The following is a 144,179-nucleotide window of genomic DNA, read 5'->3' as shown; positions in this document are numbered from 1 at the left end:
CTGCAGGCATTGCTAATTTAATGCAGGGTGGGGCACCCGGCCTCCTGCAGCCCTGGGGACAGCCACGTCCCCAGGGCTTTACAGAAATATTATGCGGGGGCTGTGCAGCCACACCCCAACCCCAGGGAACACCACCTCCCTGGGACATTAAAGAAATAGGGTGTGGGAGGGGGCCTCGTGACCTCCCCCCACAGCCCCGGGGAGACCATCTCCCTGGGGCTTAACACAACTATAATGCAGGGAGGCTGTGCGGCCACCCTGTGGCACTGGGGACCACCATCTCCCGGGGCACTAATTATAAACAGTGCGGGTTGCGCAGGCCCCCCACAGCCCCGGGGACTGTCACCTCCCCGGGGCAGTGATTATAAACAGTGCAGGCTGGGCCGTCTGCCCCCCTCCACAGTCCAGGGAACCACCACTACCCAGGGCACCAAAGACAAACAATGCCTGGGGAGGGGTGTGTCCCATCCCCTGCAGACCTGAAGACCATCATCTCCCCAGGGCTAAAAAAAAAAAAAAAGGGAAGGGGTCCATTTCCTCAGGGCTATACTTGCTGAAGGGGGGCCGTTTGGCCCTCCTCAAGGAACCACTGATGCCCGCCATCCCCCCAGAACATAGCTTTTGCTCCTGCGGTCAGAAAGTGGAGTTTTCATCTGTCTTCCCTGGATGCAAATATGCGTGCAGGGAAGATAGATAAAAAATTGCTCCCATAAGCAGGGAGTTGCTACTTAAAGTAGGCCTGGGTGAGTTCATGGAGTTCGACTCCACTGAATTCCGCTCAGTTGATTAAAAACTCAGTAGAATTCCAGAGGCAAAGTTCCATGACCCACAGTGTCCTGAATGTCAAAATGCATCGGGCCTACACACAGGACAGGCCGTTGCAAAAGAGGCCTGAAATGGCAGCTTTCACTGCCTCCAGCCCTGGTCTGAATTCAGGCCAGGGCCGTAGGCAATGAAAGCTGCTGTATCACTCCTTGTTTGTGTACCAATGTGCACAAACAACGGGAAAATAAAATAGGAGACAAGGACTTACCTGGGACCTCGTCATCCTTCCCCCAGTGGCCTGACTCTCCCTCTGCCTCCCTCTGCCCCCTGGGGGCAAAGGGAGGCCTTACCCTCCCTGGATCCATTGCAGGTGCGCACTGCATCCCAGTTATGGGTTATACAGTGGAAGTGCAGACTGTATGAGCTTGAGCTGTGTAGCCCATAACCGGGCTGCAATGCGCACTGAGTGAGCTCTGCTCCCCTGGTGGGGCTAGCGGAGTCTTTGGCAAACTTTGCACGAGTGCCAAAAACTCCATTAGCTCCACCAGTGAAGTAGAGCTGCCCACCCACCCCTAATTTAATGCAGCTCCCTGCTTCTAGGAGCAATGCAGGCTCCTGCAGGACGCAGGGAGCCAGCTAGGACTGTGGAGGCCTTCAGGTTCCCCTTGCGGTCCTGTCAAACTCTCTCTCGCTCTTTTCCTTCCCATAATTGGATGGAAGAGCGAGAGAGAAAGAGAGATTGTCATTGCAATGGTCTCTCCATACAATGACTTCAAATAATAAGACTAGCAAAATGTTTGGTACAAATGTTATAGATACATTTGAATGCAAAGCGGAACAGAGTCACTGCTGGCCTAATGGTCAAGTTCTTGTACTGTCACTCAGTAGGCTGAAAGTTCAAATCCGAAGGCAGTGTTTGGATTAATGTATAGTAATGAAAATTACTATATGTTAAAAAAACTAGATTTTTTTTTTTAAACCGAAGGTTACAGGGACGTTAAAGCTAGGAAATAGAATGAAAAAAAAAAAGAAGAAGTTTACTGGGACGGTATAGTTATGCTCACATTTTAAATGTACAAAACCATAGAAACTCACCTGTTATAGTTATCTTGAGTAACTATAACTCGTGCCCTAAGGTAACTATAACTTGCACCTTCGCCATGTACTGCTAATTACCCCGCAAATTACAGCACTCATGACATCTTTGATAACATCACTGATATTATCAATGTAATAGTTGCAGTAAAATGTGTGACAAAGTAAAAAAAAAACTGTGCATGGCGGATTACGGTGAAACATTTTCAGCATGACTGAGCTGCTGTATCACTATCTGATTTCTTTTAAGAACAAGCTACACTAAGAGCCTCTCTAAATTGTAATCTCAAGAATCATTTTTTTGTCCTATTGGCACAACAAGATGTTAACTACAAGATGAGCAAAGTGGGGCTGCACCTGTCAATGGTGAATCCCAGTTTGAAAGAACTGGTCAGGTAAGTTACAAGACCAATTGCACTAGAACAGTTTGAGCCTAAAAGCCAGAAGGTAGCTATTATCTGATTTTTGAAAACTTAGACCCCAGGAGAAGCCGGAGGTGCTGGGGTCCCAGAAAGCCCTACACCTAGTAGGAGCACTGAATTATGACATGGTTAAGAGTCAGCTCAAAATTCCTGTAATAACTACCTTACTTGTAACTGTCCGTTTTGCCAGGGCTTAATCTTGACAGGTATTTCAAATATCATTATTCCCTAAGAAGAGGTGAATTTAATGGTGGACATTTTTCCAGTCCTGTTTATCCATAACAGACCTGATTCAGGTGGAAGACGCCCGATTTTGTAAGTTGAATATGGCATTAATGTAGATTTTCCTAGTAGTTTATGACGGAAAGTCTTAATTTTATTAAAGACATGGAGGCAAGTATTATGCTTCTCTTACTTGCTTTAATTTTAACAGCAGCAGTCAAGAAAACTACAACTCCCAAAAGGCTTACAACACGGAAGCCAATGGGAGAGAAACAACGTAATAACAGATCCACCAATCAGGAACCATGGATGGTATGTGTAAACCAAGCTTGACTGCGACCAGCCCTCTTTCTTGATGCGAGAAGGCTAGGAGTTACGAGAAAACAGTGGAAAAATAGCAAAGATTATAGCAATTGCTAAAGTCAGAGAACAAAAGTCTTGAATCAAAGCTAGACAAAACTGTAGCGAAGCCGGTGTCCTGTATGGAGAAGAGAAAGAGCTTCGGAAGGGGTCCGACTGACCAGCTGAAATGTTGTTGTTTGTCAAAATCATCTTCTGATCATGTAGAAGGTTGAGCTGGAGTGGAGGTAACTGCAAGGGAGGGAACAAACAAGATAAATCAGAAATATCTTCTTGTTGCGGAGGGATAACACTCGCCTCCGTGTCTTTAATAAAATTAAGACTTTCCGTCATAAACTACTAGGAAAATCTACATTTTATGTCAAGAACGGAGGCTCCTATTATGCTATTTTAAAGCATATTAATCACCACTGATGTAGCCGTATGAACTGGTTTACAATAGAATGTCCTAAACACATTATCATTGGACCAATCAGCAGATCTCAGAATGTCCTCTAACCTGGATCCAACCCAGAAGGCTTTGGAGGCCATAGCACCTCTAACCGAGTGAGCTCCAAAAGAGGAGGTATCAATACCCGCAAGGGACATCACCCATCGAACCCATCTGGCCAGAGTTGCTGCAGATACGGGATTGTGAGGTTTTTGGAAGGAAATTAATAGTTGGGAAACTGAGGACTTTCTGAGATCAGCTGTACGTTCTTCGTAACATTTGAGACATTGTCCGACACAGAGCTTAGGTTGATGTGGAAAATATGGATAAAAAACTGTACGTAAGTTAGTTTTTGTACATTTGTTAATCGAAAATAGGACCCCTGTGGGAGCGAACTGTCGGGAAGTAACATCAAGTGCTCGAACATCAGACAGTCGCTTAATAGAAACTAAACAAAGTAACATAGTGAGTTTTGCTGAAAGCATTTTCAAAGACAAGTCAGCATTGTCCTGCCAAGACAAAAACAAATTCAGGACTAAATTAACATCCCATAACTTTGAATATTTAGGTAAAGGGGGAATTGAAAATTTTACTCCTTTCAACAGCCGACAAAGAAGAGGGTGTTCACCAATCGGTTTCCCGTTGACATGGGCGTGATGCATGGAAATAGCCGATCTATATAAATTAATTGTTCTGTAAGACTTACCTGCGCTAGCTTGCGCCGCAAGAAAGTTGATTATATAATTTAAATCTGCTGAAAAGGGATTGAGGTCCCTTCCCATACACCAGCTAGCCCAAAGAGACCAGGCGGAAGAATATGCTTTCCTAGTGCCGGGGGCCCAGGCCTTATCAATGAAGTCGGAAGCCTCTTCCGAAATTGGGATGGTAGATGAGGCATTCCTGATACCTTCCATGCTGAAAGGGTGAGTGTCTTGTTGAGTACTAACGGATGGGGATTCCCAAAGGGATCTAGCAAAAGGAAAGGAAAAGAGGGAAGAAGGAAGGGGAAATCGATTGCCAGTTCCAGAAGAGGGGGGAACCAAATCTGGGACTGCCAAAAGGGAACCACTAGGACCAGAGTCGCTTCCTGACGCCTGACTTGGGCCAGCACTCTGGTGATCATAAGAAAAGGAGGAAAAGCATAGTTGGTTGATTGGGACCAGTCCTGAAGGAATGCATCGGAGTCCAGAGCTGAAGGATCTGGACGCCAGCTGAAAAAGAGAGGAAGTTGTGCGTTGAGGCGGGAGGCGAAGAGATCTATACTGAAGGGGCCCCACTTGTGTAGGATAGATTGAAACGCTGTACGGTGAAGTTTCCAATCGCTGAAGTCCCTGAGGAAGCGAGAATGCCAGTCTGCTGTCTGATTGAGGGAACCGGGGAGATATTCTGCTGTGAGTGATATTTCGTTGTTTAAACAATATTCCCACAGACTTTTTGCCAGGTCTGCTAACGGCTTTGATCTGGTCCCTCCTAGATGATTTATGTATCGGACAGCCGAAACATTGTCCATACGGAGGAGGATGGTACACTGAACTCTGCCTTTTGCTAGACTCCTTATTGCAAAGGAGCCTGCAAGCATCTCTAAATAGTTGATGTGCAATCTGGACTCCCTTAACGACCATGTACCGCCAGTCGAGATTGGTCCACAGCGGGCACCCCAGCCCGTCAGGCTTGCATCGGACTCGAATACAAGATCTGGGGCTGACGGAAAGATAGTTCTGCCATTCCAGGCCTCTAAATGGTCTATCCACCATTGGAGTTCTAGACGGGATTCTTGATCTAGAAAGACCATATCTGAATATGCTAAACCCTTTCTGAGGTGACGGATTTTTAATCTTTGAAGAGCCCGATAATGTAAAGGGCCGGGAAATATGGCTTGAATTGAAGAGGACAAGAGACCTACAATCCTGGCTAGTGATCTGAGAGAGATCTGAGTTTTCCGAAGCGTTCTCCGAATCTCCGATTTGATGGAGTTCACTTTTTGAAGTGGAAGGTGAAGGGTGGAGGAAGAAGAATCTATTTCGAACCCCAGGAACTGAATTCTTTGAGAGGGAACCATACTTGTTTTCTCTTCGTTGACTTGAAACCCTAATTGGGAGAGAAGAGAACAAGTCAATTTTAGATGGGAAAGAAGAATCTCGCGATTCTGATGTAAAATAAGGATATCGTCGAGATAAATCAGTAACCTGATGCCCAACGACCTGAGGTGCGTTGTTATTGGTTTCATTAGTTTTGTGAAGCACCAAGGTGCTGACGAAAGACCGAACGGGAGGGAAGAAAACTGGTATGTTCGACCGAGCCACTGAAATTGTAGGTACTTGCGATGATCCCTGTGAATGGGAACTGAAAGGTACGCATCCTGTAGATCCAGTCTTACCATGAAGTCTAATGGGAGGAGAATATCCCGTAAATGGAGGATTGTTTCCATTTTGAAATGTCGATAGACGACAAACTGGTTGAAATACTTTAAGTTTATGACTGGTCTGAACTTTTTGTTTTTCTTCTGCACCAGGAATAATGAACTGAGGAAACCTGCGGGATCTGGGGAAGAGAGTTGAATGGCGTTTTTGGAAAGGAGGGACTTTACCTCTTCTGAAATAAGAAGAGACAATTCCGTCGAGAAAACTGGAGGAGGGGGGAAAATGGACTTGAAGAGGCTGAGAATAAAACTCTATTTGGTATCCCTGAATCGTGTTCAGAACCCATGGATAGTTGGTTAAAGAGTGCCATTTTTGACTGAAAATTTTTAGTCTGCCCCCTATTGGAGGAGGGCCAGAGGTAAGGCTTACCTTGGGTCTTGTTGGATCTGAATCCGCGTTGTCCACGGCCTCTGTATCCTCTGCCTCTTTGAGGGTAGAACTGGGGTTTGTAGGATTGATATCCATAGTTGGAATATGAGAATGAGGAGCCTCTGAATCCTTGTGGATGGGTAAAGCGGCCGGTATAGCGACTCCTGCCTGTACCGGCCCTGCCAAAAACCCGTTGATTAAACACTTTTTTGATGTTTTGCTGGGCCTTGTCAATAGAGGAAAAAGTTGCGACAAACTTTCCCAAGTCCTTGATAAACGAGTCACCAAAGAGACAACCATCAGCTTTCAAACCCGGGTCCCTGGATGCTAGATTAGATAATTTAGGATCTAATTTGAGCAACAATCCCTTCCTTCTCTCGTGGGTAATGGCAGCATTAGTGTTGCCCAATAAACAGAATGCTCTCTGAGTCCATAGAGAGAGTTCTAAAGGATCGATATCCACATTGTCTGATTTGGCCGATTCTGCCAGATCCAAAATGCGAGCCAAGGGACCCACCAGATCAAGGAGCTTATCCTGGCAGTTGGACCAGGCCTTATCAACCCCTTTCCGGGGGTCCTTGCCAAATTTCGAAAAGAAAGTCAAGAGTGATTCATCGATTACTGGGGTGGTAGTGATGTTTGAAGAAAGAGAGGGTCTGGGACATTCAGACTTTAACTTAGCTCTCGTTTGCTTGTCCAGGGGAAGCCTCAACCTGGAAGCTATATATTTTCCCACATGGCTCGCAGGTGACCACTCAGGAGAGTTAGGGTGGTGGAGATAAGATGGGTCGAACATGGGATTTCCCTCTGAATCTAAAATGATTTTTGCGGAAAAGGGATTAGGTTTTTCTAATTTAGGCTTTTTCGGGGAAGGGACCTGTGAGAGCGAGCCCCATACCTCAGAATCATCGTCATCATCATCAATGTCACCGACATCATCATCGGTATCCGAAATATGAGTGATTGTAATTTGTTTAGGCGCTGCAACAGCATTTTTTACTTTGGATTTACGTTTTCCAGTAACGTTATTAGCATTCCCTTCCTGAGTAGGAGGCCTGGGAGGCATATCATCCTCAGTCAAGGGTGAAGAAGCTTCACCAGTCAAAGCGCCATCTTGCAATATCAAATCCTTATTTTTTCTCTTTCTGCTATCCCCCGCAGAATGGGCCAAAAAGGATTAAAAAAACATAATTTGTACTGAATTTTCAATGTTCTTAGACATTTTGCTCATAGTGGCTGACATAGCCTTAGATATAGCCTCATTAATGAAGGCCCCAAATTCATTATTACTGGTTGACCCAGAAAAGGAATCTTGTCCTTCCATGATAGGGAAATAGGCAAAAAAGGAAAACCAAAACCTGACTAGAAGGGGTTAAAAGGTATGCAGAGGTTTGGAGGAGGGAATAAACACGCCCAGGGAGGTGTGTCCCAGCAAACTACCGCTAGGGAGGGGAAACCGGAAACTCTACACCTCGTAATGCGAGGTCCAGGAAAGAATAACACTCAGCAGGCACACCGCGAAGAAGAGGAACAGCCGTTCGGGAGGTAAGCGCCGAGCTCAGTGAAAGAAGAAACATTCAACGGACGCGTCTACAAAAGAGCGCATCCGGTAGAACGTTCGAAATAAGCTGCCTCATACGCGTGCGAGCGCGTTAAACGAAAACCGGGTCCCGAGACCCGAGCAGAACAGCGCGCTGCAAATAATAGTGCCAAACCTAACGCTAGACTGAAACACAATTACAAAATGAAAATGTTATAAAACAAATAAGACGAAAACAGGCACGGTAAATATGAATATAAATAAGCTAATAAAGAACGTGACTTATCTTGACTGCGAGCAGCAAGAAAGAGGACTGGTCGCAGTCAAGCTTGGTTTACACATACCATCCATGGTTCCTGATTGGTGGATCTGTTATTACGTTGTTTCTCTCCCATTGGCTTCCGTGTTGTAAGCCTTTTGGGAGTTGTAGTTTTCTTGACTGCTGCTGTTAAAATTAAAGCACGTAAGAGAAGCATAATAGGAGCCTCCGTTCTTGACATAAAATTCAGCTGTCTCCCATCTGAAATTGTTCCCACTTCAATAAAAATCACTCTCAATCTGATTTCCAAATGTTAGCATGTCTGTTTATCATAATTATAAAATCAGGACTACAAGCCCCAGAATGCTAAACATAAAAAACTGGACTATATAAGTTATTACACCCATACCTGGGGAAAAACAAAAAATCAGAGTACGGTATATAGTGCAGGGGAACTACAAGTTTGGAGAATGAGCCATCCAGCGATTTTTGTCAGCCCTAATATATACTCCAAACTTTAAATGACCCTGGCATTCTGTATATTTTTCTACTTCCACCACCAGAGTTATCACGTTTATCAGAAATTGTGTGTTCTCATTATTTCTCCACTTATGAAGAGCTCTCAAGCTTCCCTCTTTCACGAGTGAGAAGTCCAACCTGTCCAGGTTTTCGTCTTTGCATTCTGGGAAATATTTATCCCATTATAAATTAGTACAATAAGTCACAGAATGTAAACAAAACCCTGGAATGGCTGAGTCACTCACTCATGGACCTGGGAAACGTGAGAGCTCTGCTCATCATGAAACGCAAGCTCCTTTGTAAAGCACACCATTATGCCTCAAGTCCCTACAGAAAAATGAACATAAGCATAAGTACAATTAAATAACCCTCATAGAAGAGAAGAGTTCCGGGTTTTCAATAATATGCCTTGCTAGTAGAAGATGAGGAGTGTTAAAAAAAACTGAAAACACATAAACGTATTTGTAAAAGACTAGCGTTTCCCGTGCGGTTAGTGGTTAAAGTGACTGCGTCGATTAGACAGTCTTGAGCTCGCGCTGCTGCCATTCCTCCTCACCAGAACTCCGCGCCTCTGACGCCATAGGATCTGCTCGCGCTAGGAGATGAAAGACGCCGGGGCACGTTTCCAGCGTACACAAAAAGAGTAGCCCGGGAAGAACCGAATTACTTTCGGCTGCGGTTATCTCATATCTGAGCTCGAAAAATCACCTACACTCTGCCCTCGCAAAATGAACTTCTCGGCATTCAGCACAGCTGAGGTCATGCCAGGAGTGCAGCAGAACCCCTTTGTCAGGCTGCAGCTACCATACCTGCCTGGAGGGGAAGAGCTCGTGTTCAGCTGGTTGCCTTTGATGTGGAGCAGCTGATCGCAGATATGATTACAGGCCTTGCTTTTCGTCTACCTTTGATCTGCCTGCCTGATTGTTTTTTTGCAGGATTGGGTTGTTTTTGTTGAGGCTTGCGCGTGTTGATTATTGTCCTTATGTTTTGCGTCTCCTAAAGGATCTAGAACTGCAAAACAACACTCCCCGTTGTATGATTGGTGACATAGTTTTAATATTCCAGGGATTTCAAGGTGTCGTGTGTTAGGTGTATGAGGTGCATTGACCTTTCGTTAGGGTGGCCAGGATTTTAAAGCCAAAAACCGGGACATTTCACAACAGAAGAATTATAATTTCCCGAAATCTGCCGGGACAGTTGGTGAAAGACTGGGGACCGTTCTGGCAAATCCTGGACGCCTCGCCACTCTACTTTTCGTTGCTTTGTTTTTTTTTTTTTTTTTTTTTTTTTTTTTTTTTACTGTTGACCATGCAGGGCCAGAGGTAAGAGTTTGCAAAGTAAAAACATATATTTTAAACTACTTTTGTGTAATACACATACTACTGACTCAGGTGAACCTTAAACCTTTCTACCAATATTGCATACATAGTATATAAGTACAAGATGAACACTGGAATTTCCTATATAATATTAGTTTTAGTAAACAGGTAGCATAACAGTTTGTGTCAGAGCAGTACCAAAAGAGCAGTTTTAGGGTGGCAAATGACCGTTTGAATTATGCGATATCTGCATGATTATGGGTTTTCCATACTTGCTACATGAGCCATCACCTGTTGCATAATTTGCCGATTTTACCAAAAAGGTTTGATTCTAGCTAGAGATGAACAAAAAGTAATCTTAAAAAGCTACCACTAGCATTGCTACGTGGTGGCTGAACTTTTGCGAAAGTTAACTGGTCACTTTTCTGTCTCTGATTGCTGTATTTAGATATCAAACTTAAACTATTGAGGCAAAAGACTTGCCCAGACAGGGTCTGTATGTAAAAAAGATAAAATAGTGGAGTGATAGGGTTACAAAATATGCTAAATTACGTCACATAAGTTGCATTTTCTTGCCATCTAATTTAAATAACCTTGCTGCATATCCTTGCCCTCCCTGGTGCATAATTTCAGTGGCACTGACTATAGCACAAGTGAATCATCTGAAATGATCCAGAACTATAACACCCGGAATGCATTATGTTGTTAAACTAAACCCTAGGAAGGGAGGGTTGTGCCTTGGTGATATTGTCATGTACTATGTCATGGTAAATGTATACAAGAAGTAATACAGATTTCAGAGGTGCAGTTGAGAAAAATTAAGACTGAGTCAGTCGAAGAGAGCAGAAGAATAGATAGCGACCGCTAGTAAACAAAGAATATAGGGAAGTGTTATAGCAAAATATTCATCTGAGGGATATGGGAAGGGGTTCCTAAGTGGGCAAGACGTGCAAGCCAGTCACACCAATCACTGATGAGCTGCTCACGCCTGAGAACTGATCATTTCAGGTGCTGTAGACACACGCTCTGTCCTCCTTCCCACTTGTGTTTGACACCTTCAGGAAGTCTTCGCTTTTCAGTCCTTTCATGCACCTTGAAAGGAGGACGCACCCCCTTCCTCCATCACCCCCTCTTGGGCTCGTCATGCTTATTTTGCTGAAAGTGGCATCCCAAATCTAAAAGAGGATGGTGCTAAGGGCTCAAATTCAAGACCTGGATTCATTGCCAGATGTCAAATAGGACATCGAAGCAGCACTTCTTATTGCAAGAACTATATTTTTATGTAAAATATATAATTTATTTTAGGCCAAACTGTTGCATAGTTCAACACGTGGTCTGGAAACTGGCACATTTTGTGCTACATAAATTAACATGAGGGGGTGCTGTGGCCAAGTCGGACGGTCTTATTGGGCAGTCTGGCAATGCCTGAAGGGCTGGTCTGACAGGTCAGAGTGTGGGCTGTTTGAATGGCTGTTTGTGGCCCTGTCTAATGGTCTTGTGTGTCAGTTTTACTGTTGATTTTGCTGCTATTACCACAAGCATTGCCTACAGAAAGCAAATGCAGTCTTCGATATCTTGTAAAACACATATTCAGCTTGTCTTAACGAGTTCAAAACTGTCTTCATTTTTGATTTTCTAGCAAGCTGTTATTTCATGCCCATATTCACCATTACAAGCCTCCGTAGGCAGGAGAGCATACCATGCACTACGTCAGTTAGAGTTTACTACATGCTCTGATTACTGTGCAGTGCAAGTCGCCATATCTTTTTACTCAATGTTATTTTACCACTTCTCAAGTGGCAGATGTAGTACGATGATAACATCTCCACAAATATCTCTCGACAACTGACAGTATTGAATATATTTTTACATTAGTGTATTAATAAATTCTGACTTGTTCATTGTAGCTTACAATTATTCTGCTGCTTTGATGTTTCTGAAGTTAGTCTTCTCTTTCGGGATTTCAAACTCAATTTTCTGTAATAGCCACGGCCCAGCACATTCATAAAGTACTAACTGTGGCAAGCAACATATGTGTTTGATTTGTCTTTCGGCTTGTGAAATACTTTTGTTTGTATGTTTATTTTTTTTACATTTTTGCTTGGTATTTGCACAGTTTGTTGACATGGTATTGTTTTTGAGATATGTGAGATCTGACCCAGTAATTGATTAAAGAAAAATGAAAGGCATTGTGCTTTTTTTCTATTTCATCTGTTTCAGTAACAATACCATCTTTTTTTAAATAGTGCCTAACACAACATTTTGTTATCTTGAAGAGCTATGCATAACAAGTGTTATTATTACCCACTTCAACGTTACTCCATTTAGTGACCTCCAAACAATGAAAGGCTGAGCTGGTCATGCCTGGGGTAGAAATAGTGAACAACATTTCACAACGGATGTCTTACTTACTTGCTTACTGCACATTATGCCCGCTGGCATATAGGGCACCAAAGAAGGACTTCCACTTCAGTTTGTCTTGAGAAAGTTCCTGTATGGTGCCCCAGCTGTGGTTCAGGATGTTAATTTCGGTTTCCACAATTTGCATACAGGTAATCTTTGGCCTGCCTCTCTTTCTTTTGCCTTCTGGGGTGCAGTGAAGAGCTGTTCTTGTGATGGAGTCTTGTTTTCTTCTGATGGTGTGGTCTGTCCATCTCCATCTTCCTCTAATAATGATGGTGTCACAGCATGTGTCAGCAGTGATCAGTTAACTTGTTGAGCATTGTTTACGGATCTTATTGAGAATAGCTATGATGTAGGCCTCTTTCACTTAACTCATGTCCAGTTTCGATATATATTTCGCCTCAACTGCTTAAAACCTTATTAAATGAAGTACTACCTGCAAACAATAGTACATTATATGATAATTGGGGCTAGCATCCAGCACTGTTATTTATGCAAAAAGATATAAGGCTGAAGCAACAAAGTTAGCACTATCAGTCCTATTGCTTTTGGAATGTTGTCATAGGGAAAAGGCACACAGGACTTTATACAAATATGCAATAAATAAATAAATAAATATCCATATAACTAGAAGAACCTCCAGTGTCTGAGAACAGATATAATTGAAAACAGATGCATGTTGTCCATAGACATAGATAAGTAGCACATGTGCGATCACAGAATCGTTTTCACCTAACAGCTGTCAGGACAAGTGCAGATTTCTCTAGCAGTTGCGCTTTGAAACTGTCCAACTTTTTGAGTGACGTGTACAGATAATCACATCCTGCTCCAGCTCATCTTAAACTACCGCACTAGACACGCCAAGTATGTTCGTCCTATGATCCTGGATAATCCAAATCATTTCCCAACTGTCTTTCTCTAGAGTCTTCCCCATTGAAACTCACTGGCCCATTTGTCAGTTGTTGCTGGTGCGTGTTCTGTAGGGGGTTCCCTTTGTTTTTCGCTGCAATCAACATTATGTTCACTTGAGTGCACTGCTCGAATTCTCAGTGAGGTAATCGTTCTACATTACCTCAACCACGAACAATTAGTACCCTGTTTAGCAAGCTGTAATTGTTTTGTAAAACAATCACAGCGTATCTTAATGTTTTTCTCCTCACAGGTTTTTTATATTGAAGCAGATTTTTTGTTTTTCAAGTCAGGTAACTATCAGGACATTGTCAGTATTCAGACAGAGTAACATGTAAACCGTGACACTTCTTGTATGGCCATTCGTTTAATAAACTCCTTATAGACACACTCTGCTGTGTGTTATGGGTTCCATTAAATGGTTTATCAAAGCCCACAGGATGGGAGATAGTTAATGGTGTATGCCAAGAAGCCCAAATAAGGCTCCTTAGGTTTGACATATTGTTTGCCGGGCAGACGACATATACTTTTTACCTCCAGCCTGGCAGGGGAGTTTCAGAGTGCTCCCCAGTGCTGGAACTGGAAATACTTCACTCTGGGGTTCAAGGTGGGCAACAAAAGGAGGGTGGATTCACTAGGGGCGGAGTCATTAAAGGCCGCCTGACAGTCAACCTATACAGTTCTATTAAAAAAAAAAAAAAAGCTGTCACAAAGAAATTGGCACCAAGGAGAAATGTGATAGTAAATATGATGTGGTTTGATTGGTTGCAAAGTCTTTATTTTAAAATATATTATGGAGTTAAAGCACTTGCGTGCAGACATCAGGGGATAATAATAATGGTAGGCTAACTTTGGTGGTTAGAGCACTTGTGGAGAGATCTGTGCGTTTTTTGTCACAGTTTTGACTCATAAAGTAGCATGGAGGATTAATGTGTCTGCTGAACAGCAAGTTGTGCAACATGCGCATGAAAGATTATGTTATGTAGCTAGGTAAGTGGGTCACTACCTTTGACACGGATGTCCTTTTATTATTTTCAGTTCATAAATTGCAGTCCTTCCATAATAGCACAGCGACCTATGATCTGGCATCCAGGACCTGCATGCAAACTGCAAGACATGGGCTAAAAAACCTTATTGAGTTTTCTCAATCTGTATTATAAACCTGTTAAAAATGGTTCTTTGGATAGTAGTAATAGACAAAATCAAGTAATAATGGGCAACATCAAGCACTGACTTATGACTTTGTGGGTATCCCAGCTATACAATCTTAGTATAAAATCAGTAAAGGCATTTCTGACTCTTACAAATTGAAACCATTTTTGTCTTGTGTAACATCCTGTACATTGATTTACACTACACAGTTGTGTGATTTATTGTGAATGTATAATGTGGACACGTGATATAAGGTGCCATGACACCCTACAGTAGGATGAATAATGCTACCAAAGTATTAATTAAGAAAAAATAGCAAGTGCTATTCAGATTGTTATTCATATAAATGCTCATATATACTGATACTTCTGACATTATTACAGTGTATGCATATCTCTTATATTTAGGGGTTGGACAAAGTCAGAACTCTGCCTTCAAATCTCTTAAGTACTTGTGAAGTGATACAAACTGTGTGCCTTTGTTTCCCCATCGCAGTGGCATGTACATGTTAGTCTGAAGATAGCTCCCAGCCAAAATACTGCTCCAACAAAAGGAGCGCTGATGGCCCTTTAAATTGCCCTTTTTTGGGCCAAAGCTGGAAGAGAAAATAACCTCCTTCTCTCACAGCCTGCACTTTGCTGCTCAGAGCAGACAACATGCAGACGCTGCTGAATTGTCTGCCAGTGTTGGCAATTTACACCGGGACCAATTCAGCATATTTCACTGGGGTCAGAGGGATCCCCAATCTGGCTGAATAATAGCAATGGGTTCCGGCTGGTTCCATCATCATTCCAGCACTGTTGCTCCCACAAACACTGGTGGCTCACTTTAGGTGAAAAGGAAAATGTGAGGCGTCTTGCAATTTTTTTGATTAAAAAATACAAATGGCCTTGACGCACGGGGATGTTTAGGTAGGGCATCATAGCTGCTTCTACTTTTGCCTGCCTTACATGACGAACTGAAGGAGAACAAAAATGTAGAAAGAATTAGTCTCAATTTGAGATCAAATCCTGTGAATTGCAATTTTTGGACCCCGAATCATGTGAAAGTCCATCATGAATATCCGAATTCCAGCCTTGTCTATGATTTTCAGGCACTTGTCTTGGTGTAGTACCAATTTTCTTATACACAGCTGGTGCCTTGACCATATTACCATCACCAACTGAATGTTATAGAGCCAGCTATTCTGGACATCAGTGCCAATCACAAATGGTGCTATTCCTTGCAAACAGTATTCCATTATTTCAAAGGTTCCCTGGCTTGTTCATATAGGCCAAAGTTTCTGATAAATCTCATTGAAGTGATTAGTACCTTGTCACTCCATATCTGTTGAATACTGTCCATTTATTGGATTGTAACATCCTGCCATTATACTTTATATTCAGCTACACTATTGAGAGCCAAACATTCAGATTTTAGGTGGTCAAATTGATATCAATTCTTCTAGCCAATGTCCTCACTATCCATCTAATACTATACAAATTCCTATGTAAATTTTTTGCACATGGAGACATGATTTGCTTGTGTTCCTTTTTCATTTCTAAACACCAGGGGCAGATTTACTATTTTTTTCATGAAATGCAGGACAGCAAGCAGAGTTGCTGCACTGTGTTTCATGAAAGGGACACAGCAGCAATGTGCCATATCAACAAAGATCTCCTAGGACTGGCACACTGTGTGCTGCTTAGAGTCAACGCAGGTACTCCCACATTCGCAAGTCTTTGTAAATCTGTGAATGCACCAAAATCCAAGGGTGAATGCATGCGAATGCCCATGCTCCACCCATAGAACGCCTTCCCAGTGCAAGCTATGTCTAAAGCACGCAAAGCCACGCAAAGTGGCTTTGCATGGCTTAGTAAATAAAAATGATTTTGTATCAAGACTGCACCACAAAAGTAATGCAACCCTGATGCAAAATCTTAGTAAATCTGTCTCACTCAGTTACTTCTTTCGGTGAATGGGACACCTTGTTTGTTTGTGCCTGCCCCTTGCCGCCTACAATGTCCAGCAGCATCTGGGGCAGCCTGCCTACTCCCACCATTACGCCTGGAGGCACAGGAGTTGAAAAGGCCACTGCAGTGTGGGCTTCTTGTCTGTTTGTGCCTGCCCCTTGCCGCCTACAATGTCCAGCAGCATCTGGGGCAGCCTGCCCACTCCCCCACCACGCCTGGAGGCACGCGGGTTGAAAAGACCACTGTGGTCACCGTGGCGTGGGATGCACCCAGACACGTCCCCGGGTGAAGACTGAGGCAAGAGCGGGCCTGTCTACGCTCATCCGCAGCCGGGCGAGGCCTTCTTTAACTTTTGGCACCATCATGGCTATTTGGTCCTACTGTTAATTGGAGGAAAACCCCTTCTGGATTTGTTATGGGCAAATGCAAGGCAGGTGTGGCCCCTGTCAGGCCAACAGTAACCTTGTTCTCAAGTACCTCCATTGATAATATGTTGGAGCAGGCCATCGGAATCATTTCAAAGAAGATTACTTTAACTGAGCCGAGATTGTCCTTGGATTGTTGCCCTAATAGGGAGCTCCCCCTGGGGAGTATAACATCTAAAGGCGCCTCAGCAAGTCCATATATATTAGATTCCCCTGCTCGGTCACTGCCCCCAGCAGCTGTTCGGGTTTCGGTTGATGACAACATGGATAATTTCAATAAACTCTAGCGAAAGACCTTCTGAACATGAACCAGTAGTGAAAAGGAACAAACCCATAATAAGGATGCTGGTGGGGGGTACCAATGGTCACTGTGCAAAGAGCCAGGTATGATAAAGCTCCTGGTGTCTCAAAAAATGTAGTGATCAATCGATACAAACAGAAACTGTAGATCTTTTGGGCTCAAACATTTTTGCTCCTGACCTCAACCACCTGTGTGGGAAACTAGGTGACATATCAGAACAGACATTATCCCCAATCAAAGAACAATTGAAGCATTTTGAAAGCACAATGAGAGATATGTTAATTAAGATGATTAGTCTAGAGACTTCTGTGAGTGCGCCCCCGGTACTAAACAATTTAGTTACTAGCAGTTGGGCGAACCCTCCAGCATGACTATTCACAATGGAATCTTCTGAAAAAACAGAGGGCGTCTTAAAAAACGTCCAGAGTCTTTCTTCATTGCCCAAAGTCAGTTAGGAGCTAGACCTTCACAGCAAGGATTGTGTGGCCACGCTACCTATAGGTGGAGCAGGGGCACGTACCCCTGAGCTAACAACTACTAGCCCATGCAAAGATCAACTGGATATACCTCCCGCTTCATACCCATATGTTCTAGTGTTGGCTGGGGTTCCCCCTCTTAAAGACTCCCAACCTAAATCATGGCTAAACTTATGAAACAAGTGTATTGAGTGGCTCAGCAAATATAATTCAATGTGGGAAGGACAAATGAGATCATAATGGTGCGTAGAGTAGGGTGGGTGGGTCGTTCCAAAAAAATGCACTGATAGGGACAGTGGTATTGTATACTTTTAAAGGGCTTCCTGCGTGAAAACTTCATTAAACTCACAACACGCGTGGGGTGCCAAAGAAACTAAGATTAGTGCTCGTCCCCTAAGCTCCTTTTATAAGCCCAATTTGCTGACCGATTCTAGAAGCCAAAATTTTATCATGGCCGCCCCCCCCCCTTCAGTTTGTGTCTCATAATAGGTTCTCTGCCTTGAGTATTCCTAATGACCTGGATTGACTGGTGCCTAGTGCTGCTGGAAATTTGGCAGTCACAACTAATTCTGTTATTTGTCTGCCAACCTGACTCCCTCTCAATTACTTGGAATCTCTTGGCCCAAAATGACCCCATATGGAGGATATTGAGTTGCAATGTGTTCGGCCTTTTTTCTAAAATTTCCGTACCAGAGTGAGTCACTTTCATAAAACAATATGATATTCTGTTGCTCCAGTATACCAGGGCCATGCAAGATTTGTTTCTTGATGGGTTCTATTTTTATTCCATCCCTGCCACCCCCTCTCGATTTGGGGGAGCTTCCAGTGGACTAGGAATCTGGGTGAACACCTCTGCAAGGGATCATACTAGAGCCATTGAAGCCAATAGTGAGAATTTCCAAGTGATAAGATACAAGAGGGGTGTTACCACGTATTTAATCAATTTTTATAATAATGATTTTAGCAATGTACTGAATACCACATTTCCAAACCTATTTGAGTTTATTGCCCATTTACAAAGCAAAGTTGGTATTGAAGGGAATCTGGCAGGCTATTGCCTAGCTGGGGATTTTAATGCAAAGCTCCCCCTCAATTATAAGTTTGTGACAAGAAGCAGATACTAGGGGGCTGGAATTGCAGGGCTATCGAGCTGCCCATGACCTTAACGATGTTATGAATGCTGCCTTGTGCTATGGAATTATGCTACCAACCTTTAGGGGTCGTGGAGGCCCTTCCATTATAGATAATTTTTTACATCACCAAACCTAGAAGACTTACTGTCTCATGGGAGGGTAGTTCCTTCTAATTTTGGAGACCATAATCTGATAGAGGCAGCCTTTGTATTGTCATCCAGGCCCAAATTCAGAGTGGAATGTAGCAACAGAAGTATCCGGCTGTCCACCGATGGCCTGCGGTGAGCCTGGAAAATGGTGGGACTGGATCAACTATTCCAGGATATAATAGTGGAAAACTACTGCCTGATAAAGGCTTACCTCTCTAAGAGCAATATTCATTGCAGGGTAGTAAGGGCCTTTTCCAAGTTGTGTGAGAACATCAATGCAAAGCTATTGCATCCTCTTTGCATGACTATAACTATACATGGGTGGTTCAACCACAAATGCACGACTGCAAACCACTTGTTACGCAGGGCACTGACAGCCAAACATAGAGACCCTGATGAAGGAGCCCACTACAGCAAGGCTTACAAGCAATCAATCAAGAGAAAGAAGGAAGAGTAGTGATCCAGCCCTAATGGGACTCCCGGGCCCTAGCAGTAGTTAAAAAGAGTAGCAAGCTGTTCTGGGAGAGAGTGAGAGTTTTGAAGTGCCTGACTCAAGTGACACCTCCAATCAGCTCCAATGTCTCCAGTGAGGTTTGGGAGACTCATTTGTCCAAAACTTATACTGAACCACAAGCTGCTGGTGATTTTGTCCTAAGACCAAGCTAAAAGGGCTTTGTGGTATCACTGGGTGAGCCCAGAGTGTCAGTGGCAAACCCCCAGGTCTGGATGGCGTCCCTATAGACTTGATAAAGTGTACCCCTGAGTTCTGGGCCCCATTACTGGTGAATGTCTTCAACAGCCTAGTTCACAGTTTGCTCCTGAGTTTATTGACTATTTCCATCATTGTCCCCATTTTTTAAAAGGGCGTTCAATCACAGCTGAGCTGCTACAGGCCTATTTCCCTAATCTACACAATAATTAGGATCTTGACAGAGTCTTGTTTAATAGGATAAGTGACTGGGCAGAGGAGAAATTCATCCTCCACCCCTGCCAGAATGGTTTTAGGAGCCATGTGGGGACCATAGAGCAGTGTCTAAACCTGACTTTGGTAACTAGGAAATACACCATTGCTAAACAATCACCCCTGCACTTAGCTTTTATGGATTTGACGTCAGATTTTTACCGTCAGATTTTTAAATGGTCAAAGCTGTGGTTAAGTCTTCTTGCATACGGGATGGACGACACCTTGGTGTACTTCCTAGCCAATATGCATACGGATACAAAGGCCAGGGTCAGATTAAATGCAAATGGTAAAGTTTCAAAAGACATAGGCCCTCATTATAACATTGGCGGTAAAAACTGCCTACAGCCGCTGTGACGTGCGCCAACATACCGCCATGGCGGCTATCATCCGTCTACCATATTATGAGCACTGTCTGACTTCCGCCACAATAAGGGCGGAAATCCAGCACTGTTCATGCTGGCGGATGGTGGTAAGCTGACACTGCTACCACCTGCACTGCCACGCCAGTAGAACACTGCCAGCTGTATTTTGACCAGAAATATGGCCTGGCGGAGTTCTGCTGGAGGGGCGCTGCTGGTGGTAGCTGCGCCCATTCCCATTCCCTGCCGGATGACCTCCTCGTTAAGGTAAGTCAGGCATCCGAAGGGGAGGGGCTGGGAGGGTGGGGGTTGTTGTATGTGTGTGTCTGAGTGTGTGAGTGCGTGTGTGAATGCTTCTGTGTGTGTTGTGTTGTTTGCGTGGTTGTATGCATGTATGTGAATGCGTGTATGAATGGTGAAGTGAGTGCGTGTCTGCATGTCAGTGAGAATGTGTGTGAGTATGTCTGGACGTATGAGTGTATGCCAGTGTGTCTATGAATGCGTGTATGCCAGTGATAGTGAATGGGTGTATGCGTGGTGCATGTGGGTGTCTGTGTGCATGTATGGGGGTGGGGAGGGTGTGCTTGTGAATCAGAGAGGTTTGGGGGTGTATTTGTGAAACAAAGGGGGTGGGGGTTTGTGTTTGGATCGGGTGGAGGGTGTGTATGTTTGGATCGGGGGCGGGTGGGAGGTGTAGTTGAATGTCAGGGGGCAGGGGGTTAGTGTGCGTATTGAGGGGGTGAGTTTGGATGGAGGAGGGGTGGGGAAGCCACCTACAGGTGATAGGAAACCATGGCTATGGGGAACTATGCCAGCCGCCAGGCTGGGATTGACATCTACCATGGCGGTATGTGTGGAGAGCCAACCCAACCCTCCATTCTCATAGCGTGGCAGTATGTACTGCCAGACTGTTGGAGGAATTGCCGCCACATTACCACTCACTGTCGAGGTGATAATGACCCCCATAGTGGTTTTCTGTGGCATAAGGCAAGGCTGTGTTTTAGCTACACTTCTATTTATTTTATATATTAATATTCTGCACTCTTTTTTTAAACTCTAACCACCGATGTCTCAAGCATTAACGCTCTCTGCTTCCCTCACTTCTATATGCAGATGACATCATCTTAATGGCATGAACCCCAAGAGCACGGTGCCTTTTAATTTTTGGCTTTGTAAAATTTATGGATGGACTAGACCTACAAACAAATTTTAACAAATCTTATGTCGTGGCTTGCAGTCCAAAGAAATACCATCTTTCCTCAGTTACTGCAGGCAATAGCAGTTTGCAATGCACCAATACTTTCCCTAACTTAGGAGTAACTTTTTCTGACACTGGCTCCTGGGCATCACAGATCACCTGTGGTAGGGCACAATTAATGAAATCAATTAGTATTATGTTAAGTCTACCTCAGCCAAGGGGTGGAAGGGCACTCTTTCCACTACTAGAAATGTACAAATCGCATTACACACCTGCAGCAACCCAAGGAGCAGGGGTGTGGAGCCTTCAGAAATGTGATGCAATCAAGACAGAAGAGAACAGGTTCTGTAGGGGGGTTTTGGCCGTCCATATTTCTTCTCGCCATCTGATTTGCCATAGGGAACTGGGCATGCCGCATATTGTAGATTACATTAGAAGTCGCCCACCATTGCTAGGGATCGCTGTATGGAAAAACAAGGGGAAAGTCTCTCACAACTAATTTTTAGGGAATGCCTCAGTTATGAAAAAGGTAAAGAGATCAGTTGGTTAGCTAGAATAAAGTCAAGCCTGAGCACGGTCGGTCTTTCACATGTCTTTTCAAATCCTGAGGGCAATAATAATGTTAATAAAAAACAGCTGCGGTTGGCCCTACTTGATTTGGCGGAGTGTAAAAGATTGGCCCCTGGAAGGATGAAGCCCAGTGTGGCAGCTTATTTGGACATTGCAAACCCCACCCAGTCTGTGGGGTACCTGAGTAAGTCCATGGGCCGATGCCAGCGGAGTCTGTTATTTCGATTTAGGGCCGGTAAGGTAAGACACTGTTATGTTGTCCATGGAGTTATAACGCTGGCTTTGATTCTTGACCCTGCCCTCGCGATGGGAGGTCTGGCCAAACAACATTGCACTTTATATTTTTTTGCAAGTTTAATCCTATATTTACCAGACTCTATTTGATCCCCTTTGTAAAGAGATGAGAAATCACAAACTATAGGGTCCCATTTTATCCGGCTCAATGGCGATGATGTAATTGCTCATGTTGGGGCATTTTTATATGCAGCTGTGTGTGCGTGTCGTACAATGGTTATGGATTAACTGAAGGAGTTTTACTTCCTTTAACATTTAGCCAAATGCTTGGACTGGCCTGACATTTTCAGATATGTTGTCACTTATTGTTTTTAACTTTTTCACTCAACGTTTTCATGTTAACTATGTGCATGTTTGTTCTTTTATGGATACGTTTGGTATTCGAATAGTTACAAAAAGAAAATATTTTGTATCGAAACTGCACCACGAAAGTGATGCAACCCAACTCAAAATCTTAGCAAATATGCCCCCCTCAGTGATTTCTTTCTCTGAACTGCATATTAATTAATAGCTAAGATCAGCCATCCAGGGCAGAGAAACAAAAACAGGTCTTTTTGCCCAGTCCTGTACCCTTAACAAGCAGCAGTTAAAAGTTTTCTGGAATGTTGTTTTGTTTGATGATGTCAGCTGGAGTTTTGAGATTTGCCCCCTTCAGCCTACTGCAATATAAAAACGTGGTGGTATTTTTGCAAACATGTGAACCCAAATCCTTCCTTAGTTGTAGGAATGTTTTTTGCAGTGACATTTTCGCCTTGTTACCTTTAACCTAAGCAAATGTCAAAAAAAAATCTAGTACTTTATACATAGAAGGTGGAAAGGTAATAAATAAATTACTCAAAATACATAAAGAATCCATGAAGTTCTGACATATGAATTGTATGTATTATCTTCCTTAATCTTTTGTTCATCTTTTTCTAAGCTTTTGAAATCTCTCTCTCTTTGTTTGACTCGTGGATGTAAATTTAGCTCACTTATAATTGTTATTCTACTAAAGCACATGGAAGGCAGGCAAATGAAGACATTTCTATTTCCTTCTAAATCAGATTTATATGAGGAAGGATGAACTAGTAGCTCTAATCACTGCATGTAGTTCTGCTACTTCTAGACAGCTGAAAATACCAGTTCTTCTCTTTGTTAGCCCAATTAATGTAAAATTTAAATTCTAAATATAATATGAATATGGGCAATGAATTTTTAAAACTTTAGGTAGGAATAGCACCAAGAAGGACAAAATGCCAGGGGTAGACAATGGTCGTGGTAGAGTGGGACGTAGGTGCAATTTGACTCTGACTACGATGGAGCACCTGGGCAAATACACCATCCAGATTTGTACTGGTCAAAAGTGTTGCCTTCTGAATTTAGTCCTTTATGTCCCAATCCACCACAGGAGTACACGTCTAAACCCATCAGGACCTCAGGCAAGACATTTAGGAACTAAGAGGGTCCCAGGCAGAGGCCAATCAGAGGGGTCCAGTACAGGTGCCAATGGTCAGCTTGGCAGTTGCAGAAAAGGCCCTTTCTAGCTTGTTGTGTCCCTCAAGCTTTAACAGGTGGTCTATCTTAGACCTTTGAAGTCTACTTCTTTGTCCTGGGTGTAAGAGGGAGCATGTCCTGTCTTTAAGGGCTTTTTTCAGGTCACCATCAGCATGTTCAGTCCTCTTCCATTCTTCCTCAGATCCAGAAGTGTTCTGAAGAAGGTACCTGACATGAGCTAATAGATGGGAATGAGTCCTGGGCATATCTGTACTAAAGGGGTAAAGGTTCCCAGGGACAAACCTACCCACTTTGGGCATTTTCAAGATGGCAGAAGTCTTTGGCCACACTAAACGTAGGCTCTCAGTGCTGGGCTCTGTGTGGAGAGTGTGCTATGGTAATCCATGTTCTTTAAAATCTAATACTAAAGTCCATTTTGAGGCAGTTACTGTCCCCTCCAATAAACTCAGAGAGAGATGTCTGGTAGAAAAAAGGCAAGGCTTTCCAGCAACCAGACAGTGGATACACAAGAAATGTTTTGGTGTGCTAATTCCCTTCCTTTCAAGTGTGCCTCCAGTGTTGTATGTGAAAATCCACAAACAAAAGTCTGCTGGGGCAAAGCAGGACCGTCAGCTAACAGACAGTGGATAATAAAGATTTGTCTTGGCATGCAGTTTCCCCTCCTTTCAAGTGTGACCCCCAGTCTTATGTGTAAACCCAGCAGACCAGTCAAGCAGGATTTGGCATTCAAGCACAATTTTACAATTTTATATCAAAAAGGATGCACATAGCCCTATCCCACATATTAAATCAGGTTCAAGGAAGTTCTGTACGCCCATTTACATCAGACTTGTGTGTGCTCCTGGAGAAACTTTTTCACAACTATTTAAATGCTAGTTATTGACTGGCAGATGTGGGTGAGCAAATGCAAATTTAGATTTCTGGAACTTGGCAGACCCGGTGACGTCATCAGATTGCCAAAGGGTAACATTGGGAATTAGAGTCCCAGCAGTTTTGACTTGGTGCCACCCCTGAGAAAGAGGTTTGGCGCACCTGCACATACAACCATGGCTTAAAACAAACTGACACCCTGCCAAATTAAGCTCAACAAATACGTCAAGCCACTGCCACCAAATGCAGACAATTCACCTATGAAGACGGCAGCTCAGAGCTCGGAGGTTGACAACGGGGTCCTCTTCCTCACCATCCAGAAATGGAGATCGGCTCTGAAGTCTAAAATAGGGGAGGTCGGTATGGGCTTCCTGCTCCTACTGCAGGACCTCCGAAAAACCACGGGCCATGTGGCAAAAGCTGAGGAACGCATTTTGGCACTGGAAGACACAGTGACGATGCTGCAGAAAACTACAAGTGCCAAGTTCTGAGACAGTGGCGCGAGTATCTGAAGGCTGCTCATGATGGAACAATCTCAGGTTCGCAGTGTTCCTCGGGGGAATGGAGAGTGACAACCCAGAGACATTTCTTGAGAAGTGGTTCAGTAGTTTCTTATCGGAGGATCAGATCCCTCCCTTCTTCATTATAGAACAAACACACTGAGAGCTTGCCAGACAGCCTCCCCTGTGTGCTCCTCCACAGGCAGTTATCACACAATTTCTCAATTACCGGGACAGGGAATAAATACTCTGTGTGGCTAAAATCAAAGGCGGAACCTTTTATTAGTTATTGAAAATCCTCATAATTTCGTATTACACCAGAACAATCCAGGTGGAATGAAAGTCCTTAGATCAAGTAAAACAGAAACTATATGCCATAGACCTAAAATACATGTTCCTCTTCCTGGACTAATTAAAGATTCTATTCCAGAGGCAAACAATATTCTTCTATCACTCAGTCAGAGCGTGCAAAAGGTTGTAAGAGCACTCCATGGGCAAGGGCAGGTGTGGCACACATTCATATGGGAATGGCCCCTCTGGGAGAGATCCAGAACAGCGTTTACCAGACACAATTCCCTGCACATACTGGAGGCCGATAGGTTCATACCAGAGAGGATGTTCCCGGATGTGGTCCCATGCTGCAGTAGATGAATCTCACCTGGCATCCGATCGGGGCACAAATGATTGATCTTTAGGCCTGCCCCTACACCTACTAGCTCTGATCTAAGGAGTGTCTGTTAATGTTTAAAAGGTGGCAGATGCTTCCATGGGGTAAGGGTAGGAAGGGTTGATAGAGTGGCCCAGGGGTTTTATTTCAGGTTTCATGTTCAGTTCAAATATATGTTTTATTTATTTAAATGCAAGGCAATCACAATTCTCCTTCCATAACTTACTCAATAATCACACCACCTTGATGGGCACACAGCTCAAGATACTAACATGGAACATAAATGGTTTACTCAATAGAATCAAGAGAGTTGCAGTCCTCTGATACATCAAGCCATAGGCCACAGCAGTTTTCCTCCTGCAAGAGGCCCACTTAAAGGGCTCCAACTGCCACATACTCACCCATCATGGTTACACTAGGGTACCCCACACAGAGTACGCAAGAGGAGTCATGATCTTGCTGTTGGAAACTGGCACCCTGCTGCATTACCTCCCACATTTTTTGCCTGGTTTCTGGATGCAACTTGGACTGAAGTGTACTGGGATCCTGCTAAACAGGTCAAGTGTTCCTTCTCTAAAATTACAAAGGTATTGATACAATTGGCAACGCATTTAGCTGCCACTAGAAGTCCCTAGTAAATGGTACTTAGGTACCCAGGGCATGGGGTACTAAGGGTAGGCCCCTGAGTACAGCAACACAGATTGTGCAACCCTCATGGGCCATGTATTCTGATTACCCAGCACTGCCATTGCAGGCTGAGTGTCCTGGTGCAATCCTAAAATGCAGGCACAACATGGTCCACAACCTGTGTGCCCTGCCCACCACACATTACATGGAATAGAGATAATTCGCCCCTCTGGCAGGCCTTCCAACCCTAAGGCAGGGTGCACTATACTGTATGTATGGGCATAGATGCATGAGCAATATGCCCCTACTGTGTCCTGGCAAACCTGGGACATAGGAAGTGAACAGACCAGACATTTAAAATGCATGTGCTGGACACTGGTCAGTACGGGTTTCACAGCTACATGGTGGCTTCTCTGAACCCTGAGTATCAAACAATTCAAAATGATAAATCCATTCTGGTACCAGTACTGGATTTATTGCAAAATGTACCCAGGGGCCACTTTAGAGGTGACCCCTGCAAAGCTAACTAACACTGGCATGGTTGCTGGCCAGTCACAACCAGCCTGCCACCACCAGACAAAATTCTGGAACCCTGGGATGACAGCTGCTGCTCTGTGGGTCCCAGAACAAAGCCCTTCCTGGGTGGAGGTGTCACACCTCCCTCCTCAGGAGTGTGCACTGCCCTGCTAGTGAGCTTCAAAGGACTTACTGCTTTTGAAACTCGACCCTCAGGCCTGTGGAGGGGAGACCATGGATGGTGGGATCTGTCAACCATACTGTTGCAAACCCAACCAGGCACACTTACATTTGGGGGCAACTTCAATGCCATTAGGGACAGATCCAAACACACTACCTCAACAGCCCACTCAACCCATACACTTGCTTTCAGTAAGTGGGTGCACTCTTTGGGCATAATAGATGTTTGGCACAAGTGGCACAGCATACACTCGAGACTCACACACTGCTCAGCTTCTCACAAAAACTACTCCAGTGTGGACTACTTCTTTGAACTGACTGATTCACAATCATTAGTACAGAACATTCACCTCCTCCTAAGGGGATCATCAGATTGTGCTCGGTGAAGTTACTCCTGGAAATGATGTCCCACAGAGTGGGAGGTGTCCGGAAATGTAATGCTTGGTGGCTCAGGGATGACAGATTAGTAGATCTCCTCACCATCCTCAAAAACGGCAACTCTGTGCTCTTTGTACTGGCCGGTCTCCCTCTTAAATACGGAAACAAAACCTTTGGCCAAAATGATTGGTAGTCAAGGACCAAAATGGCTTTATGCCCAGTAAGAGCACCCGACACTGCCTAGGCAAGCTTCAAATGGCTCTATCCCACCTGGAGATGTAACAAGACCCAACAACTCTGTTATTCGTTGATTTCAAAAAAGCATTCAATACATTACATTGGCCCTCCTTATCCAAGATACTCACACGAATTAATTTTGGCCTTAAATTTCTCACATTGGTCAGGTCTCTTTATGACTCTCCAGGTGTGAGAATCTGTGTTAATGGGACACTCTCCTCACAATTTCCCATCCAAAGAGTTATGGAGCACGGCTGCCCCTTGTTGCCCCCACTACTTGCTCTTCTCATCGAGCCTCTTGCCTGCTGGATTAGAGAGAATACCCAGGTCCAAGGCTTCACCTGGCTCAAGAACCACAAGGACAGGATTGCCTTTTATGGGAATGATCTGTTCCTCTATATGCAATCCCCCCAGATGACATTGCTGGGCCTTATCTGCATGTTAAACATTTATGGAGATGCATTTGGGCTCTGGGTTAATTGGCAAAAACACAATACATTCACCTAACAGGTGCACCCTTTACTCCTCCCGCGACACTACCTGACTCTAGACCGCAGATTACATCCAGTCCATTTAGTACCTTGGAATACATATTACCCATGATCTGCAAATGGTGTGCGATCTCAAAATTACCCCAAATGTGTCACGTACCCGATTGAACTTCGAGTCCTCCTTCTGAATCTCCCAGGCCAGCTAGCCCTCTATAACATGCTAGTTATTCCCAGATTTCTATACATCCTACGAGATTAACCATTCAGGCTTACACCTTCTTCCCTGATATCCAGACCATATCAGCCAGGTTTTACTGGGCGGCCAAACCACCTAGAGTCTCCTATGCCAAAAGTACTGCACCGCAATCCAAAGAGGACCTGGGTGCCCCTGACCTCTGTCTCTGCTGTTGGGCACCTCACTTCATTCCTATCAAATACTGGCTGTTTGGAGATTGTCAGGACTCCTGCTGATGCCTCTAACTCAAGGTACTAGAACAGTGGGACACACACACTCTCTTCTATGGGTGCTGCCCACCTGTCATCCTGCCTCGGATTTCCAAACTCCCCTTCCTGTCCTGTGCTGACTTGCAGCACTTACCCATATTAAAGAAACCAACAGGTCAGACCACCCCCTGTGGGAGGGAAGGTGGCTGAACCAGGTGGCTCAGCTGGAGGATTTTAGAGGCAGGGACCGAATAGCGATTTCAACGCTGGGGGGATTATGGGACAAGGACCACATTGTCTCCTTTGACCACCTTAAAGCTGAGTATAACTTGCACAACTCACAATTCTTTACATATCTTCAAGTTCGCCATGCCGTACAATCATATCAGGGAATACTCATGGAGGTCTCCGAGTGTTGCACCCTGGAAATAAAACTTACCATGTGCCCACTCCGAAGCCAAGGGATCTCCCAACTGTAGTAATCCCTCTTACTTAATGCCTCAGACCTCTTGATCAAACTTAGAGCTGACTAGTCTGCAGATTTAGGGGCACCAGAAGACGTTGACTGGTGAGAGGCCAGGATGGCCGGACGTATTTTGGCTATCCCTTCCAACTTGCGCAAGATACAATTTATTTTACTTCCACTGAATATATTACAGCCCAGGTAGGTTATGGAGGATGGGGCATTTGAGATGGACATGCTGTATAGGATGCGGCGATCCCGATGGGTCATTCAACCACTTAATCTAGATCTGTCCCTTCATTAAATCCTATAGGTCCACTATCCACACTCAGATTGAACAAGTGCTAAATTTCACAACTGTGCTGTCTCCTAAAGTGGCCCTCCTCAGGTTAATGGACAGCTGGGCTGATAATAGACATCACAGGACATTTGGCGGCCTGGGATACATCATAGCGAAACAGGATATAGCCCAACAGTGGAGGTCCGTGATCCTACACCTTGACTACCTGGCAAAGGAGTATGAATTTCTGTTGAAGGGTCCTCCACCCCACACCTTGTCCACCTGGCAAAGGCATATGAATTTCTGTTGCAAAGCTGAAAAATAAATATATAAATGGAGAGGCTATGCCAAAAACACTTGAAAATCTGGGGCACTTAGGCCTTACTCTCTTTGTAAACCATGCTTGTGTAAGATACCTTTTATGATTAAACTATACTGTTTTATACAGGACTCAGTTAGGGCTAACTGTGTGGAGACATCTCTTCAGAGGCTATTAGCGAGTGTGTGTTTGCAACCTTCCATTGTTATTGCAGACCCTATTTGCAGTTCGGTAAGGGTTTCCCAAGTCGCAAATAGGGCCTTGGTACACCCTAAAATGGTTTTTAGCCATTTGCAACTGCTAAAAACCTTTACACATGTGGCCCCAAGTGACAGCTTCCTCAAAAGTGTCTAGCTGTCTGGGATGCTATATGCCTCATGTGACATAAACTTCTTAGTGGTTCTGAAGTGTTTTTGGCCTGGTTTCTGGATGACTAGGACTCTGCCTCACTGACCACCTCTGGATGTTGCGTCCCTTCTTTCTTGTCCTCGTCTCTTGATTTGGGATGTGATGCTTTGTCTTTGACAAATGCAATTTCTGGCCCTCCTGACGGTTTCTTTTAAGGAGTGATTTATTTAGAAGTTTGCGTTGCATTATTGATGACAGCCAACCTTCAATCAACCGCTGTCGAATGGCATCATCACTATGAATGTACTGAATGCACAGTGCGCTGAGAGGATTGCTGGTGTTGAAACAAAAACCCCCAGTGATTCACCCACCTTCTGAAGGGCAGAGTTAAAAAGCGGTGGTCTTGGTCTACATTCTTTTTTGGGGTAAATTGGGCACTCCTGTTAGTAGATAACATTCTGATTAGGCCATTATGTCCCGCTAAATAATCCAGGAGGTGCAGCTCACGCTTGTGTCTCAGCTCACCTGCTGCATTGAGAGCCACTCGGAGACTGCAGTTACTTCATCCACCTTGGTCCCAAACCAGCATATTGGCTTTCCTGACTGGTGGTGGCACTTTAAGGTACGGAGTCCTTAGACACTTGGATGTTTGTTTGACAGTTATTTGCTAATTTGTCTTTCTGTACTTGCTATTTATACCGGTTTCTTTAAGCTTAATATCTCACACAGTGTTGCCTTATGGGCTGCAATGACAGGCACCGCCTTCAGTCTGCTCAGTGGTACTGAAATCCACAGCTGATTTGGCCCTACTGGTATTCAAACTCCTCACCAGTGAGCCTTTAGCTTTCATTGCGAGTCTACTTGGATTTGTACAGTTGGAATCTTTCTCCAGTGACTCTTTCTTTTCAAGGACTAAGACTGCTCGCTATCTTGCTGTCATTTTGTACCCTAGTATTTAATCCTCTATTTCCTTTGAGGCAGTGCCATTCGGTTAAGTGTCTTTGTAAATTCAGTAAAGTCTATTTATGTGGTTGCTGTAGCTTTCTTCGTCACTGTTCATTATTCTACACATAAAATACTTTGTTTTATAGCTTTGTCTATCTTAGAAGTTGTTCACTTTAGTGCACATTAATTGGTTAACAGTTTCCCACGAAAGTTTTATGTTTAACTTTGTTACGCTTTGTTACAATTCTACTAGCTTGTGCTTAGTGACTGCCGTGTATGATTTGTGAGGCTCTGCTGCCTTTGTTTTATTGTTTACATCTTCAGTCAAGTATTTGAATTGGCACTTGTGCCTTTTTTTGAATGACTACATAATATACTTATTCGGAGAGAGCGTTCATGCACACCACAGGACTCCAAGTGTGTACTTAAGAAGTGGCCTCCTTCCGCTTAGGCCATGTGGGAAATTAGGGTACAGGGTGGGGGAGGGCCGTACTCAAGCAGCAACCACAATCCTTTTCAGGGTGAGGCACAAGCAAACCCCAAATTAACCTGTGCTCAACCCTCTGGTATCTTGGCACAGAGCAGTCAGACTTACATGAGAGGCAATGTGGAAACCAGGTGTCTGCAACCAGTGGATCGCAAGCTACCAGTAACTCCCAGGCCCTTTCAGAGTAGCTCACAGCCTGGAGTTCATTTTTAAATAAATACAGAGTCACATTTTTCCTCTGAAAGTTAAGAGAAGGATGTGATTATTTTTCATTATCATCATCAGGCTGCAGATAGGAGGGCCTGATGAGGAGCAGTGCTGGAGTCAGATTTAGGACCCAGGGCACAGAGGTGAAGCAATGAGGTATTTAAATCTTAACTAAAATTCCTTGTCAACTCATTATGGGAGCATGATAACAAAATGATGTTTATCAATACTTTTAAATCACAGAAAATTTAAATGAAACATAACCTTAATGATTAAGCTAACTTTTCATTTTAATGTTCTCAATTTATTTTCATAGCCGTGCATTTACAAACAGCAGGCATCTTGCTCCCAATATAACTCTGTGCCATATTTATAACTGAAAAATACACTCATTTTTTAAATGGGAGAAATTTTAAGTGCAGATAAATGTTTCTCATTAGGACAATTTTTGCACTTTAAATTTCTCTCATTCAAAATAATGGTTGTATGTCTGTGTTATACATGTAACTGTGCCTCAAAGGTATGTCCTGTGCCACAAGTACATATGACACAGGCTCTGTTACCCCTAGACATATAGCCCATTTATATGAACACATGTTCATACATTCTCAAAAAACATGCTCTCACTGACACACACACACACACAGGGCAGCCCTGTCATAATACCCCTATTCAAAGTATTTTATTCAAACCATAATATCTGGCTTTATGGACATTAGGCTTTAAGTCAAGGAAGCTGGGCATGGGGGTGTCTGGTAATAATGTGCAAGTTGTTTATCCTTCAGTAGCTCACAATGATATTCACTAATCAGAAGTAGTTCTTGCTATGGAAAAGGTTGGAGACCCCGGAGTAAAGTATTTATTCGGCACTTCGAACAGTAATAAAGTGAAAACATAACACAAGGTAAACCCAACACCAATTTATAAAAGGAGAGTACATTTTAATAAATACAAGAAGACTAAAATGTCAAAAATCTAATCGGTAGAACCGGAGATATGCAGGCTTAAAGATGTTAGTAAATAAAGCGATAAAATGTACAAAGCTCCAACTGTGGACACCTTATTGTGCTGGACCAAGAAAAAGCCACAAGTTCAGGTCAGGCACATAGGAGCACAGACCAGCTAAAGAACCCAGTTAGGCCCGCTGAACAAGAGATCCTTAAGTCCTGGTTGTGGAGTGTTGAGCAGTCCCACACCGAGGATGGTTTGTTCTGCAGGACTGCTGAGCTGTGGTGCAAGGTCCTGCATCATCGTCAAGGATCCTGTTGATAAGGACTTCAATGCAAAGTCTGGCTTTGAGGATGCGTCGTACAGTTGAGGTGATGCATGGGTTCTGAGGAGCTGTGAGCCTCAGATGAAAGAAACTTAATCTCTATTGAGGCTGTTGTCGATGAGAGATTTGCAATGCGAGGGCCTGCGCTGGGAAAGGTGGTGGTTCTGATGCAGGCTTCAAGGTCTATGTGGAGTATTTGTGTCGGGAGAACTTTCACAGCAGGGGTGATGTGTTGGTTCTGCTCTGAGTTCAAACGCATAGCAGAGGAGATGCGTCAGTTCTGCTGGATCCTCAGATGGGCTGACAGAGCACCCTCAGGCTCACTTACAAACGTCAAGGACTAGGGTGGCACCACTTGGCAGTGTAGGACTCACAGATGGCAGAGTCCAAGTGCTGGGCTGTTCATGGTTGTTGGAGCCTTCTGTCCTGAGTCTCTAGTCAGGAGACCAGCCAACTAGCCCTTGGAGTCATTCTGGGGCCCTCGGTTCAACTGATACAGGTACCGTCCTTCTCACCCAGGCAAGAGAGCAGAAGGCAGCAGGTCAGCACAGCAGGGCAGCAGTCCTTCAGAGCAGCACTTAAGAAGAGTGGCAGTCCTTTCAGCAGCACAGCAGTCCTTCTTTTCAACAGAGTATCCACAGGTCCAGAAGTGTACTGAATAGATGGAAAGATGGTGTCTGGGCTCCAATGTTTATAGCTGGGACTTCCTTTGAAGTGGATGAAGCTTCTAGAGGTTTCCCTTTGAAGTCCATAGGCATCCTGCCTTCCATGTCCTTGCTCCAGGCTAACTACAGAGGATATGCAGCCCTTTGTGTGGAGGCAGGACACAGCCTATTCAAGTGCAAGTAGGGCTGTGCCCAGCTCCCCCCTCCCATCTGGCCAGTGATGGCCTTCCAGGCACACCTAAGCTCTTTATTTTGTGTTGCTGTCTAGGAGGAATACACAACGTGCAGCTGTCAGCTACACCCAGTCATGTGACCCAGAGATAGGCTACAGGCACTAAATAAATAAGGCAGGAACATGCCAACTTTCTAAAAGTGACAGTTTCAAGATTGTGATTTAAAATCTGACTTCACCATAAAAGAGGATTTTTCATTACAGTTCCAAAGACACCAAAAATGTACTGGTTACCTGTCCTAAAAACAGTATAAGAAACATATAAGGAGCAGGATAGGGATAGCCTGTCCCATCAGGCCTGGTGAGGGGGGCGGGTCCCAGAGAGACAACACTAGAGCCAAAAATATATGTTTTTGGCAGTATCAAAGATCCCCGGAAAGTCCACTAAAAAACATACCTTTTCAAATATATACCACCCTGGATTGGCCAGGGCTCAGTTGGTTGGTTTAACTAGTTCTTTTTTTGGGAAGGAGGCATGAAGCCTCCCTCCCCAAGTCTTAAGAAGGCCCCAGCGATCCCACCCCTGGGACGAGTATCTTTAATTATGGGGAGAGGGTGTGTTGCCCCTCTCCCCGAGCATTTAGGGGGCTTTGGGGACCCCATCCCATTTTGTTATCCTGATGGTGCCCCAAGAGGGGCCGGGGCATAAGTTATAGTTACTTGAGATAACTGTAACTGGTGACTTTCAATGTTTTTTTTTTTTTTTTTTTAAGCAAAATAAGATGTTAATACAATTCCTATATATATATTACCTAATTGCGGTTGAGAAAGGACCTCGTTTCAATAGAAAAGGCATTTTTTGTTTTGCTTATAACTTTGGCGCCATTTGATGAACGTTCACAAAATGTTCCAAACAAATACAACGCTCACTTTAGCTGCTGTATGGAAAGTTTTGGGTTGATCTGTCAAGCATGGCCTTGGGGAATGTCCAGGATGAGTCTGGCTGCTGCATTCTGGATTCTTTGTAGTCTTGATTGCAGTTTCTTGGTGATGCCGGCATAGATTGTGTTGCCGTAGTCCAGTTTGCTAGTGATGAGTGCGTGGGTGACTATCTTTCTCGTGTTGGAGGGAATCCACTTGAAAACCTTCCACAGGAGTCAGAGGGTGTGGAAGCATGACGGAGAGACGGCATTGACTTGGGGGGTCATGGATAGAGAGGAGTCCAGGATGATGCCCAAGTTGCGTGCATGGTCCATAGGGTTGGGGGAGTTTCTCCACCACAACTCCGGGGACAGCCACCCCCCAGGGCTGACATAAAATTATATGTGGAGGGGGGGGCCTGCAGCCCTGAGGACTGCCACCTCCCCGGGGCTGAATTTAAATAGGATAGGGGATCTGTTGCAGACCCCCCTGCCACGGGGGCCCCCACCTCTCTGGGCCTAATTGTAATGTTGGATCAGTGCAGCCCCCTTTGTGGCCCTAGGAACAGCCACCCCCCAGGGCCAGCTCCTGCTATGTCCCACCAAGTCAGAGCAAACATTCCAGTTCCAGCTGTACCTTGCTGGTAGCGGAGGTTTCCTCTGTATCCCTGCCTGCAGGCATGCAGGTAGGGAAACAGAGGAAAATATTGCTCTCACTGACAGGGAGCTGCTTCTTTAGCATCTCCCTGTCTGTGACAGCAATGCCGGATCCCACAGGAGGCGGGGAACTGGCTGGGACCACAGGAGCCTTCAGGCTTCCCCCCACGATCCCCAACCATTTAGACTGGGTGCCCTGGCTGGGCCCTGGGATCCCAGGGGGCGAGAGGGACTCCAGAGAATGAGATCGGCCTGGGGAGTAGGGAGGTGAGGCCCCACGGTCCCCTGCCCACCCAAAATAAAATATTTAGGCCCGAGCCCTGGAGGATTGGGCCCCCGGGCCGAGATCGGCTCAGGGAAGGGGACCACAGAGCCCACTTTTCAAAAGAAAAATCAATATATTAATGCCAGACTCTGGGGATGGGTTGCCCGGAGCCAAATTCACCAACGGGAGGGGTGCCACTTGGCCTCCATCCCCCACCAAAACATTTTGGAAGGCTGGACTCTTGAAGATGGGGCCTCTGGGGCCAAGATGGACTCAGGAAGAGGGGGCCACGCGGACCCCTTTCCCAAATGAAATAAATATATTAATGCCAGGCCCCAGGGAATGGGGTCCTTGGGGCTGAAATCAGCTGGGGGAGGATGGCCACGCAGACCTGTAGCCAGCTCTCTCTGCTTATGGCCAAAGGCCAAGCACAATTTTGGGGTTGGGTGGTTAGGGAGATTGGCCACAGCGACTAGCCATGGCAGCAGTTGGATTGACGCATAGTAATGAAAATTACTTTGTGTTAAAAAAAACATGGAAATTCACTGAAAAAACAAAGGTTACAGGGACATTATAGTTAGGAAATAGAATTTAAAAAACAAAGAAATTCACTTAAAAGACAAAAGGTTACAGGGACATTATAGTTAAGCTTATATTTAAACATACAAAACCATAGAGATTCACCTGCTATAGTTAGTTATCTTAAGTAACTACCACTCATGTCCTAAGGTAACTATAACTCGTGCTCTCGCCATGCACTGCTAGTTACCCCACAAATTATGGCACTCATGACATCTTTGATAACATAATTGATAATATCAATGTAATATTTGCAACTAACGTTTTGACAAAAAAACTGTGCATGGCGGGGCGTGATTTATAGTTACCTTAGGGCACGAGTTATAGTTACTTGAGATAACAATAACAGGTGAATTTAGAAATTCACCAGTTATAGCTGGAGTTATCTTAAGTAACTATAATTCGTGCCCTAAAAAATATTAAAGCTCATCGCGTCTCGTTCTCCTCAGAGGAGCTACAGCCAGCCTCACTGCAGAAACCTCCCTCAGTGCGCCCCCCCATTCCTTCAGCAATCGCGGCTGGGTCACTTCATCGCTGTTACTCGCAAACCTCCCTCAGTGCGGCCCCACTCTCAGTCTATGGCTGCTGGAGATGTCTTGTTCTCCTTGGAGGAGGTACAGCCAACCAGAGAAGACAGGGGAGGGGCACTGATCATTTGAAGCGGTTCAACTTTGGTTTCATCTCCATGAACAGTCACCAAGGAAACACCCTGGATGACCCTGTTACCTTGTGCAGCAGGTGCAGTGGCACAGGGGCCAAAAGCTCCAGGAAACCCATTGAACATTGCTTATAGCTATATGTTGCTATTAATCAAGCAGTCACAAGCGCAGTTACCTTAAAATGTTCTTCAGAACAAGATTTAGGAACTATTAAAATACGTACACACCAAAGTAGTTTCAGCAATGATGCCAAAAAGAGTGTAGGATTTTATGGCAAGACCGAAGGCTAACATTATTTGCCACCCCTCACAGCAGCAAAAAAGAAGTAATGGATTTTCTGCCGTCAGGCAGAATCTGATTCAGCTAATGGTTCTGATACAGTGCTGCAGAATGCTATAAGTCACTCAACCTGGCAAGAACAATCAAAAGTCCCTCATGAGAAAAAACTACAGCATGTACATTTATTTAGTGACATTTCATCACCAACAACACAACAACACCTGCAGTGCTTGTTTGTGCCATATTTGAGGATGAAGATGATTGGTATGTACATAGCCCTGAAAATACTTAATCAGTGATTACACCCACGCTACAACATCTGAGCAATAAAAGCATTGAGATAATGATAGAGAACTGAGTTACAAAGACCACATAGTCAGTCCTATTATACTATTACAAAGAAATCAAGCAAAGAGCAGACGATGTTGTGAGTTTTAATCACTTCTCTAGCCGAGTGAATTATTAGGGATTTAAAGAAAGTCACACTCATCTACTTTTGTAAAGCTTATGAAGCTGGAGGGGTGTAAAACAGAATATTAATCCACGAAAGATTGACTTTAAATATTTCACACAAATCCAGAAAGAAAAATATAAAGGTTTTATTGAATGCCATGGGGCTTGTCAAAAGCTTAAGATAGGAACAGCATCTTGAATTTATGCAGATTTTCGGGCAAATGCCAGCTAGCCTTATATTCACAATCAGCAGCTACAAAGGGGCAGAACGTAAATCAGGAATTTCTAATATTAGCCATGATGAGAATGCAGATGAATCGGAAAATGTAAAGGTATCCTAGAGAGAAGAACACATATTAACTTCCGAGGAACAAACCAGAAGACTATATGAGACACCAAGCAAACACCTATCTACCAATACATATGGCAGATGCCAACATAGTATTTTGCTAGGGTTTTAACATTCATTGAATGATAGTTATTAATAAGAATAACATTCCTAGCTATGCTTGAGGCAACATAAATATGTATATTTTGTATTTTAAGATGACTTCATTAGTAAAACGCTTTTGTCTTATACTCACCATCGGCACTGACTTAAGGTAAGACTTTTGAATGTTCTTTTGATCTGCACACATACATGTATTTATTTTTCTTGATAAACATTTACATTTTGAGCAATTGGTTATTCATTTATTGACAATTTGTCCATATATACGTTAGAAAATTGAGTACCTTTACATAAGTTACATTATTCAGTTATATTATATACGTCTTGCAATCACAACATAATAAGTGTATTATGGGTATAATTTACAATGAAAATAAAGGCGTTCTGTTCATACACTCACCAAGAAGGCACATATTACCACATACACCAGCTTCCAACTGACAGGCACCCACTGATGAATGAATGAACCCGATGATTTCTAAAGCGCACGGCTACTCCAAAGAGTGTCCCGGTGCTACATACGTTAAGGCATGCTCACAACCCAAGCTACAGGCTAGGGGGGAAAGATGAGGTTTAAGCCCTTTTCTAAATAGCAATTCTTGTGAAATGCTACAAAAGATGGCTGAAGCTGATTCCAAGCTTTACTGGCAAGTACCGAAAAGGACCGCCTGCCGGCCCCAGCCAGGCGGAGCCTCGGTACCTCTAAAAGCTGCGCTGCAACTGAACGGAGATTTCCAGAAGTTACAATGTACCATCCTGGAGATTAAGTACATAGGACTGCGGTCATGGGAGGCTCAATGAATAAAAGTCAGCACCTTTAACAGCATTATTTTCTTAACCTCTTAGCTGATGGGCCTTTTCCCCCCCAGTGCTGAGCCCTTTTTTTGCTATTTGGGGTAGTTCGCGCTTAGGCCTTCATAACTTTTTGTCCACATAAGCTATCCACGCCAAATTTGCGTCCTTTTTTTCCAACATCCTAGGGATTCTAATGGTACCCAGAGTTCGTGGTTTGCCCTGGAGAAGACCAAGAAAGTAGCCAAAATACAGTGAAAATTTCGTTTTTTTAAAATAAACTGGGAAAAAAAGGGCTGCCGAAGAAGGCTTGTGTTTTTTTCCCTGAAAATGGCATCAACAAAGGGTTTCTGGTGCTAAAATCAGCATCTTCCCACCTTTCAGGAACGGGCAGACTTGAATCAGAAAACCACATTTTTCAAAACAATTTTGGCATTTTACTGGGACATACCCCATTTTTACTATTTTTGGTGCTTTCAGCCTCCTTCCAGTTAGTGACAGGAATGGGTGTGAAACCAATGCTGGATCCCCGAAAGGCTAAACATTTCTGAAAAGTAGACAAAATTCTGAATTCAGCAAGGGGTCATTTGTGTAGATCCTACAAGGTTTTACTACAGAAAATAACAGCTGAAATAAAAAAAATATTGAAAGTGAGCTGAAAAAAACAGCCATTTTTCTCCACATTTTACTCTGTAACTTTTTCCTGCAATGTCAGATTTTTTAAAACAATATACCGTTACGTGTGCTGGACTCTTCCGGTTGCGAGGATATATAGGGCTTGTAGGTTCATCAAGATCCCTAGGTACCCAGAGCCAATAACTGAGGTGCACCTTGCAATGGGTTTTCATTGTATACCGGGTATACAGCAATTCATTTGCTGAAATATAAAGAGTGAAAAATAGGTATCAAGAAAACCTTTGTATTTCCAAAATGGGCATAAGATAAGGGGTTGAGAAGCAGTTGTTATTTGCACATCTCTGAATTCCGGGGTGCCCATACTAGCATGTGAATTACAGGCCATTTCTCAAATAGACGTCTTTTTTACACACTGTCTTACATTTGGAAGGAAAAAATGTAGAGAAAGACAAGGGGAAATAACACTTCTTTTGCTATTCTGTGTTCCTCCAAGTCTCCCGATAAAAATGGTACCTCACTTGCGTGGGTAGGCCTAATGCTCGCGATAGGAAACGCAACATGGACACATCACATTTTTACTTTGAAATCTGACGTGTTTTTTGCAAAGTGCCTAGCTGTAGATTTTGGCCTCTAGCTCAGCCGGCACCTAGGGAAACCTAGCAAACCTTGGCCTTTTTTTAAAACTAGACACCTAGGGGAATCCAAGATGGGGTGACTTGTGGGGCTCTGACCAGGTTTTGTTACCCAGAATCCTTTGCAAACCTCAAAATTTGGCTAAAAAAAAACATTTTCCTCACATTTCGGTGACAGAAAGTTCTGGAATCTGAGAGGAGCCAAAAATGTCCTTCCATCCAGCGTTCCCCCAAGTCTCCTGATAAAATTGATACCTCCCTTGTGTGGGTAGGCCTAGCGCCCGCGACAGGAAATGCCCCAAAAAACAACGTGGTCACATTCCATTTTTTGACAGAAAACAGCTGTGTTTTTTGCAAAGTGCCTACCTGTAGATTTTGGCCTCTAGCTCAGCCCGCACCTAGGGAAACCTACCAAACCTGTGCATTTTTGAAAACTAGAGACCTAGGGGAATCCAAAATGGGGTGACTTGTGGGGCTCTGACCAGGTTCTGTTACGCAGAATCCTTTACAAACCTCAAAATTTGGCTAAAAAAACACATTTTCCTCACATTTCAGTGACAGAAAGTTCTGGAATCTGAGAGGAGCCAAAAATTTCTTCCACCCAGCGTTCCCCCAAGTCTCCCGATAAAATTGATACCTCACTTGTGTGGGTAGGCCTAGCGCCCGCAACGGGGAAATACCCCAAAACACAATGTGGACACATCCCATTTTTTGACAGAAAACAGAGGTGTTTTTTGCAAAGTGCCTACCTGTAGATTTTGGCCTCTAGCTCAGCCAACACCTAGGGAAACCTACCAAACGTGTGCATGTTTGAAAACTAGAGACATAGGGGAATCCAAGATGGGGTGACTTGTGGGGCTCTGACCAGGTTCTGTTACCCAGAATCCTTTGCAAACCTCAAAATGTGGCTAAAAAAACACCTTTTCCTCACATTTCGGTGACAGAAAGTTCTGAAATCTGAGAAGAGCCACAAATTTCCTTCCACCCAGCGTTCCCCCAAGTCTCCCGATAAAAATGATACCTTTCTTGTGTGGGTAGGCCTGGTGCCCGCGACAGGAATAGATCACACAACGGTCAATGTTGGTCCTTACATGAGGCAGCTGTTGATCCTGGGGTGATCCATTCCTGACGCAGGCACTAGGTATAGGCACTCAAGTGGGGTAGTGTTTTTATCAGGACAGGTGAGGAATCACTGGGTGGTAGGAATTTTGTGGATCCCAGCATATTCCTGTAGTTTGTGTGACAGAAATGCGAGAAAAATAGAGTTTTTATTCAACATTTCAGCTTTGCAGGGTATTCTGGGTAAGAACACTTGGGGAATCCACACAAGTCACACCTCTGTGGACTCCCCTGAATGTCTAGTTTCCAGAAATGTTTGGGTTTAGTATGTTTCTCTATATGGCCGCCAAACCCAGGACCAAAAACACAGGTGCCTGCCTTACAAAACCAGTTTGTTTTGTGATAGATAATTTTGATGTCTCTACAATACGATTTGGGCGGCGGAATTTTGGGGCTGAACTAAATTGGGGAGCTCCCAAGAGAGCACTCTCTCTCTCTGCTTGCCGCCGCATTCACCTGCTCTCTGGGTTGGCTAACCCACTATTACCCCGTTGCACAGACTGTGCTTGCGAAGGGACAGCAGGACTGTCCTCATCACCTCCCTCATAATTTACTGGAAGAGGAGTTATCGAATGGGACTCCTCAGACTGAAAAATCACTCCCAGAGTCTGCGCCATTGTCCTGTCCCTCAGATGCTGTCTCAGTATCTGATGTCTCAGTCTCTGATTCTATGTCAGAGCTGTCCTCTATAACCCGAGTGACGGCAGCAGTCATCCATCAAGATGCCATCTCTGCTATTGGCTAAACTGTTGCTCTAAAACACTAGCCTACGTAGACAGTCACAAAATCGATGGTGTGTGTGAGATATGTACAACAGTAGAGGCCACCTTACCTGCGCTTCTTCCTCAATCAACACGTTCTTTCAAGACACTCAAAAAACACCTTGTCACATACCATTCGTCACAGTCTTTAGCACCTCCTGCGCCCAGTCCAACAATCATTATTGGTGCTCCCACTCCCTCATCCTCGGATTTCCTCATTACCACCCAGCAAAAGTGCCCTTCATCTCTCCATAGCTGCCCTCCACCCGCACATACACTTCATTTGTATTATAGCGCAGGAAATGGCTGACTTTACTAATGTACTCAGCTATTTACATAAAATACAGATTTGCTCTTTGCAGTAGGCATATAAACCTTCTGCGCTTCTTTATGGCACTAAAACTGCCACTAGACAAAAGTCTGATCCTTTTGTAGCAGAAACATACTCACAATACTTACTTGACTTTTTTATTGCTGACTAAAAGCTACAGTTGAAATGCATCAGTTGAAGTATGTGCATTGCTTTGAAGAGGCAAGCTGCAACTGCAAGACAACTGGTGGCAAATATATATACAGGTCACTTTTATATGTGGGTCTGGTTTTCCTGGGGGGCGATCGCAGTCCCCAGGGAAACCACACATGTATTGACTAAAGTGATATATATATATATATAGAACTATCTATAGATATATCCATGTAGATATATACATATATATATATATATATATATATATATATATATATATATATATATATATAGATCTATATTTTTTTTAGTAGTTGTATGGTTTCCTTGGGGGCCAAAATGGCCCCCAGGGAAACCCTACAACAACTAAAAAAAAATATTGCCCCCCCAGGGGGTCGCCCTGCCCACGGGCGACCCCCTGTCCATTTCTTTTTATTCTTTTTTTTAATTTTAATTTTATTTTTTTAAAATAAAATTTAGCCCCTGGGGGGGCGTGTTCGCGAGCGATCGCGCCCTCACCCCCCCCCCCCAGGGGACACCTACTTTTTTTTTCAAAATATACCCTTATGTGAAATTCCTGGTGTCTAGTGTTGTTTCCTGGCCCCCAATCACAGCTATGCTGCGATCGGGGGCCAGGAAACACTTTCAGGAAGGCCTCGTAAGAAAGTGGAGAGTCTCCCCTTTCTTACGAGGCCTTCCCGAACGTGTGGAAGGCGTTTGGGTCCGTTTTCCCCAGTGGAGCAGGAAGGGGAAATCAACACGCGCTGATGCCACAAAAGGGCGGGTGGGGGGCGGTGGGAGACACGGAAAAGCTTCTGTGTCTCACGGGCGTTGCCCCCGAGGATTTATTAACCCCCTCCCTGGTGTCGCCCATTGGTCGTGACCCGCACCAGGGAGGTAGTGCGGGCGTCGGCCAGTGGCCAACGCCCGCACCCAAGGGGTTAATGGGGAGCAAGTGCAGATCCCAGAGGTAACTAGAAACTGATTCCCTCTTAACTATACCAAGGATGAGGCGGCCCACTGCCTTTTGCACCACCTGGAGTCTTCTAATATTATACTGTGGCAGGACAAGGTATAACAAGTTCTAATAGTCCATCTAGTTCATGGACTACCATTTTGCGTGCCTTTAAGAGTAAAATGTCAAGACATTTTCTCATTGACCAAAGCACATCAATGCAGGTACCCATGACTGACAGAATTTGAGAGTACAGGGACAACTTCTCATCCATTTAAACCCTTAAATTCTTGGCAACAGGAGTAGGCGGGGGTCCCTCAGCCAACTGCTGTTAAGCTACTGATCTCTAGCCTTCCCGAACAGTAAAATCTCTGTTTTATCAGCATTGCACTGAAGATGACTCATGCATCTAGTGTAGAACATCCTTCAGGAAAACAGCAAAGGATGAAGCTTTATCAGTGGCAGTATGGTCGAAGGTGAGAAGCAGCTGGGTGTAATCTTCATATGAAATGGTCACAAGGCCATCGTGGGTAGAGCCTGGAGAATTTGCAACAACGTTCATGATGCCAGGAGCATCACATAATTTTTATGTTTTATTTGGATGTCAACTATTGCAATTTCTAGAAAGGTGCTTTGATGAACAGGAAAGTAGCAATGCTGCATGAGGGAAATCTAATGCATCCATCACTCTTGGAAAGTGTACCACTTGGAAACAGCGATGGGCAGCACTCTTGTATGTTTTGTGGCAATTATGTATAATTTTTAACTGGCTTCAGGGTGGATTGAATCACTTGGTGAAAACATCAAGATTGACTTGATTGTGACACTATGCCACTCGTACACTAAAGGGTACCTGTGGCAAAAAATGCAGGGCACCAAGTACTTTTGCACATGCAAGGATGGGATGGGATCCAAATGTGGTGGATGTCAAATCCTGTTCCCACTCATTCACCACCTCATTAATTATATCTTCTCGGAAGTGAAAGTGAGCAACAACCTCCTCAGGTTGCATGTCATACGGAGGAATTATTGTCCTACACCAACTTTCCCTCCTTCTCCTCCCACTTTCCTTTTGTTTGTCATTTAGCCATAGAACAAGAGCTTGCACTCCTGGATCCTGCATCTTGCTAAAGCATTCTCCTCTGTTTTAGGTCTATGTGAGGCATATTCCTACCAACCTCATTACTCACAGTGTCGTCCAATTACACACTTTGTTCCAATCCGTGATTAGGAGTTGGAGCTGCAGATACAATTGTTTATACAGTTCCAATGTTTGTAACAACAATAAAGGGGATGCTCTGCAGAGCACTCGGACAAGTTTTGTACAAACAAACTTGGTGTCTACTGACAGACAACATCCCAGTTGTGAAGAAACAAGGAACATCACCTGAAGTCTCATCTGGATGAATTACTGTTTCCCATTACTAAAGTGCTTGGAAGCTGACCTGCCTGAGAAAAAAAGGGAGAGAGTGTTACAACCCTAGACGAGGACCTGACTACTAGGGTGAGCAGCTAATTCTGGAGTTGTGCTTCACTTCCCCCAGAGAAAGACTCACTAGGCATGTTAGAGGTAAAAACATTTCAAAATGACATTATTTGTGTCCGATATTTAATATAAATAGGTTTATTACCAAAGCTCAAGCGTTCTTCTTCTAATTCTTACATCTTACTTTTATACTTTTTTTCTAACAATAAAATCTTGATCATTCACAGGGCAATTACAGTGAACTCATGTATTGCCTACATGGTTATACAACAGAGTATTTCTAAAGCTAGACTAGATTCATTAAGGCATTGTTAAACTAAAAAATAATATGTTTTGCTATTTTATCCTTCACTCTTCTTATGTTTGCTAACTCTTTGTTGGTTTAAAATAGGATTGATAGAGGTTTATGTTGGTTAGACTCTACCTCAGGTTTATGTTGTTGAGACCCTACGTATGAAGTGTCTCCCTCACAACCACTGTGGTAATGTTCTACTGCTTCTCTCGGCTACTCATATTCCAGGGTATACCGGAATGTGGACTTATATCTATACTGGATGAGAAACACCGTTTCTTTGCTTTGGGCTCTGGCTGTGAACCTCTTTATCCACCTCTTTGAACTGACACAGGCACCTGTTTCTGGTGTGTGTGCATTTATTCAGCTCCTCTGTTTTTGTTTCTGATGTTGTTGAGCTGACTGGGTGGCTTGCTTTTCTACATCCTCAATCAAATCTTGTATGTCCTTATGTACAAATGTTAGGATCTCGAATACTTTCCCCCTTTTAAGCCTGTAGTGTACATTGATGTTGACGGCTGCTCAATAAAGCCTTCTGGACGAGGGGGCGACAGGGCTGGTGCTGGGAGTAGCAATGTATGTCTGCACGATAGGAAAACTTGGACACTCAGGTTCTATGCGGCAAACTTCTTCATCATGATGGATTTCCTCCCTAATGTCTAGAGACAGTATTTCTTCTCAGTACTTTTTTGCAGACGACTAGGACATAAATTCTTCACGGAGGTAGGTTCTGGGCTTCAAATCCACATGCAAACTCTTGAGCTGGAGTTGCGCAGGTTCCTGTCCATCTGCTACAATCAGCACGTAAGCAGTCTGGGGCCATGCAGGAGGCATCAGTGTTACAATGTCATGTGCTGTACCTGGTGATGTTGCTACAAAAATAAGTATGTAACCTAAAAACTATATAATACATTATGCTGTATTTCCTTTGGAAAATAATACTGGGCAATGAACATAATGATTCATCACACATACAAGCAAAGCACACGTTTGAAGTTTCCTTCAGATTTTTGTTGAAGAACAATTACTATCACCTCTGCCATATTAGATTCCATATGTGATGTACATCAAGTTCTGAACACTGGTTGCTGTGAATAGACACGAACTGCGAATTGCATCAAAGAGACACACACCTATTATAATTTAGTACAATACAAACCTGACCTCATGGGCCCTGTTCAGATTCAAGCCTTAGAATTTACATACTTTTTCCATTAATTGAGATGCTGATATAGCTTCAAGCAGGACATGATCAGCAGGACACATTCATCAGGCATAAGGACACCTTGACTAGGCACAGACAATGTGAGCCACATACAGCAGTGCCTCCACCTGAGTTTATTGTTTTTTTAGTAATCCACGTCACATACTGATGATGCAACCTCTACATTCTGTCCGGTGAGCTTTGATGATCTTAAATCCAGCATTTAAACAAATGCTATTAATGAATGGTACGCACTCATAACTTTATGGCACTCCTAACTTTTAGATCCAGAAGTATGTATGTTAGAAATTGTGATTTCCTAATTACGATTCTATGCAAATCGCAAATAGGAAATCACAATTTCAAATGTACAAAACTCCATTGAGTTTCTTTTGCGATTCGCGGTTGGTCACAAATAGACATAACTCATGAATATTAATGAGTTAGGTCGCAGTTTGAGACCAATTGGGAATCACAAAAATCACAGGGTTGGTGGCCTGTTGGGGCCAGCAGACCACCATGTCTGTGATTGCTTTCAAATAGAGCTATGTTTTTTTTAAACGCAGACCATTTTCTTAACAGGAAAACCAGATGTGTTTAAAAAGGTAAAAATGAACTGTTTAGGTTTCATTTTCTAAGAGTAGGCAGTGGCCCATGCAGGATCGACTCAAGTGCTGGTTGCACACAGTGAACATTGTTTTTTTGTGACTCCCTTGACCTCCTCCTCAGATTCCATCACTATTACTCAGCAAAACAACCCTCATCTCTCCACACCACCTCTCACACACACTTTTCATTTGTTTTAAAGTTCAGATGAAGGCTGGCTTTACTAATCCACTCAGCTATTCACATAAAATACATATTGGTTCTTTGCAACAGGTATAAAAACCCTCTGTGCTATTTTACAAGGAGTCAAAACTGCCACCAGACAAATCTCGATCAGTCTGGAGAAGGAACATCAATTATAAGAGTTATTTTGACATTTGTATTGCTCCCTGAAAAGCTGGATGCAGAAGGTACTCTTCTATAGATGTGTTGTGGGTTATTCAAGGAGGACCCTAATCACCCCTCAGAAGGTCTTATAGAATCAGATTACTTGTTTTAGCTTTGTTCCAAAACCAATAATTATTTATTCTGCTTATGTCTTTTTCCCTGTTCCTTAATGGCGTTCTTTTAAACGTTCCCTTTTCTCCTTTTATTTCTGGTGTTCTTCCTTTAGTCTTTTCCCCTCTTTTTTGTTCTCTTCTGTCTCTCCTTATCTCTTCTTTGGTGGTCTGTGTACATTATTCTCTCTCTTGTCGCTTTCAGAGGTGTCTCAAGATCCCATGACCACGATACCAGAGCAGGAGGGAAAACAGAAGATAGTGTGACAGAAGGTAAGTATTTTATTCTAAGGACAGATATATTTTATCACGATAAAAGTGGGGGTAAGTGAGGGCCAGTGTTAAATGTGTCCACTCCGTGACTGACCAATTAGACTTGGTGCTCCTCGTAGTAAAATTTGTGAAGAGAGACAAATAAAAATAATAATAAAAACAAAATCATGCGTTTTCTCTTAACAGTCTATTTCTTTGCACAATGCCTCTTTTTAGTTTCTTAGTGTATGACCCCCCCCCCCCCTCTTTTCTACCAGCTCCATTTTTGATTTTTTTCCCAGTTTTCTTTTGAGTAGGGCGTTAGTAGAGCCCTGGATAGGGGCACATACCTGAGCTAGCCACGTCCCTCCTGGAACGAGGTGGACTCCTGAGTCCCGAAATTGGGGCTTGCTGTTTTTGCCGGCATCCGGTCTTCCCTGGGCGCGCTCCATCAAACTTTCCTCTGTGTCTCTGTCAGCTTGGTCTTTCTCTCCAATCCCGTTTTGTGCGTCTCCTGTTCCTCCTAGGCATTTGCGCTCTCTCCTCCGGTCTGCCGCGTCTTCTTCCTCTTCTTCCTGGTTTGCGCGCACTGCCTCTGCCTTCTCCCTTGCGCACGTCATCTCCCCCTCCTTCCGTCCAGTGATGTATAGGGAATTCCTTCTGCCGTATGCCTGGGGCACGATCCCATCGGCCCTTGTTCTTCGTGTGTCCTGGCGGGGTTATCAACCCTGCTACAAGGTGCTTCTAAATCGTAAGATATTACTAGACACAGCCCATCTACCCCCCCTGAGGTAGGGGCCCCCCTCCAGTTCAGCACCCAGTGCAGCTGCACCAGTCACACCACCTTAAAGTCTGCCCTGGGTCTATGGGACCACTGACAGCTCTTAAATAATAATTTACCGAACGTTCTCAAAGAGGGAGGGGTCCCTGGGGATCCCGTACCATATGCGAATTGGTTACAACCAACTTCTTATTGGCGGTAAATTACGAATGTTTTGCTACCGCATTTTGGTTGGTCGCAAAGCATTCATACATACCTTTCCGATTCAGTATAAGGAAGGGACACCCTCAACACACCCCTTCCTAATACTGAATCACAAACCCAAATTGCGATTCGGTAACAAGTTGCAAAAGGCCCGATTCTGCTAATCGGCCCGTTTGCGTCTGGAAAAAACTTTGTACATGTGGATCTTAATCCATAGACATAACAAGAAAGAAACACTGTACATTAAAGAGAGACACAGGAAATTGATGCTTCTTTAAAATAAATAGTGAGTGCTTAAGTGGTTTGATATCAATTTTTCCCCTTGTGAATAGGTGAAATATGGATGCAGCAGGTATAGCTGGTGCTGAAGTTATAATAATGTCCTAAAAAGTAGTCATTTAAAAATGTCTGTCATATTAGCAAGACTAGTAGATGGTACTGTGAAGTTAAGTTGAACATCAGGTGGATTACACAAATGAAACATTCTGGCTACCCACATAATTTTAAACTACACTAGCACTTGACATGCATAAACGTATAATAATGAATTGTATTATCATGTACTTAAGTTAATTGTAGTCATTTTTGATGATGGTGAGTGGAACCAGTGCTCCTGTTCATCTTTTATTCTTATAACTCACTGACGTGTCTTGTCTGTAGTGCCGGGACACCGGAGTTTGCCAGCTGAGTGCTTCTGTACTGCTGTATTGTTTGTGGATGTCCACTGATTGAGCGCATTCTTGGAGAGAACCTCAATAGTATTTACAGTATTATTTCGGAGAAATATGTTGTACCTTTGTGCAGTGTTCTGTCTTCCTGACGATGATAGCCCATTATGTAGCTGCAATTCTCCCAGAATTTCACTCACTCACGCCACACAGTTAGTTATAGGATGTAATTGCTGAATTTGACCAAAAATGGGAGACCCCAGCAGGAGGCGTTCATACTTCAAAAAATGTTATGAGTGTACTCACACCACATAGACCCACAACATCGTCAGATCAACCTACTACATTGAGGTGGCCACTACATCAAGGGTCTCTACTTCACGGCAGTTTAATTTCCAATCAGAAAGATTAAACAAATGTATGTCGGTATATGTATACTACCTGACCCTATTGGCTTTGCATTAAGGCTGAGAGAGGGGGTCATTGTCCAAAATCCCCCATCAGCATTGCAGAAGTGTCAAGAGAGGCTTTCTTTCCCTTGCGGAAGGGCGGGGATGCATATAAGCATACTAGCATTTATACAGAGCAGGGGCGATTTTTCCACTTCCCTCTCTGCCTTGTGTTAAGGGAATGTGGGACTTTAAAAAAAATAAAAAGTGGGCAGGCAGATGGTAGTGGCCTTGCTCTTCCAGCACCTGCCAAATGCTGTGAGCCATAGAGCAGCAGGGCAAGTATCTGAGGCCCATGGACCCTGTTCACCATTGGAATAGAATCACATATTACTCTTCTTCAAGGTAGGGTAGATCTTAATGTAACCCCTCATTTGGAGCTCCTCGCAGAAGGAACTCCAGGCAGAGGTAACCTAAGGTTAGAGTTGAAGTCTAGATTCCTTGGCACTTATAGGGTTGTTTGTAGAGGTAGTTACAAGCACCCTTTGGGCACCATGATCATCATTGGATGGAGCATGTGAACAATTTTTGATAACCGAAGTTGATAAAGCCTCTTGTGGGTGCAGGTGTCATTGTGTTTTTCTCTTAGGTCTCTAGCTTGTGTGAACTCAAGTTTCCAGGGCAATATTGGTCTGTCTGGCTGTCCCACAGATGACCATCCTGAAAGCTGTGTTTTGAAAGTCACCTGTGATGTAGCAGTCAGGGAAGTTCTATCTTCTACTCCACAGCATCCAGCAAGACTTCTCATCAGGTCTTTCTGGGCTTAGTCTTAGTCTGTAAGGAAAGTGGCAAACTTGCTGTTGACGCTCCGATATTGAAGCAGGTACTGGCTGAGACAGCAAGGACTCATCTTTCACTAATGGCCATACGTGATAAATCAGACAGTCAGCACCTTTTGAATTTTAAGGGGCTCTGACAAACCTCATGTCCAGATCCTGCAGACCTAATGACCCTCCTGAGACCAGAGTGTCTGGGTCAGGTAAAGGTTGATGTGACTCCAGAAAGAAGGCCATTGCCAAAGGGAAGCAGATTTCCGTCAGGAAAGGGGGAGTTGTAGGTTTTCCTTTGATGAGATCTACAGATGCACCAAATGCGATCTGGTAAGCTGCCACTCCTTGCCCACTGATACCACTGATTTCAGGGATGGGAACTGAAAATGTGTATGTTAGACCCTATTGCCATATGACACAGTGTAGCTATTTTGCTCCAATCATGATAATTGAGCTTGTATGCCACTGGTGCCCTAGGGCCCATCCCACTTTGGCTCTGTAAGCAGGGCAACACAAAGCTGTTTCTGTCCCTACTTTGAATCAATCTTCAGTACAAATTCTGGTGCCCGGCAAGTGAAATGCATAATGAGTTCATGCATATTGCATATTCTTGTCCCTCGTAGTGTAGTGGGTCAGACATTACTCTATGAGTGTCTCACGCTCAGCTAGCATGGATCTGGCAGTTCACTCTTCTCCCTGCAGGCGAAAGCCCACAATAGTTGGAGGAAGTCCTGAGAAGCCCCTGTGGAAGCCATGTGTGGCACCCGTCACTTCTCAGGCACCCCCCTGGGTTCAGTTCAGTATTCATTGACAGCACTGGTACTACCATGTATGTTCAAGCTCAGAAGCATAGCCCCTTTGGGCTAGTGAAATGGATGCAGGACCACTTGGACTGCTGGCCAAAGCAGGTACATCCCGACCAGGCCAATCTGAGCACCAGGGCAATTGCAGCCCAGACCAGACAGATATGTTCCCAAAGGCAGTTGAAGCTCTGACAAGGCTGAAACAATCAGCATGGCAGTTGCTGTCCCAAACAGGTACCCGAGTTCATGTAAGCTTTTCCCTGAGTTCATGTGAGCTTTTCATGTTTCACACCATCTTCTGGGAGCCCATACACACTGGGTCAGTACTGGCTTCACTCTTAGTCCACTTTCTCTGGCTGTCTATCTGTTTAGGGTCACACTGGAATTCTCAACCTGGACAGTCTTTCCTCTTGTAGGGTTAGGAAGGCAAGTCCCCTCTACCAGTAGGCAGGCAGACTTCTAGGTAGTAGGCAGACTGCTCCTCAAGCAGAAAGGGCAGACTTCATGTTAGATTGCATGAAGGGAAATTCCCAAAGTGCTGGGAAGACTACCAGATAATTCCCGGTGTCATGCAGACATCCAACAGGGTTGCTCTTTTGCACCTATGTTCTTTTCATTACACATCCGTTGAGATGTAGAGTATGTTAAATCCTGTACAAGAGGTGCTCCAATCCTCCGTGTGACCAAGGTGGGAACACTTTTGTTTGCTGATGATACTCTCTTGGTCTCTGTGAGAAAGTAGGTTACTGGTTGAGTGGGTGAAAACCTACTCAAGCAGCAACCACAATCCGTGTCAGGGTGAGACACAAGCAAACCCCAAATTAACCTGTGCTCAACCTTTTGGTAGCTTTGCACAAAGTGGTCAGGCTTAACTTAGAGCCAATGTGTAAAGTATTTATGCAACACTTCCAACAGTAATAAAGTGAAAACACAGCACAAGAAAAATCCCATACCATTCTAGGAAAATTGAGTAACTGTAAACAAAATAATAAAAGACCAAAAAACATCCAATCAGTGGAGCTGGAGATTTGCAATTTTACAAATTTTAGTGAAAATAGCACCAAAATGCACAAAGCATCAGCTGTGGATAGCTGGTCGTGCCAGACTGGGACAAAGTCCCAAGTTCAGGCGACTGCGATAGAGCGCAGGCCCACTCCTAGGACCAAGTTAGGCCTGCTGAATGAGAGTACCTTAGGTCCTGATTGCGGAGCATTGCGAGGTCCTGCTTCAAGGATGCATTGTGCAGTCGACACAATGTGTCAGTTTTGAGGAGCTGTGGAGCTATGAAGCAAGATCCTGCGTCATCATCAATGAACCCATTGGTAAGGGCTTGTGGTGTGAAATCCAGCATCGAGGATGCATCGCACAGTTGCAGTGAGGCATCAGGTCCGATGAGCTGTGAGAACCTATGTTATTGTTGAGGCTGCCATTGAAGAGAGATTTGATATGCGAGGACCTGCGCCATTGAAGCATCACACAGTGGTGGTTCTGATGTGGGTTTTGAGGTCGATGCGGAGTCCTTGCACTGAGAGAATCCTTGCAGCAGAGGCAGTGTATTGGTTCTGCTTGGGATTGCACCGTACAGCAGAGTGGACGTGTTTGTTCTTCTGGTCCTATCAGCTGGGTGAGCTGGCAGAGCACCATCAGACCCACTTCTTTGGGTCCAGGTGGCACAACTTGGCAGGGTAGAACTCATAGATGGCAGAATCCAGGTGCTGGTTTTAAGGTTGTTAAAGCCTTCTGTCACTGAGGTTCTAGTTAGGAGGACAGCCAACTAGGCATTGGACGCTTTTTAGGGTCCTGGGTTCAACGGATGCAGGTTCAGTCCATCTCACCCAAGAAAGAGGGCAGTAGGAAGCAGCACAGTAGAGTAGCAGTCGAGCATAGTGGCAAGCATTTCAGCAGCATAGCAGACCTTCTTACTAGCAGAGTGTTCACAGGTGCAGAAAAGTACTCAAGAGTTGGTGGTTGCCACTAGGTAGTTATATTTCGGATTTAATTTCTGTAGATAAATCATTTTTTGTTTTGCTAATAACTTTGGCACTGTTTGAAGAAATCTTCACAAAATATTCTGAAAAAACAATCCTCACTTCAACTGGTGTCTGGAAAGTTTGGGGTGATCCGTCAAGCGGGGGCCAAGAAAAAGGAAGGTCTCAAAATGCTTTTTCCCTATGCATTTCTCCATATGTATTTTAAACAGGAATAGCGGCTGAACCACTGGACGGATTTACACAAAATTTGGCAGAACAGTAGCTCTTGGTCCAGAAAGCGACCTTTTTCTTATTTGGTGCTGATCCGTTCAGTAGTTTGAGAAATTAAAGAAAAACTAATTTATATATATATAGGGACATCAAGGTTCCGTGAACCCTCATGAGCTTGTGATAGGTTGCCAACACTTCATCAAGGAAGTGTTGGCAGACATCTTGTGTCTTGGCCTCAGCCGAGTCCCAGAAAAAAAGTAAAAAATATGAAAGTGGGCCCAGTGTAACAACACCCTGGCCCCTCAGCCCTGGGGTACCAGAGGGAACCCCACCCATGGGCAAAAAAGCATTTTTTTAAAACATTTTGTTGTGAGTTTTCAATTGGGTTGCAAATCCGTGGCAAAAATGAAAAGAAAAAGAATAGTGGTCTACGCACTTATTTTAATGAAGCCCCCCGGGGTGGCCAGGTCCTGGAGGCATGTTAAAATAAAGGAGGGGGTGCACAACTCCTAAGGCATGTTTATGCCCTAGTGACCACCACCTCCCCGGGGCTCATTGTGATTATGTGGGAGAGGCGAGCCCAGTGCCCCAGGGACTGCCACCTCCCCGGGACTTAAGTCATATAGAATGCGAGGGGCCACATAGCCCCCCATAGACCTTAGGGCGGCCACCTCCCCATGGCCAACTTTAATTAAATATGCCACTCTACAGGGCAATTTCCAACAATTATAGGGGGCTTCACGGCCCCCCTCACATGCCCAGGGACAGCCACCTTCCCAAGGCTGAATTTAAAGAAAATAGGGGGTCTGTTGCAGACCCCCAGGAACCAACCAGCTCTCACTTGCTGCAAGCAGGGGTTTCCTCGTTTTCCGTACCTGCAGAGAGGTAGGCAGGTAAGCAGACGTAGCAGTTGCTCTCACAGAGAGGGAGCTGCATCTTTATCAGCTCCCTCTCTGTGACATCAATGCCAGCTCCCGCAGGAGGCAGGGAGCTTTCTGGGACTACAGGGGCCTTCAATTTCCCCCCCATGGTCCCCAAAGGTGGTGACTGGGTGCCTGGGGGGCACACAGGTGACATGGTCAGCCCCTGGGGGATGGGGTACCTGGAGCTGAAATTAGACGGATGAGAGAGGCTGCACCCCCACCCCAATGCAATTATAGTGGGTCCTAGGTGATGGGGTCCCCAGGGCCAAAATTGACCAGAGGGGGGGTCGCGCAGCCTCCTCCCCCACAATGGACATGAACCCAACAAGGTACCACTTACTACCTAACCAGTAGAAAGTGCTCCAGTTGGGAAGACATTTTGTGCAAAAGTGTGGATTCTTGTTGGATAAACAAGCAGACGAGCTTCCATTCTGGCCATGATCCTCATTTCACAGAACTTAAATCTCAACAGGAAGCACTTAAAAATATAAATGTAGTAGGTTTCCTAGTTGAAGCTCCACTTCTGGAAAGGACAAATGATCCTAACTCCTGGCCTTGATGGAGGCAAAGCAATTGTGCTTATTTGTATTTTCCATATTGAAAAACAATCCGAAATCCTTTGTGGAAGTGAATGCGTCTTTCATCTTTTGGAGAGCAATCAGACTCTCTCACACCCACATCGACCCTCTCACACCTACTCTCACACCCAGATAGACACTCTCACAACCATGTCACACCCAGAGACACCCTCTCACTCCTATTCTCACACCCAGAGAGACAGGCCCTGTGGCCAACTCCCGGATTAACGTATAATGATGAAACTTATTTACATTAAAAAAACATAGAAATTCACTGAAAAAAACTAAAGGGACATTATACAGTTAGGAAATAGAATTAAAAACCCATATAAATTCACGGAAAAAAAGAAAGGTTACAAGGACGTTATAATTAGGTTCTGAATTTGCTCACACAAACTCATAGAAATTCAGCAGTTATAGTTAGAATTTTTTCAAGTACCTATAACTACCGCCCTTGCCATGCACGGCTAATTACCCCAGATATTACAGCACTCATGACAACTTTTATAGCATCAATAAAAATATCAATGAAACATTAGAAGTCAAATTATTGAAGAAAAACTGTGCATGGCGGGGCGCAAGTTATACTTACCTTACGCCACGAGTTATAGTTACTTGAAATAACTCTAACTATAACTGCTAAATTACTATGGTTTTGTGAAAGTAAATTTGGAAACCTAACTATAGTGTACCTATAACCTTTGTTTTTTTTAAGTGAAAATGTATATATATATATATATATATATATATATATATAGTGCAGAGTGTAAGAGGCTGGCTCAGTATATGGTGTACACCAATAGGTGAGGCACCCTCTACTGAGTCCAGGCAACAAATTGTGATAGTGTGGGAGATTCTTGATAACCACAGCCGTCAGAGGGGTAGCTGTGGACCGGAGCTAAGGCTTATCCTGGAGGTTCTAAAGCAGTTGCAAATACCACACAGGTCAGTCAGTAATGTACACACAGGAAACAACCACACCATTGTTAGAAGATTTTTCTATATTTATTGTAACACACACACACACACTAGAACTAACTGTGGTATATCTCCTAACTGGATTCATGATTATACAAAAATATACTTAGAATATACTTAGAAAAAGGTATGTATAGGCATTTAATAACATACACCCCTATGGGGGGCAAACCATATACTAAGAAAATGGAATGCGAGATTCACTCAAACCTAAACTACCACCCAAGGACCTTTAGTACTGAGGAAGCACAAAAACACCCAAGGTAGGTAAGTAGGATTCCCCAGGCGCCCCTGTGCAGAGGTGTGACGTCGGGTCAGTGTCCATAGGATAACATGAGAATGTTGCGGTTGGAATTTTTGAGTTCTACGACCCTTCCCAGAGGACCCCGAGGAAACCCTTTGGAACAAGGGAGGTTGGATAGTGCCCCCACCTGTGGATATCCAGAAGAGTGGAGTATCTACAGCAGGGATTCAGGGTGCATAGGAGTGAAGTGGTGTTGAAACCTCCCGTTGCAGTCAATGGGGACCTTGGTTGTCCAGCTGTTGTTGCGACCCGTAGACCAGGTTGGTGGAACCCAGGTGAGGATTCCCAAAGAAGAGGATCTAAAAAAGAGGAGACACAGTCCAAATCACCTGGAGGTGCCCAGGGGGTACAGGAGGGCAATGCCCACCCTTCTAGGAAATGCTTTCCTGCTGGATGATGTGTGTAGAAGTGCAGTTTTGAAGTCCAGGTGATGCAGGGAGACCCCTTGGAGTCATCTACGGGCTGTCCCATGCCAGTCATCAAATTGCAGAGGGGTCAGTGGTCAGCAGGACCACCAACAAGCCTTGGCAAATGAAGGGAAGCGTTGCACAAAGGTTGCAGAATTTGTTAGAACCAGCAAAGTCCAGGTGACCTAGCCTTTGCAGGTAGGTCAGGACCAGCCTTCAGCAAGCAGGAAAGCCAGCAGAAATCAATGGACTTCCCAGGCAGGACCCTCTGGCAGCAGGCACAGTGAGTCACAGGGTGGCCTCAGCAGCATAGCAAAGAAGGATGCCCACGTCACAGGAGTTGCAAAGAGGGTACCGTTCTTGGAGTTGGAAAGACCTGGAGGTGGGGTCGTCTTGGAGCTAGGAGATCTTCAGATTGAAGATCCAACAAGCCTTGGCAACGACAAACAGACTTGGTGCAGATGGTTTCTCATCAAGCAGCTCCAGTGAGGGACCACAGACTTCCCAGTTGCAAGGAAGATAGGACAGACCTGGAGAGCCTCAGAAGCACCACTTGTGTTGTTGAGCCTCAAAGAAACTGTGGGATTCTCAAACTGGTCATCGTCGTGGAGGTGCCTGCAGATGCAGAGGAGTGACTCCTTCACTCCAAGGAAGATTCTGTCTTGCTTCCTAAATGCAGACAGAGTCCCTGTGACTCTGGAGGATGCTCAGCCACGGGGGCTGCAGAAGTCTGACCACACAGCAGGACTGACCAGTCAGGTGCTCCTAGGGGCCACTGCTCATCTTATTTCCGAGATGGCAGAATTAAGTGGGCAACTGGTAGAGCTCTACGCACTTCCCTAGCGGAGGAGCTGGACAGAGGGGTGGTCACTCCTCCCTCCTTCGTGTGGTTTTCGTGCCAGAGCGGGAGTCGGGGGTTCCTGCACTGGAGCAAACTGATTTATGCAAGGAGGGCACGAAATGTGTCCTTCAAAGCAGTCTGGTGGTGCTCAGAGGCACCACCACCCCAGCCCAATGACACCTATTTCTAAGGAAGAGGTGGTCACACTCTCCTTTATAGTAAATCATTTGTTCTGCCTTCCTCTGCTCGAGTTAGGCTCAGCAGCAGTAGGGCAGAACAGTGTCTGGGGTCGGCAGCAGCCCGGGCTGGAATGCAGATCCTTCAAGGCTGAACAGGCAGACATGGGGGATCCCCCAAGGAACCCCCAGAGTACATGGTATCATGCAACTAGCACTGGAATATGTGTAGCTGCATGCTTCCAACATGTTTGATACCAAACATGCCTAGGTTTGTTTAAGTCATAAAGTAGTTGAACATCTTGTGTTGACCAGTGTCCACTACATACCTTAAGATGGCTTACCCACACTTTCAAAGCCCAGAAAATGGAGTCTGGGGTTTGTAGGGGCACCTCTGCTCATGCAAGGGTGCCCTGACACTGAGAACTAAGCACCCTGCCCTGGGCTGAAGGACCTACGATAGGGGTGACTTATAGGGTCAGAGTGCAGTGACCATGATATAAGCAAACATTATGTCTGGGGTGAAAGGTGCATGCACCAGTCCACACAGGCTGAAATTACAGGCCTATGTGGGCCCCCATGGGTGGCACAATACATGCTGCAGCCCATGAGGATCCCTGATGTACCAATGCCCTGGGTAGGCTAAGTACCATATTCTAAGGACTTACATGGGTGCACCAGTATGCCAATTGCGGGGTGTAAAAGTTACTTACCAACTAAATTTAGGGGAGAGAACACTGACACTGGGGTCCTGGTTAGCAGGATCCCAGTGTGCTAGTCTAAACACACTGACACCAGGCAAGAAAGTGGGGGTAACTATGTCCAAAAGGTGCTACTTTACTACATGGAGATGCTTCTAGAGGTTTCCCTTTGATGTCCACAGGCATCTTGCATTCCCTGCCCTTGCTCCAGACTAACTGCAGGTGGTATGCAGCCCTTTGTGTGGAGTCAAGACACAGTCTACTCAAGTGTAAGAAGGGCTGTGCCCTGCTCTACCTTCTTATCCTGCCAACGATGTACAGCTTTGCAGGATCCTTATTGTGTGTGGCTTTCAAGGAGGTATACTCATAGCTCAACTATCGACCTCACCCAGTCATGTGCCCCAAAGACAGGCTGCAAGCACTAAATGGCTAAGAGAGGAAAATGCCAACTTTCTAAAAGTGGCATTTTCAGAATTGTAATTTTATGTCCAACTTCACCATGAGAAAGGATTTTTATTACAATTCCAAAGGCACCATACTGTACATGAATTGATGACCCACTTCCAATTGGAAATTATCACTTATTAGGTGTAATAAAGTAACTTCAATGTTAACCGATGGGAGAGGCATGCCTTGCAGTAGTGAAAACTAATTTAAGAGCTTTTCACTATCAGGACATGTAAAACCAAAAAGTACATGTCCCACTTTTTAAATACACTGCACCCTGCCCTCTGGCTGTCCAGCACCTAACCAGGGGAAAACTTGCATGTAATAAAAAGGAAGGTTTGGGCCTGGCAAAAGGTTTATTTTGCAAGGTTGACATGGCAGTTTAAAAACTGCAATGGCAGACCTACCTCATGTTAAAAGTGCTACTTAAGTGTGTGGCACAATCAGTGCTGCAGGCCTACTAGTATCATTTAATTTACAGGCCCTGTGCACGTGTATTGCCACCTTACTAGGGACTTACAAGTAAATTAAATAGGCCAGTTGGGTATAAGCAAATTCTCCTGTGTTTTAAGGAGGGAGCAGAAGCACTTTAGCACTTGTCAGCGGCCCTAAAAGCCAAAAAAACTGAGTTCTGAAAAGAGGAGGGCGAAGGCAAAATGTTTGGGTACTGCCCTGCAGAAAGGGAAAAACTTAGCTGTCTCAAAAGTCCATTTTGGTCTCCAAATCCTTTAAACAGATTTGGAGAACTTTGATCCTCCGAAGGTCTTATTATGAAATGGCACAAAACAAGTTAATGATGTTTGAATCACATGAGGGTACAATTCTATAATAATCTCTCCTCCATTAGAACAGTTTTTTTAACTTCCCCCTAACTGGACATATTTTGTTTCTCACAATGTAAAGTGGAGGCAGCACCTGAACTACTCAAGAAATTTGATAGCCTAGTGAACTGGATGCACACACCACTTCTTTCATAATAAAGGCGGTCATTTTATCTATCCGGTACTGGAGGTGCACAAGGCCAAAGTGGCACCGAGTTGTGTTTATTTTCTAAAGCCTGTGACTTATATTGCTGCGAGGTACGTTTTTTTTCAAACAACTACTAAAATTGCCACCAAGTATACCAAAGACAATAATACTTCTTGATGCCGGTCTAACATATATCGGGTCAGTGGTTGACTGAGACTACTATTATACCAGGCGAGATTGTGGTGCCCCCCCTTATTCCCTTAGAGCTGAAAATATTCCAGGATGCTTTGTATGATGTATTGTCCCAGACTAGTTATGGATCTTTGGGCAGGTTTAGGCAAATCCTAAACTGTAGAATTCCACCAACTCTATTACTTTTGGTGCCATCAATATGATCAAAAGCAGTTATAATAATCACTTTGGAAATCCTTAGTTATGAAACCTACGGATGGTTCTTTAACCAGGAATTTCACTTTGAGGACATCAGTCCTGATTTACAACCAGTGCTTAAACGTATTCTACTGACATCATCCAGCTCTCTCAATCTTAAATTCATCCCCTGAATCTTTTGATTTAGTGATGGCGCAGAGATGCACCCCAACAGTGCCCTGTTTTTACTGCCGTTATTGAGGACGAAACGTACTTCCTCTCAGAGGTAACTCCTACTAAAGAATGTGAGAGTTCGCACAGTGAGGTTACCTTTAGCATCACTAACATTTGACGCCTCACAGCTGGTAGTGTTCGCGCTAACCTTATTTTTGCTTGCCAGCTTAGAAACTAAGGTCCCCTTCTGTCTTTGAATGAAATGAATAAAGACCAGGATCTGCCCTCTATTGAACGTTTTCATTATCCCGTTTTAATAATCATAAAATAATATGTTGATCACTGGATTCAGGTTTTCTAACATTACTAAATGTTAAGGCTATATTCTTGAAGTTTTTATATTTTATATATTCAGTATGTTCTATACTGATTTATTTGCATGTTTTTATGGGCTTTGTCCCGAACTAAACTGTTGTGACTGACGAAATAAACTATTGTGACTGACGGAGTCTACTAGGGGAAAACCACACGGTCATTCAGAAAAGTTAAGCGAAAGGGCAGAGGGGCACATATGTCTGGACAGTGCCAGAACTTTCTTTCATACACACAGGAAGATTTGAAAAGAACCAAGGCTTTGAACTTTTGATGTCACAATTGACCCAGCTCTGATCTTTCACTAAAACATTACTGGAAAGGCCGCTATCAAACTCCTTTACTTTAAGGCCTGCAAGAAGCCAAAATTTCGTGTAGATGAGATTAAAGATTAAAGGATTTTAACAGGTTTTGGATTTAATAAAATCTGCCTTCAGCAATGTTCACACTTCTATTTGACAGCCTGGAAAACTTGTCAGAGTGTTTTCAATGGGCATTGTCATAATGTCAGAATCTGAGTTTCAGGGAAAAATATCGTGTGATTCTAAGAAAGCGAAACTGTTTCTCAATATAGATGGATAAATGTGCCCTAGGAGCTACTGAAACCAGATGGCACGCTTAGCAGTTGCCTGTAAATAAGAGAGCAGCTGCCCGTAGGAACAGCTGTATCCTGCACAGCCGATTATTACTGCAGAGGATGCACAGGCCAGCAGGAACTGCTGCTGACTGTCAGTATCTTCTCTGTTAAACAGATCAACTTGCACAGCACAATAGCCGCTCTTAGTCAACAGACTGGCTCAACTTGATGGGCACGGTATGTAAAAGCTGGCTTTAGATCAATAGAAAGGAAACTGTGAGGCCAAGAGAGGTGCAGCTGCAGTTTTCAAATCGGATACTTTTATAAAGAGTTCCTTTCCGCAGTGGTTAATCTGTTTCATGTATTGTATTGTATTGTATTTTATTGGCAATTATTGCAATTTCCAAACTCTTTGCGTGGCAGTACTAGAATAAGAGCATAATGTTATGTTATGTTATGTTATGCTATGCTATACTGTGCTGTGCTGTGTTGTGTTATATTCAGTTGTCATGTGGTGTCATGTCATGTAATGTCATGTTATGGTATGCTTAATGAAGTCCCGGGGTTGCCTCAAAGCACTGGGAGTCGATTGGGATAGGCTGAATTAGTAAAGCATAAAACCAGTTATAGAAATCCAGCTTGTAATTTATTGCAGTTCTGATCATTAAGGCCCTGTGTGTAGGCGACAAACATTTCAGAATAGGCCTTAGTTTGACAAGTTAGTGGAAACAACTACCAACAACTACCAACCACTGCTCCTACTTGGGGGCTAAGGGTTTTATCAGCGTCATTTATTACGTCCAAGTTTGTAACATTTGTAGAGGCTTTGAGCATTTGCCTAATAATTTCAGGGTATGGAGAGCATGCAGAGTGGGGTGTAAAGATGAGGACACACGTAATCTTGTATTTCTTAAGTTTATTTTCTCAAGCTGGTCCACACATCCTTTCTCAACCGTCTCCCATATCAGAATGCCTCAACCTCCAACCCCCAGGTTCCATCTCCCCACATTCTACATTCCACCCCTCAACCTTCCACTATACTTAAACATACAACACACTTTCCCTCCTTAAACAAAACTAACAAAAGAAATATAAACATTAAAATACATATAACAACAGAATGCAGAAAATGTATTGTAAATCAAAACATAATGTAAACACCATACTTTTTTCTAAACAAAGTCTTTGAGCTTTGCAGGCTGTTGTCTCGTCCTGACATAGGACTTTACACGTGACGCAACAGAATTATAATTCACAGGATGATAATTCACAACAGAATGATCATCCATAGTAACATTACCATTACTGTCACCCAACTCCATATTAGCCTCTCCTTCACAAGAACCATTCTCCATGACTTCCTGTTGTTCACAACTTGCCCCTTTTTTTATACAAACACCAGATTGCATCCCACTTCCAAACATCACTAACGGATCAGTTCCACAATTTCCGTCATGATACTCAAAATTACCAGCACATTTTGCCAATCTGCTCACATTCCACACTTTACCATCCTGTGTAACAACACTTTTTTTGAACACTTTTACAACCTTCAAAGCCCTGCCAAACTTAGATGCACCTTTCCTCACAAAACCTGGCTCACGCACCTTTACCCAATCACCAACCGAAAAACTAGGTTCCCTCACCTTCCACTTGTCATCATATCTCTTCTTAAATTTCTCTTGTTTCACCCTCACCCTTTCTCTAATTTCCTCCACTGAGATATCGTCCCAGTCCTTACTCAGTTTCTTCTTAAACCACCACGGACACAATTTAGACACAGGATGTCTTCCTTTCAGTAATTTGAATGGACTCACTTCCATGGTACTTTGCGGGGTAATGCGATAATACCACAACTTCTCCCTTAATTTCTCTTTCCACATTCCCCCAAATCCTCTTGCCCAGCAAATACTATCCTTAAGAACTCGATTGAATCTCTCTACTTGACCATTCCCTTGAGGATCATACAGAGGTGTAGTAACATGTTTGATATTACTATATTTAAAAAAACTTTGCATTTCACAAGAAGTCAGTTGGACGCCATTATCCAAAATCAACACCTCCGGATATCCTTTCCTAGAAAACACCTCCTTGAAAAACTCAATAATAGTTGCAGATGTCACCTGAGCAACCAACTTCACCTCTGGCCATTTGGAAAAATAGTCAATTAACACCAAAGCATAACGTGTATCTGTTGGAAGAGAAAAAAATGGGCCAGAAACATCAAAACCTAACTTCTGCCACGGACAATTTGGCCAGGGAATAGGTTCAAGGGGAGCAGGTACTGTTCTCAGCATTTTCTCCGCATTTACACACACACAACACTCCCTCACAACCCGATCTGCCATTTTGTCTAAACCAGGCCACCAAAAACAAGTGCGTATCAATCTTTTCATAGAAGACATTCCAGGATGACCACAATGTGCCAGTTTCAAAATCACATCTCGCATACCCTTGGGTGGAATGCACTTCCCATTCTTAAACAACAACCCACTCTCTATATGCAATTCATCCCTAACTTTACCATATGGTTCTAACTCAGCAGCTATACAATTCCTTCCTGGCCAACCGTCCCTCACATATCTCTTAACCTCTTGGAAAACTAAATCCTCCTCATCACACTTCATCCACTCATCTTCATGTATACTACCAAACTCGGCAGACATGTATCCAGACACAGAAGATACCACATCCCTTTCCACAATACTCACACCTTTCCCTTCATCCTGTGGAAGACGCGACAAACAATCCGCTACAGCATTACTTCTACCCGGCACATACTCCATTTTAAAACAATACTCTTGCAACCTGGAAACAAGTCTGGCAATACGGGCAGTGGCATTCCAACCTCCCCCAGGAGATAAAATACCTACTAAAGGCTTATGATCTGTCTGCAAAATGAAATTGGACCCCCAAATATAGTCCCGAAAGTGCTCCACAGCCCAAATGCATGCTAGCAATTCCTTCTCAATTACTGCATACCTTCTTTCTGCATCCGTCAATGTGCGAGAAGCAAACGTAACATTCCATTTGTCTCTCCCACATCTCTGAGATAAAACCCCACCAATCCCATACATGCTTGCATCAACAGTAACTATGCATTGTGCCCCCACACAAAAAGGTCTCAAAGTAGGCGCCTGTATTATCTCTTTCTTAATCCTCTCAAATGCATTACTCTGTTTTTCTGTCCATACATATTGGACTCCTTTTCGCGTAAGCTCCCTCAAAGGCTCCATTTTTGTAGCAAAATTCTCAATAAATTTGCTATAATACTCACACAAGCCAGTGAATGATAATAATTTTTCACGATCATCAGGAGCAGGAGCATTTACTATTGCTTCCACTAGGGATCGTTTTGGTACAACACCTTCTCCCGAAATTGTATGACTTAGGTACTCAACAGATTTCAAGAAGAATTTGCACTTCTTCTCCCTTAAAGTCAAACCATTCACACTCAACACTTTACAAACATTTTCTACATGCAGTTTGTGTTCAACTTCATCTTTTGAGAAAATTAAAACATCATCCTGGAAACACTTCACATATTTGTCCATGTCTTTAAACAAATGAAACATCGCTCTCTGGAAGACTGACGCTGCTGACGCCAATCCAAACGGCATCCTCTTAAATTGGTATAACCCTTGCGGGGTGATAAACGCCGTGAGATGTCTAGAATCTTCCGTTAATTCAATTTGGTGATACGCCGATCTCAAATCCAATGTGGAAAAAATATTCGCCCCCTCCAACATACTAATGACCTCATTTATCTTGGGTAAAGGATGGCAATTCACAATGATGTTAACATTTACAGCTCTCAAATCCACACACAGTCTCAAAGAATTGTCAGATTTTCGTGCTAAAACGATCGGAGAAACCCACTCAGAGGATTCAATCTCTTCTATCACACCCTCATTCACCATATCTGACAAGATCTTCTTTAATTCATCTCTGACACTAATGGGAACATTCCTAAGTTTCTGAATTACAGGTTTGGCATTAGCCTTGACTTTAATTCTGTGGCTGTAGTTGATCAATTTGCCCAATTTACTAGTGAAAACTTGTGGAAACTTAGAAGTAATCCACTCTGTTGCCTCCCTGGACTCTATCACTAATACAGGTTCACTACACCGGGGATTCAAAATTACACCCAATTTTCCTTGGTCCCTCCATCCTAGGACATTAACCCCCTTAACTGCAACATACAATTTAATATTGGCACGTCTCTCTTTAAAAGTGATTCCAGTTTCAACAAAACCAGTCACATCAATAGTCCTCCCTTCAAAACTTTCAGCAATAATATCTGGTTCCTTCAAATCGGTCAATTCCCAAATTCCCTCAAAGACTTGCTTAAAATAATCTTGTGTAACAATTGTCCAAGGTGACCCTGAGTCTGCCATTAACTCCAGCCTCCTCCCAGCGATTTGTACCTCACATCTAGGTCGTTTTATCTGTTCGCACCGTATTTCATCCCCATGCTTGAGTGACAACACCATGCCCTTTTGCTCATTATCACCCTTCAGCCAATCATGACCATCTTTACCACTACTAACACACGCCATCTTCCCTTTGGCTACATAGTTACTTTTCTTGAAATCTTTACATACCCGAGCAAAATGTCCCAACCTTCCACATTTCATACATTCTTTTCCAACTGCCGGACATTGGGGTGACGATGCAAGATGGTTCACACTACCACAACGGAAACAGGATAGTTTCTCCATCCTATCTTGTCTCACACATTTCTTACCCACACCAGTATTCTTGAAACCAGGATTACCACTCGAATTACTACCCATTATTGCACCCACCACCTCAGATTCTATATTATTAACTTTATCGACATCCTGTACAGATCTCATCCACTTCTCAGATTGCTCTAGAGCTTTCGCAGTAGAGATTACATCTTGCAATTTAGGATCCCCCATAACCCACAGATGTTCCTGGATCTTCCTGCTTTTCACATGCACTATAATTTGATCCCGAATCATCTCATCAGTCATATCACCAAAATTGCAATGTATAGATAATCCTCGTAGTGCTGTTAAAAACTCATCAAATGTCTCATCAGAATGCTGTGCCCTAGTATAAAACTTGAATCTATTTAATGCCAGACTTGCAGTAGGTTTGAATCTCTTCTCCAATCTCATTAGCGCTTCCTTGAAAACATCCACTTCTCCCTCCGTATGATCTGGTAACAGTACTGGTGGTAAAGTTCTGAAAACCATCTGCCCCTCAGAGCCTAAACAATGTAATAAAATATTTTTTTTCCTATCTTGTGACATTTCGTCATCATCAATAGCTTTCATATAAGTCAAAAACTCTTCCTTCCACCTAGTCCAATGCAATGGTGGTTCTCCCTTGTTCTGTAAAAACTTTGCAGGAGGTTCAAACTGCATCTTTTCTCCCTTTTCCTTTTAATAAGTATACTTATATATAAAAAGGGGGAAGAAAAAAAAAATATGAAAAAATAAAAAATAAATAAAAAGAAATTTATGTAAGTGACTTTAGTTGTTCATAAAGTTAATGAATATTTGTCACAACGATGTTCCTTTTCCGCATTTTTCCTTTAAAGACCTTCTTTAGTGACAATAATAGAAGAAACCATCCGATAGTATTCTGTTTATGTCTAGAAGACAAAGTCCCGGCTCCGCCCAGAACAATATGCAGAGAACAGCACAGACGGTAGGAACAGCAAGAAACAGGTGTACTCCAACACAGGGCTGCGCAAACAAGTAAGGTATATTGCTAATGTAATCCTCATGTAATCCTCAACACAGCAGTCTTCCACTTAAATTCAATCCGGTACGATGCGAAGATTCGCTACTGCGCGTAGAGCACCGAATGTACAGCACGCTCTAGGATCCAGAAAAGGATGTCGCGCGGCGCGTTGTTTAAATTAGGCCGCGTGACCAAACCCACAACGGCAGTTCAAACTGGCAGGCAAAGGCAGCGAAGAAGGAGGAACAGAAAGCACTAAAATAAAATAAAAACTGAAAGCCCACCTTCACTGCCGTGCCTCCATATCGCGCACTCGTTCAATTCATGTGTTTCCTTCTGTTGAAATTGCGTGAAGTACTACTCCTTCACCTCCTCCGTAGTGTGCGCCTGGAGTACATCCTGTCAAACCTTTAAAAGTCCACTACTTCTTTCATTGAATCTTCCTTTCCCTCGTCGCCAAAATGTAAAGATGAGGACACACGTAATCTTGTATTTCTTAAGTTTATTTTCTCAAGCTGGTCCACACATCCTTTCTCAACCGTCTCCCATATCAGAATGCCTCAACCTCCAACCCCCAGGTTCCATCTCCCCACATTCTACATTCCACCCCTCAACCTTCCACTATACTTAAACATACAACATGGGGTCATCATGGTTCCATACGTAATTATTTCAGGCTGAGGAGATACCATTCTTCATAATTTCGGTAAGGACTCCTTTCTTTCTGATCACAAATTTTACCTGCTTTGAGGAAATTGTGAACAGAAATGAGCCCTTAATTGGAGGGAATATTTGTTAATTCTGGGACCAGCATGTTAATCTCCATTAGTGACTTGACAATTTGTAATTGCCTCGTACAGGGGTGGCAATACTGTCTGGAAATGATAATAATGGATCCTGTATTGCCATGTCCACTGTACCAGGCAACTCAGAATCAGCCCCAGTTGAAATCAATTGAGACTCATTAATTGTTATTATTCTCCGGTTTGTCTGAAACCTTTCAACAGAAGATTTACTGCAGGAAAATCTGATATACAGTGGTGTATTAGTGCATCACCATCCGGGTACTATTAAGGATTTGAAGTAATAGAGCAAGATTACATATTAAATAAGGAACCATGAGGAACTACACACGATGGAGATGCTTCCTGTGAAAGGAAATATCCTAGAAACACTTTAAATCCTATTATAAATTAAAGGAACAGGCAATTTAATGATGCATCCGTCTGGGTGGACAACTGGTCCAGTAAGAAGAAATGGTCCATGGCACTGAATGCCAAGAACTGACCCAACTTACCAAATAGATAGGCAGCCCTTTCGTCTTTAAATCTGACAGCATTGTCCTACAACCCAATCAGAGCATTTTTGTGTTGCAGTTGTCAAAAGCCCAAATTGAGACGAGAAACACAGTTGGTATTTTTCAGCTGAAATTGTACTTGAGTGGAAACACGTTTCTCCATCATCTTATTTAACATCAACAGGTGTGATTAATTTTATAAATAAGCACTGTAGAAATAAACAACATGCATATTTTGAGGTCTCTTCCGGAGTCAGTTGTTACTGGAAATATCCATTAGTGATTACCAATTTACTGTCTTTGTACACTTGACACTCTAAGACGAGCTAGGCAGAACAGTCAAGGCGTACTCTAGGGTAATAATGTACCTTTAGAAATTAGGCAGAAATTGCCACAGTAATTAGATTCAGTAATCTCACTGCAGTACGTTATATCTTAGTTTTTTATTTACCAGTAGTTGAGTCAGGGCAGGTATCAATAAATCAGACACAAAGTCAGAGAGTCCTGGGTAATTCTTTAGAATTGATCTTAAACAATTTTAGATTGCTTACTCTGGCAGGTGACAAATGAAAATGATCTTTAAGGTCTGTTAAAAATAAAACAAATCCCTTCAGGAAGCCATCTATATAACATTAATTTAATTAAAAAATAGCAACCATTACAGCAAATAATCTACATATAATAGGTAATTATTATTTTAACTGACCAGGGCTCTCCTTAGAAAATAGTCAGTTGGAGTCTAATGCTAAAATATATGAAATGTAGGACATTTTAATATCTTTTTTCTCTCAATCTAAGTCTATCAAACGTAGCCCATGACAGAAACTTTCTTTTAGAAAAATCTAATGGGCAGCTGGCAGGATCTTCTCCTGGAATAAGAGCGAGACGTTCTTGAGGAGAAGGTACCATTGTTCATTGTTCTCCTAAAATCCCACTTCTAGTTGCCAACACTGAAAACGAGTTTACATTTTGCAGAAATGCGCAAATGTAATGCTCTAAATAAAATGGCTTCTTCACGTACTAAAGCCATGAAACATACCAAGCATAATTGAGGCTACAAGGCACTTCAGATCAATATGAAACAACATTCATATATGATACTAAAATATATCAGCACAGCACTGATATTCATATACATATATGCATATCACTGAAATATATTATACACATATAAATGAACACACATATATGTGCATATATAAATATGTATATTATACAGTGGCAGTCGCTACTGAGTAGTTATAGTTGGGATCGTGTTTCCATAGGAAATGCTGGTTTTGTGTTGCTAATACCTTCGGCTCCGTTTGACGAATTGCCACAAAACTTTCCAAAAAAGTTATACTTTTTGACTAGTTTGCACATGGAAGGTTTTGGAGGAATCCATCAGGCATGGGCTGAGCTAAAGGGGGGTCTCATAATAAGTTTTCCCTCTTCATTTTTCAGTGGGAACTTTTTTAACACAGGTACAGCCCAAACCGCTGAACGGATTTAGACGAAATTTGGAAGAAAGCTAGATCTTAGTCCAGAAAGAGTGTTTTTGTGATTTGGTGTAGATCTGTGTAGTAGATTTTGAGCAATTAGTGCTCAGATATTTTGTATGCATCATGCACAGAGGATCTGCGGAGCCGACAGATCTCACGCTGAGATGTTATTGGCTGTCACCATATCAACCAGGAAGTGGCCGCAGCCATCTTGTGACTTGTCTTAAAATACATAAGAGGGCAGGGTAGGGATACCCTGACCCATGGACCTGGTGGTGGGGACCCTTGGTGACCCTGCCTCGGGCCCAAAACTTTTTTTATGTTAAATCTGCTACAGTACATTTTTTTTAAAAATCATGGATTTACATGTGGTGATAAAAATACACCCAGGGAGGACCATGGCCTCGGGGGGGGGACAGCTGATAGGTAATTTATGAATGGCCCCCTTCTCAAGTCTGATTCTTCCATGAAGAGGAGGGGGGGCATATGCCTCCTGAGCCTTAAAATGCTCTCCCCGGGGCTGACATGTTTATAAAGGGACTCATGGCATTCCTCCCTGAGTCTCTAAAGGCCCTGGGGACTCCATCTTCTTGTGCTGGCTCGAATACTCTGTCCCAGGGAGCCCATCCCCGGGACAGAGTAGTTTCCCTGCTCTTATTAGCAGGGGCAGGGAAGCATATTTTTGTTCCTGTCCGGCGGGAGCATTTTTAAATCTCCTGTCAGGCGGGAGCAAACATGTCTTCTCTGCCTGCAGTAGCACAGGCAGAGAAAGCATGTCTGCTCCCAGCTGGCAGCAGATATACACATGCTTCCACTGAGTAGAAGCAGACTTTTATTTCCCTGCCTGCACTCCTGCGGGCAGGAAAACAGAAAAGATATTGCTACTGCCTGGAGGGAGCATGCAGAAAAATGCTGCTCCCTCTGGGTGGGAGAAATACCAGCTGCTGCAGCATATGAGGAGCTGGCTGGGGCTGCAGGGTCCCTGGGGCACCACCTAGCTTCCCCCTACTTGCTGCTCAGTGGGTGCCCTGGGTGGGCACCGGGCACCCACCTATTATTAGGGCGGGCCCTGGGGTAAGGGATCGTTGGGGCCATAATGGGATTGGAGGGCTGGCCCTCCCCTATTTAATGTGATGCAGCCCTGGGGGATGGGATCCCCAAGGCTTAATAAGAATAAGAGTGGAGGCTGCATAATCCCCCCCCTTTTATTATAGATTTTGGCCACATGTGATGGTGTTCTCTGGGCTTAATAAGGCTCAGTGAACGGGGCCACACATTCCCCCTCCTTTTTTATAATGACATGGACCCCGGGGGTGGTGGGGCAGAGGTCCATGGGGCCTAGTAAGGCTCTGGGTGGCAGTCTGTGTGCCCCCCTCCCCTTTCACATTGGGTTTTGGCCTCAGGCATGGTGTTCTCTGGGACTAATAGGTTCAGGGAGGGGGGGGGGGGCACACAGTCCCCATCCCCTGTATAATGATATGTCACCGAGGGATGGGGTCCCCGGGACAGAGTAAGGCTCGGGGAGGGGGACTGTGGTGCCTCTTCCCCATTTTAATGTCATATGTCCCTGAGGGGTTGGAGTCAGATAGGTTGTCTGCCTGCAGGGGGTGGTTAACCATAGGCCCTCTGGCTAACCCCCACAGCGCATGGCTAATGGTCATGTGTAGCATGACGTTGGCTGTTTAGGTGGGCGTTCGCCAACACCCTGCTGCACATGGCCTAGAGGTAGGTTTTTTGTGGTTGCCATCAGAAACCTTTTGAGAAAATGAGAGACCCTCTGTAGCATAGGTTGCTCTTGGTTCCACTCTCAGTGAGCTTTCTCTTGGTGGCCTTCCATCCTGTGGGTTACTAGGCTTCTCCTCCTGAATAGTATCTCCTACTGCAGAGCTAGACAGAGTCCTTCTCTTTTCCAGCATGGAGGAAGGAAAACTTCTAGGTATCTAGTAGACCCTCAGCTCCCCCAGCGGAAGGTGCAGACTTCAAGTAATGTGCCTCATCTCTGGGAGACTGGTTGTCAGGCAGACATCAACCCTGGTCACACAGCCGTCCTGTGAGTACTCTGAGGAGCTCTCTCTTCCTTGGTCATGATGGACTAAAAACTGGAACAAAGTAGGGTGGTCTAGGTCCCACTTTTACATACATTTGTAGACAGGGGATTCATATCCACTGTTGCAACCTTCAGAACCAGTTACTGGAGTTTTTTTTTAAAGTATTTAAGGGGTCTCCAGACACAGTTTTTGTGCACAGTTATGATTCACAGCAAGTAGAACTGGGGCTGTCTCTAAAATAGAAAACCCACAACATAGTCACAATGAACACTGCAGTTTTTGCAAATGGCTGTCATAAACCTCTCAGAAGCAGTAATCAAAGATAAGCAAAAAAGGTAGGCAAAAAGGACAAGTCTTACCTACGAACTTCTTCATCTTGCAGAGTAGAAACTGTGACCCCTCCCCCCTACTATCAATCAAATCAGTGATCTAAAATAACTAATCCACAGTTCCTTGTTAACAGAAGTCTTCGTGGAATTTCTAAAGTTAACCCTGTCTCCGTCCTCCTTTCAACTCTTCAGCCATAGGAATGCAGGCAATACATGCCCACCAAGTGGAGAAGCGACCTAGCCTTGCCCTCTATTTTATGCCATGATAAACCAGGGGCATCCAAAATGCATCCCACTGATTTCACAACTTGGAGTGATTCACACTACTAATGCATCTGTGCTACAACCACACAACATACATGCACAAACATACATACAGGACACCAGCACAAGGTTCTGGGCACTGACAAAAAGTAGACCCTTACACTAGAGTGGCCTGTAGGACACACTCTCAATGACAAAGATAAAAGGTCTTTTCAGACTATCAGTCTCCAAACATTGCATGTTGACACCACCGCTTTATGTGCAATACCAAGGAACAGTAGTTCTCTGTCCATAATGAGAATAAGCTTGGTGCACCGCTCGAGGCCACAGAACAGATTCAGGACTTAACATAGTGAGTGTCAGGCTGGGTCTCTGTGCTCTCATATAGATTAGCCTCAAGCAAGGGCCAAAATTAAAGTAAAGATACCAAATATACATGCAGCCAGGCACTCAAGGCCGGGCATACCTGCAGGGGACATTACCATCCCAACACCACAGCTGCTTTACAACAAACTCTTGTTGTGTGAGTATTCTCATTCACAAAGTACTAAAACTCTCACTTGAAATAATAGCAAGCAATCAAAACAAGACATGGGTAATGCAAACAATCAAAATAAAACATGGGTAATTGTCAATGTAGAGGTTGAGACAATAACTCTATTCAGTCTAGATCTGTGTGTGATAAATTCTCAGCAGTACTTGATGAAATAGAGCAGCAGTTCTTAAACCTTTGACTTGTGTGGACTCCCATTTAATCATTACTGGGAGCCAGGGAACCTCCCTGATTTAATATTGGAATTTGGGGAATCCGGGGATTCAGACTGAGTCATTACGGGAAGCTAAAGACCCCCATCCAGGCATTGTTGAGGATGAAAACCATAAAACAATACACAAAAAAATCAGAAACAGCCATTGATCAAATACAAAAATGATGAAATATTTTATTTTATTCCCAAACAAATATAAAAGGGGAGGCTGGATATTTTCTACATTAAATTGAGGGAATTCATCATCCATAATATATTCTGCTTGACGCATTTACACTGCTCCGCAAATCAGTCTGAACATACTAACCTAATTTTTAGCCTCAAATTTCAAAGTTCTTTACATTGTTTTAAACATTTCAGTTTTACAGTTTGCTTCTTTATTTATATAGAAGGTATTAATATATTAATATTATTTGTTTTTCTAGGCTTTTGCGGGCCCTCTGAGTAGGCATTGCAGACCCCCAGCTGTCCCTGGAGCACAGGTTAAGAACCACTGAACTAGAGTATACACTAATCACCAACAACCAAAATCTACTAAACTGCAGCAACTTAATTGTGGCACCTGATTCCCAATCCTAGAAAGAAGTAATAATCAAACTGATAAGGCTGACAAAGATAAAGAACACATTCAAGACATATTGCAAAACAATTGTACTTACAGGCTCGTCAAGACATATTGAAAAACAATGGTACTTACAGACTCATCATACCAGATGAATCAAGCTGCAGAAAGCTACATAATGCACCAGAATAGATCTATTTCCCTCAGGCAGTGAAGCAACTCCAAATATGCTGGATATTAAAAAATACAACATAGTAATCTCTAATCGTATTTTGTTTGAGATCACTCTCACCTCAGCAGAGAATGAAGATTTAATCTGGAAAATAAGCACATTTTCTAGGAAAAAAATATATTTTGGGGAAGACAAGAAATATGAAATATTTCCTACCAAGGATTAACAAAGGACAATTTAGCAGAACATCAACATGGGATACTTTCTGGTGCTTCTAAAGAGGTACCTTTATCAAGGAAATGAGCTCCCTACACAAATATCTAAGAGTTCTAGAAAGAAAATTATGCCACAAAGGAGAAAATATCCTGAAGGTAAAGACTGAGCTGGCTAAATACAAAATAAATAAAATATTGACTAGGAAAGGTGAAATAGCCTTTATCGAAACAGTTGACAAATATGGGGAATGTGGGAAAAGAAGCTACTTAACTATGTGAGCGCATCTGACCTTATTTGGCTTTTTAATTTTAATCTATAAGGAGACGCATCAGAGGTTCAATGGACCTTTTGACTACGCTTAGAGTAGCTCCCACCATAGGTCACAAATCCAATACATATCATCAATAAGGTCAATCAACAATATCAATAATCTTTGGAGTCAATGATTTGCCACACACCATGACCTATTTGGCTATGAATAACCACCACTCAGATAAAATTAGAAAGTTTATTTAACTATATGAACAATACTAATATGACTATTTATTTTCTATTTCTATTTTAGTTATTTATAAAGCGCATGGCTGCCCGAAGGCTTCCCAGCGCTAATGCGGGACCAAATTAAACAGACAAAGCTGGCACCCTATACAGAAAACAGGAAAGCCTTCAGTAATTTGCGGAAGGAAAGTTCAGAATCTTCTAAGCGAATTTCAACTGGAAGAGAATTCCAAAGCTGGGCTGCCCTAAAGTCAAAGGCTCTATCTCCCTATTTTCCTTTCTTAACCCGAGGGGTATTAATCAGGGAGGCAGAAGAAGATCTAAGTGGACGTAGGGGAACATAAGGAGTTATAATTTGTCGAAGAAAGGCTGGACCTCTGTTATGAAGAGCACGGTGGACATAACAGGCAGCTTTAAAGTTAACGCGCTGTGCAACAGGTAGCCAATGTAAAGAGGCTAAAGCAGGTTTTGCTGAAAGATGTCTGGGAGTGCCCATCAAAAGGCGGGCAGCCGCATTCTGTACCACCTGCAACCTCCTCAGAACATAATTAGGGGAACTCATAAATAAAAATTTCCGTAGTCCAACCGAGATAGGACTAGAGCTTGAACAATAAGCCGTTTGGCTAAAAAGGGTAAAAATTAAAGATTTTCCTACAGGTTCTCAAAATATAAAAACAAGAGGAAGCTAGTTTCTTTGCATGGCTTTCCATTGAAAGTTGTGTGTCCAACCAAAAACCCAGGCTCTTAATAGTATCCTTATGCAGAGGGAGATTGTTTAGTATTGCAGAGGCTGTCATAGGGGACTGCACATGCGGAAAATTACCTATCAACATGACCTCTGTTTTTCCATCATTTAATTTTAATTTACTATCAGCCATCCAGCAAGCAATATCCGACAGGCATAAGGAGAGGACGTCAGATTCTGAATTACTATTTGTAGAAAAAGAAAAAAACAATTGAGTATTGTCAGCATAAGAAATGAGTGATAGCCCATAGGGTTCCACAATCTTCGCCAATAAGGCCATATAATTGTTAAAAAGTGTAGGGCTCAGTGACGAGCCCTGTGAGACACCACATGTCAGAGGGAAGATATCTGAGTAATATGTCTGATCTAGGACTTGAAATGTCCTCTGATCAAGGAAAGATGACAGCCATTTAAGGCAAATGCCTCCAAAGCCCATTTGAATGATTCTACATAGAAGAGTTTTATGGTTCACAGTATCAAATGCAGCACTCAAATCAAGAAGAATGATGGCTGCATATTCACCTGCATCTAAACAGCATCTAGTGTCTTCTGTGACAGCTAGAACGGCAGATTTCATACTGTGGATTGGCCTAAAGCCCATTTGAGTATTATGAAGAAGATTATGTTTCTCCAGAAGATCTGACACCTGGGAGTTGACATGTCTCTCAATAATTTTAGATGTAATTGGGAGAAGAGCAATTGGTCTATAATTGCTAAGTGAAGTTGTATCAAGATTAAGCTTTTTTAACAGGGGCTTAACCACAGCATGTTTCCATTGTAGGGGAAAGTGTCCAGAGGACAGGGAGTCATTGAGAATCTTAGTTAAAACCAGCGCTACAACATCAGATAGACGGAGGAGAAGGATCCAAAGGAGACCCAGATTTTATAGTATGAAGAGATTTATCAACCAATTCTTCACTAATAGGCTGAAAGGCTGAGAATAGGACTCAAGAGACTTGATCGTCGGCATCCGAGACCACTTTAATCACATTGGTCCAGTTATTAGAGAAGGTTGCCTGAATATCAAATATTTTCTTTTGAAAGAAACAGGCTAGTTCATTGCTATGTTCCTTAGAACCTTCTATCAGAATGTTTCCAGAGGGAGATTGAGTCATTTCCTTAACAATCAAAAAGATCTCTTTAGGAGAGTGAGAACACTCTCAAGTAAATCATTCTCAATAGAAGCTGCTAAACATACAAAAACAACACTATTGACCAAACCTTCTAAAGAATCTTTGTCTAATAACTGTGTTAAGCATCAAACATTATAAAACCACAATGCAAATCAATAGCAAAAACAGCTGTAAAGCTGAATGATATCAATAGTGTTAATTGCAACATGTTAATATATTCCGGACCTCCTTAACTACCCCTCGGATTAGCATAGCATATCTGGGCTTCATCCAAAACAATTTAATAAACATAAATTTGGAAAACATCTAGCTATGGCTCTATTAAAATAGCGGTTGGTACCTAGAAACAAAAGGCAAAATTCACATCAAACAATAGCATTTTTGTTATACCTCTCCTCAGTGTGGATCGGCAAGCTGCGATTGTCCTCATCAGATGGGCATCTGTTCAGTCAGCATCAGCAATCAGACTACAGAAGGGAATAGTTTGTAAAGTGGGCTCTAAGCAATCTGAACCATCATAAGCAAAGTCTAAGGACCAGTGTTCAGTATCAAAGTCTAAGCAGTAAAGTCTCTAGGAGCTCATCCTTTCTTCAGTCAGTACATCCATTGTTAGTTCCAGGGAACATCACTTTCTCACGTATTACACTAGCAAATGTAACTTTCTAGGCACAAGATATCCTAGCAAGCACTTCTCATGAGAAAAGTTATAATATCAGCTAATGTTTGGTCAATACAGTGGAAACAATACTACAAGAATACATTTCTTTATGCAACTATTTTATGTGCATCGTTTAAACAGTGCAGCTTAACATGAGGCTGTGCAACTAGGCCCAAACTCCGCTAAATTAAGGCCTACAATTTAATAAAGCAAATACATAAGAAATAATTGTCAATGTGACACACTACTACATTAACCTAAACATGAGCACATAGATTTATGATACCAAGCATTTAATATAGACTTCTTTGTGATTCATGGCGACCACTCAAGTGGGCACATTTTCAAATCGGACATTATTTTCTATATTAATCAAATTCTATGCAGATTCATAATTCGAATTACATGAGCATGTTATTAGTAAACAAATCTGCATTCACACCTACAAACAAAAGCAACAATACTCCAAAACAATGCAGTCCATAAAATAACAAAAAGGCCCAATTGTAGCAGGAAACTATTACAGAGACTTCTTAATGACTGAAATACTTACTGTAATCAGATGTAATAATGTAATCATAAATGTAATACAACTTCCTTGGGAAGCACTAGCAAAAAAAGTGTACATAGAGAGATAATTTTAAAAATAATGCTCTTTACGATTACCTTCAAACTGGGTAAATCTAATGGTCTACCTCTAGTCTTATATAAAAAAATATAAACATGAAATCTGCCACTCTAAGTCTTCTTGGACTACATAATAATTAAATAATTAATATCAGATCCTTCCCACACTCCCCAAATTTCTCACATGGTATTTTATAGCACAATATAGATAAAGATCCTCAGTTGTGTTCAAACCAGTGGTGTTTAGTAATATCTGAAAGTGGTGGGGCGTAAAAGTTGGTTGTGACATGTATGTAGTGATTGAAGTGAGTGATCTGGATGGACAAACTTGAAGTTTGAGGGATCCTCCCCCCTGGAAAAATTTGAAAAAAGATTGACAAATTATGCATTTTAAATCACATTTAATGGAAAGCCAGAAGGTTTATAACGCAATTGTCAACATGTAGCTTTGAAATAATTAACCACATTGAAACTGCCCCATATCTTACTGCATTAATCTGTTCAACAGTAACTGTAGTGTGAAAATTGTATAGTGTGACAACTTCAGGCACTTTAAAGTGTGTGCTTGCCCAATATCTTGCACTGCGTGCAGCATTGACCTTTGAAGAAAATCTCTAACCAGAGTTGGGGACGCACACATAGCTGCTGGCTGCAATCAGCCATATAGAAATATTTGCAGACAGGGCTTTAAGTGGGATGAAGAAAGCGGGGGCTCTAAAAAAAAGCATGGCTTAAATTTTAAACTAAATTTCTGTGATTCACATAGTGTGCCTCCCGACCAGTATTTTGGTTTCTGTCTGAGCCTTCTGTTATTGCATTCAGGTATATAACTCAACAACTGACATACACCTAAAACCTGCCAAGTCTATCAGCTTTGTCATTGGTTGTTAGCTGTTTTAAGATAAATGAGGTACAACAATGATTTTGTTGTAAATAATTAATTCATATAGAAAACGTTTCAATTGTGAGACTTTGAATTAAATGTTATTGGGGATGTGGAAGGAGTTATGTGCACTCAAAGTTAGACATGTATGTCTTTTTTCTCGGCTCATCTCACACATCTGCATATTTTAAGACTCATCTCTTTACACTTCAGTATCCTCTTTTCACTCTGTTCCAAAGGCACTTCCTCACATCTGCTTTAGTTCACCATCCCCCAAAATATACTGCACTCACTCACATGTAGTCACTCTACTTTCTTTTACTTTTTCTTTCATTTTCACTTTGTCAATATTTTGACAACTGTGTACCTCCTCCACACACATTTACACAGAATTTCAATTGGAACTATAATACATGGCCATTGTTCTGTATGCTCTGCAGAGCGGCCTCCCCACTGACACTGAAACTCACACTGCCTTCAGCCTCATCCTCAGAGCTCTCAATCTTGGCCTGTCATAAGCACCTGGTGCGTCTGAGTTAAAAGTATGTACTATACAAGGGTAATAAGATGCACAAAAACACACAAACATAATATGATGTAAATAGCTATTACTCTTAGGGAATGCAAGAGTAAGTAAAACGTGAAATAGAAACTGGAACTAAATCACTAACATGCATTACCTTAATGTTTTTAACATTCATTGCTTGGAAATCAATCACTGTTTTTGGCATTAATGTTAAGGTCATGAGTAAAGGGCCCTGCAGGGACCCATATCAGTGTCTGTTTTAACGCCATGTGACAGAGCCCGATCCCCAGAATTATACAACCACAAACACCTAGCATGCTACAGCATCTGTCTTTAAAATAAAACATTCTAGAACCATTCCGCCAATCAATCAACATAATTCAGGACCTTAATGAGAATGTGAGCCATATTCTAGGCATGCATTCTTATATTACTTAATGTTTTTTTTAAAAAATTCTGGTATTCCACAAATTATGTCACTATATGCACATATTTCTCCCTCTGCGCTTGACTCCCTCTAAAGCTGTGGAAATTAGGATCAATATGGCCTGGGAGAAAAGGCCCTGCTGGACTTTTGAATAAACTTTGCTGGGGAGAAAATACAGAAGCTCCAATTCAAAAGGGGCAAGAAACCTACAGCCACGGCCCATGGTGTTACAGTGGAAGAGGTCAGCATGACCACACATCTTAGCACAATATACTTAATACAAGTGTACCATTAACACCATGACGGAGGACAAGGTGCCAAATCTTGCTTACCATGCATGCATCCAATCCTACCCTGTGACAGATCGAGTGGGATCTATGCCTGTGAATGACGTCTAGCCTCATAAAGAGATGCAGCCTGCAATGCCCAAAACCATGATGCCAGCAGCAGATATCACCAAAGACTCCCATGGCACTGAAGGTCTTTGGAAAGAGAAGCCCTTTGTCGTGCATCACATTGCAGAAAGTTGATTTACTGTTGGCATCTGGCTCCTTGTTCAGAGCAAGGTGGGACAGGCAGCCTAGGAAAGGCAGTCCATACTTAAATACATCGATTTTTTTTTTGTTGCAGAAAAAATTTAAGAATTTCAGAGGGGTGCAGGCCCAGAGCCCTTAAGCAGAAATCACCACTAGATCAATGACAGACCGATCTCACAGATAAATTTAGATACTAAAATATTCATGTAACAAAAAGGGTCATTAGGTGTGTGGCCTGCACAAGTAATGGGTCCACATTTGTCTTCCACTGGGAACCAAATATCCCACTGAAGCACTTGATTCTCTAATAGTAGCCAAGCAGAGCAGTCCATGTTCTCCTCAAGGGAGGTGCTGTGGGCTAGTAATCACCATTTCAAAGGCACACAATAATAACACCCAATAAAAGATTATCCAATCTCTGGTTTTTCTTTTGAAAAAGAAAATAGTACATTTATTATGCATATATCGCATAGAAATTTGAAACTGTACATAAGATGATGGAAATTCTTCTTGATGACATTGCCTAATTACTCTTATCCCTCTCGAAGGAGATCTAGTTCAACAAATCAGATCAAAACATTCACTTGTACTAAAATGCAATCCTTGAATATAACTTTGAATGAACGTAGTTAATATTGGCAATAAAGCATGTATACTTTGAGCATGAGTGGTCTATGTCTATGCATGTGTGGGTGATTTGTGCACTCATCATAACATTTAGCATGAATAACACAATTAAACCATAACCCCTAGAAAGCATCACATTTCTGATCACAGCATATGTAATTACGGACTTTCACCCCTAGAGGGTGTTGCACAGCATAAACCTCTTGGTGAACACCTTCAGGCCACAGAGACTGCAGCCATAGACTTTGCCCCTAGAGTGTGTTGCACTTCCAGCTAAAGAGCACATGCTCAAGCCTAGGGAGTGCTTGAAGCTGGAAGGAAAATCCTTGGAGGTTATGCTTTTGGAGTCTCACCAAACTTAGGGTGGGGACTCTGGCAATCCTTTTGAGGGGGGGAGATGCACTGCTCCTGCAGCTCCCTCCACTCTTTTGCTGCCTTTTGATGGTGACCCCTTACCCTCTCTATTCTAGAGGCTAGCAGAATACATACTGTCATAATGGTTCTCAAAACTCCGACTGATGTCATCAAATATCTAGAATTGTAGAATGCCTATCGCTGATTCTTAGTGATATAGAACTAGGTAAATAGAGCTCATTTCTCTCCATGTTCGATGGTCTCTTTAAACCCTTAAAAAAACAGCAAGAAAAGGCCCTTTAAATAAGTATACACAATGTACATATCAAGGCATCATCTTCATTAGATATAGTGAGAAAACTATGAAAATAAATATGGACCACATACGGAAACATACCAATCTTCAGACATGGAAAGATGGTAAAAGCTAAATCTAACACTCTGAACACCATTAACATTAACTTTCTGCCTTGCATATTATAAATTCTTCAAACTATACATACAACCAGAAACAACACAAAATATGTCTTCTTGGAAATATGTTGAAACAATTTTGATGGTCACCTAGCTGCAAATCCATGTTCTAAAAAAAAACCCATAAAATATCGTGCAAAACTGGTCTTTTTTGTTTTCCAACCATATGGGAATACCAGACAGAATTTACCAGAATTAACCATTTCACCCTCTATGCATCCTGGCACCCCTGTGCCTTAACCCAAATCTCTCCACTAATGACAAACTATTCACGTAAGTATGCTAAATGATGTTCATTTTTAATAACACAACTCATAATAGAAACCCATTCAAACAGGTGTAACATTACATTAAGAGCACAAATCCTACTCTTCCCTATGCATCTACAACATCTAGCAGTTTACTCATAGAAATATAAGCTCTGTCTACTGTGATTTATTTTACATACCTCATGTTATCTTTTTGATATCATACAACATATATATAATTTGTGGTAGTAGATGTTTGACCAGATGAATACATGTCACTAGTACTACAATGTTCCAGTTCTGCTTTTGGAAATGGCATATCACTGCATTGAGGGGATTTATTTGTATCAATTTTTTTACATATTGATGAAACAAACATATTCTACTAATATTTAAAAACTAAGGACCCGCCGATAGAGTTATAATGAGTTTCTCCCGTTTTGTCCAATAAATAGCACTCTACTTTTACATGCATTATCATCACACATAACAATGATTCACTTGTTCTTTTAAACATACAGGGACTACTCATTTAGATTAAAACAACAAACATGCAATACGTGCCACATCTACATAGAAGTTGAACTAGAATGTTGTATTTCTGAGTCTCTCAAAAGCACTCAAAGTGGCCTATGTCTGCTGACCATAGTGTTTCAGCCGTCTCACTTTTTGGGGGGAAAATACAATTATATATACTATGCCTGGGTAGGGTCGCTCATCAACTGTGTATCTAGCTAATACATACTACTCTACAAAAGGGGGTTTGTGGAGTGTCAGAGAGTCAGCTAACACAGATGTCTATGAATCACACCTGCATACCCATATCCGATATTATTTTAAAATCATGTTTTCAGTTAGGGTGGGTGGAACTCACTTAATTTCACTTTGAGGAATCCCACGAAGTTACATAAAAATCCTAAGAGATTCAGCGGGATTCCACAAATGGGCAAAAAAGGAGCGTTGTGCTCCTAGCACTGGGATTTAGCACCAGTAGCGTGTTCCGCACTGAAAAATCAGCATGAACAGCACCATGCGTGAGTTATAGTTACTTGAAATAACTCTAACTATAACTGCTGAGTTTCTATGGTTTTGTAAGAGTAAAGTCAGAACCGAACTATAATGTCCTTGTAACCTTTGTTTTTTTCAGTGTATTTCTATGGTTTTTTAACTTAGTCATTTCAATTACTATACGTTAATCCAACCACTGCTGTGCACGGCCTTTGGCTGTGCATGGTGGGGGTTGGCCGCAGAGCCAAGCCTTTATAACCACCCAAGCCGCGCCACGCACAGCTGAAGGTCACAGGGCCTGTCTCTATCAGTGGATCTGTGAGTGGGTGTGTGAGTGTCTGAGTGGGTCTGAAATTGGGTGTGGGAGTCTATGACTGGGTCTAAGTGGGTGCCTGAGTGTCTGAGTGGGTATGTGAGAGGGTGCATGAGTATCTGAGTGCATGTATGAGTGATTGAATTACTGTATGAATGAGTGTGTTTTTTCTATCAAATTTGTTCACATTTACAAATATTTGGTGAATAATTCACAGAAATTCGTGAATTTTCGTCAATACCATGCATGGTGACGCAAAATATTTTAACCGGTCCTTCTATTTTTAGACCAGATGCAGGCTACGTTCAGCGGACACGACATGTAAGTCGATAGCTGTGATGTGTTATTAATAGTGGGATAGTGTAACTGCTCTATATTGCCTAGTTTTAACATTTTTAATATGTGCAATTTTTGTAGCATTTTTATTAAATAAGAATACTTAATTTTTAGCTATTGGCCATTCAGTAGTGTTTTGGCAGGTAGCGCCATTTACTCTTCACCTCAGGAGATATTTCTCTCCTTTCCCACCCGTGGTCCGTGTTCAGTGGTCTGGGGCTAGGGAACCTCGATCTTGGCTTCTCCCCTCCATTTTTCCTCTTGACAATAAGCACATTTATAGTTGCCATCTTAGGTGGGTTAGCGGCCTAGTGGTTAGTTTTTCTTGTCCTTCGGCTATATTTAGACCAGATACAGGCTACGCGCCAGAACAGGCCTAGGTTCAGGTCCCCATGGCCCTTTAAAAAGGAAAGGAATTAGGTATCCCTCTAACCTTCTCCATTCTATGAGACCAGTTCCTCAGAACGCCTGTGCTCATAGGGTGGACCCGGTGAATCTTAGAGGCCACTGTACTGAGTGCTCTTGGTCTCCTCGAACTACTCTTAATAACCATGGTTCAGCAGTTCAGGAGGAAAATAAATGCCTCCTCCTGCTAGCAAATGGTTGCTCTCTGGTAGAATATAAATAAGACATACACCTGTTTCTGGAACAGCTTACTCCCACGGTCCTTTTTCTAACAGAGACCTGGCTATATGAGGGGCCAGCCCCTGATATTGCCCTGGCTCTACCCAGTGGCTATTCTATAAATAGGCTTGACAGAGACTCTGCTAGAGGTGGGGTGTATCACCATTATACATAGAGACAATCTAACAGTCCATTCCTACCCTTTGCAGTTATCAGGTTGTGAAAGTATGTCCTTGTCTATAAACCTGAATCCCCAATATACCCTGTCAGGTGCCCTGGTCTATTGTCCCCTGGGTCCTCCTGAAACCTTTCTACAGGTCCTCGCAGATAGTATTGCCGATCTGGTATGTTCAAAACCCAATTTTACATTGCTGGGCGACTTCAACATTCATGCAGAGGAGGTTGATAATCCCGTAACAAAATCTTTATTATCTGACATGGAGGCTTTAAATCTGGTTCAACTGATTAAGGGTCCAACGCACAATAGGGGTCACACGATTGATTTAGTTTTTTCAAACATCATAGAACTGACGCCTAAGTCTCCTCGCCCTTTGGCGTGGTCTGATCACTTCTTGATAACCCTTGAATTAACCATATTCAGTCCCAGAAAATGTATTCATAATTTATCTTTACCTATTAGACGGTGGGGCAATCTTAAAGCCAATTCCTGGATTAATACCCTGGAGAGGTTAAAACCATCTACTAACGATAATATTAGAAACATGTCAGAGTCCTTCAATAGCTGGATCACCCACAGCCTAGATGTTCTGCTGCCCCTCTCCATTAAAACTAAAGGTCGTCGTAGGCAGAGCGCCCCTTGGTTCTCCCCGCACCTTCTTCACCTCAAAAAAGAATGTAGAAAATGGGAAAGGAGATGGCGAAAATCCTATGCTGACACACTAAAACTAGGGTGTAGGAAAGCCATTCGGTCCTATCATAATGAAATTAAAATTGCCCAATCTGCGTCTTACTCAGCAAAAATTGTGCTGGCATCAAATTCTCCCAAGGAGATTTTTCGGATATTCAACGAAATCACTCAGCCACAGCAGGACGAGGGACTCCTGGATGCTTCCCAAGAGCATGTCAATAATCTGGCAATATATTTCCAACAAAAGGTACAAGACATCTATTCCACCCTCCCTATAGCCACGTTCCAGACTCAGGAAGTGATGGGTCCCGCAATTCTTTCGGATTTTCTACCAATATCCGAAGAAGCTGTGACCAAATACCTTACATTTATCAAATCGGGATCCCCTTTGGATCCCGCCCCTCTGCAGGTGCTGACATTAGGCGCTCCAGTGACGGTACCTGCTATCTCAAACCTCCTGAATGCTTCACTCTCTTCGAGGACAGTACCAGAACAATGGAAACATGCCATTGTGAAGTCACTTTTTAGAAAAAACAACCTTGACGCCACACAGCTTAGCAACTATAGACCTATTTCTTTGCTACCTGTTTTCACTAAAATGGTTGAAGAGCATTTCAATATTCAACTTTCCTGTTTTTTGGAGGACAATAATATTTTACATACCACGCAGATGGGATTTAGACCGCTCAAACGGCACCGAGGCAGCTCTAATTGCTGTAACAGAAGAGGCTAGGAGGCACATAGATCAGGGTTTGGAGACTGCTATCATCCTTCTGGACCTCAGCGCCACTTTCAACACAGTGGACCTGGATATAATACTGGGTAGGATACAAGAGATTGGAATAGTAGGGCATGCCTTAGACTGGATTACATCCTTTATTAAGGATAGATCTTATCAAGTTCTAGATGGATCATATTTTTCAAAGCATGTTAAGAACAGTTGTGGAGTACCGCAGGGGTCCTCTCTTAGCCCCACTTTGTTCAATATTTACATGCTACTGCTTGCAGAAATAGTCAAGCCTTTTGGTCTGGAGTTGGTATCATATGCAGATGACACACAGCTAGTAGTATCATTATCCAATGTTTCTACTTCAAATGGGCCAGCAGTAGGCCCATGCCTTGAAGCGGTGGCAACATGGATGTCCTTAAGTAAGTTGAAACTTAATGCTAATAAGACGGAAGTGATGATATTTGGAAATCACACACAACCTAATCTTAATCCATCTATTGTGGAGAGTTTGAGAGACTTGCCACCTCCTAAAGCACTCATTAAGAGCCTGGGTGTGTGGCTCGACCCAAAACTTTCTATGATGTATCAAGCCAAGAAAGTCTCCGCTACATCCTTTGGCCTCCTTAGGCTTCTAAGGAAAGTTTTTACAATCCTACCTCTTACAGCCAAAAGGATTATTATACAGGCCTTGATTGGTTCACGTCTGGATTATGGAAATGCTCTGTATATTGGAGCACCAGGATATGTGATCAAAAGGTTGCAGGTAATTCAGAACGCGTCAGCCCACCTGCTTCTAAATATACCTGACGTGAATCAGTAAAAGCAGAAATTTCTGCTCTCCACTGGTTCCAGTGGCCAAACGGATAGAATTTAGGACACTGTGTCATATTCATAGAGCTCTACACAATAGAGGCCCGGCATTATTGAGGACACTGGCCTCCTTCTACTCACCGAGTAGGTCGCTTAGGTACTCCAAAGCATTTTTAGCGGTGACCCCTAGAGTGAAGAAGGCCAGATGGGGTGGAAGATCCCTGGCCTATCAGGGGGCAAAGTTGTGGAATTCCTTACCACTGAGCCTACATATGGACAGCCATGAAGGAACTTTCCTGGAAGGCCCTGAAAACCTGGCTGTTCAAAGCATAATCCCCTCTTCTCCAGTTACTGAGTACAAGTGTCCAAGCTCACAGCGCTGGGAGTCCTTCGGGTAGCCATGTGCTATATAAATCTACATAACATAACATAACATAACATAACTCCATAATTTTCCCATAAAACCCACCTATATCACACCCCTGGGGTCAAGGTACCTTCACCTCATGCCACTTTTAATTAGGATTTTCACACCCAGGAACCGTGTCTTGTGAAATAATATGGTGGGTGCAACTTTTTAGTCAGGTTGGGGTCATCTACTTACAACTCTTCTTTTTGGATGCACATTCGTGAAAATTTGTGAATTTCTGCAAAATATCCGCAAAATAATCACAAAGTCGCTGCGGCCAGAGATATACAAATTTGGAGTTCCCTAAATTTCTCAAGAACTACTGAACGGATTTACACCAAATAAGCGAAAGCACAACCTGCTTACAAAAAACTAGCTTTCTGCCAAATTTGCTGTAATTCCGTCTAGCGGTTCTGGCTGTAGTTGTCTAAATGTCCTATGGGAATTAATATGGGAAACAAGACTTTTTTCACACTCACCCTTTTTCTCAGCCCCCACTTCACTGACCACCCCAAAACTTTCTGTGCACAACAAGAATCACTGCAACACTTTTTTGGGAAAAGTTTGTGAAGATTCGTCAAACAGCGCCAAAGATATTGGGAAGTCAAAAAATGCTTTTTCTATTGAAACATGGTCCTAACTATAACTCCTTCAGTGGCGACCGCCACTAGGTAATATATATACACACACACATATATGGCCAGTCGAAGGCTCAGGCCGAAACGCGTTGCCATATCTGTTTGAAAAGCACTATGCACTTTGTACTCTACATGAAATAAGAAAATAAATTACCTTTCAAGTTGATGGATGGTGCCGGCATCATTCCTGCCATGAGGAGCCGGTAAATATTGCCTCTCGGATGCTGTGTAATGATTTATGACTAAACACATATATGTATATGTATATATATAATGTTTATACATTTTTGTATTGATAACATTTTATATATTTTATGCTGGTTTATATGCACACTTATTATTAGCCATTATGTGAGTAAGTATATATAAATACAGTCCCAATCTTCCTGATGTGAGGTGCACAAAGGAAGGCCAACTTGATCCAACAAAAGGGAGCAGAGAAGCAGAGATCATTCTTTGAAATGCATGAACAGTTCAAAATGTCATTTTAGGTTAGGAAACTAGGAAGAATATTTAAAAAAGACCAAAGCTGTGCCTGTCAGAATGTCGTTTTGTAGAGAGTATCTCCAAACATTGTTTTTTATTTTATTTGTTTCTTTCATAAGTACCCAAGGGCAAGAAGGGATCTGGGCAAACACCTGCCACCACCACCACCAGCCCTGCAGTGGGAGGGACAGCCACCACCACCAGCGCCATGGCAGATTGTTCTGCTAGCCACAGTAAGTCATGTTTATTATTTCTTACTTTTTATTCCTACTAAAAAAATTGTGGCCTTGTGTATAATTACTATTTATTGTTTTTTAGCTCATTTCTAATGTTTGTTATCTATGTATTTCTCTTTGTTTGTTATACTTACTGTTTTCGCAGCTGACTTTTTCCTGTCTGTAACTTTCTTCTGCTTCCTTATTAGTAGGCTTTCCCTCGCCCCTCTTTTACATGTCTTGTGTGGTACTGTTAAAAGAACAGATTTTTGGTAATGTGCAGAGAATCTCAGTCAGGCCCAAGTATTCACCAAACATGTTGGTTGGGAAGCCTTTCTTAATCAAACAGTCAAAAAGTATAGGGATAGAGATAGAGCGGTTATGGTCATGGATCCCCAATGTTGTCTTATACTATCAGTTTCCATGACAGTGCAGTATCGCAGGAATGAGATACCATTACCAACCGATAACATATGTCCTTTGCACTCCCTTCCACCCCTCCATTGCATTTTACTCTTATTGTTTCATAGCATTGTCCCTCCAATAGGAGAACAAGCATTTGGTTGACTCAATGACTACCAGGTTTTTAAAATGTTGTCAGCCAACAAACATATTTCCGAAAGTGATATTTTCATTAGAAGATACTAATAGGTAGCTAACCTAGTGAGGTATTGCTTTTGTTTCTTGTGCAAAATAAATACTTAGGTGGCTAATCTGGTAACTAAAATGGATGCATTTTTCTCTGTGCGCACAGACCACCAGTGGTGCCACTAAAAACACCAGCCAGCCAGGGACATCGGAGGAAGTCCAGACTATCAAGGGAGGGACAGCAATCCTAGTGGTGGCAGAGACACATAGTAAGTTTCCTGCTTTCTTATGGACAATACTGTATTTTTTAAGAGGGGCAGATATCCTGCCCAACACCTCCAGTCCCTTCACACAGCATTTTGCCACCTAAAACTGCAGCAAGGTTTAATTTGGTGCTGCAGTGAAGGCAATGCAATGTGCGTTCTGCTGTGGCACAACAAAGTCTGACATGCATACAACCGAAGACAAGGTGTGTTTCCCACTGCCCACTCAGACACCTACTAATATTTCACTTCATCATTCTTTCTTTTTCTCCTAGCATACCCTGAAATGTAAATACTGTCTTGGCATGTGCCACATTTTTCTGTCCAAGTGACATATTTCATAACCCCCATTATGGATTTACGGGTCCGGTTTTGTTCTTCCATCAACCAATATGAGTAAGCAAAAGTGTAGTACATGATCAGCGACAACCAACCATTTCATAGCTATATTTCTACCTAGCCCAATCCCTATAGCTCACCTCCCTATAGACTAACTTTCTTCAATGCCAAGTGGTGCTGAAAATAATTTGTGCTGGAGGCCAAGGTGTAATGTGAGACTAACTGCCTGATTTAGAGTTTTGCAGATGGGTTACTCTGTTGCAAACATGATAAATAGAATAGGTATCCCATTGGCTGTATTACACTGCATTGTTTATAATCAATGCACTATCTACTGTAGTATGGCAGATGAGATATCAGTTATCTGCCACGTGTATGACGGAGTATCCCATCTGCCAGACTCTATCAGCCCCTAAATTTGGACTCAGAGTAGAATAGAAGAGAGAGTCAACAACATATTACAGCTGCCCCAAAAACATGCAGCAGAGTAGCAGACCCACCAGAATGGCTCCGCTAATGTTACAGAGTCAAGTATTAATTGTGCTGCATATGTACACCTTACTCATTATTGGCAGCTAATTCATTTATTAACACACATAAAGTCCCTCATTAAGAGTGTGGCAGTCGGAAGACCGCCACACTCTCGGTGGCGGTCTTACCGCATCGGACCCGGTGGTAAAACCTGCCACATTCCGAGTCTGGCGGTTTGGCTGCAGCCAAACCGCCAGACCGCCGCCAGTACCACCAGGGCAGTCAGACCTCCGGGCCGGTGGCAGCTGTAAGACCGCCATCAGAATTACGACTCGGTAAACCACCAGGCTTTCCGCAGTGGTCACCCCGCCACGAAAACTCTGGCACTAACGCACCCGATGACAGGACTCCCCATTCCTGTTGCCGGCACATGCACACCGTGCTCTAGGCTAGCTGGTGCTGCTCAGGCACGGGGCGGAACATTGCGTGGGAAAAACTTAAAAACTGAACTGCTTGCCTCAAAGCCCTTTTTATTGAACATTTTTTGGCTGGGAGGGTGATGTGCATGGAGAGGGTGGGAAGGGAAGTTGGGGAAAAGGTGAAAGGGACATTCGAGGTTTTATCTTTGGGAGGAGGTGGGCCTCTTGTGGGTGGAGAAGGTGGGTTTCAAATGTACAAAATATACATAAATATGTTATTATCTGTCTTTGCATTGTTAGTTAGCATATCATTGTGGTTTAGTGACAAGACAAGAAGCTGTCCTCTGAAATTGTCACACATTATACTGCACATCAACTTTTCCCCCTAGACTTTCCCTGTATGAAGTCCCTTGCCATGTACTTATTTTAGGCTATTTACCTCTTTCTCTAGACCAGTATACCCTGCTACCATGGAGGCACGGGGAACAGAAAACTGGATAACTCTGATTAACTTTATTATTCAATGAGGTTTTGCAGTACCCACCAACCTATCAATGATATTATATGATAGTTAGTTACTGCCCTTGTCCTTTCCTCTGTAACAACTGACCACAAATGTAGTCTGCCAACAACATATACAAAAATCTCAATATTATCTATCTCTCCTTCCCAAGAACAGCTTCAGTACTAATTTCCTAACTAGTTCTTACCTGAATAGATAGATTAAGCAATGTCTGCCTTCTATGTCAATCTTCCTAACCCTTATTGCAGAGTTTCCCAAAGGGCCTTCTTAATGCTGGAGGTCGCTGGTGATTCCAAATAATGCTTGCGAGGAGAACTCAAAATTTAGGATTATTCAAAAGGATAATCCATCACAGGTAACTAGACTGAAATAAAACACAAGGCTAGAGGATAACCCAAGACTGAGACCAGACCACCATGACAAAAGCCATATTACAAACAGCAACTAGCAGTGGTAATGTCTAAGCAACCAGACCATCATGGTAAAAGCCATATCACAAACAGCAACTACCAGTGATAATTTCTAAGCACTCTTGGGAGCTAGTAACTATTTAATTTATTTAAAAATTAAAACTAAACTTACAAAAACCTCAAGTCAGGAATCTGGGCTCAGGAGAAGGTAACTCCAAGTTTCACAGATTTTGTAAGCAACACAAGTCCTGATTCACAAAGGTACAGTAAGTTACACTTTGGTAACCCCTATCACTTTAAAAGGAGTTACTATTACTAGTTAGTTAGTTACCACTCGTAAAGTTATTGATAGTAAGGTTTACACTGCAAGAGTGAGCTTACACAGTAAGTGCAATTTTAACTTTGTGAACCAGGCCATATACTCCACACTAGTACTACCTATCCTGTGACAGACATCATTCTAACTAAGACTCTGCACTATGATAAAAATGTCCCTTTCATGCTTGGGTGGGAAGTAAGGAGGGTGTGGCCTATTGTCTAGTTAAGAAGGTCCTGTAACACTAAGTTGGCATCACTTTCATCAGATCCACCCAGCCAAGTGTCTGATTCAATTATGGTGTAAATTATTAAGGTATGCCTCAATAGATCAGATTTGATGAATGGATGGACACGGAGAGTTGGGAAAATGGTGAGACAAAGACAAACACAACATTCATCAAGTCGATGAGCAGCACATCATCATTATCACATCTGTTGTGGAAGGAAATAAAGAAATGACACAATTCAGTTGCTAAATGCAAACAGTCCTTCAGCCTGAGTCCCACCTTATCTAATTGTTCTGTTACCTAGGTTTGAAAATACAAAATAGGGAGGACTCACACAGCTCTACAAATTGTTATTGTTAGGAAAAGAAAACTGATACTGTATAATATAGCCAAAATGGACGGTGCATCTAGATTCTTCTTCTCAGAATGTCTGTCTTTGGAGCAGGGCTGAACCGGTCCAATAGGCAGTTGTGTTATAGAGATTTCGTACAGAAGAAAAGAAGGCCTGTGGAATGCAAACAAGTAAATATCAATACTGTAAAGTCAAGGAGATGGTAAGCTTTATTGTGGATGAGGCTCAAGAGGGCAGAACATAGGCTGGTGCAGTCATGTGTGATTCACTGAGAAGAGAAAACAATCTTTTACCACCAATCCCAGAGAAATAGGTGCATGTATCTGGCTGATCAGTCTCACAAATGTGAATTGTCATAACATTTAGCTGTGTGCTGTCATGTGACATATTTTCAGTGATAGTACCCAAGACCACAAATACTTAATTAGAATTTGACATTTGACCTAGCACAATACTCAGCAGTTCCCAAATCATCGCACCTCTCTCCAGTCCACAGGAATGAGTAGGCCTCTTTGAGGAGTGTAGTTTCCCATTGAAGTAGATAGACATTGTTCACAACTTCCTTCTTCTGCCTTTTGGGATAGTTCTCTCTTGACTCCGAGTCCCGACCCAAATGAGATTGAGATAGACATGTAGTGTTGATAAACAAGAAGAACAAAAGAATGTGAGAACTTTATGTAGTTTTGTTAACTATATTGACTCATTTCTGAAGAACCTGAAAACAAAGTACAGAAAAGGAGTTGACTACATAAGTAGTTATACTGAAGTTTGAAGCAAGGCACTCATTCAAGCAGAATCATCTATTTGGCCCAAAGCATTACACATCAAGCTTAGAAATCACTCAGTGTATCACTCATTGGTGCAATAAAAACCTGTTGCATTGGTGGTGCACAGTTGTCTATTGTATCTTCTCTATCCTCATGGACGCAACAAACAATGGCAGTCTTGTGTAATTAATGATCTTTACTGCAGCTCAGCTAAGGAATGAACAAAAGAAGGAGATGTATTGGAGGCATTGTCTTCCTGTTCTTTATGCGAATGGGGAGGCTTCTTCTGTGGACAGTGGTTCAGCTCCACTCCAGATGTGAATAAATGGGGCTGCATAGGCCAGACACCAACTATAAATGTTCTGCTATATAATTTATTTTTCCTTTTTTTGCAGTGTGAAAATGTATGTAAGTTCTATTGTGGTCTACGTAGTCAGGGAAGTAGAGTTCATACTCCAATTCAATGGGTTCGCACAGAAGTCGATCAGCTAACACATTTGATTCTGACCAATCTCCCTCATCATCTTCCTGTGTAGCTTCAGTAACAGTGCAATCTTGTGGTATGAAGTGTTAGATCATTTTTATCATGGTCAATCTATCCATGTTTTGAGGCAAGAGACTGGTCCTTCTGACTGTGACAACTGTGCCAGCTGCACTGAACACATACTCAGAAGACAAACTAGCTACCAGACAAGGCCAGGTACTTTATTGCAAGCCTGCTGAATTCTGACCATTGTTGCATCTTCCCATAGCAATAAACCAATGGGTTTTGATCCTGGTAAACCTCTTTTGGGTCATCCAGATAGTCTTGGACCACCCTCTGAATGGTCCTTGGTGCTGCCACTTACTCGACCTCCTTTGCCTTCACCTCTGCACTTGACTTAATCCCTGCCTCTTGAAACCAAGCCATTGAAGAGGTAGGGTCCAGTTCTTCTGTTGCTGGTGATGATGTGCTTTCTGTAAGACAACAGTAATGTCCTCTCTTAAGGTTGAAGGTTACACGCCAGAGCTTCTGTCCAGGCCTCAACCATTCTTTTTCCAGGTCTCTTGCTTGATCAACAATTTAAGCCTTATAAGGTGAAACATCCCCTTCTGAAAAGGGAATGACAGTGGCTAGTATTTGTTTGTACCGTAGATCAATTATTGTGGCACATATGCTCTCTTTGAAGGACATGATCTGTCTCTGCAGCGTTGGATTAACAGCCAACTGAAGAATTGAGGTCTGAACCAACTCATATGCGTCTTTGTTTGCATTGATGAACCTTTGTGCCACCTTTTTCAACTAGTGCTATAACAAATGCAACAACAATTGCTTGGTTCATCGTACTGTCCTCCTTGCTAATGCTCAGGGTGCAAACCTCAAAAGGAAGTAGCATTTGTGTTAAGCACTTATCTAGTCCCTGTTTTCCAACTCCAGTGTCATGCTTTCCCCAGTTGCATCCCCTCCTCTTTGAAGGACATAGTCAATGATCTGCCTGTACTGTTTGAATAGACGTTGCAACAGGTAGTAGGTTGAGTTCCAATGTGTTGGAACCTTCTGTATGAGGTATTTAACCGGTACTTTCTTATAATGCTGAACAATCCTCAATTACTTCTAGGCTTTAAAAGAATGATTGAAATGATTGCAGATTTATCGGTAGGTGGGCAGTATGTTGCTGACTATGGTGGTCATTACAACCCTGGCGGTCAGTGTCAAAGCGGCGGTAAGACCGCCAACAGGACGGCGGTAAAAAATTAGCATTTACGACCGTGGCGGAAACCGCCAACAAAGACAGCCACTTTAACACTCCGACCGCCACGGCGGTACAAACAAACAGCGCGGCGGTCACCGCCAACAGACAGGCGGGAGACAATGTACCGCCCACACTATTATGACAGGCCAATCCGCCACCTTTTCCGGGGCGGATTCACCGCGGATAAAAACACGGCGGAAACAGGAATCCTGAAGGAAAAACGCCCACCTCTACACACCCCACGAGGAACGACGACGCCATGGACCCGGAACTCCAAATTCTACCTGCAATAGTCTTCCTGCTCCTCTACCAGGAGCACGAACGCCGGCGGCGAAGACCACGGTGAGTACTGCACCTACGACACAGGGCAGGGGGGAGGCAAAAAACAGAGACACACACGCAACACCCCCACCTTCACCCACTACAACACACACACTAATGCATATCATTACATCACAGTTACACCCCCCCACAAATCCCCCGGAAGAATGCAAAGACAATAGAAAATGAGTGTAACCATTGTAATATATTAAAAGCAAGTAGGCAGAAATATATATATATACACCATGTACAAAATATATACCAAGCATAGTAGTCCAGGTAGTGCTCTAAGAAAGTCCGTGGAACACTGGGACCACATGGTATGGGCGAGGCCCACACAAGATCCCCGACCATGATGGAGAGAACACTGCAGGGGCATCAGAGAGCAACTAAACAGGCACCTCAGTGGGAGGGAAAGGGGGGGCACCTCAGCCGCTTGAGTACACGACGCCAAATCCACGAGGAGGACACATGCCCACTGTTCCATCCTGGGGAGTGCAAAGCCACAGACTCTCAAGTCTCTACAGTGGGTGGTTTGCCCACTGTTCCATCCTGGGGAGTGCAAAGCCACAGTCTCTCAAGTCTCTACAGTGGGTGGGTTGCCCACTGCCATATCCTGGGGAGTGCAAAGCCACAGTCTCTACAGTGGGTGGTTTGCCCACTGTTCAATCCTGGGGAGTGCAAAGCCACAGTCTCTCAAGTCTCTACAGTGGGTGGTTTGCCCACTGTTCAATCCTGGGGAATGCAAAGCCACAGTCTCTCAAGTCTCTACAGTGGGTGGGTTGCCCACTGCCATATCCTGGGGAGTGCAAAGCCACAGTCTCACCAGTCTCTACAGTGGGTGGGTTGCCCCCTGTTCAATCCTGGGGAGTGCAAAGCCACAGTCTCTCAAGTCTCTACAGTGGGTGGTTTGCCCACTGTTCAATCCTGGGGAGTGCAAAGCCACAGTCTCACAAGTGGATAACAGTCTCCACTGGTTCTGGAGGGGGCATGGTGCCCAGAGTGCTTCATCCTGCTAAGGACAGAGGTAGTGGGTGTATCTCTCCACTGGTTCTGGAGGGGGCCTTGTGCCCAGAGTGCTTCATCCTGCTAAGGACAGAGGTAGTGGATGACAGTCTCCACTGGTTCTGGAGGGGGCATGGTGCCCAGAGTGCTTCATCTTGCTAAGGACAGAGGTAGTGGATGTATCTCTCCACTGGTTCTGGAGGGGGCCTTGTGCCCAGAGTGCTTCATCCTGCTAAGGACAGAGGTAGTGGATGACAGTCTCCACTGGTTCTGGAGGGGGTATGGTGCCCAGAGTGCTTCATCCGGCTAAGGACAGAGGTAGTGGATGTATCTCTCCACTGGTTCTGGAGGGGGCCTTGTGCCCAGAGTGCTTCATCCTGCTAAGGACAGAGGTTGTGGATGACAGTCTCCACTGGTTTCAGAGGGGGCATGGTGCCCAGAGTGCATCATTCACCCCGTGACGGACTCAGTTGCATCAGTGCCCTTGCCACTCATGGGCCAGCGGTGCTTGAGATGGCGGTGCCCTGTTCAGCGGTGCTTGAGATGGCAGTGCCCTGTTCAGCGGTGCTTGAGATGGCGGTGCCCTGTTCAGCGGTGCTCGAGTTGGCGGTGCCCTGTGCAGCGGTGCTTGAGACAGCGGTGCCCTGTTCAGCGGTGCTTGAGATGGCGGTGCCCTGTTCAGCGGTGCTTGAGTTGGCGGTGCCCTGTGCAGCGGTGCTTGAGACGGCGGTGCCCTGTTCAGCGGTGCGTGAGACGGCGGTGCCCTGTTCAGCGGTGCTTGAGACGGCGGGGCCTTGTTCAGGGGTGCTTGAGTTGGCGGTGCCATGTTCAGCGGTGCTTGAGACGGCGGTGCCCTGTGCAGCGGTGCTTGACACGGCGATGCCCTGTTCAGCGGTGGGTGAGTTGGCGGTGCCCTTTTCAGCGGTGCTTGAGAAGGCGGTGCCCTGTGCAGCGGTGCTTGAGATGGCGGTGCCCTGTTCAGCGGTGCTTGAGACGGCGGTGCCCTGTTCAGCGGTGCTTGAGACGGCGGTGCCCTGTTCAGCAGTGCTTGAGTTTGCGGTGCCCTGTGCAGCGGTGCTTGAGATGGCGGTGCCCTGTGCAGCGGTGCTTGAGATGGCGGTGCCCTGTTCAGTGGTGCTTGAGTTGGCGGTGCCCTGTTCAGCGGTGCTTGAGATGGCGGTCTCCATTGCAGGGTCTCAGCTGCTGGGGGTCCTTCATGGCCCAGTGAGGCTTTTGCTGGCGGTCCTTCATGACCTAGCGGGGCTTTTTCTGGCGGTCCCTCATGGCCCAGCGGGGCTTGTGCTGGCGGTCCTTCATGGCCCAGCGGGGCTTTTGCTGGCAGTCCTTCATGGCCCAGCGGGGCTTGTGCTGGCGGTCCTTCATGGCCCAGCGGGGCTTTTGCTGGCGGTCCTTCATGGCCCAGCGGGGCTTGTGCTGGCGGTCCTTCATGGCTAGTGAAGTGCATCAGTGCCCTTGCCGCTCATGGGCCAGCGGTGCTTGAGATGGCGGTGCCCTGTTCAGCGGTGCTCGAGTTGGCGGTGCCCTGTGCAGCGGTGCTTAAGACGGCGGTGCCCTGTTCAGCGGTGCTTGAGATGGCGGTGCCCTGTTCAGCGGTGCTTGAGTTGGCGGTGCCCTGTGCAGCGGTGCTTGAGACGGCAGTGCCCTGTTCAGTGGTGCTTGAGACGGCGGTGCCCTGTTCAGCGGTGCTTGAGACGGCGGTGCCCTGTTCAGGGGTGCTTCAGTTGGCGGTGCCCTGTTCAGCGGTGCTTGAGACGGCGGTGCCCTGTGCAGCGGTGCTTGACACGGCGATGCCCTGTTCAGCGGTGCGTGAGTTGGCGGTGCCCTGTGCAGCGGTGCTTGAGATGGCGGTGCCCTGTTCAGCGGTGCTTGAGACGGCGGTGCACTGTTCAGCAGTGCTTGAGTTGGCGGTGCCCTGTGCAGCGGTGCTTGAGATGGCGGTGCCCTGTGCAGCGGTGTTTGAGATGGCGGTGCCCTGTTCAGCGGTGCTTGAGTTGGCGGTGCCCTGTTCAGCGGTGCTTGAGATGGCGGTCTCCATTGCAGGGTCTCAGCTGCTGGGGGTCCTTCATGGCCCAGTGGGGCTTTTGCTGGCGGTCCTTCATGGCCCAGCGGGGCTTTTTCTGGTGGTCCTTCATGGCCCAGCGGGGCTTGTGCTGGCGGTCCTTCATGGCCCAGCGGGGCTTTTGCTGGCAGTCCTTCATGGCCCAGCGGGGCTTGTGCTGGCGGTCCTTCATGGCCCAGCGGGGCTTTTGCTGGCGGTCCTTCATGGCCCAGCGGGGCTTGTGCTGGCGGTCCTTCATGGCCAAGCGGGGCTTGTGCTGGCAGTCCTTCATGGCCCAGCGGGGCTGGTGCTGGCGGTCCTTCATGGCCCAGCGGGGCTAGTGCTGGCGGTGGCCTCCTGGGCAGGTGGACTGGTGCTGCAGGTGGCCTCCTGGGCAGGTGGGCTGGTGCTGGCGGTGGCCTGGGCAGGTGGGCTGGTGCTGGCGGTGGCCTCCTGGGCAGGTGGGCTGGTCCTGGCCTCCTGGGCAGGTGGGCAGGTGGGCTGGTGCTGGCGGTGGCCTCCTGGGCAGGTGGGCTGGTGCTGGCCTCCTGGACAGGTGAGCTGGTGCTGGCCTCCTGGGCAGGTGGGCTAGTGCTGGCGGTCCTGTCCTGGGCAGTTGGGCTTGTGCTGGAGGTGGGCTCCGGGGCATCGGGGATGATGGCGGGCTTCTCCGCCGTGCTGCTCTTTCCAGACTTGTTGGGTTTCTTGTGGCCCTTCCTCACCTTGGAAGGTGTCACAGCTGACTCCACACTCCCACCGGGACCCCTGGGAGCGGCTTTGGTGGCTGGAGTCTTCCCCCTCTCCCGCCGGGCACTGGCAAACTTCTGATGCTTCACAGGTGGGGTACTGTCTGTGCTGTGGCTCCGTGCCACACTGGCTGCCCTGGTGGCCGGTGCACTCCAGATTCCGGTGACTACAGGCACCACTGGTCCCGGAGATGTTGTGGCTGAGGTGCTAGTTCGGGACCTAGGAGACGGAAGGGGTGGGGGAGGTGTAGGAAAGAGGTCAAGGGTGGACAGGAAAAGTTTTTGGGACACACTGGGACGGGTAGCTGGAGGGGGTTTGGGAGTGGAGGAAGAGGTGGTGGTTGTAGGAGGTGTACGTTTGGTGACTTTGGGTGAAGGTGCATGTGCTGGAGGCTGTCGTGAGGTGGATGGCTGTTGGGTGGGTGTGTGCCTGCATTTGTGTATCTTGGGAGGGGGCATCACAGACACACTGGGAGAGGACACAGGGGACGTGTGAATGGTAGTGGGGGTGGTGACTGCACGTGAGCGGGGTGTGGTGGTGGGTGTGCTGGAGAGGGACGTAGTGGCTGTAGAGATAGTGCATGCAGGTGTGAGTGTAGACGAGACTGGGAGGGAGGAGGGAGACGAGGAGGAGGGGGACACAGTGGAGGCAGTGGATGTTGGTGTGTCTGCATGTGTGTGATGCTTGCGTGAGTGCCTGTGGGATGTGTGGTGCTTATGTTTGCCAGAGCTTCCTTTGTGTGTTGACGTGTGTGCATGCTGGTCTGTAGGTGTGCTTGGGATAGGCTGAGGTACAGGGGATTGGGTCTGGGTGGAGGAATTTGGAGGGGGGAGGCTAGAGACGGGGACAATGGCTGCCATCAGTGCTGAGGCCAGAGTCTGAAAAGCTCGCTGAAGGGCCGCCTGACCAGAATGAATGCCCTCCAGGAATGCATTTGTTTGTTGCAACTGCCTCTCTACACCCTGGATGGCATTCAAAATGGTAGACTGCCCAACAGTCAGGGACCTGAGGAGGTCAATGGCCTCCTCACTGAAGGCAGCAGGGTTGACTGGGGCAGGGCCTGAGGTGCCTGAGGCGAAGATGATGCCCACCCTCGTGGGTGAGCGGGCACGGGGCAAAGGCTGAGGGGCTGCTGGGAGGGTGGTGCTGGTAGGGGTGGTGGCGGCTGTACCTGTAGATGCGGGGGGGCACAGATGTTGCTGCCACCACAAGGGAGCTCCCATCAGAGGACGAGTCTGTGTCGCTGGTGTCAGCTCCTGTCCCCGCCGTGGAGCTCCCCTCGCCCTCCATCCCACTGGTGAACTCTGAGTCCGTACTCTCGCCCTCCAGGGCCATATGGGATGCAGCTCTCTCGTGCTCCGGTGCCACTGCTCCTCTGCCTGATGATGCTAATGCACACAAGAACAGGGAGACCACAAAAAGAGGGGGGAACGACAGAAGAAAGACATGTTGAGTGCATGCATTACCGCTACCGTTGGCGGACACGACAGACACAGAAGCCCCCTGCACTACGCCGCGCTCTTGGGGTCCACTGTTCAATTCCTGGGAAATGGCCTACAAGGCTATGGACGACATCGGCACACGTAGATGAGACAGGGGCATGACTAGGTGTACTTGGCACTCTACAGAGGTGGGGTGGGGTCCCACATGGCCTGCCTTACGGAGGGCCCTTGCCTACGGAACTCGCCCTGGCCTAGGGAAACCCACAGCCCACCTCCCCCACCCAGACACCTCCACTGCGCGCAAAGTCAGCAGAATGAGAGTGTACTCACCCCCTTGTGGCTGCTGTGATGCCCTCAAGCGCCCATCCAACTCCGGGTAGGCCACCGCCAGGATCCTGAACATCAGGGGGGTCATGGTGCGACGGGCACCCCTCCCACATTGGGAGGCCATCCCCAGCTGAGCCTCCGCCGTCTTCTTGCTCCAGCGGCGAATGTCCTCCCATCTTTTCCGGCAGTGGGTGCTCTGTCTGTGGTAGACCCCCAGGGTCCGGACGTCCCTGGCGATGGCACGCCAAATATCTTTTTTCTGGTGGGCGCTGACCTACATGAAATGTACAGGGGAGAAAGAGAAGTTATTACCAACTGCACCGTCAAACTGATTGGCCCCCATCCCTACCCTTGACATGTGGCACATGTATTCACCGTCTTTCATGCACACAGCACTCTCCCCCTTTCCTTCTTACATCCAGCCCTCTCCACACAGACATAGCCCATATAACATGCTCCCTGTGTACTTATCTGTTTGTCTGGAGGACCGTAGAGTAGCGTGTACTGGGGGAGGACCCCATCCACGAGCTTCTCCAACTACTCCGATGTGAAGGCAGGGGCCCTTTCCCCAGACACTCGAGCCATTGTCTCTTCCAGACCGAGGTCACAGCAGCACTTGCAGTGTAGGTCCTCTCCTGTCGAAGATCAGGTATCGAGTGATTGAACATATATATAAACTTCGACCGCCTACCGCGACGGTGTACAACGCCAGCGCAGTTACCGCACATCCCATTGTCCCACTTTACAGGTCAGACAGCCGCCATTTCAGGGGCCCACATGGCTTCATTTTCAACTGCGTCACACATACCTAGGCCTAGACTCTACACACATAAAGGCCATCTTTTGTGTATGAATGGTGTTCTGTGTAAACTGTGGGTACGTACCTCTGAGTTGTTTGACTCTGTGCTCGCTGTTGTCCTTCATAGGCACCATCCGCTGAGACATGTGAGGAGATGGCGGCATCCTCCGGTGTACCGACCGCTGGTGGACCTGTCGACAATGGAGGAGCGACATGTGATTATCACATACAGGCTTGACCGTGCCACAATCCAGGAATTGTGTACCCAGTTGGAGCCAGACCTGATGTCAGCAATCCGCCATCCCACAGGAATCCCCCCTCAAGTGCAGGTGCTGTCAGTGCTCCATTTCCTTGCAAGTGGGTCTTTTCAAAGAACAGTGGCCATAGCATCAGGGATGTCCCAGCCTATGTTTTCCAACGTATTATCCAGAGTGCTGTCTGCCCTTCTGAAACACATGCGGAGCTACTTCGTTTTTCCTCAGGTGGAGGATTTGCCTACAGTGAAAGGTGATTTCTATGCCCTGGGACACATCCCCAACATCATAGGTGCCGTTGATGGGACCCATGTGGCTTTGGTCCCCCCCACACAGGAGTGAACAGGTGTCCAGAAACCTGAAGAGTTATCATTCGATGAATGTATTGATGGTATGTTTGGCAGACCAGTACATCTCCCATGTGAATGCCATGTTCCCTGGCTCAGTGCATGACGCCTACATCCTACGGAATAGCAGTATCCCATATGTGATGGGTCAACTCCAGAGGCACTGTGTGTGGCTATTAGGTGAGCACCTGGAAGCAAGTCAGTAGGAATGGTTGTCTGGGTCTGGGGATATCCCTCCAGGTTAGTGCGTGTCTAACAGCTATCCCTCACCATTTGCAGGTGACTCTGGTTACCCCAACCTGTCATGGCTACTGACCCCAGTGAGGAATCCCAGGACAAGGGCAGAGGAACGCTACAATGAGGCCCATGGGCGAACTAGGAGGGTGATCGAGCGGACCTTCGGCCTCCAGAAGGCCAGGTTCAGGTGCCTCCATATGACAGGTGGATCCCTATTCTACTCACCAAAGAAAGTGTGCCAGATCATCGTGGCCTGCTGTATGCTTCACAACTTGGCTTTGCGACGACAGGTGCCTTTTCTGCAAGAGGATGGTCCAGATGGCGGTGTTGTGGCAGCTGTGGAGCCTGTGGACAGTGAAGACGAGGAAGCAGCGGAAGAAGACATGAACAACAGGGACTCAGTGATCCAGCAATATTTCCAGTGAGACACAGGTAAGAGTACAGACCTGCCTACTACATGTACTTTAACACTACTACCTCTCTACTGTCTGTCGTTTTCACCCAGTGTATGGTCACTGAGTTGTTACTTTCCCTTACGATTGCACAGATGTGGGTCCCACTGTGTGGCATCTGCTTTGATTCCTCATGGACTAGAGCTTTGTGACATAGGTATGTTGACATTACAATTGAAGGAGCATTTTGTCACTGTGAATGCTAATACACTATTTCGAAATCAGAGACAGACTCCAGATTGTTTTGTGCTTCAAGGGTGTTTATTTAAGTGCTCAGTATTGGAGGGGGTAGTGAAATGGTGAGGGTGATGGCGGAGGAATGTCCATGGCAGAGTCCAGTCTATTAGTCTCACAGGTGCATTGCCCATATGGGCATAGGAAGTGGAGATGGAGCAGTTTAAGTATGGACAGGGTGACAAAGTGGGACAGTAGGATGACAATCAGGGTGGTCTCATTTCTTGGCGGGGGTCTTGGCATCGTGCTTTGTCTTTGTCCTGGATCTCAGGGACTGTTTGCGGGGTGGTTCTCCCTCTGCAGGGGGTGGGGTGCTGGTGTGGTGGTCCTGTGGCGGGGCGTCCTGTCCACTAGCGCCGGTGGAGGTGGTAGGCAGTTCATTCTCCATGCTAGTGTCAGGGGCCCCTTGTATATGCCACAGTGTCCCTCCTGGTGTTGAGTACTTCCTTCAGCACCCCTACGATGGTGCCCAGGGTGGAGCTGATGGTTCTGAGTTCCTCCCTGAAGCCCATATACTGTTCCTCCTGCAGGCGCTGGGTCTCCTGAAACTTGGCCAGTACCATTGCCATCGTCTCCTGGGAGTGGTGGTAGGCTCCCATGATGGATGAGAGGGCCTCGTGGAGAGTGGGTTCCCTTGGCCTGTCCACCCCCTGTCGCAAAGCAGCCCTCCCAGTTCCCCTGTGTTCCTGGGCCTCCGTCCCCTGGACCGTGTGCCCACTGCCACTGCCCCCAGGTCCCTGTTGTTGTTGGGGTGGTGAGTTATCCTGGGTTCCCTGTAGTGGTGGACACACAGCTGATTGACGTGTCCTGGGGACGGAGGTATGGGCCCGCTGGGTGGGTGTTGTGCTGGTGTTTCCAGAAGGGGGAAGGTCTGTGGTGGCCTGTGACTGGGTGAGGGGAACCGACTGTCCCGAGGTCCCCGATGGGCTGGGCTGGTCATCTAGATCCAGTTGGACGGAGCTGCTGTCATCACTGTGGGCCTCTTCTGTTGGTGGTGTGGACATGTGTGGACCCTCCTGTCCGGTGACGTTGGGTAGGGGTCCTGCAGGGGTATAAAAGGATGGTTATTACATCTGTGTGTGTCATGGTGTGCAATGGGTGGGTGACCGTGTACCCCAGTGCTTTCATTCCTGTGTGAGACCTTGTGTGATGATGGTTTAGGGGGTTGTATGGGTATGTGCAGTGGGCATGCTTTAGTGATGTGTGTCCATGCTTTGCTGTTGCATGCAGGGCTTGGTGTTGGGATGGGTGGTTTGTGATGTTGGGACATATGTGAGGAGTTGGGGTGCTGGGGGTGAGGGTGGGGGTATGTGCTGGCATGCAGGTAGGGTGGGGGATGTAATAATTAAGATTTGTCTTACCAGAGTCCATTCCTCCAGCTACTCCTGGGAGGCCCTCAGGATGCAGAATCGCCAAGACCTGCTCCTCCCATATTGTTAGTTGTGGGGGAGGCGGTGGGTGTCCGCCGCCAGTCCGCTGAACCGCCAGGTGGTGTCTTGAGACCACGGAACGCACCTTCCCCCGTAGGTCGTTCCACCTCTTCCTGATGTCCTCCTGATTTCTTGGGTGCTGTCCCACTGCGTTGACCCTGTCCACTATTCTTCACCATAGCTCCATCTGCCTAGCTATTGAGGTGTGCTGCACCTGTGATCCGAATAGCTGTGGCTCTACCCGAACGATTTCCTCCACCATGACCCTGAGCTCCTCCTCCGAGAACCTGGGGTGTCTTTGCCGTGCCATGGGGTGGTGTAGGTGATGTGTGGGGTGAAGTGTGTGGTGTTCTGTGGGTGATGGTGTTGTGTGCCTGTGGATGCTGTTGTTCTTGTTGGTGCTGTCTCTCTCTGGCCTTCTTTTGGAATTTTTTGTCGTAGGGGTTTGTGGGTGATGTGGGTGTGTGTTTTATATTGTAATGGGTGTGTGGGAGTGGTGTGTGTATGTGTATCAGGTGAGTGTATTTCGAATTGTCCAATGTGGCTGTGTTTTGTAAGAGTTTGTGTATTTTGAGCGTGGCGGTGTGTACCACCAATGGAATACCGCGGTTGAAAGACCGCCGCGTGGATTCGTGTGTCGTGATAGTGTGGGCGTTTTCTGTTGGCGTGACGGTGGAGGTTTTGTTTTTGCCAGTTTATCACTGACCTTTGGTGTGGCGGACTTGTGTGGGTGTCTGAATTTTGGCGGATTCCGAAATGTGGGTCATAATAGCTGTGGCGGAATTCCGCCGCCGCCGCGGTGTGTTGGCAGTCTTCTGCACGGCGGTAAACGGCTTTTACCGCCAATGTTGTAATGAGGGCCTATGTCTTTTTTTCAGAAAGTCCTACACAATCAGGTTGATGCAATGTGCCACACACAGGATCTGAAATATCCATCTGCCATGGCCTTGACAATATTGCTTCCACAGTCTGTGGCAACAAATCCAATTCTGAGACTTCTGGATCAAAGCCATTCAAACACTTTGCTGTTAAACTCTTCCAAGATGCTTGCAGCTGTATGGCGAACATCATTATTGTTGCCTTTCACCAAACACCCTAAAACGTTCTTCAATGCTGGGACTTGCAGATAGCTGTTGCCTAAACCCAATAAAGGAGATCAAGTGTGCAGTGATACAAATGTAATCAGTTGCTTGATAGGGCTGTTTTGTGTAACGCTGTCATCCTCTTCTTCCACATGACCACCTTCTTCTTCTAACACTATGCACTCAGCTGCTTCCCCTATCTTATCACCAGCACCACAATCACCTATATTTTTAAGAATTGTGTGCTGTTTTCTTGGATGGGACGCTTGGCTTCCAGTACTGTAGTGCAAACTTAGCTTATCTCAACAAACAATTGTGTGGTTAATCTTAAAGAAGTCCTAAACTGCAGAGGAGAACGTTTTAAGTGTGCCACTGCTAATGCCTGAAGAACTGGAGGTAGGTGGCTATTTTGTTTGCCTCAATTTAGGGTGTAATTCAACTGTGGTAGTGCTAGCAGTCCTCGACAGGGGTCTTACAAATATGGAAGCCGGCTATGGTTGTGGTGGAGCCACATCCTTCTGAGCAGGTTAAAGAGCTTTGAATTTGATTCTCTTCCTAATGGGCTAGCCAATGTAGCATCCGTAAATAAGGGGAAATGTGTGATTTAGCTGGCATATTTAACAAAAGGCAGGCTGCCATATTTGGATCACTTCGAGCCTCTCCAGTAGCTGCTCCGGTAGTCCCAGGTATAGGGTATAACCATAGTCTAATCTAGACATTATTAAGGCCTGCACCAACAATTTTTGGATTGAAAGGACAGAAAGGGAAGGGATTTTTTTAAAGACTTCATGATTTCAAAACAAGAGCCTATCAGAGCTTCAATTTGGAGTTGAAACAATAGATTGTTATCAAATGTAATTCCTAGATTTTTAAGTGCACCTTTCTGAGGTCCTGAAGGGGAGGCATCTTCCAGCCAAAAGCTCTGCCAAAAGGCAGAAGGAATATTCCCAAAAAATCGAATTTCTGTTTAATTTTCATTGCATTTCAATTGAAGGAATGCTAGCCAATAGAAGACTGCTTTTAAATAAGATTTAATCTTAGTACCATCAAGGCTTTTGCCCTTGCCCCATGTGAAGAGCAGTAATGTGTCATCCACATAGGATATCACTTTAGCTGCCAGATCTTCTGTTAGATGGGCCGGGGTGTAAGGTAGATATTAAACATGGTAAAACTTTTGGCCGAGCCCTGGGTTACTCCCACTGTCATTTCCTGTGGATTGGCAGAGCAAGGAGGAATCCAAAATTGTTGACTCCTATATGTCAGAAAAGACGTTAGCCAGCTCAAGACCAGTCCTGTTATCCCGATATCTTGTAGGAGCTGCTGCAGGTTGTTATGGGGGCAGCGTCACATGCTGCTGAGAGATTTACCATAATCAGTGAAGCACAACGTCCAGTATCCAGGGTACCTTTAATATACTCTGAGACCTCTAGCAATGCTGTCTCCATGATGCAATGTGGCCTGAAACCCGACTGGCTAAAGTTTAGCAAATTGTTTACGTCCAAGTAGTTGGAAAGCTAGTTGGTAGCATTTTTGCATTCTTCCAACAGCTGAGAGCCATAGCCGATATTAAGGAAGCATAGAGGATCATATTTACTACTGGGTTAATAATGGTAGCCCCAAAAGCAAATAGATTAGGAGGGCATGGGTCTGCTGGGGAGCCTGATTTAAGCACCTTCAAGGTAGCCATCAAGCATTCCTTCGGAATTACCCAAAAGTTGGTCAACTCTGTCACAGATCCCTTGGCCAAGCTGACTGGCAGCCTATTTTGTAGACCTATATCCAATGTTGGGCAGGGTGCCTGAGATCTGAGTGTGGACAAAACTGGCTAACTGATCGCACCACTCTGGAGAGGCCTGGTGCTGGCTAACACAAGCTGAAGGAGACATAAAGCTCTTAACAATCTGAGAAGATTTCTCTGGCCTTATTCCCTGCATTTCCAATATTTCCTCGTAAAATGTTTATTTAGCTGTTCCTATCTCAATATGGTATTATTTTAATGCTAGTTTATAGGCCACTCTATCCTGAGAGTTGTATTCTGTTCTCCATTTTCGTACTAATATCTTACAATGCCTTTTACTAACTTTGAGATCTTCAGAGAACCAAGGGCTGGAGGGCTTCCTTCTACTTGTTCTTTGAGGGGGAACCAGAGCTAATTTGACGGTCATGGTTCTAATCCAACTACTGAAACTTAAGATATCATTCTGAACCACACCAGAAATTACCGGAGTGCTTTCCTCCAATGTACTCAAGAATTTCAAAGACTTTATCTTGTGATAGGCTCATGCACTGCCTTACATTTTGGTAGAATCTGTCTTTGCAGACACCTGCCAGGAAAATCAAATTAAATAGTGGTCTGACCAGACCAAAAGTAATGGGTCCTCCATATGTAAAACAATGTTGGAAAATACTTGGTCCAGTATGTGGCCACCTTGATGGGTTAGTTTGTTTACATATTGATGTAAATCTAACATGGCCATCACTTCTTTCTGCTCCAAGGCCTCTCTATCATCCACCTTATTGAGGTTGATCTCCTGAGATCATAAATTGTGAGTATCAGGGGAAAGGTGAGCAATCACCTTATCTAGCGAATTCAGAAATGGCCAGCTGGTCCCGGAAGCCTATAAATAACTACCCCAGCCACCGACTGCTGCTTTAATAGAGAGATGGAGAAACTCATGGCTTCTGCTCCCAGCAAATCCAAAACTTCAAAAGATTGGCAGCTCAGTCTTCCCTCCCCGGCAGGCGATCTCTCTTATAAATCTTAAAACCATTGGGAATAGAGCTGGCAATTGATGGATTTGATACATCAGAAAGCCATGTTTCTGTCACAAATAATAGGTCTGTGCTGCCCTCATTTAATAAATATGGAATATCATTGGCATGCTTCTACACAGAACGGGCATTAACCAACACTGCTTGACACTGGATATTCCCTTCCTTGTTTCCCTCAGGCAAGAGACTTTTCCACTCTCTAACTAGGGAAATACGCTGATCCACATCCTGGGCAACTAATATCAGACTTAGACCGCAATGAAAATGACAGTGTCCCGTATCTATCCGCTCTCGCAATGATTTTCAGCTGATCACGGCTGTAGTGGATGTGAGTTTTAGCTTTGGGAGCCAAATGGGCAGAATGGCTGGCGCTGGCCACTTCTGGGATGCTGACGGGCACAGCGTGTCCACATGGCATGAAAACCAAAGATAACATTGTGCCCTATGGCAAATACACACACTGGCTACACACAACAATTAATTCAGCAATGTGAAAAATGAAAATTACTTGAACTTTAACCAACCACAAACATCCCAAAGCATCAAAACTAGTCACCAAAATACTTAAACACTTTGAAGAAAAATGTAAGTTACCAAAAAACACATTTTGCGTTTAATCCAAGACCATTCCTAAATCAATAGATGTTATAACCAAAATATATACTACAGAAACAGATATTTTATATATACCCACTGCCTAGTAATGGCTGGCTGGCCGTGGCATTTGGGCAGACTAGGCCTCACGGTAATATGAGCAAAATAATTGTGCAAAATTCACAATCTACACACACAAAAACGTAGAAAAGGTACTTTAAGAGCTTTAAAACCAGGCCCCAGCCCTCTCAAACTTGTGCAAACGTTTTCCCTTAGACAAACTAAAAAAGTTAATGCAAAATAAGTCCCTACTGCACCTTCAGGCCACCCACAACCAAATTTAAAAATGGAAGAAAAAACAAAAAAGGTAAAAATAATTACTGGTACATGCCCTCCATCAAATAACAAACGTATCTGAAATTTCTTTAACCGACCGACCGCTTGCAACCACCCTTGTTAGAAAATAGCTCTGTGAGGCTTCATAACAACCATAAATCATGCTATTGGATACCAAATCTCACTTGCACCCACCAGCTCACTCGCTGAAGCCTCACATTGTTCCCATTGTCATTGTGCTTCTCAAATGGGACCAAATGTTGCCATTTTCGCTAGCAGAATAACATTTTCCACCCACCCCTAGTTTTCAGTGTTAATTAATTGGCACTGTTATTTGTCCTTCAATTTCAAAATGACTTATTGTGAATGTTCATACCATACAGGGTATAACTTCAGTGCTGCATTCAAATTGGGGTGTAATTCCTCAAAAAGCTCCTTAACAAACATTATTGAAATGCAACTGCTGTAGACACTCAACTTCACAGACTGTTCAAGGTCAAGCAGTAGGCTCTCAGTCATCATTATCAACTGAGTTAGCCACTCTACATAAGGAAAGATCAGTAGCCTTCAATAGGAACAGAACTCCCTCTAAGCCCACATTACAGTAACATTCATTTTGCGTTTTCATTTTCATTTTGTATGTGATGCTAGTTTGTTGTTTTTGTATAGTGCTCATTCATAAGCTTGCTTCAGAATAATTAAATATAATATGATCCCAAATCACTGAGCTCCATAAATGCAAAACTGCAATCCTGTCTTATGACACATTTTCTGTAATATATCATGAATATGTTTGCCATAATACATCATCACTAAAATGAAGATGATGACACTGACTAGAAAAATGAACCAAATTCTATTCAAGCTGAAGATATGATAGGATTATGATGATACTTCCTGAGCACTTCCAATGCAAACTAGTCCTGCTCCTGTTTTCAGGTCTCCCCTGCCAGACAGCTTTTAGCTGTATATTGTCATAAGTGAGAACCTTCTGTGGTTCATACCTAAAACTTACAATAGACTTGAACCTTGCCCACTGATTACAATTGGTTTGCTTTATTGTCATTTTCATTAGCTTTGCATCCTCTCTTGTGTGTCTCCCTCCCATGGACCATAGCCTCTTTACCATCTTTTTCATTGGCTGGCTGGTAACCTTCCACTGCTCATATTTAGGAAACTACTCTTTTGTTTCAGTCAGTGCTTCATGAGAGTGTCTGTTTACTTCCCCTCCCTCTCATTCTCTTTCCTGATGCTCTACCCAACAAACCTACCCCACACTTTGTGTTGCTCCCCACCCCTCCCAGGTTGCCTGTAAAAGCAGAGCGACCAGTATATTTTTGCCCAGATATGACTAATGTGCACATTTTAATGGTTGTTTTAGTTTTATCTGCTGCAGTCCTCATATTACACAAAGGTCAAGCCTTAGCACACGAAAATATTTTATGGCACTAGGGAGGCACCAGTTACTGCACTGAGCTGGTGTTTGAGCAGAAGCTGTAATTAGTATGACTGAAATGGCGATGTCTCTTCTCCCGGAGGCCCATAAATGTGCTCCTGGGGCTACTAAAGAAAACCATATAGCTGGAACATGTTCCTATTCTGAGCCCTGCCTTTAAACTTCATTATTCTTTTCAAATTTTGTTCACATTCCCATGAGTGAAAGGTTTTGAAACATAAGCCACATCATTTATAAAAATTGAAACAATTAGATTAGTGTACAGTTTTGACTTACCTTAAGATATGTGTTTGGGAAATGTTTGCTTTCTTTTACTTTTTCAAAATGCTTTACAAGCAAACATTGGCAAAGCCAAAAGCATGATATCAAATCAAATCAAATCAAATCAAATCATTAACATTTATAAAGCGCGCTACTCACCTGTGCGGGTCTCAAGGCGTCTTTCTTTACAAAGGTGTGACCTATTGACTTTGCTCATGCTTGTTTAGGATTTTTGTTCCAGCTTTCCAGGTTCAAGGGAAGGCAATTAAGTTGTTAGCACGCCCTAGAGAAAATTCATAAACGACTGGCTTGTGTTGGGCTCTGGCCTGGATAAGTGGGCAGCTTTCGCAGGAGTATTGGACTAATGAGTTAGACTACATCTAGGGTCTTGCACGGATTGTACCTTTGATGGAGATTCTTATGTAAAGTAGACCCAATCAATAATTTGAAGAAACTGTCTACAACGAATCCTTTTACATTAAAATAAGGCTTACTTGCTTACATATGAACTACTATATGTTCACACTAATTTATTCTGCAATGCCATTTTACAATATTTTTTCTGGATGAACTACACCTGATACAGTTTACAGTGAAGCCAAGCGCCTTTGCAAATATGTGTTATGTTGTACCTCCCACCTACGTGCAAACTGCGAAGATGGCATTCTTAAGTGTGCTTTGTTTTTAAGGAAAATATACTCTATAACACAAATATAGTAAAACTGAATTCTGTGCTACTTTTGTAGAACAGCCAGGCAATCAATATTGTAACCGCAGTCTGTTTCCTGTACAGTGCCTTCGCACACACTCTAAGTAGAATATTGTGTTAAAAACAGTTCATTTAGAACGAGGTATATTTTGACAAACGTTCATTTTTCTTTAAATTGGACATATCTCTTCTGAATGTATGCCACTGCTTGCGAAAGGTTTTTGCCGGAATTTGCCCCAACCTTGCCACCTCTAAAGGCCAGGTTTTCTAAATTTAGAGACCTCACTCATTTCATTACTTTCTGTCCCAGGCCCTACTTCTTTCAGTCTACAGTGTCATGTCCCTCACTACAAGAGTGGCCTCAACAAGAAAATAGGCTTCCGCGCCAAATTTAAAGTGGCCCTCATTAGCGAATCAGACAGCTAAAAAGTGATGCACGTTTGCAGATTAGGGTAGCTTTCAAGGTGTAAAGACACACTTTATGGATGTTTTGTTATTTATGGGAGCATGCATGCATTTGTGCTTGTTGCAGGCAATGTTTGTTGTAATATCAGGGAAATCAACAGTAAACATCTAGGCCACTAGAACTTAAAACAGGACAACAGACCAAAAAAACAAAAAACACCCCCACACTGACCTTTCAGACCAGCCCTTCTGGTACTGCTTATTTTGCGCCAGTGGTTGCAGCGGGGATATAGTGGAACTATTTTTTGGTGACTGGCACTAATTTTCCTTAGTAAGACTTTGACCCAGAGTAAGAGAGGAAAAAACACAGAAGGGGAAAGGCAGAGAATAAAAAGACGGAAAAGGTATGAAAAAAGGAGAAAGCAGGGACAAAAAAAAAAGAACACACAAGGGTGAATGGTTTAAAGAGGTATGAGATAAAGCAACCTACATATTCGCCAGGTGACATTCAATACCACAAAGTACCGATTAAGAGCAAAACTTTGGGCCTTGGTATTTATTCACTGCCTTCTGGCACTCACTGATTGCCCTACAGGCCAGTCCAACCCTGTCTCACTATGGGCCCAATGTACAACCAATTTGCGACTCACTAATCAGTGGCAATCGGGTTTGCGAATGCAAAACCGGTCGTATGCGATGTACGACAAGCAGTCACAAACCCGAATTTGTGATGCATGAGGTCGGAAAAAGCGATTCGCATTTGGCGACTCAGGAAATACGACTTACAAAAATGCATGTACAAACAAGTCGCAGTTTGTGAGTCGAAGCAAAATGGCCTGTTTGCACGTGCAATTTAACACCAATCCAAAATAGGTGTTAGCTTAAACTAACCTATAAAAACAGGGCCCAGAATGCATCAGTGAGCCACCCACAATGGCTGCCCTGTACCTGATGGCGAGGAGGAGATGGATAATGGCTGACCAGCAGAGGAGGCAGAAAAGGGAAAGTATCTTCAGGGTCAGGCTTTCCCTGTTTGACAAAATAGAGGAGGAGATATTTGAGCAGGAGAGGCTGAGTAGTGAAGTGATCCTTGAGCTTATTGGCATCCTAAAGCCACACCTCCAGAGCCCAACACAGTGCAGCAATGCTATTCCCGCCCATGGTCAGGTCCTCTGCTCCCTCCAACTATCGGCCAGTGGTAGCTGCCAGCATGTGATAGCATTGACTGGAGGGGTATCGCAAATTTCCCTGTCGCATTTCTTCAACAACTTCCTAGATGCCATGCTCCTGCCCATACGCCAGCACATCTACATGTCCAGTGACAACCAGGAAATGCAGCATACAAAAACACAGTTTTACCATATTTCAGGATTCCCACAGGTCATTGGCTGCAAAAATGGGACTCATGTCCGCCATCCCATATTGAATACATATTTTGGAACCATAAGAGTACGCATTCCATGAACATATAAGTTGTGTGCAATGCTTAGAACATCATTACAGACCTTGTATCAAAGTACCCAGGGAGTACACATGACTCATATATATCTTCAAGCACAGTGGTGTATACTAGTGTCTAGAACGAGATAACTTTGATGAAGTACTCCTATTAGGTGATTGAATGGATGTGCACAGAAATGTTTCCTTGTAAATATGTTGAACTTCATGTTTTATTAACCCACATATGTTTCCCTACAGGTGACAGTGCGTATGCCGTGAGTCCTTTGATCAAGGCACCCTACTTGACTCTCAAAACTCCCCTGGTAAGGGTCTGCAGCATGGCACAAGGACAACGATTGAAAGTACGTTTGGCCTCCTGAAGTCATGTTTTAGGGGGAGCCCTGCAGTATGCCCTGCAGTATGCCCCTCAAACAGTGTGCGAGATAGTGGCAACTTGTGCAATACTGCACAACATAGCCTGCAGGTGTGATCTCCACGTAGAGTTGTCTGGGTCTAAATCTGAGGACGATGGCTAACAGCCAGCTGAAGGGAGCAGAGCAGCAGAGGGGAGAAGGTGCAGAGACCATAAAACAACACATTATTTTGTACGGTGAGAAAAACACTGGTACTCAATAACCTTAAAAAATGCCAAAGACAACTGTTCTTTCTAAACACCAAATGGCAACACTTTAATTTCAGTGTTGGCAATAACAGAGCTGGACCTCCAGTCCATCATAAGTGCAAGGTAAATAGTGACTGCACAGGTTGAGCGGTTAAGGCATTGCATGGGGAAACGTCCAGAATGTGTCAAGACAGGCACAATGTCAGACTGCAGCCATTTTCTGCCAGTTCGTCTAGCATGTGGGGTGCCAGATGTTGTTGGTACAGATTGGCGTCTGCTCTCTGTCTTAGGACATGTGGCTCAGCAGTAGACAGACTGCTCAGGCTAGACACTTCGCTGTCTGCTGCCTCACTTGTCACACCGCTGGCAATGCTGGCAGTTTGTAGTGCTTCAACTGCTGCTGCAAGATGATGCAGCCCTCCAGCCACATCTCCACTGAAGTGGCCCATCTCCACCTGCAGGGCAAGGGTATGTCTGCTATGTTGTGTAGTTGCCTGGGCAAGCCTGCCAATTTCCCTGGTGAGGGCATCCATCCTTGTAGCATGGCTGTGCTCACGGTGCCTTAGCTGGTGTCTGTCCTCTGCCATCTCCCTGCAGAGTTGGTCGAGAAAACTTTTGATGCCATCCACTTTTGTGCTGAGCTCAGCCTGGTTAGCAGGCATCTTCTGTGAGAGATTGTCAAAGCCCAGGGTGGTTTGTTGTCCAATAATGCACATTTGTTTATTTTTCAGATTCTAAATCCTCAACATGGCCTGCTCGATATTTCTTGGGTCAGACTGCTCCCTGATTCCTGCCTCTGCTTGTACACCCTGCAGTGCCTGTTGGTGCCTTTGGACCCTTTGTGTTGGGTGAACACTTCAGACCCTGATGACAGGAAGGCCTTCCAGCTGTATGGTGTTGGTGTGTTTGCTGCACTTAAATGGCCTGAGCCATGTACTGGGTGGACTCATGGAGACGTCACCCTGCCCTTCCTCCAGCTGAGACTGGGCTGGTCATCTCCCTCTAACCATACCCTTTCATGTGTTTCACGAGGTGTATCTATTAGGGGAATGGGAAACAAAATAAAAAATATGTGTGAGACACTGCCTAATTTGTTTGGATGTAGGTACACAAACTACATGACAGTGACATCACTATTTCTGTACATGACTGCATGTACCATAATTTACCAGTTGTGTTGATTCTCTCCTCTACATGGACTTTCCAGGCATATATACGTGTGAGAGTTTGCTGCATGCTTGTTGTCAGCATGGGTGTTGATCTCAGGTGGTGAAATGGGGAATTAAAACTTATCAATGGTTGTTGAGGGTCCAGATGTATCCAGGGACACAAATTCACAGACTGCCTCTGGCTCCAGAGTTGTCTTAACCATCACATCAGCAGCTATTGGGGGGGCCACATTGGAAATTCCTCCTCCTGTCCCTTGCACGTCACAGAGTCGGGCTGTGACCCTTTCCTTAGCCCTAGAGCGCTGATCGTACCACTTCTGTTTAATTATTTTCTACTGATCTGTTGTCTGCCTCAGGGACAGTCTGGGACAGCCTCGCAAACATCCTCATGGTGGTTACAGCAGAACTCAGTGAGGATGCCCAGAGAGGTGAGTCTGCAATGTGGGCCTGTGCTGCTGACCTGGACCATGTGCTGCTCCTAATGTGCAGGGATTTAGGGACAGCCACTCCTTGTTTAGGAGTCATTCCTGTGCAACAGGAAGTGTTTTTCCCCTACTCGTATACTATGTGACAATATGGGACTTGCTGTCACAATTTGCAGCCCCGCAGTCGTGTTTTGCGATCCGCATTTGCTTTTTGCGAGCAGTTACCGACTTGGAGATTGTGTTGTTGGTAACTGTGATGTGACCCATTTGCGGGTTGCAATTTGGGACCCAAGTTTTTCCATACATCTGTAATAGTGACTCGCAAATTGCAAGTCGCAACTTGGCTATTTCAGGTGGTCGGACATTGGGCCCTATATGCTGTACCACAGTGCCCTGTCAGTATGTATCATACATGCATGCGTGGGAATTCAGTTTCATTGTTTATGCTGGCAGATCCCATTAGCACCACAAACCTCTTGCATTGCCAAGTGCTATTTAATTTTAATTTTCATGAGAAGAGTGCTGAATCGTTTTGCTATGCTTAACGTACTTAACTTTCCATAATTGTTTTAATTGCCTGGGCATACAATGGTATAGTGCCAACAACTGCACCATGAAATGAAGCTCAGACAAGTAGAAAGAACATTTACATTAAACACAAATTATTCTTATCTGAGCAGAAGTGCAAATGGATGATTTAATTTTTGAAAACTCAAATGAACATGGAGCTCTTTGAAATTTGAAAGGGTGATACCTCTGTATGGGAATCAAAATCCCCTACCACCAGCAGTTTGTCATACTCTGAAAACTGGAGCTAAAGTCGTTTCAACACATTTTAGAGTTGTTTAAAACAGCATTTAAACTAAAGCAAGACGTTCTAGTATGACAAGCACTGACAAAGCCAATAGTGTTGGGTTTGCTACAGTAAGTTAACATATTAAGCCTCAATCAAGAAACACAGAAGAAGTACAGCACAAGCAGCAGCAAATGCAAGTTTTGACACTACAGGTAAACATGACATCAGAAACCTCGATTCCTGGCAGAAACCCAACACAAACCACATGGCAGGAACATGGCAAGCCACCCTCATACAAACAGAACAGAGGACCTCCCCAGTTTTCACATTTGCAGCGCTGAATAGCTTTGGTATAGGTACAGCCTTCTGGGTGTACCTTGAAGAGCTGTGTGTGATACTCTAACAATACAAAAGTTACAGAACACATCCACTCTGCCCACTAAATATTACTTCGGTAGGAACTGAGGATGAGGGACAGACACAAATGGAGTAGCCATGTTGAAATGGTGTATTTTTTAAGTTTGCACAAGGAAACCTATATAGAAATATGCAAATGGATTTTCAAAACAAGGATTGCATTGTATCTCAACGATATTTTGACCAAAACACATTTCTTTTACTACTGAAAGTAATGTACATTTTAAACAGATACAAATGGAATAAATTCTGAAGATCATAAAGTTAAAATGTATATGATTCTTAGCTCATCTCTACTAGGGGAAACAGTAGAGCAAACATTTGCCCCAAAGCTTCAGCAGTATCACATCAGTGAATTTAGTATCAACACAGTGGGGTACATTGCCTTAACAAATAATAATTAAAAAACCGTGAAAGGTTTTGTAAAATAAGAAGTGAGAAAGGAAGAACACGGGTGATGCAGGGCACTTTCATGCCATGCTTTTAGCCCTTTTTCATCATAAACCACTTTAGGAAATTGGGGGGTGAAAGGGTGATGTAAATCTCAAAATGAGATTTACCAAGCTACTAAAGGCCAGCTTGCATGGCCCTACATAGCTTTATAAATCTAGGCTAACGCAAGGCAGTGGAAATCGCTCCCTTGCATTACTCTGCAGCAGGAAAACTGTAAAAAACTGTAAACTTACCACTTGTATAGCGCACTACTCACCTGTTAGGGTCTCAAGGCGCTGTACGCATACTGGTGTGGAACCCCTCCTGGCTTTTCCCTGTGAGGCACCCACTCCTGGACAGCCCCAGGGTGAAGCCAGGCATCCAAGTGCTGTTGTGGAGATTAAGCAAGCTATTGCCCAGAGTTACAGAGTGGGACCCATCAATTAGATTAGGCACCAAGGCGAGAATTATCTGGTCCAAGGGAATTGAGCCCAAGACCCGCTGAGGTGGAAATTGAACACTGGTCCCAGGCCAGATCTCTGCATCAGAGTCTGCCTTTCTAACCATTGTGCCACACTTCTCCACAGGAAGGTGTGTTGTGGTTGGAGTGTGGGTGTTGCCACACATCCACCCATGCATTCTGACACATTCCCAGATTTATCAAGACTAGTAGACCTGGGAATGCATCAGAATTGTATGCCACCACACCAGAGGCGCAAGAAGGAGACATATCTGTATTTCTCTTTCTTGCTTCCTCTTTCTAAGTGTGCTGCATTCGACAGGACTTTAGAAATAGGCATATGCCTGTGAGGATTGTGTTTGTGCAGGATGGGGCACGCCTTCCAACTGAAGCACTTCGTATAAGGTTGAATCAACAGTAACAGCCAATTGCTTGCATGAAAATGTAAGTAAACCTTTAATATCCTATCTTTTGCTAAACTTATGCATGCTGCATCATTTATTTGCATCACTTCCAACAATATTTTATAGCCCATAACTTCTCAAATAAGTTATCAGACTGTATGATTGTAGAGCTAATTTGAATCCTACACAGGAGCATATGTGAATTCCAACAACATATGCCCCTTTACTGCTCTCTTTTTTCTACCTTCCGTTCTCACCCTTTTATGATCTTCATCACACAGCAAGCACATCTGTCTCTTCCTTTAGGGTACTGCATACTTCATCAACCTGCCCCTTTTTCCACTCAAGCAATTTCAGTAGATTTAGAAGCTTTACAAATGTGAGAACAAACTTAATTTCAATTAGAAGTATAATATATAAGCAAGCCATGCTAGGCATAAAATAAACAACTTCGTTTATTACCAAATCAAGAAAACAATCAAAATAATTAAACATATTTAACATTAAAATATTAATTTATAAACAATATATGTTGTGTGTAAAACTACATGCTTAAAAAAGATATAAAATACCTAAAAAAAGATACTCAACTAATATATTCTTTCCCACAATATATTTGACATCACAATATTTTTGACACAACTTATGTCTCATATTTTGCACACAATCTTTTATTGGAATACTAATGTGCTGTACTTTGAACAAGTCGCTTATGCTTGTTTTCCGGTTAAATATGTGCTACTGTGATTTGGTTTATCGGACTGGTTACTTCACAGTTATCAGAGTTGTTTTAATTCTCCAGAGCATTCAAAACATCTTGCATTCGGAATAACAATACATTACATTTGCTTTACGATGTCCCTATCAGTGCGACTAAACCGAAGGCTCTGTTCGTTCACAACTGTTGGTAACATTTTTTTTATCATGCACTTTCAGTGAAATGCCCAATAATCTTTAGAACAGATGCTAGGCAGATTTCTATAGAAACCACCACCAGCTTTCCTCCAGCTTTTAAGTCTGTCATCATTCCAATAATTCCATTTGTGGAGTAACACATTTACGTCCACTTTTCAGAACATCTTCCAGAATTGAGAACTTCGGCCAAATGGGTCAGAATAAAATTCATTTTTTACATGTAAAGGGTGTAGTTGTTTTCATGTCTGTCTTTCAAAGCCATGTAAGCTTAAAAGAGTTCGAAGAACTTTTCTTCAACATTTTGAATCTGAAAGTCGTACCGACTTCCGCTCTGTATCACTGATAGTTGAGCAATTGGCAACATGCAAAACACGGCAAATCCAAATTCTATTTCTGTATTAAACTATACACTGCAAACATATTTTAGATTATAAATTAATCATTTTTGTAAGATGTATGAAACGTGCACTTTACTTTAACTCCTCTTTGATGGTCACCACACCAAAGACCAGGAAGAGCCTTTCCACAGATACATTGCAAGAGTCACTCGTGCTGGAACAGTCACACAAATGTAAACATTTAATTCATTCTTGCTATTTTAGGGAAGCTATAGTTTTACTGTCCACAAACTAAATTTGAAAATAGTAATGTTAGGGTGTGAGAGTGTCTCATCGGAATACTCCATCCCGAACGCTACTCCTGAAATTGGGTTTTGCATTTTCTGTACAACATGGTGAATACCGTCTCTAGAATGGGTTACCATGAACACAGATACATACATGAACACACATACATACAAACACAGGTTGTTTGCATTACACCTGAAAGTGTGGTGCTTCAGCTCAGGCCTCATGTGTCTCAATGGTCAAGAGCAAAGGGTTTTCAGTCTCTGCATCCTTATGTGCAGCAGCACCTGCTTGCATCCTGTTATTGCGCTGGTGCTGACCTCAAGATTATTTACTGTCACTGAGGAGATGATGTCTTGTGGTTAAATTCCCATGGCTAGATCCTGGAGATCGTTGTCCTGATCCCAGTTTTCAAACTAGACCAAATTCGGCATTTTGCAAGGAGGAAAACATTCCACTTGCTGGTTTCAACACAGTAGCGGACATGACTGAAAGCCTTCCACAAGCAGGAGTCAATGTATTCATGAAGTCATGTTACATTCAACAGCAGAGACTACGGAGGAAGGCATAAATTATGAATTTGGATACAATTAAAGTCCAATGACACGGTGTAACTCCTATGAACATAACAATTCCAGTGTTTGTGAAGATGTAACTGTCACAGCAGTGTTATTTCTTTGTGTTTTGTATGACGAATATATCTGTGAGTGTTAATGTGCAGAACATTTTGGAATCAGCCAGTGCTGAAGCACATCTCACTGATATAACACACAATGCCGCCTCCATCCCCTCCAGAATGTGATGATCAGTCCCCGAGCATCAAATACCTCACAGATATTTATTGGCCTGAGGCTGCGTGGGGACCCTTTGAAAGGCTGGGAGCCTTCTGAAAAGTTGGGTCCCACCTGCACCAGAGGTGCTGCACGGGCCTGTATTACACCCCGGCACCTGTGATGGGTCAATAGGAAGTTGGCGCTGATGAGAAGACTATGTGAAACTGTTGGGAGCAGTAGGCTCACAAGATTGACGTCAGAATTAACAGCAAAGAGGGTGCTGATGCCAGATGCCCCTGGGGTAACATAAGTTTTAATTATCTGGGGCCACTATGAGGCCTAGTCTTAGGAAGGTCTCAAACTCATGAAACCTCAGCTGTTTTTTAGTGAATCAACCTTCCTTCATCAGTAAGAGAGCTGTGAATTGGAGGAAGACCTCACAAAACTACTATTTCCAGTAGACTGCAGGATCCTACCAATTAAGCAGCTTTGAAGTAGTGGAGGTAGTCCCTTATATTGCTTGGAGTAATCTCACTGGGTCACCATGTGTGACTAAAAGAAAGGTTCTGGATGAGTGTAAAGGAACTTAGATCAGGGAGCCATAAGGTCACCTGTTAATATATCCACTTAGAGATGCACAATCGTCATAGGGAAAAAAAAGCTGATTTTAAAAGGAAGCAGTTTAAATCACCAGGATCTGGTGAAAGAATGAGATTTAACTGAAATGAAATGTCTGAAACAAACTCAAAACTGGTTCATTTAGAAGAACAGTAAACGCAAACTTTATCTGGCTTGCAAACAGGACAATACTATAAGAAGATATAAATGATACCAGAATCTGTGGGTTTCAATTGCCTGTTAAAGTTCAAATGAATAAAATACAGTTTCACACTCAAAATATATTAAGAAGACAATTGTTTTTGCAACTGTTTTACATAATAATAGGAAGAAGGGTTAGGGTTATTCTGTATGCCATGAGGCAAAGTGGAGACACTCTTTGGAAGCCTGTCATACTGGGAATAAATCCCATTATTTACACATACATGGATCACTATGTACTTCTCAAAGGGATTAGGTTAGCTTGCATTCAGCCATATTGCTGACAGAGTAAGCTCAGATCTCCTGTTAATCACCAGTCACTAAAAAGTAAAAGTAACCAACATGCATCCGCTCAAGCAATCATCCGCTGACCTAGCTATGCTTTCCAGCTACAGACCCATCTCCTTCCTACCATACACAGAAAGGTCTTAGAGAAATGCCTCACCAACCATCTCAATAACCACCAACTCCTCAATGCCACTTAGTCTTGAATCATGCCCAACCACAGTACAGAAACAGCACTCACTGCTGCTACAGACAACATCCACATGATTCTTGACAGAGGAGAGATGGCATCCCTCAATCTCCTGCACCTATTTGCAGCATTTGACATGGTCTCATACCCATCGTTATCAGGTGCCTGCACAGGATTAGCATCGAAGGGTTCAAGGACCTGTTCTCTGCTGGATCTGCTCTAGCTTAACTGTAAGAACACACACTCTTCAACTCATACATAATCCCTCTGGCCAATGTCATACGTGAGATCGACAACAACATCCACTCCTATGCTGACAATGTGCAATATCATACTCTCAAGACCCCCAACACAAGAAACAGGTTCACTGCCTGCATGGCTGAAGTCACTAACTGGATGAAAGTCACTGTCTCAAGTTCAACACCAACAAGACAGTAATAGGGATCTTCAGCAAGAACACCTCACCATAGGACATCAATGGTGGCAGGCGAACTCAAACCCACACCCAGCACCTACATAAGGAACCTCTGAATAATCATGAACAGCAAACTAGACATGACCACGCCAGTCAATGCTTTCACTGCATCCTGCTTCTATACCCTGAAGATGCTGAGGGATATTTTCAAATGTCTCACAAACAAAACTACAAAAACTGTCACTGAAGCCTACGTCACCAGGAAGTTGCACTACGGAAACGCCGTCTATAACTGAACAACTCACTAGAAGACTTCAAACCATTTAGAACTCAGCAGCCAAACTCATTCTCAACCTCCCACATAGAACTCATTTGACACCACAACTAGGGAGCTCCACTGGCTCCCAATACACAAATACACTCATTTCAAATTTCTCACACACACGTTCAAGACACTACACAACTTAGACCTCACTTACCTGAACAGTCGGATCTTCTTCCATCAACTCCCAGACACTTACTCCACAGGATTCTTACTCGCACACATCCCACACATACACCGAACCAGCTCATGAGGACGGATGATCCAGCTAAGGAGAATGGTAACGTAAAGCATGGAACAGGCACCCACTTCACATCAGAGCCTCCTGCCCTGTTCTTGAACTCCCCAAGAAGCTGAAGACCTGACATTTCAATTAGCCAATCTACCATAGACAGGGCTAGAAACACACCTACTTAGGGCCAGAATACCCTCGTGAGTGACAGTGCACTTTACAAATACACATAACAAGGATGTGTTTCATGGGCAAAATACTGTTTTCCCTGCAGGATAAGTGAATACAGAAATGGCATTCAAAACATGGTGGGGAGAATGTTTGATTTTGTGATGACCTTGAGAACTTATTGTTATGAATGGACTGCAAGCTGATGCAAACTATTTTAAGGAATTTGAATAAGGATATGAATAAAGGATTTTAACTTTCAAGGCATGTGAGTTTAATGTCTATGTGGTAGGATATTTGGATTAAAACTTTACTTAGTTTTCTGTTTTCTAATGACTGTGAATACGTGGGTTTGTAAGATAATTGCTTTGGAAGACATACATACAAAGTGGGATAAATTTAGCATGGGCAGTGCATGTTAGAACATCCCAATCAAACTGGGATGTGAGATCTTAAGGACATGAACAAGAGGCATACAGCCTGCTACCCATACAACTTTGTGAGCAATCTTAATGGGTGATTTTTCATCTGCAATAGCAAGGAAGTTGCAGATCCAGGGAAGATCAATGAAGGATGGCTTTCCAACTCAATGTATATGGGGTCCGAAGAAAAACCCTCACTGGGCCATTGAAGGCTATCACCTGAGAAGAAACTAGGAACATACTACACACTTGGGCCGCTACCGAGAAGCTGCACCTATAGGCCACTGCAACAACTCTATTGATGGAAGGGATTCATGTCTCAGCTAACCTTAATTTCTCAAGTAATTTCTACAAGATACATGTTTCAATAATATGCCAGGAATTTGGTTGGTTTCCATGAAAAGTTTAAATTTGTAAAAAAAAACTGTTATGGATATGGACTGGTAAACATTGAAACAAAAATTAAACCTCAGTAAGAATCATGATCTTAATGCAGTTTATAAGACCTATCAATTTTTAGAGGTAGGTTTTGCATACAGTTGGTGCTACTTAAATGGTGAGTTTCCAGTAAAGGTCCCAAAATATGTATTAAGCTTACTATAACAGAAGATAATATGAATCATTTGGGGAGCCCTCAAACTTAGATTGAAATTAAATAAATTGCACACTGTATCTGAAGCTGGAGGTCTTTGATTACCACACATGCAGACATACTGACTTCCACACCAGTGGTTACAAGTTAAATATATGCTTCCTACATGTAGATATATGTCTCTTTGAGTGCATATAGAAAAAGCACTGGTACTGTTAAAAGGGGAACTAAATAAATTACACATGGATGGGCGATGCATCAGAATCTGCATCATCAGGACGGTACAAGGAGTTAAAGAAGGAAAATGTTTCTTTTATTTCTGTTGAGTTGATCAGCAAGTGTCAATGGGAGTCCTTGATTGCTGGAATGACATTTCTTGATTCCATGATTCTGTGTTGTAAAACTAAAAAATCAACTTGTCTTTTCCCTATGTTTATAATGTTTTTGTTTTATCCAGTGTAAAGTGGGTTCCGCGTTGTTGGTAAATAATGTATTTAACACACACTTACCATTAATTAATGCTCTTAAACTGGTAATATTAGGTCTTATGTTGTAGTCAGTTGTATGGTGTGGATGTTCTTCTGTAAGTTCACTTGTATATCTAAAGACTTACATTTTATTATGGCATGAGTCTCATTATCTCACCTCTGATATATGCCTTCCTTTCTGCCAACAAAGTTTGAAGGTTTGAGCTGGTATTACATACTTTTCATTTTCATTCAAGAAAGTTGTGAGAAATAAACATAGCCTCTGTTTGTCTTCAGGTAATGTATATCTATGTGTATTCAGTCACCTGGAGTTATTAGGTGCAGTGGTCTATGTAGGTCTATGGCATGGGCACTGCAGGGGCCCCCGTAAGAGGGCCCCTACAAGTATTTCACTGTCTGCTTGGCAGACAGTGAAATACGCGACGGGTGCAACAGCACCCGTCGCACCTTCCCACTCCGCCGGCTCGATTACGAGCCGGCATCCTCGTGGGAAGGGAGTTTTTCCCTGGGCTGGCGGGCGGTCTTTTGGCGACCGCCCGCCAGCCCAGGGAAAAACTTAGAATACCCTCCGCGGTCTTTCGACCGCGGAGCGGTATTTCGGAGGGGGGAACTCTGGCGGGCGGCCTCCGCCGCCCGTCAGGGTCAGAATGACCCCTTTAGTCCCTCTGAGCTGGATGTAATATGCACCAGGATTCTACCAGTGCAATGTCCCTAATGATGTCCTCAAGTATGTGCCTGTCTCTGTTCCATTTCAACTCTTGTCTACCCTTTTTACGTTGAGCGTAAGCGTATTGACTCTTGTATACTTTAATATACTTCTGTGGGCTTAAAGCCATTTCATTTGTTCGTTTCAGTATCATTTAAAAATCATTGCTTGCTAGTGGTCAGTCATGCCTCTTTGTCCCTCCTTTTTATCATTGGGAGCAGGGACTAACTACTTGTTGTGAGTACACTAGCAAACCCAAGAGTTTGATTACAGTAGGATGCTGTTTCTTGCAACATTCATACTTATTTGGATATATTCATTACATCCTTGAATGTCAAGTTGCTATAACCAATGCTTGTTAACTGTCTCATTTATTATAACCAATGCTTATTGGTTATGCACATTGTATCCCACCTGCTAAACTTGTGCCAACTGTAACTGCCAAACATGTGCTCTTCACAATGTGATCTGTATTGAACTTGTGCCACAATCAGGAGGATACTTGCTAATTTCCTTAACAATCAATCAACTGCCAAAAGGCTCATGTGCACATTTGATTATTTAAAGATGTTTTGAGTCTGAGGCCTTGCTTGGCTTTGTACCTATTGCTCTGCCCACATGTTTCCAGTCAAGTCAAGTTCCTTGTCCTCCAGCCTGCCTCCAGTCGAGTTCCAGTGTTCTGCATTCTCTAACCAGCTTCTAGTCGAATTCCAGCATTTCTCATCCTCTGGATAACCTCCAGTCGAGTTATAGCTATCCTCCCCATCTGGTCGGCTTCCTGTGGAGTCCCGGCTTGCCTCTTCCATCTTCTGCCGACAATCCAACATTTCCTGTAAAAGAGAGAAAATAAGAAAGATGAAAAAACCCACTTTGGGTTCTTCTGAAAATTTCAAGCTAGTAACTCCATTTCAAGGTAAAGGAAGATTAATCACTTAAATGAAACCAAACAGAGCTCTGCCTTTTAAATAAAGTATGACAATAAGAACTAGTGTGACTTATTGTTTGGGTGGTAATCCAAGATACTGCTATACAGACATTAAGAAAAGACATATTTCCTGTAACAAGCGCTCCCCTGAGAGTTAAGAGATTGGAAATAGAGCAAGTTTATCAAAACTATTATTGGCAAGAGATTAATCCACAACAGAAAGAAGCTCTCTAGTCAAGTTGCTTGTTTTTGATTTGGACATTTCTTCAGAGACTCTGAAAGTATTGTTAAAAGAGGAAGAGACTTGCTCAGCATCATAGAAACATATGCACAATGTGTCAACAAAAACTGACATTATGGAATGTATAATAGTTTGTGCAAGTTCAATGTATTAATGAAGTCATTCTTTTGCAGCCCAGAATCCTAAAAACCAAGAACCCAGTATTTTGAGAAATCAGAAGTCCTGATGCCCAACATGACATGCAGTCCAAGGGCCAGCAGTTTGATTCTGCAGTCCACGAAGCAGAAGCTGGTATTTTCTCTTTTTCTCTTCCCAAAACCTCCTTCCCCTTGAGGACTTGCGAGAGGGCAATGTACTCTTCATCGCGGTCATGTTACTCCTCACCGGGATTAGGGAATTGTCATCGCCCCATCGGAACGCCAGGAATTCAGGTGAGTGGCTCGCACAGAACACTTCTGTTTAATTATGCTTTGTTGTGCTTATCTGTCCTTTGGAGGACTTTTTTTTTCTTTTTTTCCTGCTCATGTTCGGCAAAGCTTCCCTTTTAATTTCCACAATATTCTTGATCTCAGCTAACGTAACAATTGTGTTCCTGCTTATATTTGACATGCTTTTCATAATCTATCATTTTCTATGAGTGTTTGTTTTTTTATGTCGCCGCAAATTACTCTTGTCTGTCCTCCCTCATAAACTTAAAGGGCAGTGTAAAACCTTTCACAAAACAGGTGTTGCACTTAATTTTTCAGTACAGCACCCAAAAGTCACTGGGGTATGTTCAATTCATGATTGCAGGGTACAGTAGCTTATGTGGCCAAAAGAGTTCCCAAGGAACACCTAGGGACAGCCTGTGGTACTGCACCCTTTCCCTTCTTAGTACACATTAGAATGCTAAATGTGCCAGTTATTTTCCAGCCATTTGCTTGTATGACTGTTTGCTTTTGCATAGGATTACAAATGCTGGCTCATATTTTACTTGTATTGTTTATTTTGTTTAAATACTCAGTCCACACATTTGAAAACAGTTCTATTATTGGTGTCTGAAAGTTTTGTTTTCACTGGGATTCCGATTCTGTGTTTATACTGATGAAATTCGCAGTCGGTCAGTGCTTGTGTTGCTTATATTTCCGACATGTTTCCGGTTACAGTAAATTGGCAATGGCTGGGGATTTTTACCACCTAGTTAGCTGGAAAGTATGAGTGGGGATATGAGAATATTGTGAAGTACAGCAATAAAGAGAGGTGAGTGAACAAAAGGTAAGTGATTGTAAGTAAAACGTATGAGATAGAGGTGACACTCAGACCTTAAAACAGCAGGTGTGTTGTTGGCCTTGTGTACGCAGGACCCACCAGCTTCTAGACCCCTACTCATTTTATTATTCATTATTATAAGATTATCAATTTAAATCCACATCTTTTGTAATGGACCAGCATTTTTGGGTGTGTCTTGTTTTTTATAAAATCAGAAATATAAGGTGTTTTAGAAGAATGATGAAGAATCCTTGGGTTTGACAAAGTCCTCGACTTTCTCACCTCAGTGTTTTAAAAAAACATTTATTCTTAACTTCAATTTATATCTCCCCAAATAAAAAGTAAATCCTAGGTTCTGTATACTTTTATGTCTCCAAACAGCATACAAGTTAAAGTTATGAATTATTTCCAGCAGAGTGGCCAGAGACTCTGGTTCATGTGGTTTAAGTTTATTATTTGACTGGTCAAACAAAGGGAGAATCCATCACAGCTATTTCTAGCTTGTACGTTTTAACTCAGCTATTACCTATGTACCATCATTCCCAGTAATAGTATATGAGATCTTGCAAGTATTCAGCTCACCTAGAGCTTGATAATAACACATCTAGGTAAGGGCTACCCAGGATTCAGTATTAACACATGTATTGACAATGCTTGTAACTAAGTTAACCTGAATTAAGGTGACCATAATCTATAAAACATAGGAACCCTTATCTCTTGCTTCACAGCCAAGAGAAACATGTATAGTGGTTTCTGTGGAGCAGACGATAGCTCAAATGAATGAGTGAAAAGAAAGTACGCTTTGGACAAGGATAACAGGATGTTATGTAACAACTTACTATTATCTTACTATTGGCTGATAGTGTATTCTTCAAAGTTCATGTATAGAACTCCTTCATTAATGTGATCACTTGCATCACAAGGTGGGTGTAAGGGCACTATCTTTAACTTTATACATAATTCCTGGTCTTTTGCATTTGTTCATGTTCGCTGGGACATACCTATTAAATGTAATAAGATTAACTAAGTTTTCCCAAAGTAAATCAGGGTACCCAATAAAAAAAAACAGTATTACGGTAGATTGGTCAGGTCATTGGGCAGGTCATGGGATCTCCCAAATCAAACATCCCTGGCATATATCTACATTGCTTTTCCCTAAATCTATAATGATGCTTTATGTTAAAAAATCTAAAGTAAAATGGGCATTAATAACACAACAAGAGACTAAGAGGGAGTTAAACTACCTATGCAGAGTCCTTCCTAGCTCTACACTTCCATATACACTAGTATGTAAGTATCTCTCTGGTACATAGAATTTAGGGCGAATTTAAGAAAAGTCCAATACAGCGTCACTTTTCTTGCACCCCCCCCCAATGCCACCCATGTGTGCGCCGTATTTATGATATGGTGCACTATGGCGGTACTAGGACAATAGTGTCATAATCAATTTAGAAGGCATGTGAAGTTTATCCAACAGAAGTTTATTATTTCAATGACACCTCCAAGTCCCACACATACAAAACCCGGTTCCCTCGTCAACATTCGAAGTTAGGCGCCAGGGCATACCATTAGAAGGGTGGAAGTGGGGTGGAAAGGAAAAAACTATGGCTACCATTTAATAACTGAGGGAAAGAGTAATAACTTACTACTGTTGACTCATACTTATTAAATTATTACCATCAAGTCACATGAATTATGTAAATTACAACACATGTCCCTCATTTAGCAAAGGAAATAGAACAAATTTAATTTGGCAGAAAACACCCATCAGAAGGACAGAGCTATAGTAGGTTAAGATTTACAGCTTGAATGTGCTGGACATAAGATGCCAGGCGAAATCACTTAGTGATGAAGTCTCTGAGCAAGGAAGGCTTATTTACTGTCCTAGCTGATTTTTCACTTTGCATTGGATTCAACTTAACATTATTTAATGACTGACTACGAGGAGTTTTTTTGATCGCAGGGTATAGTCTTGCTATCTTATCTGTACTCCATGTCTTGCGGTCGCTTAGCACAATCAAATTTTTACGCACTTCAGTAATGGTCTTTGGGGTTGAAAAGGTAGTTTTGGTATTTCTTCGGAAAGTAGGAATCTTAACTACCACTAGATCACCAACCTCCCAATTTCTTTGAGGAGCTTTATAACTCATGTTATAATAGCCCCTGTACGTAGCTTGGTGACGTCTTAACTTTGAATAGATTTCTTTTCTGTGTACCCACACTGGTAGATTTCCTCCCATCCAGCTTGGGAATAACTTTGTTCCAGATAGTCTCCCTTTCTAGGAAGTAAATGCGGCAACACCTGTGGTACTATTGGGGGTGGTGTGAAAAGACTACAGCATATTGCGTAAGGAACCTTCTAAGGGATCACCCAAAACAGCAGCTAACTGAAGGCATTCTTTGATCACTCAATTGACTCTTTCAACCAATCCATTTGCTCTAGGGCAATATAATGCAGTCTTGAAGTGTTTAATAGACAGTTTTTAAGGAAATCGGCCATCTCCACTGAAGTAAATTGTACCACATTTTCTGTAACAAGAGTACTAGGGATCCCCTCTCTGTAGAATGTATCTAGTAGGAATTGTATCAGTACTTTCATAGTTACAGATTGTACTACTTTTGTCACAATCCACCGTGTATGGTAGTCCACTAATACAAACATGTATTCCCCACTCCAAGTTGAAAACTTAGTGGGTCCTATTATATCTAGTGCTAGCTTGTCCCACAGCTTGCATGGTATTACTGCTGGGGAAATTGGAGAACCTTTGGTTATTTTTCTTTTGTTACTTTGAGCACACTTCGTGCAATCTTTAACTTTCATCACAATTAACCTATCCATGCCTGGGAACCAATAATGAGATTTCTACCTGGATTACCTTCATGTGCTAGGCCAACAATTTTGTCCCATAGTTTTTTAGGTGGTATCAACTTTTCCCTTCTTCTGACCAGGTCACCCTTTATGGGTTTTTTTCTTTGTCCTCACACACTGTCACCAATAAGCTCTTATTGAAAAGCCACTAGCCATCTGAGCTCATGAAATACAACCTCTTAGGTCATAGGTCGAAAGGTCTGACTAGCACCCAGCCTCGCCGGGCCAGGGCATATAATCATCGGACAAAAGCTACTCACAACTTTAAAAGGTCCCAGCCTTCAGATTTCTTGAAGCCAAGGCAATTACATGTTCCTTATTTTCTACTATCTGGGTAAGAATTGCACCAAGCCCTTTTGTGCTTGCATCTGTGATCAGTATCGTTTTCCGATTCACTTCAAAGTTCCCTAATGTGGGTGCCTTGAATATAGCTTGTTTTATGGTTTCAAAATGTTGTTGCATCAACTAATTCCACTCAAAATAGGCACCTTTTTTTGTAAGCTCTCTTAAGGGTGCAACAATATCTGCAACGTTTCTACAAACCATTGCATGTATTTGACTAGTCCCAAGAATGATTGTAATTCATCCTTGTTGAATGGGGAGGGTGCATCTTTTACTGCCTCAGCTAGGTATAGCTTTGGTTTATCTCTTGATATAGTGTGCCCTAAGTAGTCCAATGACCGCAGACCTATCTGGCATTTTTCCAATGTTAAGGTTAGCCCTACTCCACGTAGAGCCATAAACACTAACCTCAGGGATTTATTATGATCAGCTTCAGATACACCATAGACTAAGATGTCATCTTGGTAGCTGTAGACATTTTGTGTGTTTTTTGAAGATTTGTTGTATGATTCTTTAAAAAACTGCAGCAGCAGACGCCAGGCCAAACAGCTTTCTGCAATATCTATAAGCTCCAAATGGGGTTATGAAAGAAGTGTATGATCTGGAATCCATATGAAGTTCAACCTGGTGGTAAGCTGATGATAGGTCTATTACACTGAAGTAGGAGGACTTGTCGGCCATACTTAGCATCTCATGTATTCTAGGCAAGGGAAATCTATCTACCCATATGTTTGCATTAAGATCTCTTAAGTCAACACATAATCTTATACCTTTCCCTTTGTTGACCACCACAATGGGTGCTAGTCATTCAGAGCTGTCAGTTGGTTCAATTACTCCAAGTTCTTATAGCCTTTTAAGTTAATCTTTTAGAGGCTCTTCCATGAGGTGAGGTATGACCCTCGCTTTGTATACTGCAGGACGGGCATTATTATTGTTTTTTTTGTGTGGGTACTTATTGAGGAGTCCTAGTTTGTTCTCATATAAGTCTAGCATAGTGTCCCCTCTTATTGCATTTCCTACATGTGATTTGGCAGGCTGGGCAGTTAAGACTATAAGCTACATGATTATAGCATTTATATTTGGTACCAGTTTTTGCACTTTTCTGTTTATATCTAGTGTCTATATGTTTTTCTTTGATTTCTAGTACTTTGTGATTGTTCTTTGCACTCTCTTGTAGCACTTGTAACACACAATTGGTGTTTTCTCTGACTTCAAAACACAACACGTTAGACACCTCATTTGGCCCCTGCTTATGTGCAATATCCAATTGGATGTCAGATTGTAAACTTTAACTTAATGCAGACAAAACAGAGGTCATGTTCTTGGGCTCTCAAGTTCTTTTAACGCCATCTTCCTCTGCTCTGTCTTCTTTGAGAGAGCTTCCAGCACCCAAGGAACATATTAAGGGTCTCGGGATTTGGCTTGACCCGTGGCTAGCCATGGATCAACAGGCAAAGAAAACCTCAGCCTCGTGCTTTGCCATATTCAGACTCCATAGGAAGGTGTTTAAAATCCTTCCGTTCGTGGCCAAGAGATTAATTATACAGGCATTGATTAGTTCACACCTGGACTATGGAAATGCCCTTTTTTTAGGGGCTCCAAAGTATGTAAAGAGGAAACGCCAAGTGGTACAGAACATCGCCGCTAGACTGCTTTTTAATATCCCTAAATATGAATCCGTTAAATCTGCATTTCTTACCCTGCATTGGCCCCCAGTTGAGCAGCAAATTAAATTCAAGGCCCTATGTTATATACATAGAGCCCTACATGATAAAGGGCCCCCTCATCTGCGGTCTTTGGCCACGTTTTATATGCTTTTGATACACCTTAGGTCTTCATCAGCAGCTTTAGGAGCCAACCCCTCTGTAAAAAATGCCAGATGGGGCGGAAGGTCCTTGTCGTATCTAGGTAAGAAGCTATGGAATTCATTGCCTTTATCATTGCGGATCACCGACCAGGAATTAATTTTTAGCCAGCTACTGAAAACATGACTCTTTTATATTCACTGATAGGTTCTGCTGAAGCGCTTGGAGGCCTTCGGGTAGCTATGCGCTATATATATTGACTTAACATAACATAAAATAACTTGTACCTCCTCATTTAGATTTGCTAGAATTTATTCTTTTATACATTCAGCTGTGTGTTCAATTCCTTTGGCTATATCTATAGCTTCTTTCAAATCTGGATTCAGGGTGAGTAATTTCTCTTGAATTTTAATATTATTTGTGCACCTGACTAACTGGTTGCTACTTTTTCATGCTATTCTTGTACCCTACAAAATAATGTATGTCTTTCTAATACCACATTGATTTTACCGTTAAAATGCTCCTCCTGTTTCTTGAAGGTTGTTTGATACAGGTCAGATGATTCTGAATCAGAATCTCCATTACCTATTGTAGGTTCCCCCAAAGTTTCCTATATCTTCCTTCCTTGTACTCCTAGGTTATGTAATAGTATGTGTTGTTTCTTAAATGGTGTAAACTTCTCTCCCCAATGGCCACTAAATAGGATTCAAACACTTTTGCCCACTTCTTCAAGGGTAGTGCTGGTTCTCCTAATTCATTCAGGAATGGTTGTGGTTGACTCATGCATGCTGCCGCCATGTTTAATAATGACTCTCTTAAATATGTAAAGTAGTTTCATAATGCCTATTAGCTTCTACTTGATTTAGAATATTTTCATAAGTGGACTATAACTTCACACTTATAATACTATAACATCACCATTCTACTTTGGTGTGAAAATGTTAAAGATAAGTTTGATACTATTGTTACAAATTAAATTGTTTCTTCCCCTTTAAATTTTACTGAGGAAGCAGTTCAGGGTGGTAGGTTAATGTAGGCAGGGTTATGGTATTTGAGAAATCAAAATACACCACAGCTTCAAGTTTCTTCAAGCATGTTTACACAGTGCTTGTCAACGACAGGACGATTGGCATACCGAATTCCCTTCACAGCTGTGCCTGTCGGCATGACAGGCCTCGAGTGTTCCTGCAGATCGCTGTACGATCTGTCAATCATTCATGAAACACACTCCAATGACGATCCGGTGATCATGGATATTTCCTACCAGCTGTGCCTGTCCGTGTGAGAGGCTCTCCAAGCCTTCACCACCATGATAAAACGGCACGAAAGCGAGTGCCGCTGAAGCAGCCACATTGTGCTTGTGACCCGCTGCTACCCACAAAACTACTCAACTCCAATTCCAAAGCTGTCCATGAGGGCCTTCAGTTTAGCATGATTGAAAAGCCAGTTACCATGCCTACTGCCTTGAACCACGTTTGTCAGAACCCAACGGGCTTCAAAATGACATGCACCCAATGTGAGCTGTGACACCAACAGTCGTCACCAGAATCAAACAGGATCGAAGGTTTGTACTACAATTGTTTCCCGTGAAGTGTATTTTCATGAATTCATATACAGTTATCAAACGTTTCATGCCCAATTCGCTTTTGCAGCGTCACTGACCTCCATTTTCAACCCAGTACCAGGTTCACCGTAGACTCAACACGCCGCTGCACCATTTCTTATATAAGTTCCTGTTGAACTCGTGTGGGCTCGCAATCACAGGGGTGGAGGTGTTGCGCTGCCCCCTTGACAGCTGAATCCCATCCTCGTTGCCAGTGTCATAATCAATTTAGAAGGCACGTGAAGTTTATCCAACAGAAGTTTATTATTTCCAATGACACCTCCAAGTCCCACACATACAAAACCTGGTTCCCTCGTCAACATTCAAAGTTAGGCGCCGGAGCATACCATTAGAAGGGTGGAAGCGGGGGGGAGGAACAAACCATGGCTACCATTTAATAAAAGGGTAATAACGTATTACTATTGCTCATACTTATTGAATTATTAACATCAAGTCACATGAGTTATTTAAATTACAACACATAGCATTAAAGGTTTTGACGCTATTGTGGCACTTTGATCCACTAGCATCAAAAATGTTGCAGCTAGTGGAGCAAAGTGCAAGGAAGCCATTGATTACAATGGGTGTGTCCTTTTAACGCCTGCTTCCAGCAGGCATTTAAAATGAGCCCAAGATGGAACAATGAAATCTTGTAGATTTCATTATGCCATTTTTGCAGGCCTCCTTACGCCGGATTGCCCCCTGTGCATACATTATACATGGAGCATGCATAATGTGGCTCAAAGGGTTACAAAGTGGTGCAATGCATGCGTTGCGCTACTTTGTAAACATGGCGCTGGGAAAGGCCACCTTTGCACCACCTTACGCTAAGGTAGCGCTAAAGTGGCACAAGGGGCTCTTAAATCTGCCCCTTTGTAGCACCTCTGATATACCAGGTGTCATAGGAAAATGGATGTGAATACCTCACCCACTTTTGATTGTGGCATGCTTTATCAGTGGTATTCACCCCACACTCACATAGGTAGACACCACGTGTGTGAACTTAACCTTGTTTGGGAGTGCAAAGATGTTTGCCAACAGGAAAAACCCAGGGTTCCAGATTAATTAAAATATTTAAGGATATACGCAAAAGAATATCCTTTTGTTAGGTGGGTACTCTTGACATGATTGCAGATATTAAGCCTCAGATGTCTCTGTAAATGGTGTTTCAACCATCTGTGTTTTCTTGCCTGCATAGTTTGGCCTTGAGACTGCCCATAAGGGTCAGCAGCCTTCGTCAGGGCCATAGAATCCCTAACCAATGTACATTTGCTAACATTTAACACCTATATGAAGGCGACAAACTCTCCTAACTGGTTCTTTAGACTGGTTGATTCCCACCTGTGACAAAAATTAAAAACAGCTTAAATTTTTGTATTGCAACCTTCTAGTGCCTTATTAGTGGGAAGTGTATTATGACACCCTCCAGTGAGCACAGCAAATCTACTCAAGTGTCTTTAAACCCAAGAAAAGTGAGTGACAACATTTATGAAGGTGAATCATGTATGAAATATGCATCTCATATTTCCTTTTTGAGTTCAATAACGGTAATCTATTATGGGTGTGATTAATCTTCACTGAACACAAGGAGCAGAGGGCACTGTCCTGTAGTCTCAATGAAACATTTGCATATAAAAAAAATGTTAAGAAACACATGTCCTATTTGTTTTTTTATGATAGACAACATTGCTGGAAAACTAGTCAGAATCTTTTATTGCCAAGGAGTGGATGAGTATCACGACATAGGAGTTTTTTTCATCCTAGTTTCCCAGTTACCGGCAAAAAGGCTATGACAAGTCTCTGAGGTCTAAAAATCGTGCTCATTAACCGCATGCTATACTTGATCAACATATCCATTGTCAATGAGTAACCATCATAGATAATACATTTATTCCATGGTACTTCCGTGGGCATAATGGCACTTCATTTGTACCTAATACAGTATTGTCCTCCTTTGTGTTAAAACTACTTAAAGAATTAGTCATGGGTACAAATGCCATTGGAGCCTTAGTACCCCAAAACTGCATGTATTTTTTTAGCTTAGCAGTATCACAGTGTTGCTGACATTGTGAAACGGCCGCATTTTGTGGTAAGTCTTCCGTTCACTGATAGTTTTTAAAAAAGCAAAGCCACTGAGCCTCAGGCCACATGTACCAACATTTGGTTATGTGACTCGCAAAACCGAATGTTGTATATTGTCAATGACACCATTAGCGATTCACAAGGGGGTCGCAAATGCCCACCTCATGATTATTCATGAGGTAGGTCGCAATTTGCAACCCCCTTCGGAATGGTGGCCCTCAAAGGGATGGTGGCCTGCTGGAGACAGCAGACCACCATGTCTGTGACTGCTTTCAAATAAAGCATTTTTTTTTTTTTAAATGCAGCCCGTTTTCCTTAAAGGATAACGAGATGCATTTCAAAATCAAAAAATTAAACGTATTTGTTACGGACCACTGCCTGCTCTGAAAAAATGTTTTCACTGACATTCACAAAGGGGAAGGGGTCCATGGGGACCCCTTCCCGTTTATGAATGGGTTAGCACCAGTGTGACACTGGTGCTAACTTCGATTGTTTTGCGACCGAATTCGCGGTCACAAAACAATCAGACATGGGACTGCGAGTCGCAATTAGGAAGGGAACACCCCTTCCTAATTGCGAGCCGCAATCCCTTTTTGCGATTCGGTAAATAGTTTACCGAATCACAAACATGGGTTTGTACATGGGGAAGTGCATTTTGCACATCTCAAACAGCCCGATTCCCTGTTTGCGACGTGCAAAAGCCTTCGTACATGTGGCCCCTCGTTCTTACGTCTCAAGGGTTCTTGCCTGCGTGAGACCTGGATGTTGTCTCCTCAGTGCCAACACTCAGATTGTGCTGCGGGGAGGCTAAAAGGGGTATTTGGAGATCCTCTGGTCGCCAAGAAGGGCACGCCGTGGCAACATCGTGTATAACTTCAAACGTTAAACGTTAAACCACACCCGGGGATCGTAGGTGTTATAGTCACAAAAAGTAACTGTGCATTTTTTAAACAAAACTACCATTCTGTGTCATTTGGCAAGTGAAAATGGTTTTTAAAGTGGTTTACCGTGGAAAAACTAATAGGAAACATAAATGCAGTGTTTTTCACTCAGGCATGCAGAATCGTTTCCAATTGGCAATTGCTGTCTTTTTGATAGAAAGTTCTATAGGGAAGTACTTTCATGTTACTCAACTTACTATAAACAGGGATGCTTTTCTTACCGGTCATACTTTGTCCATAACAAATTTCTTCCTCCGGGGCGGTGTAAATCAGGTAAAATAATGTTAGTTGAGATTGTTCCCTGCAACCTACTCGTTTAACTCCTTTTTACACGTGTCCAAATGATGAACCCAACGTTGTTCATAATAAAACAGTTCTGAGCTCCGGTCGCGGGTTCCTGGTGTAAGTATCTCAATTATAAACAATGTGATGTGATATTATTCTCAGTATGGTTCCTTTTCCAAATAGTGTCTCATCATTTTCATTTGTGTTTTCTTACAATGAAAAAAGCTTCCGTGAAGTTGATATGAACTTTAACCTTTCTCCTTGTCATTCCTGTATCCTAGAGCACAAGAGCAAGTTAATATATAAATCAATTTGCAAATATTACGGTTGATGGAGTCTTTCGAACTGTTGTACATATACTGCACCTTTTGCTGGGGAAGTGTCCGTGCAGGGGAGAAAGGTCCCATAGTCTTTTTTTCCTTTCAGTATGTGTTGTCTTGGTCTTGGGTGGATGCGTCCTCTGTTCGATTGAGCGTCCTCTGTTAAAAGTGAACAGTGGTTTAATGTAATGTAAACCAACGGAGGGCGGGATTTTCCAATGTTTATTGATTGATTTCTTCATGGAGTTTGAATGTATCCCGTCCATGGTGACACAAATGAATCTGCTTGCTTCTTTTCATGAGTTTGCAATAATTATTAGCGTTGTTTATACTGAGCCCTTTTCATGGATTGTCGGACCCTAGCCTCTAGGTAATCCTGACCCCTTAATTTCTGACGGAGACTGGTTAGTGTTGAGAATATAAACAGTCACCAGACTACCTATCGGGCGCACTTCTGGTTAAGATACATGCCAGGGAATCGGCTGGTAAGTCCGAGGTTTCAGTAACCGACTTGAAAAATAAAGCAGAAAAAATAAATAAGAAAATAACAGAGTTTAAAGACTTTTCTTCACAGTCACAGTAGTAAGTACTACTAGATAAAACACAGAAGGCCTACAAGCACCTGAGTGGAAGGAATCCTTGCAATTCATAGAAAAGACTAGCCCAGCTGAAGTTCTGATAATCGTTCCCTGTCAAAATGTATCAAATATGTTAGTCTACAGAGGGTGGCTGAGAAGCTCAAGATCTGGTATACTGTGAAGCCACAGAAAAAGATTGAGCGGTGTGACATGAAAGCACCTGTTACCTCTGAAAATGACTGGCAAAAAGAATGACAAACTCAGAAAGTTGAAGAGGGTCCAAGAGATCGGTAGAAACACAGATATCTACCGGAAGGTGTAATGGTACCCTCTGCATACGGGTTAGTGGAGCTGGGGGCTGTCCCTGCATCGCAAGACCAGACAGTGTCTCACAAGTTATCATCATCTCTGAACCCTTCAACATGATGCACCTACTGTTTCTGCATATGGGACTGATGCAGGAACACTCCGAAACATAGAAGGGATATCATATATATAGTGGCAATATGTGATAGTCCGCTTTCAGATGTGCAAAGCAATTGATAGCACCAACCAGGCAATGACAACACTCACTCTCTCATGCTCTTGACAAGGAGGACAGGAAATGAGCAAAATATTGAATGGAATCAATGGTGCTTTGTCCAGTACACTCACAAACCTGGCTCAAAGCCTGTCTGGCCCACACTACATCAAAATCTGGAGATTCCCCATCAATGCAGACAAACATACCTTTTGAAAAAGGCAAGGAGGAAGATAACAGAGTCTGGACAATGTGCCCAAGGAATAGACAGTCATCATTTATTGAACCTGTCAGGTGGTAGATGGAAAAGCACAGCATCCTTGATTGCATTCTGGTGTCAATAGATAGATAATGGTCTATGGTGAGAAGGAACCTCTTAACAAGGATGTCTCCTGGCAGCGTGTCTATCTATCCACTAGGAGACATCTTTGTTAAGAGGTTCCCCCTCTCCATAGTCTATAGGCCATTAGCTATATGCCCATATCCAGCACCCGGGCAAATCAAGCCATGCTACCTGTTGGGAAGTCCCTATATTGAATTCCATTCAACATAACTTCAAGGGCTTCGCAGTGTCACAATTAGTAATAAAAGCACAGGTTTCAAGCTGGTCCATGGAGCAGATTCTTTGCATTGCAAGTGAAATGTCAGAAAGGTCCATGAGGTTGAACGACTCATCCAGCAAAAGATTGATGTTTTTTTCCAAGAATAGTTACAGTGCTGTGCCTTATCAAATTTGAACAACAAGTGTACACATTTGGAGGAACTGAGTACTGCATGATGGTGGTAGGTTTTAGTGCTCTAATCTCTTTGGGCCTAATTACAAGTTGCAGAGTACTTGGGGTCTTCTTCATGGTGAAAGCTCATGAAATGTTATGTTTCCATGCAGATTCGGTGCCTGGCATTGAGAATGAGGGGGCGAAGTGAGGGAGAAAGGAAGGGAAAATTATTCTTTTTAGCAGGGGAAAACATGGGCATGAATTGTATAGCATTGTATGTTTTCCCCTGAAGAAAAAGTGGCATGAGGCTTGCCTGCTGCTGACACAGTCTTTGAGCCAGTTTTTCCAGCTGTAAACTCATGTCAGGATCTTCCACAACTGGTAAATCTGAGTGCAGAGGAACCTAACACATATAATGAGGCAGAGCTAAATTAACCCATGCAAACGTGTTAATTTCATCCCACGAGTCTATTCCAGACTTGAATAAACTGTCACCTGCCAAATTCATGTTCTTCAGTAAAGCTACAAAGATCTGGGCAACCCATGTACTGGGTTACAAACTCTGTGCCATGGATCGTTAACAAAGTGCGTGCACCTTTCCAATAGGATAAACTAACATCATCAACTTGGTTCTGTCTTCACTTCTTTAGTTTCTTTGTCTGGACAACAAAGCAGCACAATTGAGCCACACCATCATATCCATAGTCATGAATGTCAAGACGTTATGGAAAATGCTAGCTTCTTCCATCATCTTTTAGGAATAGGACAATCTGATAGTTCAGGGAGAAATAATATACATATTTTCTATTTCCAACTTATTAATAACTGGTGCTACATCAAGAATGACAACAGGCATCTGATCCTTTATCTGATGAAAGCACAGTTATCTTGATCTTGGCAAACCACTGATGTACAGCAACATTGATGTGACTATGAATTCTACATTGCTAGGAGGAGATAGCCAAAAATGCAATGAAAATATGAAATATCTAAAAGTGCAAGACCTCTTAAACTTATACAGTATGTACGTCAGACGGAGAAGTAAGTGCCCTGTTTTAGATCTTCTTCGCACCTTTTTAACGCAAGTAATTATATTCTAAGTGCCTCCGGCAGTTGTTGCCGTAGTCCGGGAGTGCGCTGTATATATTGCGCGCTGATTACTTTTTTTCTGCTTCGTACTGGGGATTATAGCGCGGTACAGACACACAGGTACCTGCGCCTTCACCGGCTCTGCATTTGGTACAGATATACAGGTACCAGCGCTTGACTGAATTACTGAATCCCCGATGTTTTAACTGCCTCGTCACACTGGGGACTTGTAAATCCTTTATGTATCCGAGAAGGAACATGATCCCTTTTTTGTACATTTATCGGTGGGAGTTATTAAAAGGGCTAGTTTTACCCGCACCCATTTCTCAAGTTGCTCAATCTTCTCCCTTTCTTTACTACTACGTTTCAGTGCATTGTTTAGTACTTTCTGAACCATGTTTTGTATCAAGATGAAGTATAGTATTTAATATAAAGATTACACTACTGTAATTTGACCCGGTGGCCCCCTTTTTTCTTATAGGGTCACAGTGTTTTAATATAATAACATGTCAATGGGGCCTGGTACATCCCTCTATCTCCAGCTATTCCTATATAACATAAGGGATGATGAGATGTCTGGGAATTTAATATGGACACTTATTTACAAGCGAATTCAAGTTTTGTTTGCTATGTCTAATAGTCGTAATAGTCACCAAATCTGTATTTGCTTGATAATGACTTGACAATCTCGTATTTAGACCTCTTTGGACCACAGTAACATGTTGCAGACCCGATGGGGCCCATCCCCTAATACGAGGAGGGTAAGCACAACTGTATTTTAAGTAATGAGTGCATGATTTGTTGTTCACGTCCTTTTCAGGCATGCACATCACGTAGGGGACAGGTCACCAGTGTGTGTTTTTTGCCTTATGTGCTTCACAATATATAATATGAGATGTGCAATATGCATTTGATTGACTTTCTTTTACATTCACTTTCTAGGTTCCTGCGAAACACTGCAATACCCACTGTAGGTACTGTGACAATTAGGATTAGGTAGGTTTTTTTCTGGTCCTGATGAATCGCATTAGATCTTATAGACTTATGTAGCGAGAAACATGTTGACCTTTACGTAGAAGTAGTATAGGGGTTTCTGTATTTGCTTACACTACACTCCCAGAATTTAGGGTAGCGTAGTTTTGATTTTTTGCAGGGGAGACAAGACCTTAACTTCTTTTCCCCTCATTACTTCTTTTGTTTTTAATCAGAGGTTTAATATTAAATAAATTATCATTTTTACCTCTAGCCATTTTTAACAGCATTTTCGATCTATACCAATCCAACATACATCAAGCGACATTTTCCTACAACAAAATAACTCTGACAAAGAGCCCCCTTTGTGGGTCCCGTCAGGCATTGTATTGCCGGCCTGATGAGGAGCATAGCCCAATGATGAAGCATGTCACCTATTGGTGAGTGAGGGCTCTTGTTCCAGTATATTTGTATCCCAGGGACCTATTTTTCTTGCCCCTGGGATTCTGCAGGGATCACACTTTCGTTTTTCTTTATTGGAACTGTGTATTCTTTGTTTTTGCGGTCTCCCTGTCACCTGCCCCAGAGAGCAGAGACATCAAAAAATTCTCATCAACGTAGACAATTGTACAAGGTAAGCACAAGCAACTTGCTGAAAAAAATCATAAGATCTCTACCTAAAAAGAAAAGGCTGGGAGAAGTCCCTCATCCGATATGGCAGACAATCATGGCAGCACTCAGACCCAGATAAAGGTTAGGAGAGCAAACGTATCACAGTCATGCTAATGCAGTAGATGACAAAGTAGAGGGGGTCGACTAAGTGCAGATGACCGTCAACAATAAGACACAGCAGAATTTTTTTAAGTGGATTCAGCACATAGCACCTCCATGTACGCCTACAACTCCAAGAAAAAATAACGTATAGGTTAGCTTCCTTTGACATGATACTTGGGAGGAATGCTAGATTGCAGGTGGTAAGTGCATAATTTTCCAAACTTTAATTTATTATGCTTAGTCCTCTCTGGGCATGTGTCATCCAAACAAATGGCACTCCAGAGGGTTCTTATCACTTATCAGGTAATATAAGAACACATCCAACCACTACGTAGGCATGATAAATGGAGCAGTGCATTACAAATGAGGCATTTGGATTTGTAAATCAGCTTTGTGTCAGAGGAGAGATGATAACTGAAAGAATAACATATCTGAGTTGTAACTCGTTTGGGTCAAATAATTAAGTGTCTTGGGTTGCCAACTATACTTGAACGATCATTGAGATCCTGGAAAGCCGTCCACCAGCCCACTAGGTGGCAGAGGGACTGGCCTCCAACTCTTTGGTGAAGGACTGCCTACTCTATCAAGAGATCCTCCTCCTCCCTGGCATTGTCTTTCAACCTAAAGTGCATATTTTGAAGCAACAGATGCACTTAAGGCAGAACCAAATGTTGAACAGGTGTGATGTTTTTTTCCTGGGTTCTGCATTTGTTTTTTGTATTTAAAAAAAAGGGAATGTTTAGGGATTGGATTTAAAGCATTTGTCCAAAACAATCCGATGTCCCTTCCGTCACTCTCATGGACCCCCACCCTCATTTAGAGGTGGGGAATTGCAGGGGTTCCAGCAGTGATGTTTTTGCAACTTTTGAGTTTTAGCCACAATCCTGTCTCAGTCTGGTGAGCCACCAGTGGTAGCCGCAGATTTGATATTTGAGGTGTTGAGGTTGGAAACCTATATGGTGCCTCAGCTCAAAATGTTCTACAGGAAGTGCAATGTCCTTTTAAAGGCCTCACTAGGAAGGTGGAGCTGCAAAAGTTCCAGAGGGCCTGGTTGGCAGCCACAAAGGCTGGTGAGCACACAGAGGATGGGAATGAGGTTGCAGAGGAGGAGCAACAAAGTCTGCACCTGGGATGGCTGGAAGAGCCAGCATCGCTGTGGGGCAGGGGGCCAGCCTGCATGGTGGTAGTACTCCCTCCAGAACTTGCAGCAGTGTTTCTTCAGCAACACAAAAGGATGATGGGTGGTGTGCTGAACTATGCAAAGTCTAAACCCCAGTCAATGATCTGGGTTTAATCCATCATTCTTCTGCTCACCATGCCACCCCAGTTTAGACCCAGCCATATGCAAATCAGTCTTGACCCTGTTCCTCATGGGAACAGTCAAGCCCGAACTGCCAGGCCAGATCCTCCCTGGACCAGAAACAAGCAATCTGGGACCGGTTTCTGGGTATCACCCTTCATCAGCCAGGTTAGCTTGAATCCAGTGGCACAGTGTTTCTTCTCCAGGTCTGTCTCCAGAGCAGCTCGAAAATAGGGGGAGAGGCAGGAAACTTGGGTTGGAACTGGTCAAGCTCAGGTTGAAGCAGGAGAGAGAAAAAGCTTTGGAGGAAATGAGACTGGCCCTTGAGGAGAAGGAAGCTCTTTTAGCTCAGGAGCTTAGTCTGATGGAGCTGGAAGCCAAGAATGCTGATTTCAGTTCAGATGGTGGCAGCAAAAGTACCATGTCCAATAATGAATAAAAGGTCCGCATCCACAGAGATTTGGTTTCTAAGAAGGGGGTGACATACACCAGTGGGCTCAGGCATATGAGGGAGCTCCAGAGGG

The sequence above is a fragment of the Pleurodeles waltl genome, chromosome 8 (assembly GCF_031143425.1).
Source record: "Pleurodeles waltl isolate 20211129_DDA chromosome 8, aPleWal1.hap1.20221129, whole genome shotgun sequence".
NCBI classification, from domain to species: Eukaryota; Metazoa; Chordata; class Amphibia; order Caudata; family Salamandridae; genus Pleurodeles; species Pleurodeles waltl.
Note: the sequence above shows the minus strand (reverse complement) of the source record.